General features: G+C 48.7%; 5 protein-coding genes and 1 non-coding gene across 6 annotated transcripts; 5 read left to right on the forward strand and 1 right to left on the reverse strand.

The window, feature by feature from the left end:
- The first annotated feature begins 14,278 nt into the window (after positions 1-14,278).
- On the forward strand, positions 14,279-14,351 carry TRNAR-CCG (transfer RNA arginine (anticodon CCG)). Its single transcript has one exon. It is a non-coding gene; the product is annotated as a tRNA-Arg (tRNA).
- Positions 14,352-29,048: 14,697 nt separating this feature from the next.
- On the forward strand, positions 29,049-34,833 carry MGP (matrix Gla protein). Its single transcript, XM_072127232.1, has 5 exons — positions 29,049-29,202; positions 31,055-31,152; positions 32,153-32,188; positions 34,027-34,093; positions 34,564-34,833. The coding sequence occupies exons 2-5, from the start codon at positions 31,092-31,094 to the stop codon at positions 34,703-34,705; spliced, it is 306 nt and encodes a 101-aa protein (XP_071983333.1). The 5' UTR covers positions 29,049-29,202; positions 31,055-31,091; the 3' UTR covers positions 34,706-34,833.
- A 1,922-nt stretch (positions 34,834-36,755) lies between these two features.
- Positions 36,756-42,190, forward strand: LOC140103589 (osteocalcin-like). The gene is made up of 4 exons (XM_072126725.1): positions 36,756-37,018; positions 39,914-39,961; positions 40,057-40,129; positions 40,600-42,190. Exons 1-4 carry the CDS (start codon positions 36,958-36,960, stop codon positions 40,727-40,729), a joined length of 312 nt encoding a protein of 103 aa, XP_071982826.1. The 5' UTR covers positions 36,756-36,957; the 3' UTR covers positions 40,730-42,190.
- Positions 42,191-44,415: 2,225 nt separating this feature from the next.
- On the forward strand, positions 44,416-66,756 carry WBP11 (WW domain binding protein 11). Its single transcript, XM_072127045.1, has 12 exons — positions 44,416-44,568; positions 48,872-48,980; positions 61,349-61,380; positions 61,485-61,578; positions 61,758-61,954; positions 63,922-64,055; positions 64,143-64,339; positions 64,891-65,088; positions 65,168-65,272; positions 65,364-65,669; positions 65,749-65,922; positions 66,179-66,756. Exons 2-12 carry the CDS (start codon positions 48,917-48,919, stop codon positions 66,604-66,606), a joined length of 1,929 nt encoding a protein of 642 aa, XP_071983146.1. The 5' UTR covers positions 44,416-44,568; positions 48,872-48,916; the 3' UTR covers positions 66,607-66,756.
- Positions 66,757-70,042: 3,286 nt separating this feature from the next.
- Positions 70,043-114,736, forward strand: LOC140105204 (uncharacterized). Its single transcript, XM_072129160.1, has 22 exons — positions 70,043-70,202; positions 71,350-71,391; positions 73,010-73,298; positions 73,600-73,754; positions 73,836-73,877; positions 85,775-86,060; positions 86,361-86,515; positions 86,601-86,630; positions 89,514-89,552; positions 89,722-89,751; positions 89,874-89,906; positions 90,071-90,356; positions 90,433-90,590; positions 106,514-106,558; positions 106,642-106,683; positions 106,762-107,020; positions 107,191-107,345; positions 111,463-111,510; positions 112,710-112,995; positions 113,654-113,814; positions 113,885-113,950; positions 114,042-114,736. The coding sequence occupies exons 1-22, from the start codon at positions 70,136-70,138 to the stop codon at positions 114,638-114,640; spliced, it is 3,273 nt and encodes a 1,090-aa protein (XP_071985261.1). The 5' UTR covers positions 70,043-70,135; the 3' UTR covers positions 114,641-114,736.
- A 2,882-nt stretch (positions 114,737-117,618) lies between these two features.
- Positions 117,619-138,994, reverse strand: LOC140105151 (uncharacterized). Its single transcript, XM_072129083.1, has 24 exons — positions 138,853-138,994; positions 135,951-135,972; positions 131,052-131,128; positions 130,510-130,548; positions 129,475-129,522; positions 129,041-129,302; positions 127,628-127,782; positions 127,482-127,529; positions 127,018-127,294; positions 126,767-126,927; positions 126,290-126,337; positions 125,811-125,858; positions 125,426-125,684; positions 124,879-125,024; positions 123,309-123,362; positions 122,753-123,038; positions 121,481-121,647; positions 120,894-121,182; positions 120,624-120,778; positions 120,347-120,394; positions 119,691-119,970; positions 119,325-119,479; positions 119,179-119,208; positions 117,619-118,380 (listed from the first exon to the last, which is right to left on the reverse strand). The coding sequence occupies exons 1-24, from the start codon at positions 138,920-138,922 to the stop codon at positions 117,764-117,766; spliced, it is 3,741 nt and encodes a 1,246-aa protein (XP_071985184.1). The 5' UTR covers positions 138,923-138,994; the 3' UTR covers positions 117,619-117,763.
- Between the last annotated feature and the right edge of the window lie 5,185 nt (positions 138,995-144,179).

Genomic DNA, 144,179 nt, shown 5'->3' on the forward strand with positions numbered 1-144,179 from the left:
GGAGTAGTGGCTGCGCCCGGGGTCCTCTGGGGTCACACACTGATTGTGGGGGAGTAGTGGCTGCGCCCGGGGTCCTCTGGGGTCACACACTGATTGTGGGGGAGTAGTGGCTGCGCCCGGGGTCCTCTGGGGTCACACACTGATTGTGGGGGAGTAGTGGCTGCGCCCGGGGTCCTCTGGGGTCACACACTGATTGTGGGGGAGTAGTGGCTGCGCCCGGGGTCCTCTGGGGTCACACACTGATTGTGGGGGAGTAGTGGCTGCCCCCGGGGTCCTCTGGGGTCACACACTGATTGTGGGGGAGTAGTGGCTGCCCCCGGGGTCCTCTGGGGTCACACACTGATTGTGGGGGAGTAGTGGCTGCGCCCGGGGTCCTCTGGGGTCACACACTGATTGTGGGGGAGTAGTGGCTGCGCCCGGGGTCCTCTGGGGTCACACACTGATTGTGGGGGAGTAGTGGCTGCGCCCGGGGTCCTCTGGGGTCACACACTGATTGTGGGGGAGTAGTGGCTGCGCCCGGGGTCCTCTGGGGTCACACACTGATTGTGGTGGAGTAGTGGCTGCGCCCGGGGTCCTCTGGGGTCACACACTGACTGTGGGGGAGTAGTGGCTGCGCCCGGGGTCCTCCTGGGGTCACACACTGATTGTGGGGGAGTAGTGGCTGCGCCCGGGGTCCTCTGGGGTCACACACTGATTGTGGGGGAGTAGTGGCTGCGCCCGGGGTCCTCTGGGGTCACACACTGATTGTGGGGGAGTAGTGGCTGCGCCCGGGGTCCTCTGGGGTCACACACTGATTGTGGGGGAGTAGTGGCTGCGCCCGGGGTCCTCTGGGGTCACACACTGATTGTGGGGGAGTAGTGGCTGCGCCCGGGGTCCTCTGGGGTCACACACTGATTGTGGGGGAGTAGTGGCTGCCCCCGGGGTCCTCTGGGGTCACACACTGATTGTGGGGGAGTAGTGGCTGCCCCCGGGGTCCTCTGGGGTCACACACTGATTGTGGGGGAGTAGTGGCTGCGCCCGGGGTCCTCTGGGGTCACACACTGATTGTGGGGGAGTAGTGGCTGTGCCCGGGGTCCTCTGGGGTCACACACTGATTGTGGGGGAGTAGTGGCTGCCCCCGGGGTCCTCTGGGGTCACACACTGATTGTGGGGGAGTAGTGGCTGCGCCCGGGTCCTCTGGGGTCACACACTGATTGTGGGGGAGTAGTGGCTGCGCCCGGGTCCTCTGGGGTCACACACTGATTGTGGGGGAGTAGTGGCTGTGCCCGGGGTCCTCTGGGGTCACACACTGATTGTGGGGGAGTAGTGGCTGCGCCCGGGGTCCTCTGGGGTCACACACTGACTGTGGGGGAGTAGTGGCTGTGCCCGGGGTCTTCTAGGGTCACACACTGATTGTGGGGGAGTAGTGGCTGTGCCCGGGGTCTTCTAGGGTCACACACTGATTGTGGGGGAGTAGTGGCTGTGCCCGGGGTCCTCTGGGGTCACACACTGATTGTGGGGGAGTAGTGGCTGCGCCCGGGGTCCTCTGGGGTCACACACTGATTGTGGGGGAGTAGTGGCTGTGCCCGGGGTCCTCTGGGGTCACACACTGATTGTGGGGGAGTAGTGGCTGCGCCCGGGGTCCTCTGGGGTCACACACTGATTGTGGGGGAGTAGTGGCTGCGCCCGGGGTCTTCTAGGGTCACACACTGATTGTGGGGGAGTAGTGGCTGCGCCCGGGGTCCTCTGGGGTCACACACTGATTGTGGGGGAGTAGTGGCTGCGCCCGGGGTCCTCTGAGGTCAGGGATAAACATTCAGTGTTTACCAGGGGTCGGTCCGGGGGTCGCGGGTTTCTAGCAGAATATTTGAGGACAATGGTTCTCTGTCCGCTCCTCCATTTAATATTCAGTCTGGAAACCTCAGCGACCACAGACACTTCCCAGGGGGGCGACCGTGTACTGCCAGTGACCCCTCACCTGTAGATGGCACATAGCCACCTACCTGCACCCAGTACATGGGGAATACACACAGTGATGTCACAGTACAGGGATAATACACACAGCGATGTCACAGTACAGAGATAATACACACAGTGATGTCACAGTACAGGGATAATACACACAGTGATGTCACAGTACAGGATAATACACACAGTGATGTCACAGTACAGGGATAATACACACAGTGATGTCACAGTACAGGGATAATACACACAGTGATGTCACAGTACAGGGATAATACACACAGTGATGTCACAGTACAGGGATACTACACACAGTGATGTCACAGTACAGGGATAATACACACAGTGATGTCACAGTACAGGGGATAATACACACAGTGATGTCACAGTACAGGGATAATACACACAGTGATGTCACAGTACAGGGATAATACACACAGCGATGTCACAGTACAGGGATAATACACACAGTGATGTCACAGTACAGGGATAATACACACAGTGATGTCACAGTACAGGGATAATACACACAGTGATGTCACAGTACAGGGATAATACACACAGTGATGTCACAGCACAGGGATAATACACACAGTGATGTCACAGTACAGGGATAATACCAGTGATGTCACAGTACAGGATAATACACACAGTGATGTCACAGTACAGGGATAATACACACAGTGATGTCACAGTACAGGGATAATACACACAGCTATGTCACAGTACAGAGGTAATACACACAGTGATGTCACAGTACAGGAATAATACACACAGCGATGTCACAGTACAGGATAATACACACAGCGATGTCACAGTACAGAGATAATACACACAGTGATGTCACAGTACAGGATAATACACACAGTGATGTCACAGTACAGGGATAATACACACAGTGATGTCACAGTACAGGGATAATACACACAGCGATGTCACAGTACGGGGATAATACACACAGTGATGTCACAGTACAGGGATAATACACACAGTGATGTCACAGTACAGGATAATACACACAGTGATGTCACAGTACAGGGATAATACACAGTGATGTCACAGTACAGAGATAATACACACAGTGATGTCACAGTACAGGGATAATACACACAGTGATGTCACAGTACAGGGATAATACACACAGCGATGTCACAGTACGGAGATAATACACACAGTGATGTCACAGTACAGGGATAATACACACAGTGATGTCCCAGTACAGGGATAATACACACAGTGATGTCACAGTACAGGGATAATACACACAGCGATGTCACAGTACAGGGATAATACACAGAATAATGTCACAGTACAGGGATAATACACACAGTGATGTCACAGTACAGGGATAATACACACAGTGATGTCACAGTACAGGGGGATAATACACACAGTGATGTCACAGTACAGGGGGATAATACACACAGTGATGTCACAGTACAGAGATAATACACACAGTGATGTCACAGTACAGGGAGAATACACACAGTGATGTCACAGTACAGGGATAATACACAGTGATGTCACAGTACAGGGATAATACACACAGCGATGTCACAGTACAGGGAGAATACACACAGCGATGTCACAGTACAGGGATAATACACACAGTGATGTCACAGTACAGGGATAATACACACAGCGATGTCACAGTACGGAGATAATACACACAGTGATGTCACAGTACAGGGATAATACACACAGTGATGTCCCAGTACAGGGATAATACACACAGTGATGTCACAGTACAGGGATAATACACACAGCGATGTCACAGTACAGGGATAATACACAGAATAATGTCACAGTACAGGGATAATACACACAGTGATGTCACAGTACAGGGATAATACACACAGTGATGTCACAGTACAGGGGGATAATACACACAGTGATGTCACAGTACAGGGGGATAATACACACAGTGATGTCACAGTACAGAGATAATACACACAGTGATGTCACAGTACAGAGATAATACACACAGTGATGTCACAGTACAGGGATAATACACACACAGTGATGTCACAGTACAGGGAGAATACACACAGTGATGTCACAGTACAGGGATAATACACAGTGATGTCACAGTACAGAGATAATACACACAGTGATGTCACAGTACAGAGATAATACACACAGTGATGTCACAGTACAGGGATAATACACACAGCGATGTCACAGTACAGGGAGAATACACACAGCGATGTCACAGTACAGGGATAATACACACAGTGATGTCACAGTACAGGGATAATACACACAGTGATGTCACAGTACAGGGATAATACACACAGTGATGTCACAGTACAGGGATAATACACACAGTGATGTCACAGTACAGAGATAATACACACAGTGATGTCACAGTACAGGGGGGATAATACACACAGTGATGTCACAGTACAGGGGGGATAATACACACAGTGATGTCACAGTACAGGGATAATACACACAGTGATGTCACAGTACAGGGATAATACACACAGTGATGTCACAGTACAGGGATAATACACACAGTGATGTCACAGTACAGGATAATACACACAGCGATGTCACAGTACATGGATAATACACACAGTGATGTCACAGTACAGGGATAATACACACAGTGATGTCACAGTACAGGGATAATACACACAGTGATGTCACAGTACAGAGATAATACACACAGTGATGTCGCAGTACAGGGATAATACACACAGTGATGTCACAGTGCAGGGATAATACACCCAGTGATGTCACAGTGCAGGGATAATACACACAGTGATGTCACAGAACAGGGATAATACACACAGTGATGTCACAGTACAGAGATAATACACACAGTGATGTCACAGTACAGGGATAATACACACAGTGATGTCACAGTACAGGGATAATACACACAGTGATGTCACAGTACAGGGATAATACACACAGTGATGTCACAGTACAGAGATAATACACACTGCGATGTCACAGTACAGGGATAGTACACACAGCGATGTCACAGTACAGAGATAATACACACAGCGATGTCACAGTACAGGGATAATACACACAGTGATGTCACAGTACAGGGGTAATACACACACAGTGATGTCACAGTACAGGGATAATACACACAGCGATGTCACAGTACAGGGATAATACACACAGCGATGTCACAGTACAGGGATAATACACACAGTGATGTCACAGTACAGAGATAATACACACAGTGATGTCACAGTACAGAGATAATACACACAGTGATGTCACAGTACAGGGATAATACACACAGTGATGTCACAGTACAGGGATTATACACACAGTGATGTCACAGTACAGGGATAATACACACAGTGATGTCACAGTACAGGGATAATACACACAGTGATGTCACAGTACAGAGATAATACACACAGTGATGTCACAGTACAGAGATAATACACACAGTGATGTCACAGTACAGAGATAATACACACAGTGATGTCACAGTACAGGGATAATACACACAGTGATGTCACAGCACAGGGATAATACACACAGTGATGTCACAGTACAGAGATAATACACACAGTGATGTCACAGTACAGGGATAATGCACACAACGATGTCACAGTACAGACATAATACACACAGTGATGTCACAGCACAGGGATAATACACACAGTGATGTCACAGTACAGGGATAATACACACAGTGATGTCACAGTACAGGGGATAATACACACAGCGATGTCACAGTACAGGGATAATACACACAGTGATGTCACAGTACAGGAATAATACACACAGTGATGTCACAGTACAGAGATAATACACACAGTGATGTCACAGCACAGGGATAATACACACAGTGATGTCACAGTACAGAGATAATACACACAGTGATGTCACAGTACAGGGATAATGCACACAACGATGTCACAGTACAGACATAATACACACAGTGATGTCACAGCACAGGGATAATACACACAGTGATGTCACAGTACAGGGATAATACACACAGTGATGTCACAGTACAGGGATAATACACACAGTGATGTCACAGTACAGGGATAATACACACAGTGATGTCACAGTACAGGGATAATACACACAGTGATGTCACAGTACAGGATAATACACACAGTGATGTCACAGTACAGGGATAATACACACAGTGATGTCACAGTACAGGGGATAATACACACAGCGATGTCACAGTACAGGGATAATACACACAGTGATGTCACAGTACAGGGATAATACACACAGTGATGTCACAGTACAGGGGATAATACACACAGCGATGTCACAGTACAGGGATAATACACAGTGATGTCACAGTACAGGGATAATACACACAGTGATGTCACAGTACAGGGATAATACACACAGTGATGTCACAGTACAGGGGATAATACACACAGCGATGTCACAGTACAGGGATAATACACAGTGATGTCACAGTACAGGGATAATACACACAGTGATGTCACAGTACAGGGATAATACACACAGTGATGTCATGTTGTGGAGATGACTGAAGGATTTTATCAACTGGAAATTTGTCTGGTCCCTTCTTGTGGATTCACTTGTCTCGGCTCCTACCTGCTGAGTCACAGCAGAGGATCCGCTACTGTGTAACATCTGATAATTATTATTAGTGCAGGGAAAGTAGGAAAAGCTAAAAATACTGCCCTTTCCTTCCTGTTGTTGATGACGTCCTCCCACATCTGCTCCGATACCGTTCCATCTGGACCTTCCCTGATCCCTGCAGAACATCTCACCCTGACATGGAGAGGTCACCCAGCTTTCCAGAGTCCAGAATATTTGTAGTCTTTTTAAGGGTCATTTAATTTGTGGAGTAGTTTCCCCTTATACAGAGATTCTAGTGCAGTGGTGGCGGACCTATGGCACGGGTGCCGGAGGTGGCACTCAGAGCCCTTTCTGTGGGCACCCAGGCCATCACCCCAATGCAGAGCTTGCCAGCGAGGACTCAAGGCTTCCTCCTCCTGTGGTCCAATACCCGGACGTGCCGCGCTCAGCTCCATTTTAAAACAACATCCTTGGCTGCCAGGACAGGAGGAGCGGGAAGGGCTGGATAGAGACAGATTATTGTTGGAGCTCCTGCTCTGGGGCCCCTGATTCTTCCTCTTCAGTGGACCCTGGGGGGAAGCTACAATCCAAATTTCTCCATCATCTTTCTATTGTATTGGTGACCTCAGGATGCCAATACGATTAAAGCCTGTGATACAGCAGGTGGGTGAGGCGCGGGCTGCTGGGGGCAGATGAGGCGCGGGCTGCTGGGGGCAGATGAGGCGCGGGCTGCTGGGGGCAGATGAGGCGCGGGCTGCTGGGGGCACATGAGGCGCGGGCTGCAGGGGCACATGAGGCGCGGGCCGCTGGGGGCACATGAGGCGCGGGCCGCTGGGGGCACATGAGGCGCGGGCCGCTGGGGGCACATGAGGCGCGGGCCGCTGGGGGCACATGAGGCGCGGGCTGCAGGGGCACATGAGGCGCGGGCTGCAGGGGCACATGAGGCGCGGGCCGCTGGGGGCACATGAGGCGCGGGCCGCTGGGGGCACATGAGGCGCGGGCCGCTGGGGGCACATGAGGCGCGGGCCGCTGGGGGCACATGAGGCGCGGGCCGCTGGGGGCACATGAGGCGCGGGCCGCTGGGGGCACATGAGGCGCGGGCTGCTGGGGCACATGAGGCGCGGGCTGCTGGGGTAGATGAGGCGCGGGCTGCTGGGGCACATGAGGCGCCGGCTGCTGGGGCAGATGAGGCGCGGGCTGCAGGGGCACATGAGGCGCGGGCTGGCAGCGCTCCACAACTTCCTTCATGGAACATTAGTGAATTCCTTCTCCCGGGCGGAGGACGATGGAAATGAGATCAGCCGCACAGTTTACTTTTATGTGGTGAGATCTCATTTCCATGTAACGGGGAGAGGCACAAGTGCACAGACCCCAACACCCACCCTTAAAGGGATGGTCCACAGGAAAACCAGATCCCTGCTGCACCTGGGCCCCTGATCCACTCCTGCTCCATGTCACAAGGCAGTGACTGTACTGCTGCCGGTCATAAGTAGTTACATAGAAATCCAACAGGGGAAGATTAAAGGGGACCTGTCAGCAGCTGTGACCATACAGACTACAATCAGTTCTATATATTGTCCCTGGAGAGATGTGTAATCGGACCTCACACTGCTGTGCTCTGTGCTCTCTGCAGCCAGTGTTATGTATTGTCCCTGGAGAGATGTGTAATCAGACCTCACACTGCTGTGCTCTGTGCTCTCTCCAGCCAGTGTTATGTAGTGTCCCTGGAGAGAAGTGTAATCAGACCTCACACTGCTGTGCTCTGTGCTCTCTGCAGCCAGTGTTATATACTGTCCATGGAGAGATGTGTAATCAGACCTCACACTGCTGTGCTCTGTGCTCTCTGCAGCCAGTGTTATGTACTGTCCATGGAGAGATGTGTAATCAGACCTCACACTGCTGTGCTCTGTGCTCTCTGCAGCCAGTGTTATGTACTGTGCCTGGAGAGATGTGTAATCAGACCTCACACTGCTGTGCTCTGTGCTCTCTCCAGCCAGTGTTATGTAGTGTCCCTGGAGAGAAGTGTAATCAGACCTCACACTGCTGTGCTCTGTGCTCTCTGCAGCCAGTGTTATATACTGTCCATGGAGAGATGTGTAATCAGACCTCACACTGCTGTGCTCTGTGCTCTCTGCAGCCAGTGTTATGTACTGTCCATGGAGAGATGTGTAATCAGACCTCACACTGCTGTGCTCTGTGCTCTCTGCAGCCAGTGTTATGTACTGTCCATGGAGAGATGTGTAATCAGACCTCACACTGCTGTGCTCTGTGCTCTCTGCAGCCAGTGTTATATACTGTCCCTGGAGAGATGTGTAACCAGACCTCACACTGCTGTGCTCTGTGCTCTCTGCAGCCAGTGTTATGTATTGTCCCTGGAGAGATGTGTAATCAGACCTCACACTGCTGTGCTCTGTGCTCTCTGCAGCCAGTGTTATGTACTGTCCCTGGAGAGATGTGTAATCAGACATCACACTGCTGTGCTCTGTGCTCTCTGCAGCCAGTGTTATGTATTGTCCCTGGAGAGATGTGTAATCAGACCTCACACTGCTGTGCTCTGTGCTCTCTGCAGCCAGTGTTATGTATTGTCCCTGGAGAGATGTGTAATCAGACCTCACACTGCTGTGCTCTGTGCTCTGTGCAGCCAGTGTTATGTATTGTCCCTGGAGAGATGTGTAATCAGACCTCACACTGCTGTGCTCTGTGCTCCCTGCAGCCAGTGTTATGTATTGTCCCTGGAGAGATGTGTAATCAGACCTCACACTGCTGTGCTCTGTGCTCTCTGCAGCCAGTGTTATGTATTGTCCCTGGAGAGATGTTTAATCAGACCTCACACTGCTGTGCTCTGTGCTCTCTGCAGCCAGTGTTATGTATTGTCCCTGGAGAGATGTGTAATCAGACCTCACACTGCTGTGCTCTGTGCTCTCTGCAGCCAGTGTTATGTATTGTCCCTGGAGAGTTGTGTAATCAGACCTCACACTGCTTTGTTCTGTGCTCTCTGCAGCCAGTGTTATGTATAGTCCCTGGAGAGATGTGTAATCAGACCTCACACTGCTATGCTCTGTGCTCTCTGCAGCCAGTGTTATGTACTGTCCCTGGAGAGATGTATAATCAGACCTCACACTGCTGCGCTCTGTGCTCTCTGCAGCCAGTGTTATATATTGTCCCTGGAGAGATGTGTAATCAGACCTCACACTGCTGTGCTCTGTGCTCTCTGCAGCCATTGTTATATATTGTCCCTGGAGAGATGTGTAATCAGACCTCACACTGCTGTGCTCTGTGCTCTCTGCAGCCAGTGTTATGTATTGTCCCTGGAGAGATGTGTAATCAGACCTCACACTGCTGTGCTCTGTGCTCTCTGCAGTCAGTGTTATGTACTGTCCCTGGAGAGACGTGTAATCAGTCCTCACACTGCTGTGCTCTGTGCTCACTGCAGCCAGTGTTATGTATTGTCCCTGGAGAGATGTGTAATCAGACCTCACACTGCTGTGCTCTGTGCTCTCTGCAGCCAGTGTTATGTACTGTCCCTGGAGAGATGTGTAATCAGACCTCACACTGCTGTGCTCTGTGCTCTCTGCAGCCAGTGTTATGTATTGTCCCTGGAGAGATGTGTAATCAGACCTCACACTGCTGTGCTCTGTGCTCTGTGCTCTCTGCAGCCAGTGTTATGTACTGTCCCTGGAGAGATGTGTAATCAGACCTCACACTGCTGTGCTCTGTGCTCCCTGCAGCCAGTGTTAGTATTGTCCCTGGAGAGATGTGTAATCAGACCTCACACTGCTGTGCTCTGTGCTCTCTGCAGCCAGTGTTATGTATTGTCCCTGGAGAGATGTGTAATCAGACCTCACACTGCTGCGCTCTGTGCTCTCTGCAGCCAGTGTTATGTATTGTCCCTGGAGAGATGTGTAATCAGACCTCACACTGCTGCGCTCTGTGCTCTCTGCAGCCAGTGTTATGTATTGTCCCTGGAGAGATGTGTAATCAGACCTCACACTGCTGTGCTCTGTGCTCTCTGCAGCCAGTGTTATGTATTGTCCCTGGAGAGATGTGTAATCAGACCTCACACTGCTATGCTCTGTGCTCTCTGCAGCCAGTGTTATGTATTGTCCCTGGAGAGATGTGTAATCAGACCTCACACTGCTGTGCTCTGTGCAGCCAGTGTTATGTATTGTCCCTGGAGAGATGTGTAATCAGACCTCACACTGCTGTGCTCTGTGCTCTCTGCAGCCAGTGTTATGTATTGTCCCTGGAGAGATGTGTAATCAGACCTCATACTGCTGTGCTCTGAGCTCTCTGCAGCCAGTGTTATGCATTGTCCCTGGAGAGATGTGTAATCAGTCCTCACACTGCTGTGCTCTGTGCTCTCTGCAGCCAGTGTTATGTATTGTCCCTGGAGAGATGTGTAATCAGACCTCACACTGCTGTGCTCTGTGCTCTCTGCTGCCAGTGTTATGTACTGTCCCTGGAGAGATGTGTAATCAGACCTCACACTGCTGTGCACTGTGCAGCCAGTGTTATGTATTGTCTCTGGAGAGATGTATAATCAGACCTCACACTGCTGTGCTCTGTGCTCTCTGCAGCCAGCGTTATGTATTGTCCCTGGAGAGATGTATAATCAGACCTCACACTGCTGCGCTCTGTGCTCTCTGCAGCCAGTGCTATGTATTGTCCCTGGAGAGATGTGTAATCAGACCTCACACTGCTGCGCTCTGTGCTCTCTGCAGCCAGTGCTATGTATTGTCCCTGGAGAGATGTGTAATCAGACCTCACACTGCTGTGCTCTGTGCTCTCTGCAGCCAGTGTCATGCATCATCCCTGGAGGGATGTGTAATCAGACCTCACACTGCTGTGCTCTGTGCTCCCTGCAGCCAGTGTTATGTATTGTCCCTGGAGAGATGTGTAATCAGACCTCACACTGCTGTGCTCTGTGCTCCCTGCAGCCAGTGTTATGTATTATCCCTGGAGAGATGTATAATCAGACCTCACACTGCTGTGCTCTGTGCTCTCTGCAGCCAGTGTTATGTATTGTCCCTGGAGAGATGTGTAATCAGACCTCACACTGCTGTGCTCTCTGCAGCCAGTGTTATGTATTGTCCCTGGAGAGATGTGTAATCAAACCTCACACTGCTGTGCTCTGTGCTCTCTGCAGCCAGTGTTCTGTATTGTCCCTGGAGAGATGTGTAATCAGACCTCACACTGCTGTGCTCTGTGCTCTCTGCAGCCAGTGTTATGTATTATCCCTGGAGAGATGTGTAATCAGACCTCACAATGCTGTGCTCTGTGCTCTCTGCAGCCAGTGTTATGTTTTGTCCCTGGAGAGATGTGTAATCAGACCTCACACTGCTGTGCTCTGTGCTCTCTGCAGCCAGTGTTATGTATTGTCCCTGTAGAGATGTGTAATCAGACCTCACACTGCTGTGCTCTGTGCTCTCTGCAGCCAGTGTTATGTATTGTCCCTGGAGAGATGTGTAATCAGACCTCACACTGCTGTGCTCTGTGCTCTCTGCAGCCAGTGTTATGTATTGTCCCTGGAGAGATGTGTAATCAGACCTCACACTGCTGTGCTCTGTGCTCTCTGCAGCCAGTGTTATGTATTGTCCCTGGAGAGATGTGTAATCAGACCTCACACTGCTGTGCTCTGTGCTCTCTGCAGCCAGTGTTATGTATTGTCCCTGGAGAGATGTGTAATCAGACCTCACACTGCTGTGCTCTGTGCTCTCTGCAGCCTGTGCTATGTACTGTCCCTGGAGAGATGTGTAATGAGACCTCACACTGCTGTGCTCTGTACTCTCTGCAGCCAGTGTTATGTATTGTCCCTGGAGAGATGTGTAATCAGACCTCACACTGCTGTGCTCTGTGCTCTCTGCAGCCAGTGTTATGTATTGTCCCTGGAGAGATGTGTAATCAGACTTCACACTGCTGTGCTCTGTGCTCTCTGCAGCCTGTGTTATGTATTGTCCCCAGAGAGATGTGTAATCAGACCTCACACTGCTGTGCTCTGTGCTCTCTGCAGCCAGTGTTATGTATTATCCCTGGAGAGATGTGTAATCAGACCTCACACTGCTGTACTCTGTGCTCCCTGCAGCCAGTGTTATGTATTGTCCCTGGAGAGATGTGTAATCAGACCTCACACTGCTGTGCTCTGTGCTCTCTGCAGCCAGTGTTATGTATTGTCCCTGGAGAGATGTGTAATCAGACCTCACACTGCTGTGCTCTGTGCTCTCTGCAGCCAGTGTTATGTATTGTCCCTGGAGAGATGTGTAATCAGACTTCACACTGCTGTGCTCTGTGCTCTCTGCAGCCAGTGTTATGTATTGTCCCTGGAGAGATGTGTAATCAGACCTCACACTGCTGTGCTCTGTGCTCTCTGCAGCCAGTGAATTGTATTGTCCCTGGAGAGATGTGTAATCAGACCTCACACTGCTGTGCTCTGTGCTCTCTGCAGCCAGTGCTATGTATTGTCCCTGGAGAGATGTGTAATCAGACCTCACACTGCTGTGCTCTGTGCTCTCTGCAGCCAGTGTTATGTATTGTCCCTGGAGAGATGTGTAATCAGACCTCACACTGCTGTGCTCTGTGCTCTCTGCAGCCAGTGTTATGTATTGTCCCTGGAGAGATGTGTAATCAGACCTCACACTGCTGTGCTCTGTGCTCTCTGCAGCCAGTGTTATGTATTGTCCCTGGAGAGATGTGTAATCAGACCTCACACTGCTGTGCTCTGTGCTCTCTGCAGCCAGTGTTATGTACTGTCCCTGGAGAGATGTGAAATCAGACCTCACACTGCTGTGCTCTGTGCTCTCTGCAGCCAGTGTTATGTATTGTCCCTGGAGAGATGTGTAATCAGACCTCACACTGCTGTACTCTGTGCTCCCTGCAGCCAGTGTTATGTATTGTCCCTGGAGAGATGTGTAATCAGACCTCACACTGCTGTGCTCTGTGCTCTCTGCAGCCTGTGCTATGTACTGTCCCTGGAGAGATGTGTAATGAGACCTCACACTGCTGTGCTCTGTACTCTCTGCAGCCAGTGTTATGTACTGTCCCTGGAGAGATGTGTAATCAGACCTCACACTGCTGTGCTCTGTGCTCTCTGCAGCCAGTGTTATGTATTGTCCCTGGATAGATGTGTAATCAGACCTCACACTGCTGTGCTCTGTGCTCTCTGCAGCCTGTGTTATGTATTGTCCCCAGAGAGATGTGTAATCAGACCTCACACTGCTGTGCTCTCTGCAGCCAGTGTTATGTATTGTCCCTGGAGAGATGTGTAATCAGACCTCCCACTGCTGTGCTCTCTGCAGCCAGTGTTATGTATTGTCCCTGGAGAGATGTGTAATCAGACCTCACACTGCTGTGCTCTGTGCTCTCTGCAGCCAGTGTTATGTATTATCCCTGGAGAGATGTGTAATCAGACCTCACACTGCTGTACTCTGTGCTCCCTGCAGCCAGTGTTATGTATTGTCCCTGGAGAGATGTGTAATCAGACCTCACACTGCTGTGCTCTGTGCTCTCTGCAGCCAGTGTTATGTATTGTCCCTGGAGAGATGTGTAATCAGACCTCACACTGCTGTGCTCTGTGCTCTCTGCAGCCAGTGTTATGTATTGTGCCTGGAGAGATGTATGATCAGACCAGAGTCCTGTGTCCTGGTCTGACAGCACATCTGGGGGCGGGGCTCCTTGCATCATTGTGCTCCTGTTAGATGTAAGGAGTCGAGCAGTGAGGTCACAGGGAGATGGTTCCTCTTTTATTTACTATTTCTCAGAGTTCTATAGAATCCAGGCCTCCACAGGTGGCCCAGTGGCCTAATGGATAAGGCGCCAGCCTCCGGAGCTGGAGATTGTGGGTTCAAGTCCCACCTGGGTCGGAACTTTTAGTCTTCCTTATAATTAGTGGGACAGTGTGGGGCGCGGCCCGGGACATCCTCCCACCTCGTTACTCTAAGATTACAGAATTAATAAGAAATATTTTCATCGAAGTAGCCCCGCCCCCAGAGGGTGTGGCCTACGCAGCTTTATGGTAAAGCATGGGAGATCACAGATTAGGAGGTACATTGTACAGGCTCCCCAGCAGCACAGAGGATTACAGCAGATTATAGGAGATCACAGACTAGGAGGTACAATGTACAGGCTCCCCAGCAGCACAGAGGATTACAGCAGATTATAGGAGATCACAGACTAGGAGGTACATAGTACAGGCTCCCCAGCAGCACTGAGGATTACAGCAGATTATAGGAGATCACAGACTAGGAGGTACATTGTACAGGCTCCCCAGCAGCACTGAGGATTACAGCAGATTATAGGAGATCACAGACTAGGAGGTACATTGTACAGGCTCCCCAGCAGCACAGAGGATTACAGCAGATTATAGGAGATCACAGACTAGGAGGTACATTGTACAGGCTCCCCAGCAGCACAGAGGATTACAGCAGATTATAGGAGATCACAGACTAGGAGGTACAATGTACAGGCTCCCCAGCAGCACAGAGGATTACAGCAGATTATAGGAGATCACAGACTAGGAGGTACAATGTACAGGCTCCCCAGCAGCACAGAGGATTACAGCAGATTATAGGAGATCACAGACTAGGAGGTACATTGTACAGGCTCCCCAGCAGCACAGAGGATTACAGCAGATTATAGGAGATCACAGACTAGGAGGTACAATGTACAGGCTCCCCAGCAGCACAGAGGTTTTCAGCAGATTATAGGAGATCACAGACTAGGAGGTACATTGTACAGGCTCCCCAGCAGCAGATTATAGGAGATCACAGACTAGGAGGTACGTTGTACAGGCTCCCCAGCAGCACAGAGGATTACAGCAGATTATAGGGGATCACAGACTAGGAGGTACATTGTACAGGCTCCCCAGCAGCACAGAGGATTACAGCAGATTATAGGGGATCACAGACTAGGATGTACATAGTACAGGCTCCCCAGTAGCACAGAGGATTACAGCAGATTATAGGGGATCACAGACTAGGAGGTACATAGTACAGGCTCCCAGCAGCACAGAGGATTACAGCAGATTATAGGAGATCACAGACTAGGAGGTACATTGTACAGGCTTCCCAGCAGCACAGAGGATTACAGCAGATTATAGGGGATCACAGACTAGGAGGTACATTGTACAGGCTCCCCAGCAGCACAGAGGATTACAGCACATTATAGGAGATCACAGACTAGGAGGTACATAGTACAGGCTCCCCAGCAGCACAGAGGATTACAACAGATTATATGAGATCACAGACTAGGAGGTACATTGTACAGGCTCCCCAGCAGCACAGAGGATTACAGCAGATTATAGGAGATCACAGACTAGGAGGTACATTGTACAGGCTCCCCAGCAGCACAGAGGATTACAGCAGATTATAGGGGATCACAGACTAGGAGGTACATTGTACAGGCTCCCCAGCAGCACAGAGGATTACAACAGATTATAGGAGATCACAGACTAGGAGGTACATTGTACAGGCTCCCCAGCAGCACAGAGGATTACAGCAGATTATAGGAGATCACAGACTAGGAGGTACATAGTACAGGCTCCCCAGCAGCAGATTATAGGAGATCACAGACTAGGAGGTACATTGTACAGGCTCCCCAGCAGCACAGAGGATTACAACAGATTATATGAGATCACAGACTAGGAGGTACATTGTACAGGCTTCCCAGCAGCACAGAGGATTACAGCAGATTATAGGGGATCACAGACTAGGAGGTACATTGTACAGGCTCCCCAGCAGCACAGAGGATTACAACAGATTATATGAGATCACAGACTAGGAGGTACATTGTACAGGCTCCCCAGCAGCACAGAGGATTACAACAGATTATAGGGGATCACAGACTAGGAGGTACATTGTACAGGCTCCAAGCAGCACAGAGGATTACAGCAGATTATAGGAGATCACAGACTAGGAGGTACATTGTACAGGCTCCCCAGCAGCACAGAGGATTACAGCAGATTACAGGGGATCACAGACTAGGAGGTACATTGTACAGGCTCCAAGCAGCACAGAGGATTACAGCAGATTATAGGAGATCACAGACTAGGAGGTACATAGTACAGGCTCCCCAGCAGCACAGAGGATTACAGATTATAGGAGATCACAGACTAGGAGGTACAATGTACAGGCTCCCCAGCAGCACAGAGGATTACAGCAGATTATAGGAGATCACAGACTAGGAGGTACATAGTACAGGCTCCCCAGCAGCAGATTATAGGAGATCACAGACTAGGAGGTACATAGTACAGGCTCCCCAGCAGCAGATTATAGGAGATCACAGACTAGGAGGTACGTTGTACAGGCTCCCCAGCAGCACAGAGGATTACAGCAGATTATAGGAGATCACAGACTAGGAGGTACATTGTACAGGCTCCCCAGCAGCACAGAGGATTACAGCAGATTATAGGGGATCACAGACTAGGAGGTACATTGTACAGGCTCCCCAGCAGCACAGAGGATTACAGCAGATTATAGGGGATCACAGACTAGGAGGTACAATGTACAGGCTCCCCAGTAGCACAGAGGATTACAGCAGATTATAGGAGATCACAGACTAGGAGGTACATAGTACAGGCTCCCCAGCAGCACAGAGGATTACAGCAGATTATAGGGGATCACAGACTAGGAGGTACATTGTACAGGCTCCCCAGCAGCACAGAGGATTACAGACTAGGAGGTACATTGTACAGGCTCCCCAGCAGCACAGAGGATTACAGCAGATTATAGGAGATCACAGACTAGGAGGCACATTGTACAGGCTCCCCAGCAGCACAGAGGATTACAGCAGATTATAGGAGATCACAGACTAGGAGGTACATAGTACAGGCTCCCCAGCAGCAGATTATAGGAGATCACAGACTAGGAGGTACATTGTACAGGCTCCCAGCAGCACAGAGGATTACAGCAGATTATAGGAGATCACAGACTAGGAGGTACATAGTACAGGCTCCCCAGCAGCAGATTATAGGAGATCACAGACTAGGAGGTACATTGTACAGGCTCCAAGCAGCACAGAGGATTTTAGCAGATTATAGGGGATCACAGACTAGGATGTACATAGTACAGGCTCCCCAGTAGCACAGAGGATTACAGCAGATTATAGGAGATCACAGACTAGGAGGTACATTGTACAGGCTCCCAGCAGCACAGAGGATTTCAGCAGATTATAGGAGATCACAGACTAGAAGGTACATTGTACAGGCTCCCCAGCAGCACAGAGGATTACAGCAGATTATAGGAGATCACAGACTAGGAGGTACATTGTACAGGCTCCCCAGCAGCACAGAGGATTACAGCAGATTATAGGAGATCACAGACTAGGAGGTACAATGTACAGGCTCCCTAGCAGCACAGAGGATTACAGCAGATTATAGGAGATCACAGACTAGGAGGTACATTGTACAGGCTCCCCAGCAGCACAGAGGATTACAGCAGATTATAGGAGATCACAGACTAGGAGGTACAATGTACAGGCTCCCCAGCAGCACAGAGGATTACAGCAGATTATAGGAGATCACAGACTAGGAGGTACATAGTACAGGCTCCCCAGCAGCACTGAGGATTACAGCAGATTATAGGAGATCACAGACTAGGAGGTACATTGTACAGGCTCCCCAGCAGCACAGAGGATTACAGCAGATTATAGGAGATCACAGACTAGGAGGTACATTGTACAGGCTCCCCAGCAGCACAGAGGATTACAGCAGATTATAGGAGATCACAGACTAGGAGGTACAATGTACAGGCTCCCCAGCAGCACAGAGGATTACAGCAGATTATAGGAGATCACAGACTAGGAGGTACAATGTACAGGCTCCCCAGCAGCACAGAGGATTACAGCAGATTATAGGAGATCACAGACTAGGAGGTACATTGTACAGGCTCCCTAGCAGCACAGAGGATTACAGCAGATTATAGGAGATCACAGACTAGGAGGTACATAGTACAGGCTCCCCAGCAGCACAGAGGATTACAGCAGATTATAGGGGATCACAGACTAGGAGGTACATTGTACAGGCTCCCCAGCAGCACAGAGGATTACAGACTAGGAGGTACATTGTACAGGCTCCCCAGCAGCACAGAGGATTACAGCAGATTATAGGAGATCACAGACTAGGAGGCACATTGTACAGGCTCCCCAGCAGCACAGAGGATTACAGCAGATTATAGGAGATCACAGACTAGGAGGTACATAGTACAGGCTCCCCAGCAGCAGATTATAGGAGATCACAGACTAGGAGGTACATTGTACAGGCTCCCAGCAGCACAGAGGATTACAGCAGATTATAGGAGATCACAGACTAGGAGGTACATAGTACAGGCTCCCCAGCAGCAGATTATAGGAGATCACAGACTAGGAGGTACATTGTACAGGCTCCCAGCAGCACAGAGGATTTTAGCAGATTATAGGGGATCACAGACTAGGATGTACATAGTACAGGCTCCCCAGTAGCACAGAGGATTACAGCAGATTATAGGAGATCACAGACTAGGAGGTACATAGTACAGGCTCCCCAGCAGCAGATTATAGGAGATCACAGACTAGGAGGTACATTGTACAGGCTCCCCAGCAGCACAGAGGATTACAGCAGATTATAGGAGATCACAGACTAGGAGGTACATTGTACAGGCTCCCAGCAGCACAGAGGATTACAGCAGATTATAGGGGATCACAGACTAGGAGGTACATTGTACAGGCTCCCCAGCAGCACAGAGGATTACAGCAGATTATAGGAGATCACAGACTAGGAGGTACATTGTACAGGCTCCCCAGCAGCACAGAGGATTACAGCAGATTATAGGGGATCACAGACTAGGAGGTACATTGTACAGGCTCCCCAGCAGCACAGAGGATTACAGCAGATTATAGGAGATCACAGACTAGGAGGTACATTGTACAGGCTCCCCAGCAGCACAGAGGATTACAGCAGATTATAGGAGATCACAGACTAGGAGATACATTGTACAGGCTCCCAGCAGCACAGAGGATTACAGTAGATTATAGGGGATCACAGACTAGGAGGTACATTGTACAGGCTCCCCAGCAGCACAGAGGATTACAGACTAGGAGGTACATTGTACAGGCTCCCCAGCAGCACAGAGGATTACAGCAGATTATAGGAGATCACAGACTAGGAGGTACATTGTACAGGCTCCCCAGCAGCACAGAGGATTTCAGGAGATTATAGGAGATCACAGACTAGGAGGTACATTGTACGGGCTCCCCAGCAGCACAGAGGATTTCAGGAGAGGACTTGCAGTCAGCTATACACGGATACCAAGCATAGGATGGGACCATCACATTTCCGGTCACTCAGCTTTTTAAACTATAAACAGATTTTCTCTCTTTCGCCCCTTTGTATAATGAGATAAATTGCAGATCAGGATCCCGGGAAAGTTGGGTGACAACCATGAAGCAGCAATGACGCCCTGTTGGTTGTCAACCAGATATATTCAGAAAGGGGAAATGAAATTTACTAAATGTTCTCCAAACTTAAAGTTCATTGAGTTAACCCTTCCCATCCTCCCCGAAAAATCCTCCTGTTTATACAAAATTATTTTATGTAAATATCTTCAGAAAAGGTCAGTAGATATGAGCCGCCCCTTTAATTCCTTCCAGCTGCCGTGTCCTGATCCAAGATCTGCTCCAGGTGGAGGAGCGGATAAATACGGAGTTCTGTGTGTGTGACCTGAGGGGCCCGGGGGCCGCAATCCATGGACCCAACGCAGATCCGCTGCCAGTCACACACGGATCTGACTCACAGCCCGGAGAGCGATGCCAGGAGCCACAAACACCAGCGCCCCCTGATCAGCAGCAAGGATATTAATGGTATCACTCCCACCATCCGCAGCCGGGAGCCACTCACCGACATGAAAGACACCGCAGCACATAGGGAAGGTTATTATGTATCCTGGAAACTACAATCCAGCACCCACCACCGACGGGTCATCTGGGTCCAATCAAGTGTTTTTGTTGTTATGCTGTAGATCAAAATATAGAATACAAAAACACAAAACATTATGTACAATATATACAAAATATTTACAACAACTCACCTGCTGCTCCGGCCTCATTCACACCTAACAAAAGATATCATCAACACAAATAACATAAACACCCCCCCCCCCCCCCCCCTAATAACAGACCACCCCACACAAATAACACATCCTACACACAAAAACATTTATTTTTTTTTAAACAAAATGCACCCGACACTAAACTGAACCCCATGGCCACTCCCTCCCCCAGACACGGGTCTAATGTCCAAAGTTTGTATTAAGAAGTCCAGACCAGTGCCCAGGGTCATAGGGGGATATTTATCAGGACCTCTGCGCACCGCCACTGGCGCAGAGGCCCTGAAATAATCGCAAATGCTAGCTTATTGCTAGCTTTTGCGATTATTTTCCCCAATCCGCCACCTTCACGCCAGTGGGGCGTGAAGGGGGGGGCGCGGCCGGCCAGCCTGCGCACTCGCTGCTGTCGGCGACTTTTCACGTATGGGCCTGGCGTAGGATAAGCGCTGCGCAACTGGCAGCCCGATACATGAAGAGGCAGAAGCGGCGGGGCTATCATATGCTGGCGCACGAGTGCCAGCGTATGATAAATATCCCCTATAGTGTCCAATATCAGTTCGAAAATCCCACCATCATCACCCCCCTCCCAACCTAACACTATATCCCAGACCCCAATATATACAATGTATACATACAATATAAACACTATTTACAACATGATGAATACAATCATATAAACCAACCACATAAAGCCCAGGTTCGGCGCCTGCAGCCCCTACATCACTATATACTCAGATACAAAACAAAACTCAGCCCAACACCAGGAGAGGAGATGACAGACTAAGGGACACTAAAGGAGAACCCCCTCCAAAGGAGAGAGGCCCTCCCCGTGCCCAGCCTCTCATACTCCAGAGAACACACCTTCACCAGGAGGGAGAGGACAGACTAAGAGACACTAAGGAGAGAGGCCCTCCCCGTGCCCAGCCTCTCATACTCCAGAGAGCGCACCTTCACCAGGAGGGGAGAGGACAGACTAAGGGACACTAAGGAGAGAGGCCCTCCCCGTGCCCAGCCTCTCATACTCCAGAGAGCGCACCTTCACCAGGAGGGAGAGAGGACAGACTAAGGGACACTAAGGAGAGAGGTCCTCCCCGTGCCCAGCCTCTCATACTCCAGAGAGCGCACCTTCACCAGGAGGGAGAGGACAGACTAAGGGACACTAAGAAGAGAGACCCTCCCCGTGCCCAGCCTCTCATACTCCAGAGAGCGCACCTTCACCAGGAGGGAGAGGACAGACTAAGGGACACTAAGAAGAGAGACCCTCCCCGTGCCCAGCCCCTCATACTCCAGAGCGCGCACCTTCACCAGGAGGGAGAGGACAGACTAAGGGACACTAAGGAGAGAGGTCCTCCCCGTGCCCAGCCTCTCATACTCCAGAGAGCGCACCTTCACCAGGAGGGAGAGGACAGACTAAGGGACACTAAGGAGAGAGGCCCTCCCTGTGCCCAGCCCCTCATACTCCAGAGAGCGCACCTTCACCAGGGGGGAGAGGACAGACTAAGGGACACTAAGGAGAGAGGCCCTCCCCGTGCCCAGCCTCTCATACTCCAGAGAGCGCACCTTCACCAGGAGGGGAGAGGACAGACTAAGGGACACTAAGGAGAGAGGCCCTCCCCGTGCCCAGCCTCTCATACTCCAGAGAGCGCACCTTCACCAGGAGGTGAGAGGACAGACTAAGGGACACTAAGGAGAGAGGCCCTCCCCGTGCCCAGCCCCTCATACTCCAGAGAGCGCACCTTCACCAGGATGGAGAGGACAGACTAAGGGGCACTAAGGAGAGAGGCCCTCCCCGTGCCCAGCCTCTCATACTCCAGAGAGCGAACCTTCACCAGGGGGGAGAGGACAGACTAAGGGACACTAAGGAGAGAGACCCTCCCCGTGCCCAGCCTCTCATACTCCAGAGAGCGCACCTTCACCAGGGGGGGAGAGGACAGACTAAGGGACACTAAGGAGAGAGGCCCTCCCCGTGCCCAGCCCCTCATACTCCAGAGAGCCCACCCTCACCAGGGGGGAGAGGACAGACTAAGGGACACTAAGGAGAGAGGCCCTCCCCGTGCCCAGCCCCTCATACTCCAGAGAGCGAACCTTCACCAGGGGGGAGAGGACAGACTAAGGGACACTAAGGAGAGAGGCCCTCCCCGTGCCCAGCCTCTCATACTCCAGAGAGCGCACCTTCACCAGGAGGGGAGAGGACAGACTAAGGGAGACTAAGGAGAGAGGCCCTCCCCGTGCCCAGCCTCTCATACTCCAGAGAGCGCACCTTCACCAGGAGGTGAGAGGACAGACTAAGGGACACTAAGGAGAGAGACCCTCCCCGTGCCCAGCCCCTCATACTCCAGAGAGCGAACCTTCACCAGGGGGGAGAGGACAGACTAAGGGACACTAAGGAGAGAGGCCCTCCCCGTGCCCAGCCTCTCATACTCCAGAGAGCGCACCTTCACCAGGAGGGGAGAGGACAGACTAAGGGACACTAAGGAGAGAGGCCCTCCCCGTGCCCAGCCCCTCATACTCCAGAGAGCGCACCTTCACCAGGAGGTGAGAGGACAGACTAAGGGACACTAAGGAGAGAGGCCCTCCCCGTGCCCAGCCTCTCATACTCCAGAGAGCGCACCTTCACCAAGGGGGAGAGGACAGACTAAGGGACACTAAGGAGAGAGACCCTCCCCGTGCCCAGCCCCTCATACTCCAGAGAGCGCACCTTCACCAGGAGGGAGAGGGCAGACTAAGGGACACTAAGGAGAGAGGCCCTCCCCGTGCCCAGCCTCTCATACTCCAGAGAGCGCACCTTCACCAAGGGGGAGAGGACAGACTAAGGGACACTAAGGAGAGAGACCCTCCCCGTGCCCAGCCCCTCATACTCCAGAGAGCGCACCTTCACCAGGAGGGGAGAGGACAGACTAAGGGACACTAAGGAGAGAGACCCTCCCCGTGCCCAGCCCCTCATACTCCAGAGAGCGCACCTTCACCAGGGGGGAGAGGACAGACTAAGGGACACTAAGGAGAGAGGTCCTCCCCGTGCCCAGCCTCTCATACTCCAGAGAGCGCACCTTCACCAGGAGGGAGAGGACAGACTAAGGGACACTAAGGAGAGAGGTCCTCCCCGTGCCCAGCCCCTCATACTCCAGAGAGCGCACCTTCACCAGGAGGGAGAGGACAGACTAAGGAGAGAGGTCCTTCTCGTGCCCAGCCTCTCATACTCCAGAGAGTGCACCTTCACCAGGAGGGGAGAGGACATACTAAGGGACACTAAGGAGAGAGGCCCTCCCCGTGCCCTGCCTCTCATACTCCAGAGAGCGCACCTTCACCAGGGGGGAGAGGACAGACTAAGGGACACTAAGGAGAGAGGTCCTCCCCGTGCCCAGCCCCTCATACTCCAGAGAGCGCACCTTCACCAGGAGGCGAGAGGACAGACTAAGGGACACTAAGGAGAGAGGTCCTCCCCGTGCCCAGCCCCTCATACTCCAGAGAGCGCACCTTCACCAGGAGGGAGAGGACAGACTAAGGGACACTAAGGAGAGAGGCCCTCCCCGTGCCCAGCCTCTCATACTCCAGAGAGCGCACCTTCACCAGAAGGGGGAGAGTACAGACTAAGGGGCACTAAGGAGAGAGGTCCTCCCCGTGCCCAGCCTCTCATACTCCAGAGAGCGCACCTTCACCAGGAGGGAGAGGACAGACTAAGGGATACTAAGGAGAGAGGTCCTCCCCGTGCCCAGCCTCTCATACTCCAGAGAGCGCACCTTCACCAGAAGGGGGAGAGGACAGACTAAGGGACACTATGGAGAGAGGCCCTCCCTGTGCCCAGCCTCTCATACTCGAGAGAGCGCACCTTCACCAGGAGGGGAGAGGACAGACTAAGGGACACTAAGGAGAGAGGTCCTCCCCGTGCCCAGCCTCTCATACTCCAGAGAGCGCACCTTCACCAGGAGGGGAGAGGACAGACTAAGGGACACTAAGGAGAGAGGCCCTCCCCGTGCCCAGCCTCTCATACTCCAGAGAGCGCACCTTCACCAGGAGGTGAGAGGACAGACTAAGGGACACTAAGGAGAGAGGTCCTCCCCGTGCCCAGCCTCTCATACTCCAGAGAGCGCACCTTCACCAGGAGGGGAGAGGACAGACTAAGGGACACTAAGGAGAGAGGTCCTCCCCGTGCCCAGCCTCTCATACTCCAGAGAGCGCACCTTCACCAGGAGGTGAGAGGACAGACTAAGGGACACTAAGGAGAGAGGTCCTCCCCGTGCCCAGCCTCTCATACTCCAGAGAGCGCACCTTCACCAGGAGGGGAGAGGACAGACTAAGGAGCACTAAGGATAGAGGTCCTCCCTGTGCCCAGCCTCTCATACTCCAGAGAGCGCACCTTCACCAGGTCACCCAGAATGTTCCTAACCACCTCATCCACCGGGAGGATTTTACGCTGCGTCGATACTAAACACCATGCATTCCACGTGTGGTACCTGACCACTAGACTGACTAGGAATAACGTGCAGCGGTCCCGGCCACCCAGGCCTCTGAATGCTCCATAGGCCCACTCTGCATAGGAGAGACCGGCCAACCCGGGTCAGTGGATGAAAGCGCCCACCCGGTTGTACACCTCTGTGTTAAAGGGGCACTGAAGCAGGAAGTGGTCCATGCTCTCCAGCAGGCCACCGCACTCCTCCCGGGGACAACCCCTTTCCTCAGAGCTCCTACACTTCAGATTGTCCCTCACACACAGCTTTCCATGGAAGCAGCGCCAAGTCACGTCCCAAAATTTCAAGGGGATCCTGATGGAATTCAATAAACTCAAACCCACCGCAAGATCCCGACTTGGGCAATCCCTGAGGGCCAGAGGCTTCTGGAAACGGGCAAACAGAACCCTCTTGTCAAGGACTTTCCTCGACATGGTCCGGATCTCCCACATTCCCAGACCCCACCGACGAATCACCTTCAGAACCGGGGTAGCGTAAGCCGGAAGATGCCCATGAGGTGTACGGAGATCCTTCACTTGTCCTCCTGTCTCCCATTCCTGGAAGAAAGGCCAAAACCATCCCCTGCAGGAGTATACCCACGGAGGAGCCCATCCCCTGCAGGAGTATACCCACGGAGGAGCCCATCCCCTGCAGGAGTATACCCACGGAGGAGCCCATCCCCTGCAGGAGTATACCCACGGAGGAGCCCATCCCCTGCAGGAGTATACCCACGGAGGAGCCCATCCCCTGCAGGAGTATACCCACGGAGGAGCCCATCCCCTGCAGGAGTATACCCACGGAGGAGCCCTCTCTTTCCAGAGGTTTGTTACATTGATCTTAAGAAAGGTATTCACTAGGAACACCACAGGGTTGACCATACACAACCCTCCTTGTCTCCTCGTGCGGTAAGTAACCTCCCTCTTGATAAGGTTCAGCCTATTCCCCCATAACAGCTGGAAGAACAGACTGTAGACCCGAGTCCAGAGGGGTTCTGGCAACATGCACACACTGCCCAGATATATCAGCAACGGGAGCAGGTAAGTTTTAATCAGGTTAACCCTTTCTCTGAGGGTCAAAGACCAACCCTTCCACTGGTCCACCCTCTGAGCGGCGATCTTAAGCCTGCCGTCCTAGTTTTGCATGGGGTAATCCCCCTGGCCAAATTCGATGCCGAGAACTTTGGCAGAGTCTTGGGGCCCTGGAAGAGTGTCCGGGAGACCGAAGCCTGGATCCCCCTCTCCCAGCCAGAGACTCTCACACTTATCCCGGTTGATCTTGGACCCAGAAACCTCTGAGTAGCGGTCAACCTCTGACATCACCCATTGCGCCTCCCCTCCCGAGGACACGAAAACGGTGACATCATCGGCATACGCTACCACCCTTAGAGTGGCTTCCGGTGCTGCCTGGTCCATCCCGACTCCCACCAACGGCCCACGATCAACCCTCCTAAGGAATGGGTCAATCGCGAACACGTATAAGAGTGGGCTCAGAGGACAACCCTGGCGAACACCAGACCCGACCTCAAAAGAGCGGCCAATCCAACCGTTCACAAGCGGGAAACTCTCTGCCCCTGCGTACAAAACCTTTAGCCAATTGACAAACCCACCCGGCAGGCCATACCTCAGAAGGACAGACCAGAGGTACTCGTGGTCAACCCGATCAAACGCTTTTGCCTGATCCAAGGACAGCAAGTACCCCTTCCAGTTACCAGCCCTGCCCTGCTCCACTGCCTCCCGGACACAAAGCACAGCACTAAATGTACTGCGGCCTGGAACAGAGCAGTGCTGGGTCCCCGAAAGGAGCCGGGGCGCAAACTGCACCAGCCGATTAAACAGCACCTTTGCCAAAACCTTTCTGTCCGTACTGAGAAGCGCTATGGGACGCCAGTTCTCAATACGAGATCGGTCCTTACCCTTTGACAGGATGATCAGGGCAGACCTCCTCATTGACTTCGGCAGAGCGCCCGAGGAAAGACACTCATTGAATACCTCAGTCAAGAGGGGAACCAAGGCGTCCTTAAAGGTCTTATAGAACTCAGATGTTAAGCCATCCGGACCTGGCGATTTCTTGAGGGCGAGCCCTTCAATCGCCCGGCTGACTTCCTCTTCCCTGATCATCTCTGTGATAACATCCTGTGTCATAGTCCAGAGCTGCGATCTCCCAGCATGCTTTGCTCAGTGTAGTCGTAGTCAGGCAGACGTTATAGACATGTGATGGAAAGTTCTATAATCTCAGGAATAAATTGCGCAATGCACAGCTGGAGTGTCGTTTCTATGTGTTGTGTAACATGTATAGAGGAGGAATGTTCCGTGATCTCGGTATAATGACGGCGCTTACATAATGTTTATATGAGGCCAGAACACAGCGCCATTCATCCGGCGGTAAACAGGACCTGCCACATCTGGAGCCCAGAATCACGGACCGGCTGCGGGGTTACACCTGGTCAGTGGAACTGGTGATACCAGAGACAAATGGCGCTGCAAGTGTAACTTAAAGGGCAACTCCACACAAAATAATGGTCACAGCCCCGCCCCCTGCCTGTATATCCTGTGTGAGAGGTAGTCACAGCCCCGCCCCCTGCCTGTATATCCTGTGTGAGAGGTAGTCACAGCCCCGCCCCCTGCCCGTACATCCTGTGTGAGAGGTAGTCACAGCCCCGCCCCCTGCCTGTATATCCTGTGTGAGAGGTGGTCACAGCCCCGGCCCCTGCCTGTATATCCTGTGTGAGAGGTGGTCACAGCCCCGCCCCCTGCCTGTATATCCTGTGTGAGAGGTGGTCACAGCCCCGCCCCCTGCCTGTATATCCTGTGTGAGAGGTAGTCACAGCCCCGCCCCCTGATATCCTGTGTGAGAGGTAGTCACAGCCCCGGCCCCTGCCTGTATATCCTGTGTGAGAGGTGGTCACAGCCCCGCCCCCTGCCTGTATATCCTGTGTGAGAGGTGGTCACAGCCCCGCCCCCTGCCTGTATATCCTGTGTGAGAGGTGGTCACAGCCCCGCCCCCTGCCTGTATATCCTGTGTGAGAGGTAATCACAGCCCCGCCCCCTGCCTGTATATCCTGTGTGAGAGGTAATCACAGCCCCGCCCCCTGCCTGTATATCCTGTGTGAGAGGTAGTCACAGCCCCGCCTCCTGCCTGTATATCCTGTGTGAGAGGTAGTCACAGCCCCGCCCCCTGCCTGTATATCCTGTGTGAGAGGTAGTCACAGCCCCGGCCCCTGCCTGTATATCCTGTGTGAGAGGTGGTCACAGCCCCGCCCCCTGCCTGTATATCCTGTGTGAGAGGTGGTCACAGCCCCGCCTCCTGTCTGTATATCCTGTGTGAGAGGTGGTCACAGCCCCGCCCCCTGCCTGTATATCCTGTGTGAGGTAGTCACAGCCCCGCCTCCTGCCTGTATATCCTGTGTGAGAGGTGGTCACAGCCCCGCCCCCTGCCTGTATATCCTGTGTGAGAGGTAGTCACAGCCCCGCCCCCTGTCTGTATATCCTGTGTGAGAGGTAGTCACAGCCCCGCCCCCTACCTGTATATACTGTGTGAGAAGTAGTCACAGCCCCGCCCCCTGCCTGTATATCCTGTGTGAGAGGTAGTCACAGCCCCTCCCCCTGTCTGTATATCCTGTGTGAGAGGTAGTCACAGCCCCGCCCCCTGCCTGTATATCCTGTGTGAGAGGTAGTCACAGCCCCGCCCCCTGCCTGTATATACTGTGTGAGAAGTAGTCACAGCCCCGCCCCCTGCCTGTATATACTGTGTGAGAAGTAGTCACAGCCCCGCCCCCTGCCTGTATATACTGTGTGAGAAGTAGTCACAGCCCCGCCCCCTGCCTGTATATACTGTGTGAGAAGTAGTCACAGCCCCGCCCCCTGCCTCTTTATCATGTATTACATGGACTGCCCCTTTAAATTTACAGAAAATGGGATTTTAGGAAATTCTTCAGTCTTAGGAACCTGTGAGCACCAGACATTTCCGCCACCTTCGCCCCCCGGACCCCCCTTATGTCATCCTCGTGGTCTGTGGACAATTAGGAATCATGTGGTTTATGCCCCGAGTGCGGTCTGATATTTCCTCCAGTGGGGAAGGACGTGTAAAGCCCCTAAAACGGGGGAGGAAAACATTAAAGGGGCTGGAGGAGGAGGAGGATATATAACGCTCTCACCCGGCCATCTGCTCACCAGTCCCAGCGAAGACCAAGAGTCGTGAGTATATACACTGCCTGACATTACTATCAGATCATGGCTCAGTGGTTACATGCTCCAGGAGCAGGACTGAGTATATACACTGCCTGACATTACTATCAGATCCTGGCTCAGTGGTCACATGCACCAGGAGCAGGACTGAGTATATACACTGCCTGACATTACTATCAGATCCTGGCTCAGTGGTCACATGCACCAGGAGCAGGGCTGAGTATATACACTGCCTGACATTACTATCAGATCCTGGCTCAGTGGTTACATGCTCCAGGAGCAGGACTGAGTATATACACTGCCTGACATTACTATCAGATCCTGGCTCAGTGGTCACATGCACCAGGAGCAGGACTGAGTATATACACTGCATGACATTACTATCAGATCCTGGCTCAGTGGTCACATGCTCCAGGAGCAGGACTGAGTATATACACTGCCTGACATTACTATCAGATCCTGGCTCAGTGGTCACATGCACCAGGAGCAGGACTGAGTATATACACTGCATGACATTACTATCAGATCCTGGCTCAGTGGTCACATGCTCCAGGAGCAGGACTGAGTATATACACTGCCTGACATTACTATCAGATCCTGGCTCAGTGGTTACATGCTCCAGGAGCAGGACTGAGTATATACACTGCCTGACATTACTATCAGATCCTGGCTCAGTGGTCACATGCACCAGGAGCAGGACTGAGTATATACACTGCCTGACATTACTATCAGATCATGGCTCAGTGGTTACATGCACCAGGACCTAGTATATACAGTGCCTGACATTGCAATCAGATCCTGGCTCAGTGGTCACATGCTCCAGGAGCAGGACTGAGTATATACACTGCCTGACATTACTATCAGATCCTGGCTCAGTGGTTACATGCTCCAGGAGCAGGACTGAGTATATACACTGTCTGACATTACTATCAGATCCTGGCTCAGTGGTCACATGCACCAGGAGCAGGACTGAGTATATACACTGCCTGATATTACTATCAGATCCTGGCTCAGTGGTTACATGCACCAGGAGCAGGACTGAGTATATACACTGCCCGACATTACTATCAGATCCTGGCTCAGTGGTCACATGCACCAGGAGCAGGACTGAGTATATACACTGCCTGACATTACTATCAGATCCTGGCTCAGTGGTCACATGCACCAGGAGCAGGACTGAGTATATACACTGCCTGATATTACTATCAGATCCTGGCTCAGTGGTTACATGCACCAGGAGCAGGACTGAGTATATACACTGCCTGACATTACTATCAGATCCTGGCTCAGTGGTCACATGCACCAGGAGCTTTGGACACTTTATGATAAGGGTTGATTATTTTATGATTCTTATGTCTATAATGATTGCTGTGTGCAGTGTTATAGGAGAACAGGCTCAGTGGTTAAATGCCCGAGGTATTGTCAGTTTCAGAGCTATTTATATTGGGAATCGTTTATCAGTATGTGAAGCTGGCTCAGTGGTTAAAAGCCTCATTGTAGTAACTGTATTGTCAGTAAGTGTCGCCCAGATGAATAGCCTGAAGTGTTGGCTCAGTGGTTACATGCCCCGGCGGAGAACTGAAAGGGAAAAGATCCTAGAAAGTTGTAGATACAAGAGCCTCATGTGTGACCTGATATTATGATGTGTATAGTATATAGTATTCATATGACAGCAAGCAGAGGTAGTGAGCTCCTGGCATGTCAGGGGCTGCTGGGAGTTGTAGTCCCCCCACATTTCATATTTCGCAGTATTTTCCCCTTTTGCTGGTGCCGCCTGCGCCAGCGCATAACTCTCCGCATTCCTGGCAGCGCCCGCCCCAGGTGCTGGATTTATAGTAACTCTGCTTTATTACATGTGCAGCACAAGCGAGAAGAGGAACAGACAGAAGAGGCTCAGCATGAAGGTCCTGGCAGGAGTCCTGGTGGTGGCGCTGGCCGCGGCGATCGCCCTCGCGTATGGTACAGAACAGTCTGCTATATACAGGGGGGGTACAGGCCGCTTTACACAGGGGAGGGGGGAAGGGGCCGCTATACACAGGGGGGGGGGTACAGGCCGCTATACACAGGGGAGGGGGGAAGGGGCCGCTATACACAGGGGGGGGGGGGGTACAGGCCGCTATACACAGGGGGAGGGGGGAAGGGGCCGCTATACACAGGGGGAGGGGGGAAGGGGCCGCTATACACAGGGGGAGGGGGTACAGGCCGCTATACACAGGGGGAGGGGGGGTACAGGCCGCTATACACAGGGAGGGGGGGGGTACAGGCCGCTATACACAGGGAGGGGGGGGGTACAGGCCGCTATACACAGGGAGGGGGGGGGTACAGGCCGCTATACACAGGGAGGGGGGGGGGGGTACAGGCCGCTATACACAGGGGGAGGGGGGAAGGGGCCGCTATACACAGGGAGGGGGGGGGGGGTACAGGCCGCTATACACAGGGGAGGGGGGAAGGGGCCGCTATACACGGGGGGGGGGGTACAGGCCACTATACACAGGGGGAGGGGGGGGGTACAGGCCACTATACACAGGGGGGGGGGGTACAGGCCGCTATACACAGGGGAGGGGGGAAGGGGCCGCTATACACAGGGAGGGGGGGGGGGTGTACGGGCCGCTATACACAGGGAGGGGGGGGGGTACGGGCCGCTATACACAGGGGGGGGGGGGGTACAGGCCGCTATACACGGGGGGGGGGGGGTACAGGTCGCTATACACAGGGGGGGGGGTACAGGCCGCTATACACAGGGAGGGGGGGGGGGTGTACGGGCCGCTATACACAGGGAGGGGGGGGGGGTACAGGCCGCTATACACAGGGAGGGGGGGGGTACAGGCCGCTATACACAGGGGGGGGGTACAGGCCGCTATACACAGGGAGGGGGGGGGGGGGGTACAGGCCGCTATACACAGGGAGGGGGGGGGTACGGGACCTTCCTATAGTGACGCTGGTTTTGTCTTTTTCTCAGACTCATATGAAAGCCACGAGTCCTATGAGAGATACGGTAAGAACCATGGGAAGAGGGGACGACAATACTGCCCTCCTCTGTACCGGCACCTCTGTTGTACCCCCCGCCACCTCCTCTGCCGTACCTCTGCCGTACCCCCCGCCACCTCCTCTGCCGTACCTCTGCACCTTCTCTGCCGTACCCCCCCGCCACCTCCTCTGCCGTACCCCCCGCCACCTCCTCTGCCGTGCCTCTGCACCTTCTCTGCCGTACCCCCCGCCACCTCCTCTGCACCTTCTCTGCCGTACCTCTGCACCTTCTCTGCCGTACCCCCCGCCACCTCCTCTGCACCTTCTCTGCCGTACCTCTGCACCTTCTCTGCCGTACCCCCCGCCACCTCCTCTGCACCTTCTCTGCCGTACCTCTGCACCTTCTCTGCCGTACCCCCCGCCACCTCCTCTGCACCTTCTCTGCCGTACCCCCCGCCACCTCCTCTGCACCTTCTCTGCCGTACCTCTGCACCTTCTCTGCCGTACCCCCCGCCACCTCCTCTGCACCTTCTCTGCCGTACCCCCCGCCACCTCCTCTGCACCTTCTCTGCCGTACCTCTGCACCTTCTCTACCGTACCCCCCGCCACCTCCTCTGCACCTTCTCTGCCGTACCCCCCGCCACCTCCTCTGCACCTTCTCTGCCGTACCCCCCGCCACCTCCTCTGCACCTCCTTTGCCGTACCTCTGCACCTTCTCTGCCGTACCCCCCGCCACCTCCTCTGCACCTTCTCTGCCGTACCTCTGCACCTTCTCTGCCGTACCCCCCGCCACCTCCTCTGCACCTCCTCTGCCGTACCTCTGCACCTTCTCTGCCGTACCCCCCGCCACCTCCTCTGCACCTTCTCTGCCGTACCCCCCACCACCTCCTCTGCCGTATCTCTGCACCTCCTCTGCACCTTCTCTGCCGTACCCCCCGCCACCTCCTCTGCACCTTCTCTGCCGTACCCCCCGCCACCTCCTCTGCACCTTCTCTGCCGTACCCCCCGCCACCTCCTCTGCACCTTCTCTGCCGTACCTCTGCACCTTCTCTGCCGTACCCCCCGCCACCTCCTCTGCACCTTCTCTGCCGTACCTCTGCACCTTCTCTGCCGTACCCCCCGCCACCTCCTCTGCACCTCCTCTGCCGTACCTCTGCACCTTCTCTGCCGTACCCCCCGCCACCTCCTCTGCCGTACCCCCCGCCACCTCCTCTGCACCTTCTCTGCCGTACCCCCCACCACCTCCTCTGCCGTATCTCTGCACCTCCTCTGCACCTTCTCTGCCGTACCCCCCGCCACCTCCTCTGCACCTTCTCTGCCGTACCCCCCGCCACCTCCTCTGCACCTTCTCTGCCGTACCCCCCGCCACCTCCTCTGCCGTACCCCCCACCACCTCCTCTGCACCTCCTCTGCCGTACCCCCCGCCACCTCCTCTGCCGTACCCTCCGCACCTCCTCTGCCGTACCCTCCGCACCTCCTCTGCACCTTCTCTGCCGTACCCCCCCGCACCTCCTCTGCACCTTCTCTGCCGTACCCCCCGCCACCTCCTCTGCACCTTCTCTGCCGTACCTCTGCACCTCCTCTGCACCTTCTCTGCCGTACCCTCCGCACCTCCTCTGCACCTTCTCTGCCGTACCCTCCGCACCTCCTCTGCACCTTCTCTGCCGTACCCCCCCGCACCTCCTCTGCACCTTCTCTGCCGTACCCCCCCGCACCTCCTCTGCACCTTCTCTGCCGTACCCTCCGCACCTCCTCTGCACCTTCTCTGCCGTACCCCCCCCGCACCTCCTCTGCACCTTCTCTGCCGTACCCCCCCGCACCTCCTCTGTCTCTTTTTCATAAATGATTTTTTTTTTTTATCTGCAGATCCGTTTGTTAACTCAAGACGAGCCAATTCATTCATGCCCTCCCAGAATATTAGAGCGAACCAGAGGTGAGGAGAGGGGAGAGAACACATAGGAGCGGGGCCGCGCAGATAGAGATAGAGAAGGGGGGCCGCGCGGAGAGAGGAGGGGGGGGGGGCGCAGATAGAGATAGAGAAGGGGGGCCGCGCGGAGAGAGGAGGGGGCGCAGATAGAGATAGAGAAGGGGGGCCGCGCGGAGAGAGGAGGGGGGGGGGGGGCGCAGATAGAGATAGAGAAGGGGGGCCGCGCGGAGAGAGGAGGGGGGGGGGGCGCAGATAGAGATAGAGAAGGGGAGCCGCGCGGAGAGAGAGGAGGGGCACAGACAAGTAATTGTACTATTACACATCTCTAGAGGCACAGAGAACAGCAGTGTGAGGATTCCATTTACTAGGTCTCATCTTTATTTTGTTTGCTTTTTATTAAAATAAATGATAGAATTTTGCAGCTTTGGCTGTGACTTGTGTCTTCTTACTTCTGATGTACCTTCCTGTTCCCATAGAGTCCGTGAGCGTCCTAAGAGTGTCCGGGAACGCCAGCGCGAGACCTGTGAGGAGTACAACCCCTGCGACCGCTACGCCATGAGACACGGATGGGTCGCTGCGTACAAGAGATACTTCGGAAAGCGCAATGGCGAGAAGTAGCGTCTCGGCGCAGTCAGGAGGCGATGGCGAGGCCCCTGCGTTACACATCGCCCTCCATTGTTCTGTTTATGGTCTGCACCTTATAATAAGCACTTTTCATCTCTGGTTATATATCTGTGGGGGTCTGGCGGGGGTTCTGGGGGTCCGGGGCACACTACCTGCTCTCTCTCTATGGTTGTATATCTGTGGGGGCTTCTGGGGGTCCGGGGCACACTACCTGCTCTCTCTCTATGGTTGTATATCTGTGGGGTGGGGGTCTGGCGGGGGGTTCTGGGGGTCCGGGGCACACTACCTGCTCTCTCTCTATGGCTGTATATCTGTGGGGGTCTGGCGGGGGGTTCTGGGGGTCCGGGGCACACTACCTGCTCTCTCTCTATGGTTGTATATCTGTGGGGGTCTGGCGGGGGGTTCTGGGGGTCCGGGGCACACTACCTGCTCTCTCTCTATGGTTATATATCTGTGGGGGTCTGGCGGGGGGTTCTGGGGGTCCGGGGCACACTACCTGCTCTCTCTCTATGGTTGTATATCTGTGGGGGTCTGGCGGGGGGTTCTGGGGGTCCGGGGCACACTACCTGCTCTCTCTCTATGGTTGTATATCTGTGGGGGTCTGGCGGGGGGTTCTGGGGGCCCGGGGCACACTACCTGCTCTCTCTCTATGGTTGTATATCTGTGGGGGTCTGGCGGGGGGTTCTGGGGGCCCGGGGCACACTACCTGCTCTCTCTCTATGGTTGTATATCTGTGGGGGTCTGGCTGGGGGTTCTGGGGGTCCGGGGCACACTACCTGCTCTCTCTCTATGGTTGTATATCTGTGGGGTGGGGGTGGGGCGGGGGGTTCTGGGGGCCCGGGGCACACTACCTGCTCTCTCTCTATGGTTGTATATCTGTGGGGGTCTGGCGGGGGGTTCTGGGGTCTCTCTCTATGGGGCTCAGTGATTGCTTTCGGCTTGGATGGAAAATCTTGTTGCCAAAAATAAAAAGCTGCTTTGTACCCGGTGTCCCCTGTCACATGGCGCCGACCCCTGACAAGAGGGTTAATCCTTCATCACAACAGGTTCAGTCCTGAAATACTCTGTGCTGCTGATAGGGAACCTGTCATCAGGAGCCCTTTATCTGCCTCCCCCATATAGAGTGCACATTACCAGAGCGTTTTAAAGTAAAAATGGATTTTTTCGGAAAAAAAGATAAGTTAGATAAAAGTTCAGCTTTCTGTATGCGGAGCTGTGTCCTGTGTCACCTGGGAGTGGACAGAGGGGTCTGGAGGAGGAGGAGGAGGAGGACGACGACGAGGACAGAGGGGTCTGGAGGAGGAGGAGGACGACGAGGACAGAGGGGTCTGGAGGACGACGAGGACGACGAGGACAGAGGGGTCTGGAGGAGGAGGAGGACGAGGGTAGAGGGGTCTGGAGGAGGAGGAGGACGAGGACAGAGGGGTCTGGAGGAGGAGGACAGAGGGGTCTGGAGGAGGAGGACGACGAGGACAGAGGGGTCTGGAGGAGGAGGACGAGGGTAGAGGGGTCTGGAGGAGGACGAGGATAGAGGGGTCTGGAGGAGGACGAGGACAGAGGGGTCTGGAGGAGGAGGAGGAGGAGGACGAGGACAGAGGGGTCTGGAGAAGGAGGAGGAGGACGAGGACAGAGGGGTCTGGAGAAGGAGGAGGAGGACGAGGACAGAGGGGTCTGGAGAAGGAGGAGGAGGACGAGGACAGAGGGGTCTGGAGGAGGAGGAGGACGACGAGGACAGAGGGGTCTGGAGGAGGAGGAGGACGACGAGGACAGAGGGGTCTGGAGGAGGAGGAGGAGGACGAGGACAGAGGGGTCTGGAGGAGGAGGAGGAGGACGAGGACAGAGGGGTCTGGAGGAGGAGGACGACGACGAGGACAGAGGGGTCTGGAGGAGGAGGAGGACGACGACGAGGACAGAGGGGTCTGGAGGAGGAGGAGGACGACGACGAGGACAGAGGGGTCTGGAGGAGGAGGACGACGAGGACAGAGGGGTCTGGAGGAGGAGGACGAGGAGGAGGAGGAGGACAGAGGAGTCTGGAGGAGGGGGGGGGGAGCGCCATCATCAGGGACCCGGTGACATTGTGACTCTGGAGTCTGATAGGCTCCATTTCCAGATCCCCGTCCAAGAATGAGCCGACACCCAAAGAATTTGGCAGGGGAAACAGAGAATAAAAGCCCCTATTATATAAGACGCCGTGATAGAGAGAAGACAGGAGCGAGATAAGGAGGACGCAGGACACGCAGATCACCATGAGGACACTGATAGTCCTCACACTGCTGGGGGTGATGGCCGGGTGCCAGGGCCTGGAAGGTGAGGATATAACAGAGCCAGAGTGTCTCCTCCCCCCGGGGTGTAATGGCTGATAACAGAGAGTAATAGATTGTATCCCCCTGTACAGTCTCCTCTCCCCGGGATGTAATGGCTGATAACAGAGAGTAATAGATTGTATCCCCCCCCCTGTACAGTCTCCTCTCCCCGGGGTGTAATGGCTGATAACAGAGAGTAATAGATTGTATCCCCCCCCCTGTACAGTCTCCTCCCCCCGGGGTGTAATGGCTGATAACAGAGAGTAATAGATTGTATCCCCCTGTACAGTCTCCTCTCCCCGGGATGTAATGGCTGATAACAGAGAGTAATAGATTGTATCCCCCTGTACAGTCTCCTCTCCCCGGGATGTAATGGCTGATAACAGAGAGTAATAGATTGTATCCCCCCCCCTGTACAGTCTCCTCTCCCCGGGGTGTAATGGCTGATAACAGAGAGTAATAGATTGTATCCCCCCCCCTGTACAGTCTCCTCCCCCCGGGGTGTAATGGCTGATAACAGAGAGTAATAGATTGTATCCCCCTGTACAGTCTCCTCTCCCCGGGATGTAATGGCTGATAACAGAGAGTAATAGATTGTATCCCCCTGTACAGTCTCCTCTCCCCGGGATGTAATGGCTGATAACAGAGAGTAATAGATTGTATCCCCCCCCTGTACAGTCTCCTCTCCCCGGGGTGTAATAGCTGATAACAGAGAGTAATAGATTGTATCCCCCCCTGTACAGTCTCCTCTCCCCGGGGTGTAATGGCTGATAACAGAGAGTAATAGATTGTATCCCCCTGTACAGTCTCCTCTCCCCGGGGTGTAATAGCTGATAACAGAGAGTAATAGATTGTATCCCCCCTGTACAGTCTCCTCTCCCCGGGATGTAATGGCTGATAACAGAGAGTAATAGATTGTATCCCCACCCTGTACAGTCTCCTCTCCCCGGGAAATCTCTGGAATCTCAGTATAAAGAAAGTTGTGATACGGCCAGATCAATGAGATACATGGCATTACGTGTCCTGATACGCCAGCTCAGCAGACTGTATCACACAGGATAGGATTAGATACACAGTTCAGCACTGAGTATCACACAGGATAGGATTAGATACGCGGCTCAGTACTGAGTATCGCATATGATAGGATTAGATACGCGGCTCAGCACTGAGTATCGCACAGGATAGGATTAGATACGCAGCTCAGTACCGAGTATCACATATGATAGGATTAGATACGCGGCTCAGTACTGAGTATCACACAGGATAGGATTAGATACGCGGCTCAGCACTGAGTATCACACAGGATAGGATTAGATACACAGTTCAGCACTGAGTATCACACAGGATAGGATTAGATACGCGGCTCAATACTGAGTATCACATATGATAGGATTAGATACGCGGCTCAGTACTGAGTATCACATATGATAGGATTAGATACGCGGCTCAGTACTGAGTATCACACAGGATAGGATTAGATACGCGGCTCAGTACTGAGTATCACATATGATAGGATTAGATACGCAGCTCAGTACTGAGTATCACATATGATAGGATTAGATACGCGGCTCAGTACTGAGTATCACACAGGATAGGATTAGATACATAGCACAGCAGGCAGTATCACACAGGATAGGATTAGATACACAGCTCAGCAGACAGTATCACACAGGATAGGATTAGATACACAGTTCAGCACTGAGTATCACACAGGATAGGATTAGATACACAGCTCAGCAGAGAGTATCACACAGGATAGGATTAGATACACAGCACAGCAGACAGTATCACACAGGATAGGATTAGATACACAGCTCAGCAGACAGTATCACACAGGATAGGATTAGATACACAGCTCAGCAGACAGTATCACACAGGAGAGGATTAGATGCACAGCTCAGCAGACTGTATCACACAGGATAGGATTAGATACACAGTTCAGCACTGAGTATCACACAGGATAGGATTAGATACACAGTTCAGCACCGAGTATCACATATGATAGGATTAGATACACAGTTCAGCACCGAGTATCACATATGATAGGATTAGATACACAGTTCAGCACTGAGTATCACACAGGATAGGATTAGATACGCGGCTCAGTACTGAGTATCGCATATGATAGGATTAGATACGCGGCTCAGCACTGAGTATCACACAGGATAGGATTAGATACGCAGCTCAGCACTGAGTATCACACAGGATAGGATTAGATACGCGGCTCAGTACTGAGTATCACATATGATAGGATTAGATACGCGGCTCAGTACTGAGTATCACATATGATAGGATTAGATACGCGGCTCAGTACTGAGTATCACACAGGATAGGATTAGATACGCGGCTCAGTACCACGTTCCTGGTATATTATGCAGGGAGCTCTAGCACCCTCGTGAGGCCATATCTCGTTGTTACATGTGTATTTGTGGCCTCTAGAGAAGCGCCAGGCAGACGACTTTCAGGTGAACATAACAGGAAAACATAAGGTGATAAATGTTACCAGGCACAGCACCGGACCATTCCAGTCCTCAGACTCCCCCACACAGCAAGGCCCAGCTCTGGCTCTGCTATCCACTGAGCTACACAAAGGTAGGTACCACCCCCCCCCCCTTCTCCTTACATAGGGCTGCAAGCCGTGGCCTGGAACGTGGGAGCAGCCACCACACCCAGCGCTGTGACTGCTGCAGAGAAAACCCGGCCCGGATCAGCTGCAGCGATGCTCAAATAACAGAAGTGTCAGAGGCCGAACGCCCCCGACACGGGCAATACTGAGGCCACGGAGACACGTATCCACCATCCACCACAACTCCTTGTGCCTTTCTACATGTACCACACAGTAAATAAGAAGTAATATTATCACATCATGGAAGTTTCCTTTTTTTTTTCCTAATTGCAGGTGATGACCCTCCAGGACACGAGGCAGGGAGGTTGTTACATAGTGAAGGTAACTCTCATCATCCTCCCGTACAATCACATCCCTCCGCACACGGATACCCGTTCGTTCCTCTCTTACTTATTCCCATTTCCATTCCCTTTCAGAGGTGATGATGTCCCGGAGTTCAGCAAACGCCGTCATCAAGAGGCAGCGGCGCTCGTCCGACTACTACGAGAGGTGAGGACGCTACATGGAGCAAGGCAGGGGGCAGAGGTCAGGGGTCGGGGGAGTGGGGCTCATTCACTAAGGACTTTGCGCCAGTTTTCTGTTGGACTTTGCACGTTTTTTCTTGTGTAATTTGCTTGTACAGGTAAATAATAAGGGTCCGCGCCACATTTGTGTCACATTTGCCCGTTTAGTATCGCAGCCGCAATATTCGCCATGTGACAGATATAAGGGGGCGTCCGGTGCTCAGTCGGACCGTGCGCCACATCTATTGTGCAGAGAGCGACAGAAATGTGTGGCACGTAAACGTGCACCAAAAGCAAAGTGGTGCCCTCTGCCGGAGCAGTGCAGGGAGATTAGATTGTGAGCTCCTGGGGTCAGGTGTGATACGGATTATGATGGCGCTATATACATAAAGATTATGGTTATCACCGGTGCAGACATCACATTATTATTACCTCCATTTCATTCTCACATTTCAGATTCTTCCAGCGCGCAAAGTCTCCGCTGGAGGTAAAAATGGAGCGATGCGAGAACTACCGGCCCTGCGACCAGCTGTCAGAGTGGGTCGGCTTCTATCAAGCCTATAGGAGATACTTCGGACCTGTGTGAACAAAGACATGAAGAGCAATGAGTGACCCAGCCTTCCCCTGTATCTGCCCCCCCTCCACCGGGCTATGCCTTATATTCACAATTCATAGACTGTAAGCTCTTGTGTCCCCCCTCATCCTCATAGACTGTAAGCTCTTGTGTCACCCCCTCATCCTCATAGACTGTAAGCTCTTGTGTCACCCCCTCATCCTCATAGACTGTAAGCTCTTGTGTCACCCCCTCATCCTCATAGACTGTAAGCTCTTGTGTCACCTCCTCATCCTCATAGACTGTAAGCTCTTGTGTCACCCCTCATCCTCATAGACTGTAAGCTCTTGTGTCCTCCCCTCATCCTCATAGACTGTAAGCTCTTGTGTCCTCCCCTCACCCTCATAGACTGTAAGCTCTTGTGTCACCCCCTCATCCTCATAGACTGTAAGCTCTTGTGTCACCCCCTCATCCTCATAGACTGTAAGCTCTTGTGTCCCCCCTCATCCTCATAGACTGTAAGCTCTTGTGTCCCCCCTCATCCTCATAGACTGTAAGCTCTTGTGTCACCCCCTCATCCTCATAGACTGTAAGCTCTTGTGTCCCCCCCCTCATCCTCATAGACTGTAAGCTCTTGTGTCACCCCCTCATCCTCATAGACTGTAAGCTCTTGTGTCTCCCCTCATCCTCATAGACTGTAAGCTCTTGTGTCTCCCCTCATCCTCATAGACTGTAAGCTCTTGTGTCACCTCCTCATCCTCATAGACTGTAAGCTCTTGTGTCCTCCCCTCATCCTCATAGACTGTAAGCTCTTGTGTCACCCCCCTCATCCTCATAGACTGTAAGCTCTTGTGTCACCCCTCATCCTCATAGACTGTAAGCTCTTGTGTCACCCCCTCATCCTCATAGACTGTAAGCTCTTGTGTCACCCCTCATCCTCATAGACTGTAAGCTCTTGTGTCCCCCCTCATCCTCATAGACTGTAAGCTCCTGTGTCCCCCCCTCATCCTCATAGACTGTAAGCTCTTGTGTCTCCCCTCATCCTCATAGACTGTAAGCTCTTGTGTCCTCCCTCATCCTCGTAGACTGTAAGCTCTTGTGTCCTCCCTCATCCTCATAGACTGTAAGCTCTTGTGTCCTCCCCTCATCCTCATAGACTGTAAGCTCTTGTGTCCTCCCCTCATCCTCATAGACTGTAAGCTCGTGTCCTCCCCTCTTCCTCATAGACTGTAAGCTCGTGTCCTCCCCTCTTCCTCATAGACTGTAAGCTCTTGTGTCACCTCCTCATAGACTGTAAGCTCTTGTGTCACCCCCTCATCCTCATAGACTGTAAGCTCTTGTGTCACCCCTCATCCTCATAGACTGTAAGCTCTTGTGTCTCCCCCTCATCCTCATAAACTGTAAGCTCTTGTGTCCTCCCTCATCCTCATAGACTGTAAGCTCTTGTGTCACCCCCTCATCCTCATAGACTGTAAGCTCTTGTGTCACCCCTCATCCTCATAGACTGTAAGCTCTTGTGTCTCCCCCTCATCCTCATAGACTGTAAGCTCTTGTGTCCTCCCTCATCCTCATAGACTGTAAGCTCTTGTGTCACCCCCTCATCCTCATAGACTGTAAGCTCTTGTGTCACCCCTCATCCTCATAGACTGTAAGCTCTTGTGTCTCCCCCTCATCCTCATAGACTGTAAGCTCTTGTGTCCTCCCTCAGCCTCATAGACTGTAAGCTCTTATGTCACCCCCTCATCCTCATAGACTGTAAGCTCTTGTGTCCCCCCTCATCCTCATAGACTGTAAGCTCTTGTGTCCTCTCCTCATCCTCATAGACTGTAAGCTCTTGTGTCACCTCCTCATCCTCATAGACTGTAAGCTCTTGTGTCACCTCCTCATCCTCATAGACTGTAAGCTCTTGTGTCCCCCCTCATCCTCATAGACTGTAAGCTCTTGTGTCACCCCTCATCCTCATAGACTATAAGCTCTTGTGTCACCCCTCATCCTCATAGACTGTAACGTGTAAAGTTCTTATACACAGTAAATTCTGATAAGTGATAATACACAGATAAGACTCTAATATCTTATATTTTGTCATGAGAACAATTTAATAAGTAACAAAATCAAAAACTTATATTTTACTGCTGTTAATAAAGTTGCTAATTAAGGAATCACAGACAATGGCGTCTGAGTCCCCGTCCTGCATATAACAACCAGACACCAGAGCAGCGGACGCCCAATACTGAGGTCCGGGGGCGACTAATGATAACACAGGGGAACATTCGGGTGTTATACTGGCAGCTCCATTAATAGTCACACAAATTTAGTTTTTTTGCCGGTTCCAGTTCTATAATGGACATAAAGTCCATTAAAGAGGATTTGTCACCCCAATATTCTATATAGGAGCAGGTGTAGCAGTGTTACACAGCTAGACTGCAGTACATCGCCCTCCGGGCCAAGCTCACAGCGGTGTAGTGCAATGGCAGAGCGTCACATACCTGGTGCGGCACAATGGCAGAGCGTGGAGGTAGAGTGATGGCCGGGGCAGGCGTGGTGAAGGTAGAGGTAGAGTGATGGCCAGGGCAGGCGCGGCAGAGGTAGAGTGATGGCCGGGGCAGGCGCGGTGGAGGTAGAGGTAGAGTGATGGCCAGGGCAGGCGTGGTGGAGGTAGAGGTAGAGTGATGGCCAGGGCAGGCGCGGCGGAGGTAGAGTGATGGCCGGGGCAGGCGTGGCGGAGGTAGAGTGATGGCCGGGGCAGGCGCGGTGGAGGTAGAGTGATGGCCGGGGCAGGCGCGGTGGAGGTAGAGTGATGGCCGGGGCAGGCGCGGTGGAGGTAGAGGTAGAGTGATGGCCAGGGCAGGCGCGGCGGAGGTAGAGTGATGGCCGGGGCAGGCGCGGCGGAGGTAGAGTGATGGCCGGGGCAGGCGCGGTGGAGGTAGAGGTAGAGTGATGGCTGGGGCCGGCATGGTGGAGGTAGTGTGATGGCCGGGGCAGGCGCGGCGGAGGTAGAGTGATGGCCGGGGCAGGCGCGGCGGAGGTAGAGTGATGGCCGGGGCAGGCGCGGCGGAGGTAGAGGTAGAGTGATGGCTGGGGCAGGCATGGTGGAGGTAGTGTGATGGCCGGGGCAGGCGCGGCGGAGGTAGAGTGATGGCCGGGGCAGGCGCGGCGGAGGTAGAGTGATGGCCGGGGCAGGCGCTTGTCCGATGAGCCGCAGACATGATGGATCGTGGGTAGAAAACGCTTCATTTTCTCACAATTTTTTGCATTTTGTTCGACCCTCAGAATTTCGCCAGCGCCTAAATCCAGCGTGAAGGAGAGAAATGTCGTCTCAGTAATGTCCGATATTATATCCATAGAACATTTATTGTACAGGATGATAAATCGTCTTAAGATTTCTCAGTACAGAATATTATATGGGAATCTTTATGCTGATTTCTGATGAAGATGTCTCTCCCTGCATGTCACCTACATATATTATGTTATAATAACTCATGTGCTGACCTCTGCCACTAATAATATAACACATGTTCACGTGTGAGACCCGTCCAGCCGCCTCCATGAGGATTGGGCACAGTTGACCCTTTTAGTTACAGTAAACAAAGTTCCGATCACTTTAAAATAAAAGTCCCCGATTCACGGAGCCATTTTGTCTAGTCTCCTGCTGTCTTATGGTGGATATTGTCTACAAGAACATGGCGGCCGCGGGAGCTCAGTACATATTTACCTCTAGTGACCGGGAAGGCTCTGGGAGCTTCTCACGTGACGCTCGGCGCTGTGACCCCGGAAGTAGATGTTTCGGTTGCCTGGACACGGAAGCGGAAGTGCTGGTTTGTGTGCTGGATGGTGCAGAGAGCGGGGAAGTGAATGGTGGAGTAGCCGCGCAGGTGAGGAGATATCGGGATGTCTGAGTGACGCGGTACCGCGGCTGTGTGTGCACAGGCACCAGTAATCTGGCCTGGAGCCTCATGCCTGTCACAGCTGAGGGTCTGCTGCAGTTGTATCCAGTCAGTGAACGGAACAGTCTGCACTGATTTGTAAACTAAACCTGGGACTCCATCCATTAGGTCCCTGACTCCACAGTCCTGGTTACTGGGATGAATGTGGACAATCCCTCCCAGCCCCTTATTTACCTCTGTGGGGGAGGTGCTGAGCATGTACATACAGTGCAGCCCCATTCACTGCTGAGCATGTACATACAGTGCAGCCCCATTCACTGCTGAGCATGTACATACAGTGCAGCCCCGTTCACTGCTGAGCATGTACATACAGTGCAGCCCCGTTCACTGCTGAGCATGTACATACAGTGCAGCCCCGTTCACTGCTGAGCATGTACATACAGTGCAGCCCCGTTCACTGCTGAGCATGTACATACAGTGCAGCCCCGTTCACTGCTGAGCATGTACATACAGTGCAGCCCCGTTCACTGCTGAGCATGTACATACAGTGCAGCCCCGTTCACTGCTGAGCATGTACATACAGTGCAGCCCCGTTCACTGCTGAGCATGTACATACAGTGCAGCCCCGTTCACTGCTGAGCATGTACATACAGTGCAGCCCCGTTCACTGCTGAGCATGTACATACAGTGCAGCCCCGTTCACTGCTGAGCATGTACATACAGTGCAGCCCCGTTCACTGCTGAGCTGTACATACAGTGCAGCCCCGTTCACTGCTGAGCATGTACATACAGTGCAGCCCCGTTCACTGCTGAGCATGTACATACAGTGCAGCCCCGTTCACTGCTGAGCATGTACATACAGTGCAGCCCGTTCACTGCTGAGCATGTACATACAGTGCAGCCCCGTTCACTGCTGAGCATGTACATACAGTGCAGCCCCGTTCACTGCTGAGCATGTACATACAGTGCAGCCCCGTTCACTGCTGAGCATGTACATACAGTGCAGCCCCGTTCACTGCTGAGCATGTACATACAGTGCAGCCCCGTTCACTGCTGAGCATGTACATACAGTGCAGCCCCGTTCACTGCTGAGCATGTACATACAGTGCAGCCCCGTTCACTGCTGAGCATGTACATACAGTGCAGCCCCGTTCACTGCTGAGCATGTACATACAGTGCAGCCCCGTTCACTGCTGAGCATGTACATACAGTGCAGCCCCGTTCACTGCTGAGCATGTACATACAGTGCAGCCCCGTTCACTGCTGAGCATGTACATACAGTGCAGCCCCGTTCACTGCTGAGCATGTACATACAGTGCAGCCCCGTTCACTGCTGAGCATGTACATACAGTGCAGCCCCGTTCACTGCTGAGCATGTACATACAGTGCAGCCCCGTTCACTGCTGAGCATGTACATACAGTGCAGCCCCGTTCACTGCTGAGCATGTACATACAGTGCAGCCCCGTTCACTGCTGAGCATGTACATACAGTGCAGGCCCCGTCACTGCTGAGCATGTACATACAGTGCAGCCCCGTTCACTGCTGAGCATGTACATACAGTGCAGCCCCGTTCACTGCTGAGCATGTACATACAGTGCAGCCCCGTTCACTGCTGAGCATGTACATACAGTGCAGCCCCGTTCACTGCTGAGCATGTACATACAGTGCAGCCCCGTTCACTGCTGAGCATGTACATACAGTGCAGCCCCGTTCACTGCTGAGCATGTACATACAGTGCAGCCCCGTTCACTGCTGAGCATGTACATACAGTGCAGCCCCGTTCACTGCTGAGCATGTACATACAGTGCAGCCCCGTTCACTGCTGAGCATGTACATACAGTGCAGCCCCGTTCACTGCTGAGCATGTACATACAGTGCTGCCCCGTTCACTGCTGAGCATGTACATACAGTGCAGCCCCGTTCACTGCTGAGCATGTACATACAGTGCAGCCCCGTTCACTGCTGAGCATGTACATACAGTGCAGCCCCGTTCACTGCTGAGCATGTACATACAGTGCAGCCCCGTTCACTGCTGAGCATGTACATACAGTGCAGCCCCGTTCACTGCTGAGCATGTACATACAGTGCAGCCCCGTTCACTGCTGAGCATGTACATACAGTGCAGCCCCGTTCACTGCTGAGCATGTACATACAGTGCAGCCCCGTTCACTGCTGAGCATGTACATACAGTGCAGCCCCGTTCACTGCTGAGCATGTACATACAGTGCAGCCCCGTTCACTGCTGAGCATGTACATAAAGTGCAGCCACATTCATCGCAGCTAAAAGCCTGGAACATGGGTCCGAACCCTGCCGACTGCCCAATGAGCGCTTCCATAACTGATGGCAGATCATTGGGGCAGGAGGTCGGGTAGCGCTGAGTGCTCCCGGGTCCTCGTCCTCTCCTGACGCTCCATTCTGTGTCCTGACAATGATTGTAGGTGCCAGGAGAGGACCCAGGGGTGGTAAGTACTTGTCAGCTGTAATGTACTGCTCCCGGCTCCTCTCCTGCTCCTGGTGCAGTTCTACTCCAGGTCTTGATGCAGCTGCACACAACCAGCACAGGACACCGAGCAGAGCGGCACAAGGAGGAGAAGAGCCAAGAAAGGAAAGGCTCCGCTGTGACGGCCCTCTGCTCTGGACGGGCCTCTGCTCTGGACGGGCCTCTGCTCTGGACGGGCCTCTGCTCTGGACGGGCCTCTGCTCTGGACGGGCCTCTGCTCTGGACGGGCCTCTGCTCTGGACGGGCCTCTGCTCTGGACGGGCCTCTGCTCTGGACGGGCCTCTGCTCTGGACGGGCCTCTGCTCTGGACGGGCCTCTGCTCTGGACGGGCCTCTGCTCTGGACGGGCCTCTGCTCTGGACGGGCCTCTGCTCTGGACGGGCTCCGCTGTGACGGGCCTCTGCTCTGGACGGGCCTCTGCTCTGGACGGGCTCCGCTGTGACGGGCCTCTGCTCTGGACGGGCTCCGCTGTGACGGGCCTCTGCTCTGGACGGGCTCCGGTGTGACGGGCTCCGGTGTGACGGGCCTCTGCTCTGGCCGGGCTCCGCTGTGACGGGCCTCTGCTCTGGCCGGGCTCCGCTGTGACGGGCCTCTGCTCTGGCCGGGCTCCGCTGTGACGGGCCTCTGCTCTGGCCGGGCTCCGCTGTGACGGGCCTCTGCTCTGGCCGGGCTCCGCTGTGACGGGCCTCTGCTCTGGCCGGGCTCCGCTGTGACGGGCCTCTGCTCTGGCCGGGCTCCGCTGTGACGGGCCTCTGCTCTGGCCGGGCTCCGCTGTGACGGGCCTCTGCTCTGGCCGGGCTCCGCTGTGACGGGCCTCTGCTCTGGCCGGGCTCCGCTGTGACGGGCTCCGCTGTGACGGGCCTCTGCTCTGGCCGGGCTCCGCTGTGACGGGCCTCTGCTCTGGCCGGGCTCCGCTGTGACGGGCCTCTGCTCTGGCCGGGCTCCGCTGTGACGGGCCTCTGCTCTGGACGGGCTCCGCTGTGACGGGCCTCTGCTCTGGCCGGGCTCCGCTGTGACGGGCCTCTGCTCTGGCCGGGCTCCGCTGTGACGGGCCTCTGCTCTGGACGGGCTCCGCTGTGACGGGCTCCGCTGTGACGGGCCTCTGCTCTGGCCGGGCTCCGCTGTGACGGGCCTCTGCTCTGGCCGGGCTCCGCTGTGACGGGCCTCTGCTCTGGACGGGCTCCGCTGTGACGGGCCTCTGCTCTGGCCGGGCTCCGCTGTGACGGGCCTCTGCTCTGGCCGGGCTCCGCTGTGACGGGCCTCTGCTCTGGACGGGCTCCGCTGTGACGGGCTCCGCTGTGACGGGCCTCTGCTCTGGCCGGGCTCCGCTGTGACGGGCCTCTGCTCTGGACGGGCTCCGCTGTGACGGGCCTCTGCTCTGGCCGGGCTCCGCTGTGACGGGCCTCTGCTCTGGCCGGGCTCCGCTGTGACGGGCCTCTGCTCTGGCCGGGCTCCGCTGTGACGGGCCTCTGCTCTGGACGGGCTCCGCTGTGACGGGCCTCTGCTCTGGGGTGGTATTTCTATATTCTGGGATGGAATTTTGTGCTGTACTGTAGGTGTTGGGGCACCTTACTGGTGAAGCCCCTTAAAGTTGAGCAGTATGAGAATGTTGCCCTTAGATCAAAAATAAAACAGACATTTAAAGGAAATTTCATAATTTTTAGAATTTATTATATTTGTAGAGTCAGTTTATTTTATCACATCCCTTACTGCAAAGCAAAACCCCCCCCCCCCCCCCCCCCCATGCTGTATTACTGATGCTAACTAACCCTGTGTCCTATTCATTGCAGGATTCTTATTTCTTGGGAGGGTGACGTAGAGAAACCACCAGCAAGATGGGGCGCAGGTCAACCTCCTCCACCAAGAGTGGGAAGTTCATGAACCCAACAGACCAAGCTCGTAAGTGTTATGTACATAGCAGAATAGTGAGTGCAGCTCTGGAGTATAATACAGGATGTAACTCAGGATCAGTACAGGATAAGTAATGTCATGTATGTACACAGTGACTGCACCAGCAGCAGAATAGTGAGTGCAGCTCTGGAGTATAATACAGGATGTAACTCAGGATCAGTACAGGATAAGTAATGTCATGTATGTACACAGTGACTGCACCAGCAGCAGAATAGTGAGTGCAGCTCTGGGGTATAATACAGGATGTAACTCAGGATCAGTACAGGATAACTAATGTCATGTATGTACACAGTGACTGCACCAGCAGCAGAATAGTGAGTGCAGCTCTGGAGTATAATACAGGATGTAACTCAGGATCAGTACAGGATAAGTAATGTCATGTATGTACACAGTGACTGCACCAGCAGCAGAATAGTGAGTGCAGCTCTGGGGTATAATACAGGATGTAACTCAAGATCAGTACAGGATAAGTAATGTCATGTATGTACACAGTGACTGCACCAGCAGCAGAATAGTGAGTGCAGCTCTGGAGTATAATACAGGATGTAACTCAGGATCAGTACAGGATCAGTAATGTCATGTATGTACACAGTGACTGCACCAGCAGCAGAATAGTGAGTGCAGCTCTGGAGTATAATACAGGATGTAACTCAGGATCAGTACAGGATAAGTAATGTCATGTATGTACACAGTGACTGCACCAGCAGCAGAATAGTGAGTGCAGCTCTGGGGTATAATACAGGATGTAACTCAGGATCAGTACAGGATAAGTAATGTCATGTATGTACACAGTGACTGCACCAGCAGCAGAATAGTGAGTGCAGCTCTGGGGTATAATACAGGATGTAACTCAGGATCAGTACAGGATAAGTAATGTCATGTATGTACACAGTGACTGCACCAGCAGCAGAATAGTGAGTGCAGCTCTGGAGTATAATACAGGATGTAACTCAGGATCAGTACAGGATAAGTAATGTCATGTATGTACAGTGACTGCACCAGCAGCAGAATAGTGAGTGCAGCTCTGGAGTATAATACAGGATGTAACTCAGGATCAGTACAGGATAAGTAATGTCATGTATGTACAGTGACTGCACCAGCAGCAGAATAGTGAGTGCAGCTCTGGGGTATAATACAGGATGTAACTCAGGATCAGTACAGGATAAGTAATGTCATGTATGTACAGTGACTGCACCAGCAGCAGAATAGTGAGTGCAGCTCTGGAGTATAATACAGGATGTAACTCAGGATCAGTACAGGATAAGTAATGTCATGTATGTACAGTGACTGCACCAGCAGCAGAATAGTGAGTGCAGCTCTGGGGTATAATACAGGATGTAACTCAGGATCAGTACAGGATAAGTAATGTCATGTATGTACACAGTGACTGCACCAGCAGAATAGTGAGTGCAGCTCTGGAGTATAATACAGGATGTAACTCAGGGTCAGTACAGGATAAGTAATGTCATGTATGTACACAGTGACTGCACCAGCAGCAGATTGTGAGTGCAGCTCTGGAGTATGATACAGGATGTAACTCAGGATCAGTACAGGATAAGTAATGGCATGTATGTACACAGTGACTGCACCAGCAGCAGAATAGTGAGTGCAGCTCTGGGGTATAATACAGGATGTAACTCAGGATCAGTACAGGATAAGTAATGTCATGTATGTACAGTGACTGCTCCAGCAGCAGAATAGTGAGTGCAGCTCTGGGGTATAATACAGGATGTAACTCAGGATCAGTACAGGATAAGTAATGTCATGTATGTACACAGTGACTGCACCAGCAGCAGAATAGTGAGTGCAGCTCTGGGGTATAATACAGGAGGTAACTCAGGATCAGTACAGGATAAGTAATGTCATGTATGTACAGTGACTGCTCCAGCAGCAGAATAGTGAGTGCAGCTCTGGGGTATAATACAGGATGTAACTCAGGATCAGTACAGGATAAGTAATGTCATGTATGTACACAGTGACTGCACCAGCAGCAGAATAGTGAGTGCAGCTCTGGGGTATAATACAGGAGGTAACTCAGGATCAGTACAGGATAAGTAATGTCATGTATGTACAGTGACTGCTCCAGCAGCAGAATAGTGAGTGCAGCTCTAGAGTATAATACAGGATGTAACTCAGGATCAGTACAGGATAAGTAATGTCATGTATGTACACAGTGACTGCACCAGCAGCAGAATAGTGAGTGCAGCTCTGGGGTATAATACAGGATGTAACTCAAGATCAGTACAGGATAAGTAATGTCATGTATGTACACAGTGACTGCACCAGCAGCAGAATAGTGAGTGCAGCTCTGGAGTATAATACAGGATGTAACTCAGGATCAGTACAGGATCAGTAATGTCATGTATGTACACAGTGACTGCACCAGCAGCAGAATAGTGAGTGCAGCTCTGGAGTATAATACAGGATGTAACTCAGGATCAGTACAGGATAAGTAATGTCATGTATGTACACAGTGACTGCACCAGCAGCAGAATAGTGAGTGCAGCTCTGGGGTATAATACAGGATGTAACTCAGGATCAGTACAGGATAAGTAATGTCATGTATGTACACAGTGACTGCACCAGCAGCAGAATAGTGAGTGCAGCTCTGGGGTATAATACAGGATGTAACTCAGGATCAGTACAGGATAAGTAATGTCATGTATGTACACAGTGACTGCACCAGCAGCAGAATAGTGAGTGCAGCTCTGGAGTATAATACAGGATGTAACTCAGGATCAGTACAGGATAAGTAATGTCATGTATGTACAGTGACTGCACCAGCAGCAGAATAGTGAGTGCAGCTCTGGAGTATAATACAGGATGTAACTCAGGATCAGTACAGGATAAGTAATGTCATGTATGTACAGTGACTGCACCAGCAGCAGAATAGTGAGTGCAGCTCTGGGGTATAATACAGGATGTAACTCAGGATCAGTACAGGATAAGTAATGTCATGTATGTACAGTGACTGCACCAGCAGCAGAATAGTGAGTGCAGCTCTGGAGTATAATACAGGATGTAACTCAGGATCAGTACAGGATAAGTAATGTCATGTATGTACAGTGACTGCACCAGCAGCAGAATAGTGAGTGCAGCTCTGGGGTATAATACAGGATGTAACTCAGGATCAGTACAGGATAAGTAATGTCATGTATGTACACAGTGACTGCACCAGCAGAATAGTGAGTGCAGCTCTGGAGTATAATACAGGATGTAACTCAGGGTCAGTACAGGATAAGTAATGTCATGTATGTACACAGTGACTGCACCAGCAGCAGATTGTGAGTGCAGCTCTGGAGTATGATACAGGATGTAACTCAGGATCAGTACAGGATAAGTAATGGCATGTATGTACACAGTGACTGCACCAGCAGCAGAATAGTGAGTGCAGCTCTGGGGTATAATACAGGATGTAACTCAGGATCAGTACAGGATAAGTAATGTCATGTATGTACAGTGACTGCTCCAGCAGCAGAATAGTGAGTGCAGCTCTGGGGTATAATACAGGATGTAACTCAGGATCAGTACAGGATAAGTAATGTCATGTATGTACACAGTGACTGCACCAGCAGCAGAATAGTGAGTGCAGCTCTGGGGTATAATACAGGAGGTAACTCAGGATCAGTACAGGATAAGTAATGTCATGTATGTACAGTGACTGCTCCAGCAGCAGAATAGTGAGTGCAGCTCTGGGGTATAATACAGGATGTAACTCAGGATCAGTACAGGATAAGTAATGTCATGTATGTACACAGTGACTGCACCAGCAGCAGAATAGTGAGTGCAGCTCTGGGGTATAATACAGGAGGTAACTCAGGATCAGTACAGGATAAGTAATGTCATGTATGTACAGTGACTGCTCCAGCAGCAGAATAGTGAGTGCAGCTCTAGAGTATAATACAGGATGTAACTCAGGATCAGTACAGGATAAGTAATGTCATGTATGTACACAGTGACTGCACCAGCAGCAGAATAGTGAGTGCAGCTCTGGAGTATAATACAGGATGTAACTCAGGATCAGTACAGGATAAGTAATGTCATGTATGTACACAGTGACTGCACCAGCAGCAGAATAGTGAGTGCAGCTCTGGGGTATAATACAGGATGTAACTCAGGATCAGTACAGGATAAGTAATGTCATGTATGTACACAGTGACTGCACCAGCAGCAGAATAGTGAGTGCAGCTCTGGAGTATAATACAGGATGTAACTCAGGATCAGTACAGGATAAGTAATGTCATGTATGTACACAGTGGCTGCACCAGCAGCAGAATAGTGAGTGCAGCTATGGGGTATAATACAGGATGTAACTCAGGATCAGTACAGGATAAGTAATGTCATGTATGTACACAGTGACTGCACCAGCAGCAGAATAATGAGTGCAGCTCTGGGGTATAATACAGGATGTAACTCAGGATCAGTACAGGATAAGTAATGTCATGTATGTACACAGTGACTGCACCAGCAGCAGAATAGTGAGTGCAGCTCTGGGGTATAATACAGGATGTAACTCAGGATCAGTACAGGATAAGTAATGTCATGTATGTACACAGTGACTGCACCAGCAGCAGAATAGTGAGTGCAGCTCTGGAGTATAATACATGATGTAACTCAGGATCAGTACAGGATAAGTAATGTCATGTATGTACACAGTGACTGCACCAGCAGCAGAATAGTGAGTGCAGCTCTGGGGTATAATACATGATGTAACTCAGGATCAGTACAGGATAACTAATGTCATGTATGTACAGTGACTGCACCAGCAGCAGAATAGTGAGTGCAGCTCTGGAGTATAATACAGGATGTAACTCAGGATCAGTACAGGATAAGTAATGTCATGTATGTACACAGTGACTGCACCAGCAGCAGAATAGTGAGTGCAGCTCTGGGGTATAATACAGGATGTAACTCAGGATCAGTACAGGATAAGTAATGTCATGTATGTACACAGTGACTGCACCAGCAGCAGAATAGTGAGTGCAGCGCTGGAGTATAATACAGGATGTAACTCAGGATCAGTACAGGATAAGTAATGTCATGTATGTACACAGTGACTGCACCAGCAGCAGAATAGTGAGTGCAGCTCTGGAGTATAATACAGGATGTAACTCAAGATCAGTACAGGATAAGTAATGTCATGTATGTACACAGTGACTGCACCAGCAGCAGAATAGTGAGTGCAGCTCTGGAGTATAATACAGGATGTAACTCAGGATCAGTACAGGATAAGTAATGTCATGTATGTACACAGTGACTGCACCAGCAGCAGAATAGTGAGTGCAGCTCTGGAGTATAATACAGGATGTAACTCAGGATCAGTACAGGATAAGTAATGTCATGTATGTACACAGTGACTGCACCAGCAGCAGAATAGTGAGTGCAGCTCTGGAGTATAATACAGGATGTAACTCAGGATCAGTACAGGATAAGTAATGTCATGTATGTACAGTGACTGCACCAGCAGCAGAATAGTGAGTGCAGCTCTGGAGTATAATACAGGATGTAACTCAGGGTCAGTACAGGATAAGTAATGTCATGTATGTACACAGTGACTGTACCAGCAGCAGATTGTGAGTGCAGCTCTGGAGTATGATACAGGATGTAACTCAGGATCAGTACAGGATAAGTAATGGCATGTATGTACACAGTGACTGCACCAGCAGCAGAATAGTGAGTGCAGCTCTGGGGTATAATACAGGATGTAACTCAGGATCAGTACAGGATAAGTAATGTCATGTATGTACACAGTGACTGCACCACCAGCAGAATAGTGAGTGCAGCTCTGGAGTATAATACAGGATGTAACTCAGGATCAGTACAGGATAAGTAATGTCATGTATGTACAGTGACTGCTCCAGCAGCAGAATAGTGAGTGCAGCTCTGGGGTATAATACAGGATGTAACTCAGGATCAGTACAGGATAAGTAATGTCATGTATGTACACAGTGACTGCACCAGCAGCAGAATAGTGAGTGCAGCTCTGGGGTATAATACAGGAGGTAACTCAGGATCAGTACAGGATAAGTAATGTCATGTATGTACAGTGACTGCTCCAGCAGCAGAATAGTGAGTGCAGCTCTAGAGTATAATACAGGATGTAACTCAGGATCAGTACAGGATAAGTAATGTCATGTATGTACACAGTGACTGCACCACCAGCAGAATAGTGAGTGCAGCTCTGGAGTATAATACAGGATGTAACTCAGGATCAGTACAGGATAAGTAATGTCATGTATGTACAGTGACTGCTCCAGCAGCAGAATAGTGAGTGCAGCTCTGGGGTATAATACAGGATGTAACTCAGGATCAGTACAGGATAAGTAATGTCATGTATGTACACAGTGACTGCACCAGCAGCAGAATAGTGAGTGCAGCGCTGGAGTATAATACAGGATGTAACTCAGGATCAGTACAGGATAAGTAATGTCATGTATGTACACAGTGACTGCACCAGCAGCAGAATAGTGAGTGCAGCTCTGGAGTATAATACAGGATGTAACTCAGGATCAGTACATGATAAGTAATGCCATGTATGTACACAGTGACTGCACCAGCAGCAGAATAGTGAGTGCAGCTCTGGAGTATAATACAGGATGTAACTCAGGATCAGTACAGGATAAGTAATGTCATGTATGTACACAGTGACTGCACCAGCAGCAGAATAGTGAGTGCAGCTCTGGAGTATAATACAGGATGTAACTCAGGATCAGTACAGGATAAGTAATGTCATGTATGTACAGTGACTGCACCAGCAGCAGAATAGTGAGTGCAGCTCTGGAGTATAATACAGGATGTAACTCAGGGTCAGTACAGGATAAGTAATGTCATGTATGTACACAGTGACTGCACCAGCAGCAGATTGTGAGTGCAGCTCTGGAGTATGATACAGGATGTAACTCAGGATCAGTACAGGATAAGTAATGGCATGTATGTACACAGTGACTGCACCAGCAGCAGAATAGTGAGTGCAGCTCTGGGGTATAATACAGGATGTAACTCAGGATCAGTACAGGATAAGTAATGTCATGTATGTACACAGTGACTGCACCAGCAGCAGAATAGTGAGTGCAGCTCTGGGGTATAATACAGGATGTAACTCAGGATCAGTACAGGATAAGTAATGTCATGTATGTACACAGTGACTGCACCACCAGCAGAATAGTGAGTGCAGCTCTGGAGTATAATACAGGATGTAACTCAGGATCAGTACAGGATAAGTAATGTCATGTATGTACACAGTGACTGCACCAGCAGCAGAATAGTGAGTGCAGCTCTGGGGTATAATACAGGAGGTAACTCAGGATCAGTACAGGATAAGTAATGTCATGTATGTACACAGTGACTGCACCAGCAGCAGAATAGTGAGTGCAGCTCTGGGGTATAATACAGGAGGTAACTCAGGATCAGTACAGGATAAGTAATGTCATGTATGTACAGTGACTGCTCCAGCAGCAGAATAGTGAGTGCAGCTCTGGGGTATAATACAGGATGTAACTCAGGATCAGTACAGGATAAGTAATGTCATGTATGTACAGTGACTGCTCCAGCAGCAGAATAGTGAGTGCAGCTCTAGAGTATAATACAGGATGTAACTCAGGATCAGTACAGGATAAGTAATGTCATGTATGTACACAGTGACTGCACAAGCAGCAGAATAGTGAGTGCAGCTCTGGAGTATAATACAGGATGTAACTCAGGATCAGTACAGGATAAGTAATGTCATGTATGTACACAGTGACTGCACCAGCAGCAGAATAGTGAGTGCAGCTCTGGGGTATAATACAGGATGTAACTCAGGATCAGTACAGGATAAGTAATGTCATGTATGTACACAGTGACTGCACCAGCAGCAGAATAGTGAGTGCAGCTCTGGAGTATAATACAGGATGTAACTCAGGATCAGTACAGGATAAGTAATGTCAGGTATGTACACAGTGACTGCACCAGCAGCAGAATAGTGAGTGCAGCTCTGGGGTATAATACAGGGTGTAACTCAGGATCAGTACAGGATAAGTAATGTCATGTATGTACACAGTGACTGCACCAGCAGCAGAATAGTGAGTGCAGCTCTGGGGTATAATACAGGATGTAACTCAGGATCAGTACAGGATAAGTAATGTCATGTATGTACACAGTGACTGCACCAGCAGCAGAATAGTGAGTGCAGCTCTGGAGTATAATACAGGATGTAACTCAGGATCAGTACAGGATAAGTAATGTCATGTATGTACACAGTGACTGCACCAGCAGCAGAATAGTGAGTGCAGCTCTGGGGTATAATACAGGATGTAACTCAGGATCAGTACAGGATAAGTAATGTCATGTATGTACACAGTGACTGCACCAGCAGCAGAATAGTGAGTGCAGCTCTGGAGTATAATACAGGATGTAACTCAGGATCAGTACAGGATAAGTAATGTCATGTATGTACAGTGACTGCACCAGCAGCTGAATAGTGAGTGCAGCTCTGGGGTATAATACAGGATGTAACTCAGGATCAGTACAGGATAAGTAATGTCATGTATGTACACAGTGACTGCACCAGCAGCAGAATAGTGAGTGCAGCTCTGGGGTATAATACAGGATGTAACTCAGGATCAGTACAGGATAAGTAATGTCATGTATGTACACAGTGACTGCACCAGCAGCAGAATAGTGAGTGCAGCTCTGGAGTATAATACAGGATGTAACTCAGGATCAGTACAGGATAAGTAATGTCATGTATGTACACAGTGACTGCACCAGCAGCAGAATAGTGAGTGCAGCTCTGGGGTATAATACAGGATGTAACTCAGGATCAGTACAGGATAAGTAATGTCATGTATGTACACAGTGACTGCACCAGCAGCAGAATAGTGAGTGCAGCTCTGGAGTATAATACAGGATGTAACTCAGGATCAGTACAGGATAAGTAATGTCATGTATTTACAGAGTGACTGCACCAGCAGCAGAATAGTGAGTGCAGCTCTGGGGTATAATACAGGATGTAACTCAGGATCAGTACAGGATAAGTAATGTCATGTATGTACAGTGACTGCACCAGCAGCAGAATAGTGAGTGCAGCTCTCGGGTATAATACAGGATGTAACTGAGGATCAGTACAGGATAAGTAATGTCATGTATGTACACAGTGACTGCACCAGCAGAATAGTGAGTGCAGCTCTGGGGTATAATACAGGATGTAACTCAGGATCAGTACAGGATAAGTAATGTCATGTATGTACAGTGACTGCACCAGCAGCAGAATAGTGAGTGCAGCTCTGGAGTATAATACAGGATGTAACCCAGGATCAGTACAGGATAAGTAATGTCATGTATGTACACAGTGACTGCACCAGCAGCAGAATAGTGAGTGCAGCTCTGGGGTATAATACATGATGTAACTCAGGATCAGTACAGGATAACTAATGTCATGTATGTACAGTGACTGCACCAGCAGCAGAATAGTGAGTGCAGCTCTGGAGTATAATACATGATGTAACTCAGGATCAGTACAGGATAAGTAATGTCATGTATGTACACAGTGACTGCACCAGCAGCAGAATAGTGAGTGCAGCTCTGGGGTATAATACATGATGTAACTCAGGATCAGTACAGGATAACTAATGTCATGTATGTACAGTGACTGCACCAGCAGCAGAATAGTGAGTGCAGCTCTGGAGTATAATACAGGATGTAACTCAGGATCAGTACAGGATAAGTAATGTCATGTATGTACACAGTGACTGCACCAGCAGCAGAATAGTGAGTGCAGCTCTGGGGTATAATACAGGATGTAACTCAGGATCAGTACAGGATAAGTAATGTCATGTATGTACACAGTGACTGCACCAGCAGCAGAATAGTGAGTGCAGCTCTGGGGTATAATACAGGATGTAACTCAGGATCAGTACAGGATAAGTAATGTCATGTATGTACACAGTGACTGCACCAGCAGCAGAATAGTGAGTGCAGCTCTGGAGTATAATACAGGATGTAACTCAGGATCAGTACAGGATAAGTAATGCCATGTATGTACACAGTGACTGCACCAGCAGCAGAATAGTGAGTGCAGCTCTGGAGTATAATACAGGATGTAACTCAGGATCAGTACAGGATAAGTAATGTCATGTATGTACACAGTGACTGCACCAGCAGCAGAATAGTGAGTGCAGCTCTGGAGTATAATACAGGATGTAACTCAGGATCAGTACAGGATAAGTAATGTCATGTATGTACAGTGACTGCACCAGCAGCAGAATAGTGAGTGCAGCTCTGGAGTATAATACAGGATGTAACTCAGGGTCAGTACAGGATAAGTAATGTCATGTATGTACACAGTGACTGCACCAGCAGCAGATTTTGAGTGCAGCTCTGGAGTATGATACAGGATGTAACTCAGGATCAGTACAGGATAAGTAATGGCATGTATGTACACAGTGACTGCACCAGCAGCAGAATAGTGAGTGCAGCTCTGGGGTATAATACAGGATGTAACTCAGGATCAGTACAGGATAAGTAATGTCATGTATGTACACAGTGACTGCACCACCAGCAGAATAGTGAGTGCAGCTCTGGAGTATAATACAGGATGTAACTCAGGATCAGTACAGGATAAGTAATGTCATGTATGTACACAGTGACTGCACCAGCAGCAGAATAGTGAGTGCAGCTCTGGAGTATAACACAGGATGTAACGCAGGATCAGTACAGGATAAGTAATGTCATGTATGTGCACAGTGACTGCACCAGCAGAATAGTGAGTGCAGCTCTGGAGTATAATACAGGATGTAACTCAGGATCATTACAGGATAAGTAATGTCAGGTATGTACACAGTGACTGCACCAGCAGCAGAATAGTGAGTGCAGCTCTGGGGTATAATACAGGGTGTAACTCAGGATCAGTACAGGATAAGTAATGTCATGTATGTACACAGTGACTGCACCAGCAGCAGAATAGTGAGTGCAGCTGTGGGGTATAATACAGTATGTAACTCAGGATCAGTACAGGATAAGTAATGTCATGTATGTACACAGTGACTGCACCAGCAGCAGAATAGTGAGTGCAGCTCTGGAGTATAACACAGGATGTAACGCAGGATCAGTACAGGATAAGTAATGTCATGTATGTGCACAGTGACTGCACCAGCAGAATAGTGAGTGCAGCTCTGGAGTATAATACAGGATGTAACTCAGGATCATTACAGGATAAGTAATGTCAGGTATGTACACAGTGACTGCACCAGCAGCAGAATAGTGAGTGCAGCTCTGGGGTATAATACAGGGTGTAACTCAGGATCAGTACAGGATAAGTAATGTCATGTATGTACACAGTGACTGCACCAGCAGCAGAATAGTGAGTGCAGCTGTGGGGTATAATACAGTATGTAACTCAGGATCAGTACAGGATAAGTAATGTCATGTATGTACACAGTGACTGCACCAGCAGCAGAATAGTGAGTGCAGCTCTGGGGTATAATACAGGATGTAACTCAGGATCAGTACAGGATAAGTAATGTCATGTATGTACACAGTGACTGCACCAGCAGCAGATAGTGAGTGCATCTCTGGGGTATAATACAGGATGTAACTCAGGATCAGTACAGGATAAGTAATGTCATGTATGTACACAGTGACTGCACCAGCAGCAGAATAGTGAGTGCAGCTCTGGGGTATAATACAGGAGGTAACTCAGGATCAGTACAGGATAAGTAATGTCATGTATGTACAGTGACTGCTCCAGCAGCAGAATAGTGAGTGCAGCTCTAGAGTATAATACAGGATGTAACTCAGGATCAGTACAGGATAAGTAATGTCATGTATGTACACAGTGACTGCACCAGCAGCAGAATAGTGAGTGCAGCTCTGGGGTATAATACAGGATGTAACTCAGGATCAGTACAGGATAAGTAATGTCATGTATGTACACAGTGACTGCACCAGCAGCAGAATAGTGAGTGCAGCTCTGGGGTATAATACAGGATGTAACTCAGGATCAGTACAGGATAAGTAATGTCATGTATGTACAGTGACTGCACCAGCAGCAGAATAGTGAGTGCAGCTCTGGAGTATAATACAGGATGTAACTCAGGATCAGTACAGGATAAGTAATGTCATGTATGTACACAGGGACTGCACCAGCAGCAGAATAGTGAGTGCAGCTCTGGAGTATAATACAGGATGTAACTCAGGATCAGTACAGGATAAGTAATGTCATGTATGTACACAGTGACTGCACCAGCAGCAGAATAGTGAGTGCAGCTCTGGGGTATAATATTGTGTAGATGCACTCTATATGTTTCCTATACGGTGGAGATCAGGACATCTGATGTGTTATTATGTGACTGATCTGTGCTCTGTTCTGCCCCCTGCAGGAAAGGAGGCGAGGAAGCGGGAGCTGAAGAAGGTAAGTCATTGGCCACGTCTCAGGGTTGAGTTATGTGGCGGTGTACTCGTGTTGTTGTGATATTTTGGTGCTTTATACGAGTCTTTCGGTTCTCTCCATTGTAGAACAAGAAGCAGCGGATGATGGTCAGAGCCGCGGTGCTGAAGATGAAAGACCCAAAGCAAATCATCCGGGACATGGAGAAGCTGGACGAGATGGGTGAGTGCGGGGTGGGACGATACCTTCTGTAACTTGGAGGGATCGATACGTGTGTTCATCCTGAGCTGACTGATTCATGAGTACAGATATGAATAATAGAGATGACTGAGTATGTTCTGTGGAGGTGTCCCCCCCCCCCCCCGCACCCCCCGCTGACGTCTCTTCCTTCTGATCTTCAGAATTTAACCCCGTCCAGCAGCCGCAACTCAATGAAAAAGTTCTTAAAGACAAAAGGAAGAAGCTGCGGGAGACGTTTGAGCGCATTCTGCGTCTGTACGAGAAGGAGAACCCCGAAACCTACAAGGAACTGCGCAAAATCGAACTGGACTATGAGCACAAGAGGGCGCAGCTGAGCCAGTACTTCGATGCCGTTAAGGTCAGTTCTGCTGCTGTCTTATAGACTGTTGTCCCTGATCTCCCCAGTCTCCCCAGTCACGTCTGAATGACCCCTGAGGTCAGGGATCGGCTCCTACAGAACCAGAAGCTGAATTTTTTGTTTTTGGGATTCTGTTTTTCTTCCATCTGAGGGTGTAGACAGTCGAGGCCACGTCCTGTGAGCTGAGCCCAGTGGCCGTGGTCAGAGGGTTATCCGGCTGTGTGAGGTCTGATGTTTTTAGTCACTGAAATCAATCACAGATCTTGAAAACTGAGAGGAACTGAAGCAATGATGAGACGTGTGACGTGTACGGCTGGGTTTATACGAAGTTTTTTGCCCATAGAACACGTCTGGTGGATTCCCGAAATGTCCTTATGGCACAAATGTATCCTGCCTGCATGCTTATACACTGGGACATGTTTCCTGAGGTCCCCTCCTACCCCCTGAATGTGGGGGTAGAGTGAACTGATGTCTGGGTGTATCCCCAGTGATGTTACTGTCCTATAGCAGAGACGCATCTGCTCCGGAGGGATGTGATACTCTGCATCCGCCCCCATAGGCTTCTATTGCCTCCATTGAGCGCATACATCATCCAGTAGGATAGACACTGCCTGCTGCATCTTTCCATCCTGCCGTTTTCGGCGGATGTCTGTTACTGGTCCTCGGTGCCCCTCCTGCGGGTCCTCGGTGCCCCTCCTGCGGGTCCTCGGTGCCCCTTCTGCGGGTCCTCGGTGCCCCTTCTGCGGGTCCTCGGTGCCCCTTCTGCGGCTCCTCGGTGCCCCTTCTGCGGCTCCTCGGTGCCCCTTCTGCGGCTCCTCGGTGCCCCTTCTGCGGCTCCTCGGTGCCCCTTCTGCGGCTCCTCGGTGCCCCTTCTGCGGCTCCTCGGTGCCCCTTCTGCGGCTCCTCGGTGCCCCTTCTGCGGCTCCTCGGTGCCCCTTCTGCGGCTCCTCGGTGCCCCTTCTGCGGCTCCTCGGTGCCCCTTCTGCGGCTCCTCGGTGCCCCTTCTGCGGCTCCTCGGTGCCCCTTCTGCTGGTCCTCGGTGCCCCTTCTGCTGGTCCTCGGTGCCCCTTCTGCGGGTCCTCGGTGCCCCTTCTGCGGGTCCTCGGTGCCCCTTCTGCGGGTCCTCGGTGCCCCTTCTGCGGGTCCTCGGTGCCCCTTCTGCGGGTCCTCGGTGCCCCTTCTGCGGGTCCTCGGTGCCCCTTCTGCGGGTCCTCGGTGCCCCTTCTGCGGGTCCTCGGTGCCCCTTCTGCGGGTCCTGGGGGCCCCTTCTGCGGGTCCTCGGGGCCCCTTCTGCTGGTCCTCGGTGCCCCTTCTGCGGGTCCTCGGTGCCCCTTCTGCTGGTCCTCGGGGCCCCTTCTGCTGGTCCTCGGTGCCCCTTCTGCTGGTCCTCGGGGCCCCTTCTGCTGGTCCTCGGGGCCCCTTCTGCTGGTCCTCGGGGCCCCTTCTGCTGGTCCTCGGGGCCCCTTCTGCGGGTCCTCGGGGCCCCTTCTGCGGGTCCTCGGGGCCCCTTCTGCGGGTCCTCGGGGCCCCTTCTGCGGGTCCTCGGGGCCCCTTCTGCGGGTCCTCGGGGCCCCTTCTGCGGGTCCTCGGGGCCCCTTCTGCGGGTCCTCGGGGCCCCTTCTGCGGGTCCTCGGTGCCCCTTCTGCGGGTCCTCGGTGCCCCTTCTGCGGGTCCTCGGTGCCCCTTCTGCGGGTCCTCGGTGCCCCTTCTGCGGGTCCTCGGTGCCCCTTCTGCGGGTCCTCGGTGCCCCTTCTGCGGGTCCTCGGTGCCCCTTCTGCGGGTCCTCGGTGCCCCTTCTGCGGGTCCTCGGTGCCCCTTCTGCGGGTCCTCGGTGCCCCTTCTGCGGGTCCTCGGTGCCCCTTCTGCGGGTCCTCGGTGCCCCTTCTGCTGGTATATTTCAATGGGTTTGCTGAGCTTATACCAAAATTGTAGTGTGAACGTAGGTAACATGTGTGTTTTGTGTGTAGAACGCTCAGCACGTGGAAGTGGAGAGCATCCCCCTGCCGGACCTGCCCCATGCTCCCTCTAATATCCTGATACAAGACATCCCCCTCCCCGGAGCGCAGCCCCCCTCCATCCTGAAGAAGACGTCTGCCTATGGGTGAGTGCAGCTCCTGAGTAACACTCGTTCTCCTGAGTCCTCTCGCCTCCCTCCATGCTGTAACCATGGTCTGCTCTGTGTTCCCAGACCCCCTGGCCGGGGCATCTCCATGCCCTTCCCCCCTGGACATGGTGTTCCCCGTTTACCCCCAGGAAAGAAGCCCCCGGGGCCCCCGCCAGGCCCTCCCCCACCACAGGTCCTGCAGATGTACGGCCGGAAGGTTGGCTTTGCTTTAGAGAACATCATGAAGAGAAGGGAGGAGGAGAGGTACAGCCCAGAGGGAGGTAAGTGGCTCTGTATGATCAGAGGATGGTGGTGGCTTCCCTCACCGCTCTCTGGATCATTGAAGGATGTGTGTGGGGCGGTGCCCTGCAGGTACATGGGGTAAGGCCCTAGTCTGTGGGCTAAGGTCCTGCACCAGTGTAAGTGGGAATCACAGGATTAAAGTTCCTGGTGGGAACAGGTCAGGTCATTGCGGCTTCAGTCTTTACCTTTGCCCAGTGATCACATGATGGTAGAGCGAAGCCCCCAGGGGGCGTCCCCCACTACAGGGGCAGAGTTCTCCTTGTGGCCCCTATACATCCTTCAATGCTCCTTGAGCATTGGAAGGGCTATTCCTGGATCTGTGTAGTTAAGATACTTCAAAACTCAGATGAACATTGCAGTCTCTTCCCTTATTATGAAGCATGACGCCATGCACAGTATAGTGGCTATACTTGGTATTGCAGCTCCGTCCTATTCACGTGAATGGGTCTAAGCTGCACACAAGTGGAAAGCGCCATGACGGTATCTCTGTGTTATCGTCCTGGTGGTCAGTGCGTCCTCTTCTCTTCAGTGCTAAAAAGTCACCGTGACGCCTCCAGCTCCAGCGAGGATGAGGACTACCCCAACGAGATGGAGCAGGATAAGGACGATGAGGGCAGCAGTGACGAGGACAGCGACAGCAACCACTCAGACGGCCGAGAGAGCGATGGCGGCGAGTATGCCCAGCGTGACGATGAGAAGAAAGGGGGAGGTGACAAGAAGGGGGCAGGTAAGTTACACCGCTCGCTGAAGCCTGGGGTCTGTATTATGACCGTGTGCACAAGGTGATGGATCTTCTTGCCCCTCAGGTCACAGCGTGCGTTTTGCCGACGCTACAGAAAAGCCTCACAAGAAAAAGAAGAAAAACGTCAAGGACCTGACCCCGCTGCAGGCCATGATGTTACGTATGGCAGGTAAGTCATCACAAGAAGTGCATGGACAGAATCCTGGTAAGTAGTTCACCTCCTGTACAGTCTCCTCATGTCTCATGTGCTAAATCTATAGGTCAAGAGGTCACAGAAGAAGACGAGGATCACGAAGCTGAAGAATATTCCTCCTCCTCCTCCTCATCAGAAGACGAGTCCGGCTCTGAGGACGAGCAGAAGAACGAGGAGTCGAAGCCGGAATCTGCGGAGAGCAGCTCCTCCTCCTCAGCCCCCATCACTGTACCCCCTCCTGTTACCGTCCCACCACCGCCCCTGCAGATGCCACCGTCTATCATGACCGGACCACCACCGCTAGGTCCACCGCCGGTGCCACCACTTCGCCCACCGGGACCCCCCACAGGGATGCCACCAGGGCCCCCTCCAGGTAATACATGAGCGATGGCAGATGCCGGCTCTGAGACCTGCAGAAGATGTTCATAACTCTGTGCTGATTATTATTCCAGGTGCACCCCCATTCCTAAGACCCCCAGGCCTCCGGGGTCCTCCACCTCGCCTGTTGCCTCCAGGACCTCCACCTGGCCGACCTCCAGGCCCACCTCCAGGGCCTCCTCCTGGTTTGCCCCCAGGTCCCCCACCTCGAGGCCCCCCACCACGTCTGCCCCCTCCTGCCCCCCCAGGTATGTGCTGTCTGTACTGTCTGCTCTCCTCAGCGGGAGGGCTCCAGACCTTCTGTACTGCACCTGCAGCTTTTCGTGGGTTTTGTACGGGTTCTGAAGTCATCATTAAATGGGCTTTCTCTATTATGAGCCTCTGCTGGTAGTAACTCTGCTGCCCGGCAGGTGGTGCTGGACTCTCTGATCACTACCGGCACCGACTGCTTGGACCATTATGTAAAGTCGTCTAATTTCCCTTCCTTGTCTCCTGTTTGTGCAGGTATGCCCCCTCCTCCCCGCGCCATGATGCGTCCTCCCATGGTTCCTCCTCCGGGCACTGCCCCCCCAGGCCTCTATCCCCCAACACCGCTGGCAAACCCTGGAGTCCTGAGCGCACCCCCCAGCCTGATACAGAGACCCAAGTCAGACGACGGAGGGGCCACCATTGAGAAGAAAGCCACCGCCACGATCAGCGCCAAGCCCCAGATCACCAATCCCAAGGCCGAGGTGACGCGCTTCGTGCCGGTCGCTCTACGCGTACGACGAGAACATAAAGGTGCCCCGGCTGCAGCCCCCACCAAAAAGCATGAAGAGGAGGTGGTGCGGCCACCCGTGAAAACGGGTCCCAAGGTGGGAAACCCTCAGCCTGTGCAGACCAAGGACGATATGTACGAGGCCTTCATGAAAGAGATGGAGGGGCTGCTATAGAGCAGCGGGCACAGTACAACGCCGCAGCACTGCTCCTCGTGTTAGGATTACTCTGGATCGTAGTCCGGTTCTATCTCCGCTCCAGGTCCGTTATGTCGACCATTTGCTTTTATTTTTATTGTCTTGTAATTAAATGTGTGATTTAAATGACTCCTCGGATCCTGTGATGCTGGGGGCAGATGCTGCGCGGCGGTCACTGACCTCTATATAGGCTCCTTCTATACTGTAACCTACCTCAGGGGGCAGGGACTTATTCCAGAGACCCCCAGAGGTGAGACCTGAAGAATATCAATGAGTGATATATATCAGTGTCTTCTCCGTATCATCATCCATGTGATTGTTACTAATAAACCCCCTGACCCCTCCCCCCCCCTGTATAGATTCTGTGGGTTCCTATAAGGTCAGATCCACCGTCTATATCATCCAGGTACAGTCCTGTCCTCGGACATACAGGGGGGGAAGAGTCCGTGTTTGTTGTGGGATTAATCAGTGTCTGCTTCACAAATATTGGCTCTCCCCCATTTCAGGCCTCTGTAGACAGTGCAGGGGGGGCCCCGGGCCCTAATCCATAATCATTGGGCAATGTGCATCCACAACAGATGGAAAATATGGGGCCCCAGGGCCCAGATAACTGGTGTCATCACCACTAGGAATTTAGTGTCTGAGTTAAAACTGTTCCTAGACCATTGAAACCAATCAGAGCTCAGCTTTTATAGACAGGTGTGGGACAATGAAAGTTGAGCTCTGATTGGTTTCCATGGGTAACTAGAACAGTTCTGTTGTCAGAAACTTCGGATAAATCTCTCCGATCAGTGTCCCCTCAACTTGCACACCTAAGCTCAGCGGAGGCCGGGGATGGAGGCCATAGAGTCGCATCCGCCCCATAGCCTGTAATGGCCTCCGCTGAGCATATGCTGCTCTCCAGCAGAATGATATAGAGCAGTGTGCTGCATGTAATGTATGTGGTGTGGATTGGGAATCCTTGTAGCGTGTGCATGTGAGGCTATCGCACTGCATCGTACACACACATATACACTTACATACATGTACATATGTATCACACAATGTGCACCACTCCTGGCGTGCGACACTGGAATTACTTTTACATTTCTTAGTAAATCCGCTTCAGCTCTTGCTGGAATCTAAATCTCCGCCAGGTCAGACCCGATAGTATCCTGCAGCAGGTTTAGTATATTTGGTGGTCGTGTGCGGTATAAATGCAACTTTTTAATGCCTTGTGTGCCAGAAAACTAGTGATGAAGGAATGATAGATCCCCTCATAGACAAACCGAAACACCAAGAATATGTAACTGTACATGTTACACACACAGGTCCTGCACTGGAGGTATAAAGAGCAGCAGCTTCACCTGAGAGCTCCGCCTCTTCACTGCTGCAGACATCACCCCCTCCCTGCTGACTGCAGAGGATGTGACAGCAGTGATTACTCATCAGTGGGAGGAGCTACACACTGGTAGGAGGAGCTACACACTGGTAGGAGGAGCTACACACACACACACACACACACACACTGGTAGGAGGGAGGTGCTGGGGGTGGTGTGTGCTCTGAGTAGCTGCTGCTCTGTACACTGGTAGGAGGTAGGTGCTGGGGATGGTGTGTGCTCTGAGTAGCTGCTGCTCTGTACACTGGTAGGAGGGAGGTGCTGGGGGTGGTGTGTGCTCTGAGTAGCTGCTGCTCTGTACACTGGTAGGAGGTAGGTGCTGGGGATGGTGTGTGCTTTGAGTAGCTGCTGCTCTGTACACTGGTAGGAGGTAGGTGCTGGGGATGGTGTGTGCTCTGAGTAGCTGCTGCTCTGTACACTGGTAGGAGGGAGGTGCTGGGGGTGGTGTGTGCTCTGAGTAGCTGCTGCTCTGTACACTGGTAGGAGGGAGGTGCTGGGGGTGGTGTGTGCTCTGAGTAGCTGCTGCTCTGTACACTGGTAGGAGGTAGGTGCTGGGGATGGTGTGTGCTCTGAGTAGCTGCTGCTCTGTACACTGGTAGGAGGGAGGTGCTGGGGATGGTGTGTGCTCTGAGTAGCTGCTGCTCTGTACACTGGTAGGAGGTAGGTGCTGGGGATGGTGTGTGCTCTGAGTAGCTGCTGCTCTGTACACTGGTAGGAGGTAGGTGCTGGGGATGGTGTGTGCTCTGAGTAGCTGCTGCTCTGTACACTGGTAGGAGGTAGGTGCTGGGGATGGTGTGTGCTCTGAGTAGCTGCTGCTCTGTACACTGGTAGGAGGAAGGTGCTGGGGGTGGTGTGTGCTCTGAGTAGCTGCTGCTCTGTACACTGGTAGGAGGGAGGTGCTGGGGGTGGTGTGTGCTCTGAGTAGCTGCTGCTCTGTACACTGGTAGGAGGGAGGTGCTGGGGATGGTGTGTGCTCTGAGTAGCTGCTGCTCTGTACACTGGTAGGAGGTAGGTGCTGGGGATGGTGTGTGCTTTGAGTAGCTGCTGCTCTGTACACTGGTAGGAGGTAGGTGCTGGGGATGGTGTGTGCTCTGAGTAGCTGCTGCTCTGTACACTGGTAGGAGGTAGGTGCTGGGGATGGTGTGTGCTCTGAGTAGCTGCTGCTCTGTACACTGGTAGGAGGAAGGTGCTGGGGGTGGTGTGTGCTCTGAGTAGCTGCTGCTCTGTACACTGGTAGGAGGGAGGTGCTGGGGGTGGTGTGTGCTCTGAGTAGCTGCTGCTCTGTACACTGGTAGGAGGTAGGTGCTGGGGATGGTGTGTGCTCTGAGTAGCTGCTGCTCTGTACACTGGTAGGAGGGAGGTGCTGGGGGTGGTGTGTGCTCTGAGTAGCTCCCGCTCTGCACACTTACAGCCACTGCTGATCCCCATCACCTATGATTAGGGACAAGATCATTTCCCAGTTTGTAGCCTCCTCACGGCCGGTGCCCTCCACAGCTGTCTGACTTCTGGCAGGGAGGGGGATTGTGTGACTCTGAGGCCCGTGGCTGGGGTCACAGTATCCCCCCTGGTAATATAGAATATGGTGCCCAGGTAAGTGGCGCAGTGGGGGATCAGACTTGCGGGGTGCCCTGGAGTGTGGGTGCAGTGATGAGGTCACTGTACACAATACATATGACCCGTGGCGCCTCCACGTGGATCTGATGAAACCTTGTATTTTTCGTGGTTCAGACAAAGGACAACCCCTGAGCTTACGCCCCTCGCCCCCTACCAGCGGGTGCAGTCTGTAGCCCGTACGCTCCTGCAGCTGGTGCCTGGATCTCTGCGGGGTCTATTCAGGTGAATGTAACATATTCTGCAATGAAAATCTGCAGCGTGTGAACAGACCCCAAGAACGAGTCACATCAGAACCTGCGGCCCCTTTAAATACCTACCTGACCTCAAGGTCCTCCCTGCTCCGCGCCAGAGGCCACGGGTTTGTATTGGCAGGAGACGCGCACTCTGTTTGTGAAGTAACCAGAACGTTTCGACAGATCTGATGCTACTTTGCCCTCTTCACTCCCCGTGCAACGTATAAAGTGGAACCCCGGGGGGAAGGTGCGAGGCTCTGCAGAACGTCTGTGCCCCGCACCATGGCCGCCTCGCCGCTCTGCGCAGTCCTGCTCATACTCAGCGTCTGGGGGGCTTCTCATGGAGGAGGTGAGTCACTCAATGTGCGGTCTGCAAGACGCCAAGTATAGAGGTAAAGGGCAGAGGCAGCGCCCCCCGGCTGTGGTGGGAAAAGGGGGAAAGCCGAAACATTGCGGGAGGTCCCCCTGTAATCACCACAACTGGGGAGCGCAGCCTATAGAGAGGGACATGGGTGAATAGAGGAAGGTAAGACACATCCAATGCTAACCGGAATAATCCGTTATGGTGATCCGGGTCCACACAGCCAGGGGGCCCGACCCCAAACCACAAATTTGAGAATGAAGTAGTGTACTTTACTCACAGAGCAGCGTTTCATTATCACATCTTCATCTATATATGAGATAGATGGATAGATACTGGAGATAGGAGATAGATGGATGGATAGATAGGAGATAGATGGATGGATGGATAGATAGGAGATGGATGGATAGATAGGAGATAGATGGATGGATAGATAGGAGATAGATGGATGGATAGATAGGAGATAGATGGATGGATAAATAGGAGATAGATGGATGGATAGATAGGAGATAGATGGATGGATAGGAGATAGATGGATGGATAGGAGATAGATGGATGGATAAATAGGAGATAGATGGATGGATAGGAGATAGATGGATGGATGGATAGATAGATAGGAGATGGATAGATAGATAGGAGATAGATGGATGGATAGATAGGAGATAGATGGATGGATAGATAGGAGAGAGATGGATGGATAGATAGATAGGAGATGGATGGATGGATAGATAGGAGATAGATGGATGGATAGATAGATAGGAGATAGATAGATAGATAGATAGGAGATAGATGGATGGATGGATAGGAGATAGATGGATGGATAGATAGATAGGAGATAGATAGATAGGAGATAGATAGGAGATAGATGGATGGATAGATAGGAGATAGATAGATAGGAGATAGATAGATAGATAGATAGGAGATAGATGGATGGATAGACAGATAGATGGATGGATAGATAGATAGGAGATAGATAGGAGATAGATAGATAGATAGATAGATAGGAGATAGATAGATACATAGATAGGAGATAGATGGATGGAAAGATAGATAGAGATGTGAGATATATTAGGATACCGGTAGATGACAGGTAGCAGGTGAATAGATATAAGATGTTCCTTCTTTCCCCTGATAGATGCGGTGAGTCCTCCTAAGCCTGCGGTTCCCTCCCGGCCCGGTAAGGAGATCCGGAGGATTTATCCTTGTGGTGTTATTATTCTTCTCTCTGTCTCGCAGCTTCTGATTTGTGCCAAATTCTCTTTTGTGACTCTTTGCCAATCCCCTCCAACTTCATCCAAATATCTCCAGATTTCTGACATGAATCCGGATCTGATCCTGATCTATGAAGTGCGACTTGGCAAAAAGTAAAAAACGCAGCTATTAACACTTCATGTGCCACACAAGTCTCTGATACACCTCATGGTCAGAAGACATGGAGGTGTCTGAAGCGTCTCCAAATATTGGGGCCAGATCCTGTGTAATGATAAATGTGCCCCGTGTCCAGCACTGGGGGGATTCATCAGGACGGGGTCTTAGCAGATTGAGTGCAAACTCCGCCATTTTGGATCTGCAGACCAGGTCAGGGCTGGTGGATCTCCACCGGCAGAGACGATCGTAAATGTGGAGATCCGGAGCCGCGGGGATATTCATGAAACCTGAGAGATAAGGCAGAAGGAATCTCCCCATTGCGTCTCCTCTTCTTCCTTGTTCGTGTCTCTTCTCTCTTCTTCTTCTTCCTTCTCTATTTTCCATTATTCTTATTCTTTGTTCTGTCTCTTCATCTTCTCCTCATTCTTTTCTCTTTCTTATTCCTTTCCTTTCCCCTGTTTTTCCTCTCAGGGGTGTAATTAGCAGAGCTCGGGGGTCCTTCCACTCAAAGGCCCCAAAACTATTTGGGTACCTGCACACGTAGTGTCTGACCGGCAGATATACATCCGCAGTGTAACAGAGAAGCAGTGAGGTGTATGGACGACGCCTTTCAGGGCACGACCTACCTACTTCCTCTTCGTCTTCCTCTCCTCCTCTCCTATATTCTGGGATGTTGCTGTGATATTCCTTGACCCTTCTTCCTACTCTTCTTCTCCATCCTCCTCCTCTTCTTCCTCCTCCTCTCCTGTATTCTGGGATGTTGCTGTGATATTCTAAGACCTCTCTCAGGCTCTTCTCCATCTTCCTCCTCTTCTTCCTCCTCCTCTTCTTCCTCCTCCTCTCCTGTATTCTGGGATGTTCCTGTGATATTCCATGATCCCCCAGTCTCCTCTTCTTCTCCTTCTTCCTCCTCCTCTTCTTCTCCTTCTTTCTCCTCTACTTCTTCCTCTTCTTCTTCTCCTTCTTCCTCCTCTTCTTCTCCTTCTTCCTCCTCTTCTTCTCCTTCTTCCTCCTCTACTTCTCCTTCTTCCTCCTCTCCTTCTTCTTCCTCTTCTTTCTTCTCCTTACATTTCCTCTCCTTCTCTCTTGTATTCTGGGATGTTGCTGTGATATTCCAAGACCTCTCTCAGACTCTTCTCCATCTTCCTCCTCCTCTTCTTCCTCTTCTTCCTCCTCCTCTCCTGTATTCTGGGATGTTGCTGTGATATTCCATAATCCCTCAGTCTCTTCATCTCCTTCTTCCTCTTCTTCCTCCTCCTCATCTTCCTCCTCCTCATCTTTCCTTTTTTCCTGTATTCTGGGATGTTGCTGTGATATTCCATAATCCCTCAGTCTCTTCTTCTCCTTCTTCCTCCTCCTCTCCTGTATTCTGGGATGTTCCTGTGATATTCCCAGATGCCTTGGTCACCTCTGTATCTCCTCCGCAGCTCCTAATGTGGCCCTGACCGGGATCGCTACTCAGTCCAGCACACATTCTTATTTTGGAAGCGCTCGGAACGCGAATGATGGATCACTGGCCGCCAATTATCTGCGGTCACAATGTTCTCATACGAAGAATGAGTCCGATCCCTGGTGGATGGTGAATCTCAAGGCCCCCTACAAGGTCATGTCTGTGGCCGTCACTAACCGCGTCCTGGAATGCTGCAGGGAACGCATCTTTGGTGCTGAGATCAGAGTAGGAAATGACGGAAAAGATGGAGGAAAGGCCAACCCCAGGTAGAGTCTTTTATCCAGTGGATACCCCCAAACCCATACATATAATCTCTCAGCATCCCCTGCTTGTTCAGTGTCCCATAGATCGAAGATCAAGCTTTAGTTACTTCCTACAGTCTTCCACCATTCCCTGCTTGTTCAGTGTCTGCACTGCTCTTGCTTGTGCTTGTCCTGATGCTACTGCAGAGAGCGCAGCGGTGGAGGCTCCCGCTTCAGCCCGTTGCCTTACATGATATGTAGAGGTCGCACATCTCCTGGATGAGTCGGATTCTTAAGTATTTCCAACTTTTCCGCCCTCTTCCAGATGTGGCGTCATCTCATCCATTGAATCCGGGGAGACTGTCTCCTTCTCGTGCCATGGAATGGTCGGCAAACACGTGTCAGTGGTGATCCCGGGACGGTCCGAACATATGGTCCTGTGTGAAGTCCAGGTCTTTGGACTTCCTGCTGATGATCCAGGTGCGTTATCTTATAAAAGAGGCGGAGAAAAAGCACCGAAATATCGGGATAATTCAGGCTCCTCAATGTTTTCTATTCCAGCGGAAGTAACTGTCCCGACCAGCCTGAAGACATCAAATGGAGGTAACGAGTCCAGGACAGCGCAGGATAGACAACACATAAGAGGGACCCATCCAGACCTTCCCTGGAGGGGCCCAAGGCTTTACATAGAGTGTGGGGCGTCCTGTACGGCTTTCATAGGACTGTAACGCGACTGGCTGCAGCAGGAGCTCCCCCACTGCTAAACGCCCAACCACAATAGTTCTAGATGTCCATATTCTTGTCCCATAGTTCTAGATGTCCATATTCTTGTCCCATAGTTCTAGATGTCCATATTCTTGTCCCATAGTTCTAGATGTCCATATTCTTGTCTAGCCCCATAGTTCTAGATGTCCATATTCTTGTCTAGCCCCATATTTCTAGATGTCCATATTCTTGTCCCATAGTTCTAGATGTCCATATTCTTGTCCCATAGTTCTAGATGTCCATATTCTTGTCCCATAGTTCTAGATGTCCATATTCTTGTCCCATAGTTCTAGATGTCCATATTCTTGTCCCATAGTTCTAGATGTCCATATTCTTGTCTAGTCCCATAGCTCTGTAGTTTCATATTCTTGTCCCAAAGTTCTAGATGTCCATATTCTTGTCTAGCTCCATAGTTCTAGATGTCCATATTCTTGTCCCATAGTTCTAGATGTCCATATTCTTGTCCCATAGTTCTAGATGTCCATATTCTTGTCCCATAGTTCTAGATGTCCATATTCTTGTCCAGTCCCATAGCTCTGTAGTTCCATATTCTAGTCCCAAAGTTCTAGATGTCCATATTCTTGTCTAGCTCCATAGTTCTAGATGTCCATATTCTTGTCCAGTCCCTTAGTTCTAGATGTCCATATTCTTGTCCCATAGTTCTAGATGTCCATATTCTTGTCCCATAGTTCTAGATGTCCATATTCTTGTCCAGTCCCATAGTTCTAGATGTCCATATTCTTGTCTAGTCCCATAGTTCTAGATGTCCATATTCTTGTCCCATAGTTCTAGATGTCCATATTCTTGTCCCATAGTTCTAGATGTCCATATTCTTGTCCAGTCCCATAGTTCTAGATGTCCATATTCTTGTCTAGTCCCATAGTTCTAGATGTCCATATTCTTGTCTAGCTCCATAGTTCTAGATGTCCATATTCTTGTCCCATAGTTCTAGATGTCCATATTCTTGTCCAGTCCCATAGCTCTGTAGTTCCATATTCTAGTCCCAAAGTTCTAGATGTCCATATTCTTGTCTAGCTCCATAGTTCTAGATGTCCATATTCTTGTCCAGTCTCTTAGTTCTAGATGTCCATATTCTTGTCCCATAGTTCTAGATGTCCATATTCTTGTCCCATAGTTCTAGATGTCCATATTCTTGTCCAGTCCCATAGTTCTAGATGTCCATATTCTTGTCTAGTCCCATAGTTCTAGATGTCCATATTCTTGTCCCATAGTTCTAGATGTCCATATTCTTGTCCCATAGTTCTAGATGTCCATATTCTTGTCCCATAGTTCTAGATGTCCATATTCTTGTCCAGTCCCATAGCTCTGTAGTTCCATATTCTTGTCCCAAAGTTCTAGATGTCCATATTCTTGTCCCATAGTTCTAGATGTCCATATTCTTGTCTAGTCCCATAGCTCTGTAGTTTCATATTCTTGTCCCAAAGTTCTAGATGTCCATATTCTTGTCTAGCTCCATAGTTCTAGATGTCCATATTCTTGTCCCATAGTTCTAGATGTCCATATTCTTGTCCCATAGTTCTAGATGTCCATATTCTTGTCCCATAGTTCTAGATGTCCATATTCTTGTCCAGTCCCATAGCTCTGTAGTTCCATATTCTAGTCCCAAAGTTCTAGATGTCCATATTCTTGTCTAGCTCCATAGTTCTAGATGTCCATATTCTTGTCCAGTCCCTTAGTTCTAGATGTCCATATTCTTGTCCCATAGTTCTAGATGTCCATATTCTTGTCCCATAGTTCTAGATGTCCATATTCTTGTCCAGTCCCATAGTTCTAGATGTCCATATTCTTGTCTAGTCCCATAGTTCTAGATGTCCATATTCTTGTCCCATAGTTCTAGATGTCCATATTCTTGTCCCATAGTTCTAGATGTCCATATTCTTGTCCAGTCCCATAGTTCTAGATGTCCATATTCTTGTCTAGTCCCATAGTTCTAGATGTCCATATTCTTGTCTAGCTCCATAGTTCTAGATGTCCATATTCTTGTCCCATAGTTCTAGATGTCCATATTCTTGTCCAGTCCCATAGCTCTGTAGTTCCATATTCTAGTCCCAAAGTTCTAGATGTCCATATTCTTGTCTAGCTCCATAGTTCTAGATGTCCATATTCTTGTCCAGTCTCTTAGTTCTAGATGTCCATATTCTTGTCCCATAGTTCTAGATGTCCATATTCTTGTCCCATAGTTCTAGATGTCCATATTCTTGTCCAGTCCCATAGTTCTAGATGTCCATATTCTTGTCTAGTCCCATAGTTCTAGATGTCCATATTCTTGTCCCATAGTTCTAGATGTCCATATTCTTGTCCCATAGTTCTAGATGTCCATATTCTTGTCCCATAGTTCTAGATGTCCATATTCTTGTCCAGTCCCATAGCTCTGTAGTTCCATATTCTTGTCCCAAAGTTCTAGATGTCCATATTCTTGTCTAGCTCCATAGTTCTAGATGTCCATATTCTTGTCCCATAGTTCTAGATGTCCATATTCTTGTCCCATAGTTCTAGATGTCCATATTCTTGTCCAGTCCCATAGCTCTGTAGTTCCATATTCTAGTCCCAAAGTTCTAGATGTCCATATTCTTGTCTAGCTCCATAGTTCTAGATGTCCATATTCTTGTCCAGTCCCTTAGTTCTAGATGTCCATATTCTTGTCCCATAGTTCTAGATGTCCATATTCTTGTCCCATAGTTCTAGATGTCCATATTCTTGTCCAGTCCCATAGTTCTAGATGTCCATATTCTTGTCTAGTCCCATAGTTCTAGATGTCCATATTCTTGTCCCATAGTTCTAGATGTCCATATTCTTGTCCCATAGTTCTAGATGTCCATATTCTTGTCCCATAGTTCTAGATGTCCATATTCTTGTCCCAAAGTTCTAGATGTCCATATTCTTGTCTAGCTCCATAGTTCTAGATGTCCATATTCTTGTCCAGTCCCTTAGTTCTAGATGTCCATATTCTTGTGTAGCCCCATAGTTCTAGATGTCCATATTCTTGTCTAGCTCCATAGTTCTAGATGTCCATATTCTTGTCCAGTCCCATAGTTCTAGATGTCCATATTCTTGTCTAGCTCCATAGTTCTAGATGTCCATATTCTTGTGTACCCCCATAGTTCTAGATGTCCATATTCTTGTGTAGCCCCATAGTTCTAGATGTCCATATTCTTGTCTAGCCCCATAGTTCTAGATGTCCATATTCTTGTCCAGTCCCATAGTTCTAGATGTCCATATTCTTGTCCAGTCCCATAGTTCTAGATGTCCATATTCTTGTGTAGCCCCATAGTTCTAGATGTCCATATTCTTGTGTAGCCCCATAGTTCTAGATGTCCATATTCTTGTGTAGCCCCATAGTTCTAGATGTCCATATTCTTGTGTAGCCCCATAGTTCTAGATGTCCATATTCTTGTCTAGCCCCATAGTTCTAGATGTCCATATTCTTGTCCAGTCCCATAGTTCTAGATGTCCATATTCTTGTCTAGCCCCATATTTCTAGATGTCCATATTCTTGTCTAGCCCCATAGTTCTAGATGTCCATATTCTTGTGTAGCCCCATAGTTCTAGATGTCCATATTCTTGTGTAGCCCCATAGTTCTAGATGTCCATATTCTTGTGTAGCCCCATAGTTCTAGATGTCCATATTCTTGTGTAGCCCCATAGTTCTAGATGTCCATATTCTTGTGTAGCCCCATAGTTCTAGATGTCCATATTCTTGTCTAGTCCCATAGTTCTAGATGTCCATATTCTTGTCTAGCTCCATAGTTCTAGATGTCCATATTCTTGTCCCATAGTTCTAGATGTCCATATTCTTGTCCAGTCCCATAGCTCTGTAGTTCCATATTCTAGTCCCAAAGTTCTAGATGTCCATATTCTTGTCTAGCTCCATAGTTCTAGATGTCCATATTCTTGTCCAGTCCCTTAGTTCTAGATGTCCATATTCTTGTCCCATAGTTCTAGATGTCCATATTCTTGTCCCATAGTTCTAGATGTCCATATTCTTGTCCAGTCCCATAGTTCTAGATGTCCATATTCTTGTCTAGTCCCATAGTTCTAGATGTCCATATTCTTGTCCCATAGTTCTAGATGTCCATATTCTTGTCCCATAGTTCTAGATGTCCATATTCTTGTCCAGTCCCATAGTTCTAGATGTCCATATTCTTGTCTAGTCCCATAGTTCTAGATGTCCATATTCTTGTACCATAGTTCTAGATGTCCATATTCTTGTCCCATAGTTCTAGATGTCCATATTCTTGTCCCAAAGTTCTAGATGTCCATATTCTTGTCTAGCTCCATAGTTCTAGATGTCCATATTCTTGTCCAGTCCCTTAGTTCTAGATGTCCATATTCTTGTCCCATAGTTCTAGATGTCCATATTCTTGTCCAGTCCCATAGTTCTAGATGTCCATATTCTTGTCCCATAGTTCTAGATGTCCATATTCTTGTGTACCCCCATAGTTCTAGATGTCCATATTCTTGTGTAGCCCCATAGTTCTAGATGTCCATATTCTTGTCTAGCCCCATAGTTCTAGATGTCCATATTCTTGTCCAGTCCCATAGTTCTAGATGTCCATATTCTTGTGTAGCCCCATAGTTCTAGATGTCCATATTCTTGTGTAGCCCCATAGTTCTAGATGTCCATATTCTTGTGTAGCCCCATAGTTCTAGATGTCCATATTCTTGTGTAGCCCCATAGTTCTAGATGTCCATATTCTTGTGTAGCCCCATAGTTCTAGATGTCCATATTCTTGTGTAGCCCCATAGTTCTAGATGTCCATATTCTTGTGTAGCCCCATAGTTCTAGATGTCCATATTCTTGTCTAGCCCCATAGTTCTAGATGTCCATATTCTTGTCTAGCCCCATAGTTCTAGATGTCCATATTCTTGTCTAGCCTCATAGTTCTAGATGTCCATATTCTTGTCCAGTCCCATAGTTCTAGATGTCCATATTCTTGTGTAGCCCCATAGTTCTAGATGTCCATATTCTTGTGTAGCCCCATAGTTCTAGATGTCCATATTCTTGTGTAGCCCCATAGTTCTAGATGTCCATATTCTTGTGTAGCCCCATAGTTCTAGATGTCCATATTCTTGTGTAGCCCCATAGTTCTAGATGTCCATATTCTTGTCCAGTCCCATAGTTCTAGATGTCCATATTCTTGTCTAGTCCCATAGTTCTAGATGTCCATATTCTTGTCTAGCTCCATAGTTCTAGATGTCCATATTCTTGTCCCATAGTTCTAGAAGTCCATATTCTTGTCCAGTCCCATAGCTCTGTAGTTCCATATTCTAGTCCCAAAGTTCTAGATGTCCATATTCTTGTCTAGCTCCATAGTTCTAGATGTCCATATTCTTGTCCAGTCCCTTAGTTCTAGATGTCCATATTCTTGTCCCATAGTTCTAGATGTCCATATTCTTGTCCCATAATTCTAGATGTCCATATTCTTGTCCCATAGCTCTAGATGTCCATATTCTTGTCCCATAGTTCTAGATGTCCATATTCTTGTCCCATAGTTCTAGATGTCCATATTCTTGTCCAGTCCCATAGCTCTGTAGTTCCATATTCTTGTCCCATAGTTCTAGATGTCCATATTCTTGTCCAGTCCCATAGCTCTGTAGTTCCATATTCTTGTCCCATAGTTCTAGATGTCCATATTCTTGTCCCATAATTCTAGATGTCCATATTCTTGTCCCATAGTTCTAGATGTCCATATTCTTGTCCCATAGTTCTAGATGTCCATATTCTTGTCCAGTCCCATAGTTCTAGATGTCCATATTCTTGTCTAGTCCCATAGTTCTAGATGTCCATATTCTTGTCTAGCTCCATAGTTCTAGATGTCCATATTCTTGTCCCATAGTTCTAGATGTCCATATTCTTGTCCAGTCCCATAGCTCTGTAGTTCCATATTCTAGTCCCAAAGTTCTAGATGTCCATATTCTTGTCTAGCTCCATAGTTCTAGATGTCCATATTCTTGTCCAGTCTCTTAGTTCTAGATGTCCATATTCTTGTCCCATAGTTCTAGATGTCCATATTCTTGTCCCATAGTTCTAGATGTCCATATTCTTGTCCAGTCCCATAGTTCTAGATGTCCATATTCTTGTCTAGTCCCATAGTTCTAGATGTCCATATTCTTGTCCCATAGTTCTAGATGTCCATATTCTTGTCCCATAGTTCTAGATGTCCATATTCTTGTCCCATAGTTCTAGATGTCCATATTCTTGTCCAGTCCCATAGCTCTGTAGTTCCATATTCTTGTCCCAAAGTTCTAGATGTCCATATTCTTGTCTAGCTCCATAGTTCTAGATGTCCATATTCTTGTCCCATAGTTCTAGATGTCCATATTCTTGTCCCATAGTTCTAGATGTCCATATTCTTGTCCAGTCCCATAGCTCTGTAGTTCCATATTCTAGTCCCAAAGTTCTAGATGTCCATATTCTTGTCTAGCTCCATAGTTCTAGATGTCCATATTCTTGTCCAGTCCCTTAGTTCTAGATGTCCATATTCTTGTCCCATAGTTCTAGATGTCCATATTCTTGTCCCATAGTTCTAGATGTCCATATTCTTGTCCAGTCCCATAGTTCTAGATGTCCATATTCTTGTCTAGTCCCATAGTTCTAGATGTCCATATTCTTGTCCCATAGTTCTAGATGTCCATATTCTTGTCCCATAGTTCTAGATGTCCATATTCTTGTCCCATAGTTCTAGATGTCCATATTCTTGTCCAGTCCCATAGCTCTGTAGTTCCATATTCTTGTCCCAAAGTTCTAGATGTCCATATTCTTGTCTAGCTCCATAGTTCTAGATGTCCATATTCTTGTCCAGTCCCTTAGTTCTAGATGTCCATATTCTTGTGTAGCCCCATAGTTCTAGATGTCCATATTCTTGTCTAGCTCCATAGTTCTAGATGTCCATATTCTTGTCCAGTCCCATAGTTCTAGATGTCCATATTCTTGTCTAGCTCCATAGTTCTAGATGTCCATATTCTTGTGTACCCCCATAGTTCTAGATGTCCATATTCTTGTGTAGCCCCATAGTTCTAGATGTCCATATTCTTGTCTAGCCCCATAGTTCTAGATGTCCATATTCTTGTCCAGTCCCATAGTTCTAGATGTCCATATTCTTGTCCAGTCCCATAGTTCTAGATGTCCATATTCTTGTGTAGCCCCATAGTTCTAGATGTCCATATTCTTGTGTAGCCCCATAGTTCTAGATGTCCATATTCTTGTGTAGCCCCATAGTTCTAGATGTCCATATTCTTGTGTAGCCCCATAGTTCTAGATGTCCATATTCTTGTCTAGCCCCATAGTTCTAGATGTCCATATTCTTGTCCAGTCCCATAGTTCTAGATGTCCATATTCTTGTCTAGCCCCATATTTCTAGATGTCCATATTCTTGTCTAGCCCCATAGTTCTAGATGTCCATATTCTTGTGTAGCCCCATAGTTCTAGATGTCCATATTCTTGTGTAGCCCCATAGTTCTAGATGTCCATATTCTTGTGTAGCCCCATAGTTCTAGATGTCCATATTCTTGTGTAGCCCCATAGTTCTAGATGTCCATATTCTTGTGTAGCCCCATAGTTCTAGATGTCCATATTCTTGTCTAGTCCCATAGTTCTAGATGTCCATATTCTTGTCTAGCTCCATAGTTCTAGATGTCCATATTCTTGTCCCATAGTTCTAGATGTCCATATTCTTGTCCAGTCCCATAGCTCTGTAGTTCCATATTCTAGTCCCAAAGTTCTAGATGTCCATATTCTTGTCTAGCTCCATAGTTCTAGATGTCCATATTCTTGTCCAGTCCCTTAGTTCTAGATGTCCATATTCTTGTCCCATAGTTCTAGATGTCCATATTCTTGTCCCATAGTTCTAGATGTCCATATTCTTGTCCAGTCCCATAGTTCTAGATGTCCATATTCTTGTCTAGTCCCATAGTTCTAGATGTCCATATTCTTGTCCCATAGTTCTAGATGTCCATATTCTTGTCCCATAGTTCTAGATGTCCATATTCTTGTCCAGTCCCATAGTTCTAGATGTCCATATTCTTGTCTAGTCCCATAGTTCTAGATGTCCATATTCTTGTCCCATAGTTCTAGATGTCCATATTCTTGTCCCATAGTTCTAGATGTCCATATTCTTGTCCCATAGTTCTAGATGTCCATATTCTTGTCCAGTCCCATAGCTCTGTAGTTCCATATTCTTGTCCCAAAGTTCTAGATGTCCATATTCTTGTCTAGCTCCATAGTTCTAGATGTCCATATTCTTGTCCAGTCCCTTAGTTCTAGATGTCCATATTCTTGTCCCATAGTTCTAGATGTCCATATTCTTGTCCAGTCCCATAGTTCTAGATGTCCATATTCTTGTCTAGCTCCATAGTTCTAGATGTCCATATTCTTGTGTACCCCCATAGTTCTAGATGTCCATATTCTTGTGTAGCCCCATAGTTCTAGATGTCCATATTCTTGTCTAGCCCCATAGTTCTAGATGTCCATATTCTTGTCCAGTCCCATAGTTCTAGATGTCCATATTCTTGTGTAGCCCCATAGTTCTAGATGTCCATATTCTTGTGTAGCCCCATAGTTCTAGATGTCCATATTCTTGTGTAGCCCCATAGTTCTAGATGTCCATATTCTTGTGTAGCCCCATAGTTCTAGATGTCCATATTCTTGTGTAGCCCCATAGTTCTAGATGTCCATATTCTTGTGTAGCCCCATAGTTCTAGATGTCCATATTCTTGTCTAGCCCCATAGTTCTAGATGTCCATATTCTTGTCTAGCCCCATAGTTCTAGATGTCCATATTCTTGTCTAGCCCCATAGTTCTAGATGTCCATATTCTTGTCTAGCCTCATAGTTCTAGATGTCCATATTCTTGTCCAGTCCCATAGTTCTAGATGTCCATATTCTTGTGTAGCCCCATAGTTCTAGATGTCCATATTCTTGTGTAGCCCCATAGTTCTAGATGTCCATATTCTTGTGTAGCCCCATAGTTCTAGATGTCCATATTCTTGTGTAGCCCCATAGTTCTAGATGTCCATATTCTTGTGTAGCCCCATAGTTCTAGATGTCCATATTCTTGTCCAGTCCCATAGTTCTAGATGTCCATATTCTTGTCTAGTCCCATAGTTCTAGATGTCCATATTCTTGTCTAGCTCCATAGTTCTAGATGTCCATATTCTTGTCCCATAGTTCTAGAAGTCCATATTCTTGTCCAGTCCCATAGCTCTGTAGTTCCATATTCTAGTCCCAAAGTTCTAGATGTCCATATTCTTGTCTAGCTCCATAGTTCTAGATGTCCATATTCTTGTCCAGTCCCTTAGTTCTAGATGTCCATATTCTTGTCCCATAGTTCTAGATGTCCATATTCTTGTCCCATAATTCTAGATGTCCATATTCTTGTCCCATAGCTCTAGATGTCCATATTCTTGTCCCATAGTTCTAGATGTCCATATTCTTGTCCCATAGTTCTAGATGTCCATATTCTTGTGTACCCCCATAGTTCTAGATGTCCATATTCTTGTGTAGCCCCATAGTTCTAGATGTCCATATTCTTGTCTAGCCCCATAGTTCTAGATGTCCATATTCTTGTCCAGTCCCATAGTTCTAGATGTCCATATTCTTGTGTAGCCCCATAGTTCTAGATGTCCATATTCTTGTGTAGCCCCATAGTTCTAGATGTCCATATTCTTGTGTAGCCCCATAGTTCTAGATGTCCATATTCTTGTGTAGCCCCATAGTTCTAGATGTCCATATTCTTGTGTAGCCCCATAGTTCTAGATGTCCATATTCTTGTGTAGCCCCATAGTTCTAGATGTCCATATTCTTGTCTAGCCCCATAGTTCTAGATGTCCATATTCTTGTCTAGCCCCATAGTTCTAGATGTCCATATTCTTGTCTAGCCCCATAGTTCTAGATGTCCATATTCTTGTCTAGCCTCATAGTTCTAGATGTCCATATTCTTGTCCAGTCCCATAGTTCTAGATGTCCATATTCTTGTGTAGCCCCATAGTTCTAGATGTCCATATTCTTGTGTAGCCCCATAGTTCTAGATGTCCATATTCTTGTGTAGCCCCATAGTTCTAGATGTCCATATTCTTGTGTAGCCCCATAGTTCTAGATGTCCATATTCTTGTGTAGCCCCATAGTTCTAGATGTCCATATTCTTGTGTAGCCCCATAGTTCTAGATGTCCATATTCTTGTGTAGCCCCATAGTTCTAGATGTCCATATTCTTGTGTAGCCCCATAGTTCTAGATGTCCATATTCTTGTGTAGCCCCATAGTTCTAGATGTCCATATTCTTGTCTAGCCCCATAGTTCTAGATGTCCATATTCTTGTCCAGTCCCATAGTTCTAGATGTCCATATTCTTGTGTAGCCCCATAGTTCTAGATGTCCATATTCTTGTGTAGCCCCATAGTTCTAGATGTCCATATTCTTGTGTAGCCCCATAGTTCTAGATGTCCATATTCTTGTGTAGCCCCATAGTTCTAGATGTCCATATTCTTGTGTAGCCCCATAGTTCTAGATGTCCATATTCTTGTGTAGCCCCATAGTTCTAGATGTCCATATTCTTGTGTAGCCCCATAGTTCTAGATGTCCATATTCTTGTCTAGCCCCATAGTTCTAGATGTCCATATTCTTGTCTAGCCCCATAGTTCTAGATGTCCATATTCTTGTCTAGCCCCATAGTTCTAGATGTCCATATTCTTGTCTAGCCCCATAGTTCTAGATGTCCATATTCTTGTCTAGCCCCATAGTTCTAGATGTCCATATTCTTGTCTAGCCCCATAGTTCTAGATGTCCATATTCTTGTGTAGCCCCATAGCTCTAGATGTCCATATTCTTGTCTAGCCCCATAGTTCTAGATGTCCATATTCTTGTCTAGCCCCATAGTTCTAGATGTCCATATTCTTGTATAGCCCCATAGTTCTAGATGTCCATATTCTTGTATAGCCCCATAGTTCTAGATGTCCATATTCTTGTGTAGCCCCATAGTTCTAGATGTCCATATTCTTGTCTAGCCCCATAGTTCTAGATGTCCATATTCTTGTGTAGCCCCATAGTTCTAGATGTCCATATTCTTGTGTAGCCCCATAGTTCTAGATGTCCATATTCTTGTCTAGCCCCATAGTTCTAGATGTCCATATTCTTGTATAGCCCCATAGTTCTAGATGTCCATATTCTTGTATAGCCCCATAGTTCTAGATGTCCATATTCTTGTGTAGCCCCATAGTTCTAGATGTCCATATTCTTGTCTAGCCCCATAGTTCTAGATGTCCATATTCTTGTGTAGCCCCATAGTTCTAGATGTCCATATTCTTGTGTAGCCCCATAGTTCTAGATGTCCATATTCTTGTGTAGCCCCATAGTTCTAGATGTCCATATTCTTGTGTAGCCCCATAGTTCTAGATGTCCATATTCTTGTGTAGCCCCATAGTTCTAGATGTACATATTCTTGTCTCGCCCCATAGTTCTAGATGTCCATATTCTTGTCTAGCCCCATAGTTCTAGATGTCCATATTCTTGTATAGCCCCATAGTTCTAGATGTCCATATTCTTGTGTAGCCCCATAGTTCTAGATGTCCATATTCTCGTCTAGCCCCATAGTTCTTTAGTTCCATAGTTTGTCTGGTTTATATAAGACCCTGAGGTTCCACCATGTGATGGTAGAGGACAGGACTGAGGGGATCTGTGGGACTGTTCTCTATTTGTTTTCTCTCCAATGTTACGTTCCGCAGCTCCGAACGTGGCTCGTCATGGCGTGGCGCGTCAGTCCAGCCTGTACAACATGTATGGCGAGGCGAAGAACGCCATAGACGGATCCCTGGACAGCAACTACCTGTACATCCAGTGCGCCGGCACCGCCGAGCAGAAGGACCCCTGGTGGATGGTCGATCTGAAGGCCAAGCACAAGGTCGACTCCGTCGCTGTCACAAACAGAGGAGACTGCTGCGGCTCCAGGATAAACGGGGCAGAGATCAAGGTTGGGAACTCAGAGGAGAATGGAGGCATCGATAACCCCGTGTAAGTAATGACAAGTCCCTATACTCCCTACAGACACCTCCATGTAGACAACACAACCCCAGAGCAGGGAGAGGCTACAAAATCAAGGCCTCATTCATCAAAGCCAATCAGAACTCAGCTTCCATGTTTCCCAAGCAGTTTAAAAAAAAAAGCTGAGCTCTGATTGGTTGCTGTGGGCAAAAAGGCCGAGTGACGTCCAATGTCAGGATCCATCAACAGCGCCAACTAATCCGAGAGTCAGAGGAGAGGAGGGACGCGCTCCAGATGTCTCCTCATTACTCTCCTCCTCCTCCTCCTCAGGTGCGGAGTCATCACATCCATGTACGAAGGACAAACACTTTCCTTTGAGTGTGGCGGCATGGAGGGGCAGTACGTGACCGTCACCATCCCCGGAGAGAAACGCACCCTCACCATAAGCGAGGTCCAAGTGTTCGGGCTCCCCAGTGATGACCACGGTAACATTATCCATCTATAATCTCCAATCTATTATCTATCTGAGAGATGTATAAGATAGTGATGAGCCCCTTCTTCTGTTTTTAGGAGACGACCAGACATCTGTAGATGGAGGAGGTAATTCATGTACAATACTGTACTTATATCCTCACATCCTGTATTATACCCAGAGCTGCACTCACTATCCTGCTGCTGGTGCAGTCACTGTGTACATACATGACATTACTTATCCTGTACTGATCCTGAGTTACATCCTGTATTATACCCCAGAGCTGCACTCACTGTTCTGCTGCTGGTGCAGTCACTGTGTACATACATGACATTACTTATCCTGTACTGATCCTGAGTTACATCCTGTATTATACCCCAGAGCTGCACTCACTATTCTGCTGCTGGTGCAGTCACTGTGTACATACATGACATTACTTATCCTGTACTGATCCTGAGTTACATCCTGTATTATACCCCAGAGCTGCACTCACTATTCTGCTGCTGGTGCAGTCACTGTGTACATACATGACATTACTTATCCTGTACTGATCCTGAGTTACATCCTGTATTATACCCCAGAGCTGCACTCACTATTCTGCTGCTGGTGCAGTCACTGTGTACATACATGACATTACTTATCCTGTACTGATCCTGAGTTACATCCTGTATTATACTCCAGAGCTGCACTCACTATTCTGCTGCTGGTGCAGTCACTGTACATACATGACATTACTTATCCGGTACTGATCCTGAGTTACATCCTGTACTATACTCCAGAGCTGCACTCACTATTCTGCTGCTGGTGCAGTCACTGTGTACATACATGACATTACTTATCCTGTACTGATCCTGAGTTACATCCTGTATTATACCCCAGAGCTGCACTCACTATTCTGCTGCTGGTGCAGTCACTGTGTACATACATGACATTACTTATCCTGTACTGATCCTGAGTTACATCCTGTATTATACCCAGAGCTGCACTCACTATTCTGCTGCTGGTGCAGTCACTGTGTACATACATGACATTACTTATCCTGTACTGATCCTGAGTTACATCCTGTATTATACCCCAGAGCTGCACTCACTATTCTGCTGCTGGTGCAGTCACTGTGTACATACATGACATTACTTATCCTGTACTGATCCTGAGTTACACCCTGTATTATACCCCAGAGCTGCACTCACTATTCTGCTGCTGGTGCAGTCACTGTGTACATACATGACATTACTTATCCTGTACTGATCCTGAGTTACATCCTGTATTATACCCCAGAGCTGCACTCACTATTCTGCTGCTGGTGCAGTCACTGTGTACATACATGACATTACTTATCCTGTACTGATCCTGAGTTACATCCTGTATTATACCCCAGAGCTGCACTCACTATTCTGCTGCTGGTGCAGTCACTGTGTACATACATGACATTACTTATCCTGTACTGATCCTGAGTTACATCCTGTATTATACCCCAGAGCTGCACTCACTATTCTGCTGCTGGTGCAGTCACTGTGTACATGCATGACATTACTTATCCTGACCTGATCCTGAGTTACATCCTGTATTATACCCCAGAGCTGCACTCACTATTCTGCTGCTGGTGCAGTCACTGTGTACATACATGACATTACTTATCCTGTACTGATCCTGAGTTACATCCTGTATTATACCCCAGAGCTGCACTCACTATTCTGCTGCTGGTGCAGTCACTGTGTACATGCATGACATTACTTATCCTGTACTGATCCTGAGTTACATCCTGTATTATACCCCAGAGCTGCACTCACTATTCTGCTGCTGGTGCAGTCACTGTGTACATACATGACATTACTTATCCTGTACTGATCCTGAGTTACACCCTGTATTATACCCCAGAGCTGCACTCACTATTCTGCTGCTGGTGCAGTCACTGTGTACATACATGACATTACTTATCCTGTACTGATCCTGAGTTACATCCTGTATTATACCCCAGAGCTGCACTCACTATTCTGCTGCTGGTGCAGTCACTGTGTACATACATGACATTACTTATCCTGTACTGATCCTGAGTTACATCCTGTATTATACCCCAGAGCTGCACTCACTATTCTGCTGCTGGTGCAGTCACTGTGTACATACATGACATTACTTATCCTGTACTGATCCTGAGTTACATCCTGTATTATACCCCAGAGCTGCACTCACTATTCTGCTGCTGGTGCAGTCACTGTGTACATGCATGACATTACTTATCCTGTACTGATCCTGAGTTACATCCTGTATTATACCCCAGAGCTGCACTCACTATTCTGCTGCTGGTGCAGTCACTGTGTACATACATGACATTACTTATCCTGTACTGATCCTGAGTTACACCCTGTATTATACCCCAGAGCTGCACTCACTATTCTGCTGCTGGTGCAGTCACTGTGTACATACATGACATTACTTATCCTGTACTGATCCTGAGTTACATCCTGTATTATACCCCAGAGCTGCACTCACTATTCTGCTGCTGGTGCAGTCACTGTGTACATACATGACATTACTTATCCTGTACTGATCCTGAGTTACATCCTGTATTATACCCCAGAGCTGCACTCACTATTTTGCTGCTGGTGCAGTCACTGTGTACATACATGACATTACTTATCCTGTACTGATCCTGAGTTACATCCTGTATTATACTGCAGAGCTGCACTCACTATTCTGCTGCTGGTGCAGTCACTGTGTACATACATGACATTACTTATCCTGTACTGATCCTGAGTTACATCCTGTATTATACTCCAGAGCTGCACTCACTATTCTGCTGCTGGTGCAGTCACTGTGTACATACATGACATTACTTATCCTGTACTGATCCTGAGTTACATCCTGTATTATACCCCAGAGCTGCACTCACTATTCTGCTGCTGGTGCAGTCACTGTGTACATACATGACATTACTTATCCTGTACTGATCCTGAGTTACATCCTGTATTATACTCCAGAGCTGCACTCACTACATTTCTTTTTTCTCACAGATGATTCTGGCTTGGATCTCCCCTCCCTTGATGATATATGTAAGTGATACTTTGTATCTGTATAGTATATATAGTTGTGTCTATGTACATGAAGTCCCGTCCTGTTTTATTGCTGCCGTTCTGTGTATTCACTGTTCAGCTACATGTGACAATTACTGGGTGACCACCAGGAGTTTATCTCATGACTCTCCCTCTTTTCTCCTTACAGTTGGTTTTATCTGGGGTCTCACTGATGAAGGTAAGTGTTGGATCTTCCACTTTGCAGCACATGTCCAAACCTGCTTTACTGCAGGGGGTGGTACTTATGGAGGCCCCACCCCTTTGAAAATGTTTTTACTTTATAACTTTTTTGTCTTTTAGATGATGAAAAAAAAGAAGAACAGGAATATGATGGTAGGTTCCTCCATGGAGGGTCCGCTGGGTGTGGCTGTGACAGGGGGCGGGGCTCTGACATCATGTCCGTTTTTTCATAACTGAATAATGATGATGACAGATGATGTCATCACGATGTCGCCTCCCACCGATCCCGCCTTAAAGCACCTTGTGTCTCATCTTAGGCGATGACTTGGCCTTCAGAGGGATCACGTCCCAGTCCAGCACCTATGATAAGTTTGGAAGTTCGGAAAACGCCATTGACGGCTACACCAGCACCACGTACATGGCCGGACATTGCTCGCACACCGACCTGGACGTGGAGCCCTGGTGGAGGGTGGACCTCCTAAACGTCTACAACATCACCAAGGTGAAGATCAGAAATCGAGGCGATTGCTGCCACGAGAGGATCAACGAGGCGGAGATTAGGATCGGGAACTCTCCGGAGAACGGCGGAACACGGAATCCCAGGTGAAGGAATTGTCCTGGAGGAAGAGGAAAGGAAACAGAGAAATATCGGAATAATCTGACTCTCCTGTTACTGTAGGTGCACAAAGATTGAATCCCTGGGACTCGGGAAGGAGGAGGAGTATGAGTGCAACATGGTGGGACGCTACGTCACCGTCACCATCCCGGACAGAGCCGGCTACCTGACCCTGTGCGGAGTGAAGGTCTACGGCACATTTATCTCCATAGAATACCCAGGTAAGTAACAGCCTAGGAGCTATCACATACAGATTATACACCACCACTAGGGGGAGCTCACTACATACACATTATACACCACCACTAGGGGGAGATCACTACATACACATTATACACCACCACTAGGAGGAGATCCCTACATACACATTATACACCACCACTAGGGGGAGCTCACTACATACACATTATACACCACCACTAGGGGGAGCTCACTACATACACATTATACACCACCACTAGGGGGAGCTCACTACATACACATTATACACCACCACTAGGGGGAGATCACTACATACACATTATACACCACCACTAGGGGGAGCTCACTACATACAGATTATACACCACCACTAGGAGGAGATCACTACATACAGATTATACACCACCACTAGGAGGAGATCACTACATACACATTATACACCACCACTAGGGGGAGATCACTACATACACATTATACACCACCACTAGGAGGAGATCACTACATACACATTATACACCACCACTAGGGGGAGATCACTACATACAGATTATACACCACCACTAGGGGGAGCTCACTACATACAGATTATACACCACCACTACGAGGAGATCACTACATACACATTATACACCACCACTAGGAGGAGATCACTGCATACAGATTACACACCACCACTAGGGGGAGCTCACTACATACACATTATACACCACCACTAGGGGGAGATCACTACATACACATTATACACCACCACTAGGGGGAGATCACTACATACACATTATACACCACCACTAGGGGGAGCTCACTGCATACAGATTATACACCACCACTAGGGGGAGATCACTACATACAGATTATACACCACCACTAGGAGGAGATCACTGCATACAGATTATACACCACCACTAGGAGGAGATCACTACATACACATTATACACCACCACTAGGAGGAGATCACTACATACAGATTATACACCACAACTTGGGGGAGATCACTACATACACACTATACACCACCACTAGGAGAAGATCACTACATACACATTATACACAACCACTAGGAGGAGATCACTACATACAGATTATACATCACCACTAGGGGGAGATCACTACATACACATTATACACCACCACTAGGGGGAGATCACTACATATACATTATACACCACCACTAGGAGGAGATCACTACATACAGATTATACACCACCACTAGGAGGAGATCACTACATACAGATTATACACCACCACTAGGGGGAGATCACTACATACACATTATACACCACCACAAGGAGAAGATCACTACATACACATTATACACCACCACTAGGAGGAGATCACTACATACACATTATACACCACCACTAGGGGGAGATCACTACATACACATTATACACCACCACTAGGAGGAGATCACTACATACAGATTATACACCACCACTAGGGGGAGCTCACTACATACACATTATAGACCACCACTAGGAGGAGATCAATACATACACATTATACACCACCACTAGGGGGAGCTCACTACATACAGATTATACACCACCACTAGTGGGAGATCACTACATACAGATTATACACCACCACTAGGAGGAGATCACTACATACAAATTATACACCACCACTAGGGGGAGCTCACTACATACAGATTATACACCACCACTAGGGGGAGATCACTACATACAGATTATACACCACCACTAGGGGGAGATGACTACATACACATTATACACCACCACTAGGAGGAGATCACTAAATACAAATTATACACCACCACTAGGAGGCGATCACTACATACAGATTATACACCACCACTAGGAGGAGATCACTACATACAGATTATACACCACCACTACGGGGAGCTCACTACATACAGATTATACACCACCACTAGGGGGAGATCACTACATACAGATTATACACCACCACTAGGAGGAGATCACTACATACAGATTATACACCACCACTAGGGGGAGATCACTACATACAGATTATACACCACCAGTAGGAGGAGCTCACTACATACACATTATACACCACCACTAGGGGGAGATCACTACATACAGATTATACACCACCACTAGGGGGAGATCACTACATACTGATTATACACCACCACTAGGAGGCGATCACTACATACAGATTATACACCACCACTAGGGGGAGATCACTACATACACATTATACACCACCACTAGGAGGAGATCACTACATACACATTATACATCACCACTAGGAGGAGATCACTACATACACATTATACACCACCACTAGGAGGAGATCACTACATACACATTATACACCACCACTAGGAGGAGATCACTACATACACATTATACACCACCACTAGGAGGAGATCACTACATACACATTATACATCACCACTAGGGGGAGCTCACTACATACATATTATACACCACCACTAGGGGGAGACCACTACATACACATTATACACCACCACTAGGGGGAGGTCACTACATACACATTATACACCACCACTAGGGGGAAATCACTACATACACATTATACACCACCACTAGGGGGAGCTCACTACATACACATTATACACCACCACTAGGGGGAGGTCACTACATACACATTATACATCACCACTAGGGGGAGATCACTACATACAGATTATACACCACCACTAGGGGGAGATCACTACATACACATTATACACCACCACTAGGGGGAGATCACTACATACACATTATACACCATCACTAGGGGGAGATCACTACATACACATTATACACCACCACTAGGAGGAGATCACTACATACAGATTATACACCACCACTAGGAGGGGATCACTACATACACATTATACACCACCACTAGGAGGAGATCACTACATACAGATTATACACCACCACTAGGGGGAGATCACTACATACAGATTATACACCACCACTAGGAGGTAATCACTACATACAGATTATACACCACCACTAGGAGGAGATCACTACATACAGATTATACACCACCACTAGGGGGAGATCACTACATACACATTATACACCACCACTAGGGGGAGATCACTACATACACATTATACACCATCACTAGGGGGAGATCACTACATACACATTATACACCACCACTAGGAGGAGATCACTACATACAGATTATACACCACCACTAGGAGGGGATCACTACATACACATTATACACCACCACTAGGAGGTGATCACTACATACAGATTATACACCACCACTAGGGGGAGATCACTACATACAGATTATACACCACCACTAGGAGGTAATCACTACATACAGATTATACACCACCACTAGGAGGAGATCACTACATACAGATTATACACCACCACTAGGGGGAGATCACTACATACAGATTATACACCACCACTAGGGGGAGATCACTACATACAGATTATACACCACCACTAAGGGGAGATTACTACATACACATTATACACCACACTAGGAGGAGATCACTACATACAGATTATACACCACCACTAGGGGGAGATCACTACATACAGATTATACACCACCACTAGGGGGAGATCACTACATACAGATTATACACCACCACTAGGGGGAGATCACTACATACAGATTATACACCACCACTAAGGGAAGATCACTACATACACATTATACACCACCACTAGGAGGTGATCACTACATACAGATTATACACCACCACTAGGGGGAGATCACTACATACAGATTATACACCACCACTAGGGGGAGATCACTACATACAGATTATACACCACCACTAGGAGGAGATCACTACATACAAATTATACATCACCACTAGGGGGAGATCACTACATACACATTATACACCACCACTAGGAGGAGATCACTACATACAGATTATACACCACCACTAGGGGGAGATCACTACATACAGATTATACACCACCACTAGGGGGAGATCACTACATACACATTATACACCACCACAAGGAGGAGATCACTACATACAGATTATACATCACCACTAGGGGGAGATCACTACATACAGATTATACTCCACCACTAGGGGGAGCTCACTGCATACAGATTATACATCACCACTAGGGGGAGATCACTACATACACATTATACACCACCACTAGGGGGAGATCACTACATACACATTATACACCACCACTAGGAGGAGATCACTACATACAGATTATACACCACCACTAGGAGGAGATCACTACATACAGATTATACTCCACCACTAGGGGGATCTCACTGCATACAGATTATACACCACCACTAGGAGGAGATCACTACATACAGATTATACACCACCACTAGGGGGAGATCACTACATACACATTATACATGACCACTAGGAGGAGATCACTACATACAGATTATACACCACCACTAGGGGGAGATCACTACATACACATTATACACCAACACTAGGGGGAGATCACTACATACAGATTAAACACCACCACTAGGGGGAGATCAGTACATACACATTATACACCACCACTAGGAGGAGATCACTACATACACATTATACACCACCACTAGGGGGAGATCACTACATACACATTATACACCACCACTAGGAGGAGATCACTACATACACATTATACATCACCACTAGGGGGAGATCACTACATACAGATTATACTCCACCACTAGGAGGAGATCACTACATACACATTATACACCACCACTAGGGGGAGATCACTACATACACATTATACACCACCACTAGGGGGAGATCACTACATACAGATTATACACCACCACTAGGAGGAGATCACTACATACAGATTATACACCACCACTAGGAGGAGCTCACTACATACAGATTATACACCACCACTAGGGGGAGATCACTACATACACATTATACACCACCACTAGGAGGAGCTCACTACATACAGATTATACACCACCACTAGGGGGAGATCACTACATACACATTATACACCACCACTAGGAGGAGATCACTACATACAGATTATACACCACCACTAGGAGGAGATCACTACATACAGATTATACACCACCACTAGGAGGAGCTCACTACATACAGATTATACACCACCACTAGGGGGAGATCACTACATACACATTATACACCACCACTAGGGGGAGATCACTACATACAGATTATACACCACCACTAGGGGGGAGATCACTACATACACATTATACACCACCACTAGGAGGAGATCACTACATACACATTATACACCACCACTAGGGGGAGATCACTACATACACATTATACACCACCACTAGGAGGAGATCACTACATAGAGATTATACACCACCACTAGGGGGGAGCTCACTACATACACATTATACACCACCACTAGGAGGAGATCACTACATACGGATTATACACCACCACTAGGGGGAGATCACTACATACACATTATACACCACCACTAGGAGGAGATCACTACATACAGATTATATACCACCACTAGGGGGAGATCACTACATACAGATTATACACCACCACTAGGGGGAGATCACTACATACACATTATACACCACCACTAGGAGGAGATCACTACATACAGATTATATACCACCACTAGGAGGAGATCACTACATACACATTATACACCACCACTAGGAGGAGATCACTACATACACATTATACACCACCACTAGGGGGAGATCACTACATACAGATTATACACCACCACTAGGGGGAGATCACTACATACACATTATACACCACCACTAGGGGGAGATCACTACATACACATTATACACCACCACTAGGGGGAGATCACTACATACACATTATACACCACCACTAGGAGGAGATCACTACATACAGATTATACACCACCACTAGGAGGAGATCACTACATACACATTATACACCACCACTAGGGGGGAGCTCACTACATACACATTATACACCACCACTAGGAGGAGATCACTACATACGGATTATACACCACCAGGGTCGGACTGGGGCGCCTGGGGCCCACCAGAGAAATTGATTCTGGGGGCCCACCATACCGCTGCCTAGAAATATTTGTTATTTAACAGGAGTTCACAGTGGCTGCATTATGCTTAGCACTAACTTACCAATAAGAATAACTTAACTATAACCCTTCACCTTCATATGTTCCTTGCACCACAGAAAAATAGTCAGTAATTACAGTTACCAGACTCAGAAGTGGGATTCAGTACCTCACATGTCACACGTCTTCTCCTTTGGGTACTGAATTGCAGGACGACTTCTCCCTTTTTATTTTTCTTATCACTGGAGAATTTTCCACCAGATATCTTCATCTGTGTGTGGCATATCTCCACACTGTGCAACTAAAAATATCACCGTCACTACAGCATAATGTCACCTGGATAACACTGTCCCACTCTGTGCTCCTAAATAATATTTACCACTCACAACACAACTGACCACACTGTGCCTCCCATAACAAAAGCCACACTGTGCCCTCTGTATAAATCAAATATTACATTGCGACTCCTCAGTATATTACATGCACACCCCTGAGTAAATAATATGATACACCTAATAAATTAAATTGGACTTCATTCCCTTTCATAATATATCATTTCCGATTAATCTTTTCATTTATACAGTCTTACAGTGCTCCTACTTATTAATTATATTTTATTAATTATTATTCTTATATTTAGTGCCCCTCTTATCAAATATTTTATATAAAAGTCCTAATAAATATTCCTATTCCACATATATTGGCACAGTACTACTACTCCTATCGTGTATATATTGGTACAGCACCGTACTACTACTCCTATCCTGAATATATGGGCACAGCACCGTACTACTACTCCTATCCTGAATATATGGGCACAGCACCGTACTACTACTCCTATCCTGAATATATGGGCACAGCACAGTACTACTACTCCTATCCTGTATATATGGGCACAGCACAGTACTACTACTCCTATCCTGAATATATGGGCACAGCACTGTACTACTACTCCTATCCTGAATATATGGGCACAGCACAGTACTACTACTCATATCCTGTATATATGGGCACAGTACTACTACTCCTATCCTGTATGTATGGGCACAGCACAGTACTACTACTCCTATCCTGTATGTATGGACACAGCACAGTACTACTACTCCTATCCTTTATATATGGGCACATCACAGTACTACTACTCCTATCCTGTATATATGGGCACATCACAGTACTACTACTCCTATCATGTATATATGGGCACAGCACAGTACTACTACTCCTATCCTGTATATACGGGCAAAGCACAGAACTACTGCTCCTATCCTGTATATATGGGCACAGCACAGTACTACTACTCCTATCCTGTATATATGGACACAGCACAGTACTACTACTCCTATCCTGTATATATGGACACAGCACAGTACTACTGCTCCTATCCTGTATATATGGGCACAGTACTACTGCTCCTATCCTGTATATATGAGCACAGCACAGTACTACTACTCCTATCCTGTATATGTGGGCACAGCACAGTACTACTACTCCTATCCTGTATATATGGGCACAGCACAGTACTACTACTCCTATCCTGTATATATGGGCACAGCACAGTACTACTACTCCTATCCTGTATATATGGGCACAGCACAGTACTACTACTCCTATCCTGTATATATGGGCACAGCACAGTACTACTACTCCTATCCTGTATATATGGACACAGCACAGTACTACTACTCCTATCCTGTATATATGGACACAGCACAGTACTACTACTCCTATCCTGTATATATGAGCACAGCACAGTACTACCACTCCTATCCTATATATATGGGCACAGCACAGTACTACTACTCCTATCCTGTATATATGGGCACAGCACAGTACTACCCCTCCTATCCTCTATATATAGGCACAGCACAGTACTACTACTCCTATCCTGTATATATGGGCACAGCACAGTACTACTACACCTATCCTCTATATATAGGCACAGCACAGTACTACTACTCCTATCCTGTATATATGGGCACAGCACAGTACTACCCCTCCTATCCTCTATATATAGGCACAGCACAGTACTACTACTCCTATCCTGTATATATGAGCACAGCACTACTACTCCTATCCTGTATATATGGGCACAGCACAGTACTACTACTCCTATCCTGTATATATGAGTACTGCACAGTACTACTACTCCTATCCTGTATATATGGGCACAGCACAGTACTACTACTCCTATCCTGTATATATGGGCACAGCACCGTACTACTACTCCTATCCTGTATATATGAGCACAGCACAGTACTACCGCTCCTATCCTATATATATGGGCACAGCACAGTACTACTACTCCTATCCTGTATTTATGTAAAATAACCCCCCCTTACTACATATTGTGCCCCCTTACTATACTGTATATTTCCTCTAGTGGCCATTAATTATATAACCAGTCCCATTACTGTATTTAGTTTTCTAGTGGCCCCTTGGAGTCCCTTATTATACGTTTCCCTAACTATTGTGGCCCCATATAATATATTTAGTTTAGTAGATGAAAATACGGTAATTAAATTCACTTACCTGTCGCAGCGCTCCCGAGTCCTCCGCGAATCTTCTCCCTGCGGCAGAGGAACTGTCAAGAACAAGGTGCGCGGCAGCGTGATTGCATCATCACGCTGCCGCGCATCGGAGGTCATAGTGAGACGCGGGCCAGGTAAAAGAAGAGGCCGCGTCACGCAGGCACAGCAATGGCCGCGCATTACATCAAAGGTGGTACTCGAGTGGCCGCTTATGGCCGCATCGAGTACCACTGCTGTTACTCCCTGGCAGGGGCCTCAACAGGGGATAGAGGCCCCTGCCGCAGCGGAGATATCGGGGGCCCATTGTGGGCCAGCGCGACCTTGCTGGCTGGGCCCCCCGATGGGGATGGCGGCCCCTGCCACGGCAGAGGTATCAAGGGCCCACCGGAGGATCCACCGGTCCTCCGGTGGGCCAGTCCGACACTGTACACCACCACTAGGGGGAGATCACTACATACAGATTATACACCACCACTAGGGGGAGATCACTACATACAGATTATACACCACCACTAGGGGGAGCTCACTGCATACAGATTATACATCACCACTAGGGGGAGATCACTACATACACATTATACACCACCACTAGGGGGAGATCACTACATACACATTATACACCACCACTAGGAGGAGATCACTACATACAGATTATACACCACCACTAGGAGGAGATCACTACATACAGATTATACTCCACCACTAGGGGGATCTCACTGCATACAGATTATACACCACCACTAGGAGGAGATCACTACATACAGATTATACACCACCACTAGGGGGAGATCACTACATACACATTATACATGACCACTAGGAGGAGATCACTACATACAGATTATACACCACCACTAGGGGGAGATCACTACATACACATTATACACCAACACTAGGGGGAGATCACTACATACAGATTAAACACCACCACTAGGGGGAGATCAGTACATACACATTATACACCACCACTAGGAGGAGATCACTACATACACATTATACACCACCACTAGGGGGAGATCACTACATACAGATTATACTCCACCACTAGGAGGAGATCACTACATACACATTATACACCACCACTAGGGGGAGATCACTACATACACATTATACACCACCACTAGGGGGAGATCACTACATACAGATTATACACCACCACTAGGAGGAGATCACTACATACAGATTATACACCACCACTAGGAGGAGCTCACTACATACAGATTATACACCACCACTAGGGGGAGATCACTACATACACATTATACACCACCACTAGGAGGAGCTCACTACATACAGATTATACACCACCACTAGGGGGAGATCACTACATACACATTATACACCACCACTAGGAGGAGATCACTACATACAGATTATACACCACCACTAGGAGGAGATCACTACATACAGATTATACACCACCACTAGGAGGAGCTCACTACATACAGATTATACACCACCACTAGGGGGAGATCACTACATACACATTATACACCACCACTAGGGGGAGATCACTACATACACATTATACACCACCACTAGGGGGAGATCACTACATACACATTATACACCACCACTAGGAGGAGATCACTACATACACATTATACACCACCACTAGGGGGAGATCACTACATACACATTATACACCACCACTAGGAGGAGATCACTACATAGAGATTATACACCACCACTAGGGGGGAGCTCACTACATACACATTATACACCACCACTAGGAGGAGATCACTACATACGGATTATACACCACCAGGGTCGGACTGGGGCGCCTGGGGCCCACCAGAGAAATTGATTCTGGGGGCCCACCATACCGCTGCCTAGAAATATTTGTTATTTAACAGGAGTTCACAGTGGCTGCATTATGCTTAGCACTAACTTACCAATAAGAATAACTTAACTATAACCCTTCACCTTCATATGTTCCTTGCACCACAGAAAAATAGTCAGTAATTACAGTTACCAGACTCAGAAGTGGGATTCAGTACCTCACATGTCACACGTCTTCTCCTTTGGGTACTGAATTGCAGGACGACTTCTCCCTTTTTATTTTTCTTATCACTGGAGAATTTTCCACCAGATATCTTCATCTGTGTGTGGCATATCTCCACACTGTGCAACTAAAAATATCACCGTCACTACAGCATAATGTCACCTGGATAACACTGTCCCACTCTGTGCTCCTAAATAATATTTACCACTCACAACACAACTGACCACACTGTGCCTCCCATAACAAAAGCCACACTGTGCCCTCTGTATAAATCAAATATTACATTGCGACTCCTCAGTATATTACATGCACACCCCTGAGTAAATAATATGATACACCTAATAAATTAAATTGGACTTCATTCCCTTTCATAATATATCATTTCCGATTAATCTTTTCATTTATACAGTCTTACAGTGCTCCTACTTATTAATTATATTTTATTAATTATTATTCTTATATTTAGTGCCCCTCTTATCAAATATTTTATATAAAAGTCCTAATAAATATTCCTATTCCACATATATTGGCACAGTACTACTACTCCTATCGTGTATATATTGGTACAGCACCGTACTACTACTCCTATCCTGAATATATGGGCACAGCACCGTACTACTACTCCTATCCTGAATATATGGGCACAGCACCGTACTACTACTCCTATCCTGAATATATGGGCACAGCACAGTACTACTACTCCTATCCTGTATATATGGGCACAGCACAGTACTACTACTCCTATCCTGAATATATGGGCACAGCACTGTACTACTACTCCTATCCTGAATATATGGGCACAGCACAGTACTACTACTCATATCCTGTATATATGGGCACAGTACTACTACTCCTATCCTGTATGTATGGGCACAGCACAGTACTACTACTCCTATCCTGTATGTATGGACACAGCACAGTACTACTACTCCTATCCTTTATATATGGGCACATCACAGTACTACTACTCCTATCCTGTATATATGGGCACATCACAGTACTACTACTCCTATCATGTATATATGGGCACAGCACAGTACTACTACTCCTATCCTGTATATACGGGCAAAGCACAGAACTACTGCTCCTATCCTGTATATATGGGCACAGCACAGTACTACTACTCCTATCCTGTATATATGGACACAGCACAGTACTACTACTCCTATCCTGTATATATGGACACAGCACAGTACTACTGCTCCTATCCTGTATATATGGGCACAGTACTACTGCTCCTATCCTGTATATATGAGCACAGCACAGTACTACTACTCCTATCCTGTATATGTGGGCACAGCACAGTACTACTACTCCTATCCTGTATATATGGGCACAGCACAGTACTACTACTCCTATCCTGTATATATGGGCACAGCACAGTACTACTACTCCTATCCTGTATATATGGGCACAGCACAGTACTACTACTCCTATCCTGTATATATGGGCACAGCACAGTACTACTACTCCTATCCTGTATATATGGACACAGCACAGTACTACTACTCCTATCCTGTATATATGGACACAGCACAGTACTACTACTCCTATCCTGTATATATGAGCACAGCACAGTACTACCACTCCTATCCTATATATATGGGCACAGCACAGTACTACTACTCCTATCCTGTATATATGGGCACAGCACAGTACTACCCCTCCTATCCTCTATATATAGGCACAGCACAGTACTACTACTCCTATCCTGTATATATGGGCACAGCACAGTACTACTACACCTATCCTCTATATATAGGCACAGCACAGTACTACTACTCCTATCCTGTATATATGGGCACAGCACAGTACTACCCCTCCTATCCTCTATATATAGGCACAGCACAGTACTACTACTCCTATCCTGTATATATGAGCACAGCACTACTACTCCTATCCTGTATATATGGGCACAGCACAGTACTACTACTCCTATCCTGTATATATGAGTACTGCACAGTACTACTACTCCTATCCTGTATATATGGGCACAGCACAGTACTACTACTCCTATCCTGTATATATGGGCACAGCACAGTACTACTACTCCTATCCTGTATATATGAGCACAGCACAGTACTACCGCTCCTATCCTATATATATGGGCACAGCACAGTACTACTACTCCTATCCTGTATTTATGTAAAATAACCCCCCCTTACTACATATTGTGCCCCCTTACTATACTGTATATTTCCTCTAGTGGCCATTAATTATATAACCAGTCCCATTACTGTATTTAGTTTTCTAGTGGCCCCTTGGAGTCCCTTATTATACGTTTCCCTAACTATTGTGGCCCCATATAATATATTTAGTTTAGTAGATGAAAATACGGTAATTAAATTCACTTACCTGTCGCAGCGCTCCCGAGTCCTCCGCGAATCTTCTCCCTGCGGCAGAGGAACTGTCAAGAACAAGGTGCGCGGCAGCGTGATTGCATCATCACGCTGCCGCGCATCGGAGGTCATAGTGAGACGCGGGCCAGGTAAAAGAAGAGGCCGCGTCACGCAGGCACAGCAATGGCCGCGCATTACATCAAAGGTGGTACTCGAGTGGCCGCTTATGGCCGCATCGAGTACCACTGCTGTTACTCCCTGGCAGGGGCCTCAACAGGGGATAGAGGCCCCTGCCGCAGCGGAGATATCGGGGGCCCATTGTGGGCCAGCGCGACCTTGCTGGCTGGGCCCCCCGATGGGGATGGCGGCCCCTGCCACGGCAGAGGTATCAAGGGCCCACCGGAGGATCCACCGGTCCTCCGGTGGGCCAGTCCGACACTGTACACCACCACTAGGGGGAGATCACTACATACAGATTATACACCACCACTAGGGGGAGATCACTACATACAGATTATACACCACCACTAGGAGGAGATCACTACATACACATTATACACCACCACTAGGAGGAGATCACTACATACACATTATACACCACCACTAGGAGGAGATCACTACATACACATTATACACCACCACTAGGAGGAGATCACTACATACACATTATACACCACCACTAGGAGGAGCTCACTACATACAGATTATACACCACCACTAGGGGGAGATCACTACATACACATTATACATCACCACTAGGGGGAGATCACTACATACAGATTATACACCACCACTAGGGGGAGATCACTACATACAGATTATACACCACCACTAGGGGGAGATCACTACATACACATTATACACCACCAGTAGGGAGAGATCACTACATACAGATTATACACCACCACTAGGGAGAGATCACTACATACACATTATACACCACCACTAGGGGGAGATCACTACATACAGATTATACACCACCACTAGGAGGAGATCACTACATACAGATTATACACCACCACTAGGAGGAGATCACTACATAGATTATACACCACCACTAGGGGGAGATCACTACATACACATTATACATCACCACTAGGAGGAGATCACTACATACACATTATATACCACCACTAGGAGGAGATCACTACATACACATTATACACCACCACTAGGGGGAGATCACTACATACAGATTATACACCACCACTAGGGGGAGATCACTACATACACATTATACACCACCACTAGGAGGAGATCACTACATACAGATTATACACCACCCCTAGGGGGAGATCACTACATACACATTATACACCACCACTAGGAGGAGATCACTACATACAGATTATACACCACCACTAGGGGGAGATCACTACATACAGATTATACACCACCACTAGGGGGAGATCACTACATACAGATTATACACCACCACTAGGGGGAGATCACTACATACACATTATACACCACCACTAGGGGGAGATCACTACATACAGATTATACACCACCACTAGGAGGAGATCACTACATACACATTATACACCACCACTAGGAGGAGATCACTACATACACATTATACACCACCACTAGGAGGAGATCACTACATACAGATTATACACCACCACTAGGAGGAGATCACTACATACAGATTATACACCACCACTAGGAGGAGATCACTACATACAGATTATACACCACCACTAGGGGGAGATCACTACATACAGATTATACACCACCACTAGGGGAGATCACTACATACAGATTATACACCACCACTAGGGGGAGATCACTACATACAGATTATACACCACCACTAGGGGGAGATCACTACATACAGATTATACACCACCACTAGGGGGAGATCACTACATACACATTATACACCACCACTAGGGGGAGATCACTACATACAGATTATACACCACCACTAGGAGGAGATCACTACATACAGATTATACACCACCACTAGGAGGAGATCACTACATACAGATTATACACCACCACTAGGGGGAGATCACTACATACACATTATACTCCACCACTAGGGGAGCTCACTACATACACATTATACACCACCACTAGGGGGAGATCACTACATACACATTATACACCACCACTAGGGGGAGATCACTACATACACATTATACACCACCACTAGGGGGAGCTCACTACATACACATTATACACCACCACTAGGAGGAGATCACTACATACAGATTATACACCACCACTATGAGGAGATCACTACATACAGATTATACACCACCACTAGGGGGAGATCACTACATACACATTATACTCCACCACTAGGGGAGCTCACTACATACACATTATACACCACCACTAGGAGGAGATCACTACATACACATTATACACCACCACTAGGGGGAGATCACTACATACAGATTATACACCACCACTAGGGGGAGATCACTACATACACATTATACACCACCACTAGGAGGAGATCACTACATACACATTATACACCACCACTAGGGGGAGCTCACTACATACACATTATACACCACCACTAGGAGGAGATCACTACATACAGATTATACACCACCACTAGGGGGAGATCACTACATACAGATTATACACCACCACTAGGGGGAGATCACTACATACACATTATACACCACCACTAGGAGGAGATCACTACATACACATTATACACCACCACTAGGGGGAGATCACTACATACACATTATACACCACCACTAGGAGGAGATCACTACATACAGATTATACACCACCACTAGGGGGAGATCACTACATACACATTATACACCACCACTAGGGGGAGATCACTACATACAGATTATATACCACCACTAGGGGGAGATCACTACATACAGATTATATACCACCACTAGGGGGAGATCACTACATACAGATTATACACCACCACTAGGGGGAGATCACTACATACACATTATACACCACCACTAGGGGGAGATCACTACATACAGATTATACACCACCACTAGGGGGAGATCACTACATACACATTATACACCACCACTAGGGGGAGCTCAGGAGATAATTGCAGACAATTCTCATATTGTTCTTTATTTTCAGTGCCTCCGGTGCACCCTGAATCCTATGACAGCCAGGAGCACGCCTGTACGTCTGGTGATGATGATACATGACTCTCTTTTGGTCACGATATTTCTTTCCCGGTCCTGATCTTATTTCTTCTTCTGCAGATGCCAAGGAGTTGCGGAATGTTCTGAAACACTCTAATGCAGGTAAGTATTTCCTCTGCTGACCCCTGACCTCCGGGTCTTCAGACGCCCTCCAGATAACTCACTGTCCATGTTCCTTAGCACCTAACGTGGCCATGACCGCCACCACGTCCCAGTCCAGCACCGATGGTGGGAGCAGCAATAGCGCCATCGATGGGGAGCCCAAGACGTGCACCAAGACGCAGGTGGAGAAGTCGCCATGGTGGACCCTAGACCTGGGAGCAGATCATAAAGTCTTCTTCATCGCAGTGACCAGCCCGGACGGCTCCAGCGCTCAGGACCTCCATGCGGCTGAGATTCACGTGGGAACCTCTGCTACTGGCTGGAAGAAGAACCCCATGTACGCCCCATTATGTATGACGGGGGCCATCACTAGGAGGTCCCATTGTGCAGTGTATCCTAGAGATGTCTTCCTCGTCCTGTAGACTGGACCCAGGAGGTGGAGCCTCACCTTTGGGTCCTCCAGCTGTTACCCCATGCAGGTCACATGACTGATCATATATCTTACAGATGCGGCACGCTGTCATCCATCGGCCCCGGAGAGACGTATTCATTCAACTGTAACGAATTAGAGGGCAGATACGTGACCATCAGCGTCCCAGACAAGGAGACCGCACTCAGCATCTGCGAGGTCCAGGTGTTCGCACTCTCCGTGGACACTCCAAGTAAGATCCTAATACTGAGGTTTCTAGGAGACTGTCAGCAGGCGAGACCATACAGACCGCAGCCAGTGTTATGTATTGTCCCTGGAGAGATGTGTAATCTGACCTCACACTGCTGTGCTCTGTGCTCTCTGCAGCCAGTGTTATGTATTGTCCCTGGAGAGATGTGTAATCAGACCTCACACTGCTGTGCTCTGTGCTCTCTGCAGCCAGTGTTATGTATTGTCCCTGGTGTGATGAGTAATCAGACCTCACACTGCTGTGCTCTGTGCTCTCTGCAGCCAGTGTTATGTATTGTCCCTGGAGAGATGTGTAATCAGACCTCACACTGCTGTGCTCTGTGCTCTCTGCAGCCAGTGTTATGTATTGTCCCTGGAGAGATGTGTAATCAGACCTCACACTGCTGTGCTCTGTGCTCTCTGCAGCCAGTGTTATGTACTGTCCCTGGAGAGACGTGTAATCAGACCTCACACTGCTGTGCTCTGTGCAGCCAGTGTTATGTATTGTCCCTGGAGAGATGTGTAATCAGACCTCACACTGCTGTGCTCTGTGCTCTCTGCAGCCAGTGTTATGTATTGTTCCTGGAGAGACGTGTAATCAGACCTCACACTGCTGTGCTCTGTGCTCTCTGCAGCCTGTGTTATGTACTGTCCCTGGAGAGACGTGTAATCAGACCTCACACTGCTGTGCTCTGTGCTCTCTGCAGCCAGTGTTATGTATTGTCCCTGGAGAGACGTGTAATCAGACCTCACACTGCTGTGCTCTGTGCTCTCTGCAGCCAGTGTTATGTATTGTCCCTGGAGAGATGTGTAATCAGACCTCACACTGCTGTGTTCTGTGCTCTCTGCAGCCAGTGTTATGTACTGTCCCTGGAGAGACGTGTAATCAGACCTCACACTGCTGTGCTCTGTGCTCTCTGCAGCCAGTGTTATGTATTGTCCCTGGAGAGATGTGAAATCATACCTCACACTGCTGTGCTCTGTGCTCTCTGCAGCCAGTGTTATGTATTGTCCCTGGAGAGATGTGTAATCAGACCTCACACTGCTGTGCTCTGTGCTCTCTGCAGCCAGTGTTATGTATTGTCCCTGGAGAGATGTGTAATCAGACCTCACACTGCTGTGCTCTGTGCTCTCTGCAGCCAGTGTTATATATTGTCCCTGGAGAGACGTGTAATCAGACCTCACACTGCTGTGCTCTGTGCTCTCTGCAGCCAGTGTTATGTATTGTCCCTGGAGAGATGTGTAATCTGACCTCACACTGCTGTACTCTGTGCTCTCTGCAGCCAGTGTTATGTATTGTCCCTGGAGAGACGTGTAATCAGACCTCACACTGCTGTGTTCTGTGCTCTCTGCAGCCAGTGTTATGTATTGTCCCTGGAGAGACGTGTAATCAGACCTCACACTGCTGTGCTCTGTGCTCTCTGCAGCCAGTGTTATGTATTGTCCCTGGAGAGATGTGTAATCTGACCTCACACTGCTGTGCTCTGTGCTCTCTGCAGCCAGTGTTATGTATTGTCCCTGGAGAGATGTGTAATCTGACCTCACACTGCTGTACTCTGTGCTCTCTGCAGCCAGTGTTATGTATTGGCCCTGGAGAGATGTGTAATCAGACCTCACACTGCTGTGCTCTGTGCTCTCTGCAGCCAGTGTTATGTATTGTCCCTGGAGAGATGTGTAATCAGACCTCACACTGCTGTGCTCTGTGCTCTCTGCAGCCAGTGTTATGTACTGTCGCTGGAGAGATGTGTAATTAGACCTCACACTGCTGTGCTCTGTGCTCTCTGCAGTCAGTGTTATGTATTGTCCCTGGAGAGATGAGTAATCAGACCTCACACTGCTATGCTCTGTGCTCTCTGCAGCCAGTGTTATGTATTGTCCCTGGAGAGATGTGTAATCAGACCTCACACTGCTATGCTCTGTGCTCTCTGCAGCCAGTGTTATGTATTGTCCCTGGAGAGATGTGTAATCAGACCTCACACTGCTGTGCTCTGTGCTCCTGAACTGAGCTATTTTCCCTGTAGAGCTATGTCTCTGACCGAACACTGGCTGCAGAGAGCACAGAGCACAGCAGTGTGAGGTCTGATTACACATATAACCAGGGACAATACATAACACTGGCTGCAGAGAGCACAGAGCACAGCAGTGTGAGGTCAGATTACACATCTCTCCAGGGACAGTACAAAACACTGGCTGCAGAGAGCACAGAGCACAGCAGTGTGAGGTCTGATTACACATCTCTCCAGGGACAATGCATAGCACCGGCTGCAAAGAGCACAGAGCACAGCAGTGTGAGGTCTGATTACACATCTCTCCAGGGACAATACCTAACACTGGCTGCAGAGAGCACAGAGCACAGCAGTGTGAGGACTGATTACACACCTCTCCAGGGACAGTACATAACACTGGCTGCAGAGAGCACAGCAGTGTGAGGTCTGATTACACATCTCTCCAGGGACAATACATAACACTGGCTGCAGAGAGCACAGAGCACAGCAGTGTGAGGTCTGATTACACATCTCTCCAGGGACAATGCATAGCACCGGCTGCAGAGAGCACAGAGCACAGCAGTGTGAGGTCTGATTACACATCTCTCCAGGGACAATACATAACACTGGCTGCAGGGAGCACAGAGCACAGCAGTGTGAGGTCTGATTACACATCTCTCCAGGGACAATACATAACACTGGCTGCAGAGAGCACAGAGCACAGCAGTGTGAGGTCTGATTACACATCTCTCCGGGGACCATACATAACACTGGCTGCAGAGAGCACAGAGCACAGCAGTGTGAGGTCTGATTTCACATCTCTCTAGGGACAATATATAACACTGGCTGCAGAGGGCACAGAGCACAGCAGTGTGAGGTCTGATTACACATCTCTCCAGGGACAATACATAACACTGGCTGCAGAGAGCACAGAGCACAGCAGTGTGAGGTCTGATTACACATCTCTCCAGGGACAATACATAACACTGGCTGCAGAGAGCACAGAGCACAGCAGTGTGAGGTCTGATTACACATCTCTCCAGGGACAATACATAACACTGGCTGCAGAGAGCACAGAGCACAGCAGTGTGAGGTGTGATTACACATCTCTCCAGGGACAATACATAACACTGGCTGCAGAGAGCACAGAGCACAGCAGTGTAAGGTGTGATTACACATCTCTCCAGGGACAATACATAACACTGGCTGCAGAGAGCACAGAGCACAGCAGTGTGAGGTCTGATTACACATCTCTCCAGGGATAATACAGAACACTGGCTGCAGAGAGTACAGAGCACAGCAGTGTTAGGTCTGATTACACATCTCTCCAGGGACAATACATAATACTGGCTGCAGAGAGCACAGAGCACAGCAGTGTGAGGTCTGATTACACATCTCTCCAGGGACAATACATAACACTGGCTGCAGAGAGCACAGAGCACAGCAGTGTGAGGTCTGATTACACATCTCTCCGGGGACAATACATAACACTGGCTGCAGAGAGCACAGGGGACAGCAGTGTGAGGTCTGATTACACATCTCTCCAGGGACAATACATAACACTGGCTGCAGAGAGCACAGAGCACAGCAGTGTGAGGTCTGATTACACATCTCTCCAGGGACAATACATAACACTGGCTGCAGAGAGCACAGAGCACAGCAGTGTGAGGTCTGATTACACATCTCTCCAGGGACAATACATAACACTGGCTGCAGAGAGCACAGAGCACAGCAGTGTGAGGTCTGATTACACATCTCTCCAGGGACAGTACATAACACTGGCTGCAGAGAGCACAGAGCACAGCAGTGTGAGGTCTGATCACACATCTCTCCAGGGACAGTACATAACACTGGCTGCAGAGAGCGCAGAGCACAGCAGTGTGAGGTCTGATTACACATCTCTCCAGGGACAATACATAACACTGGCTGCAGTAACACTGCATTGTCTCTTTAGTACATAATTAAACACATAAAGCCGTCCCTGGATCAGACCCATCACTTGTGATAATGTTTTGGGGTCTGCAGGGGGGGGGGGGATGGAGGTGCACGCTGGGTCCTAGTCACACAAGATTTGGAGAAGTGAGAGGGGAACCTGTTATAGTCTCAGGTGGAGTAACGTGAGATCCTGTATTTCAGGTGGAGACTGGAATGGAGACGCTGAGGTCCAGAGGAATCATCATGGAGGTAACGGATCTTTCTGCACTCAGGGGTCTTCCTGTCTTGTTGTCATGCGTCTTGTAGTTTGGCCGGGATGAGACCCCAACAATCCAGATAATGATATTGCTGGAGCCGAGCCAAGTGTGCATGTGTTTGGGGCATGAGTCATTGGGCGTTGTCCTGAGAGGGTGATGTCCTGGGCGGGTGATGTCCTAGATGGGCAGTGTCCTGGGTGGGCGTTGTCCTGGCGGGAAATATCCTGGCGGGTGAGGTCCTGCCGGGCGATGTCCTGGGTGGTCGGTGTGCTGAGCAGGTGTTGTCCTGGTGGGCAATGTCCTCAGAGGGTGATGTGCTGACAGGGTGATGTGCTGACAGGGTGATGTCCTGGGCGGTCGGTGTCCTGGGCGGTCGGTGTCCTGGGCGGTCGGTGTCCTCAGAGGTTGATGTCCTCAGAGGGCGATGTCCTGAGCAGGCGAGGTCTTGGGTGGTTGATTTCCTGGTTGGCGGTGTCCTGGCTGGAGGTGTTCTGAGTGTAACGATCTGGGTCTGGTTTTGGAGTCTAAGTGTTGTAACTTACTTGAGTTATTGCAGGTAGGAACACAGGAGAGGCTTAGCAGTACAGAGGAGCAGGCAGGTGTCGTAGTCAGGAGGAAGCCGGAGGTCGTAGCACAGAAGATCAGCGTCAGTATTGAGGGAGCAGGCAGGTATCATAGTCAGGAGGAAGCCGGAGGTCGTTGCACAATAGTCAATCGCAGGAGAGAAGAAGACAAGCTAGACTACAGGCTGTAAGCACAATAATCTTGCAAGAACGTATAGGCAAGGCTGGGTTTAAATAGGAAGTCCAATCTAGGAAGGGGTGGAGCAAGGCCAGGGAAACGGAACTAGGAACTTTAAAGTCAAAAACTAGGCCAAGGATCAGCACTGGAGCTGTCCAGAGTGTTGCATAGCTCAGTTGGTAGAGCTGCAGCCTGGGACAGCGGAGTCTGCCGGTTCAAGTCCTGACACTGAGTGAGTCATAACCTATGCGGGCAGGTGATGTCCTGGGTGGGTGATGTCCTGAGCAGGTGATGTTCTGAGTGAGCCATAACTTGTGCGGGCGGGCAGGTGATGTCCTGTCTGGTGATGTTCTGAGTGAGCCATGTTTTGGGGGGCAGGTGATGTCCCTGCGGACGTTGAGGGGTTATTGATCACATTCTAATAGTTTTGCATTTCTTTCCATTTTCAAGTCAAAAACTTGGCCCCTCAGGGCGTTCCCTCCCAGTCCTCGTACTACGGAGAGCAATCTGAGGCAAGAGCAGCCATAGACGGCTCGCTGGCCAGTAACTACCTGGCAGGTGAGTGCACGCACACCCGGCGGCAGAACAGTCCATGGTGGAGCATAGACCTGCAGTCCAGTTATAGCATCTCATCAGTGGCCATCACCAACCGGGGCGACTGCTGCCGAGAGAGGATCAACGGAGCGGAGATCCGTATCGGGGACTCGGCTGAGGACGGAGGAATCAAGAACCCCAGGTGAGTCTAACGCCACGTTCATAGCAGAAGGTGCTCGGGCTGGACCATGATTCTCCCAAGCCTCGCCGGGCCGACCCGACTTATCTCAACACCATAGATCAGAACATGATGTGACCGCATCATGTCCACACTGGGGCATTATATTCCTTACCAGCACCGGTGTTAGCTGAGCCACACTTACCTGCGGGTTAGTAGATGAGGCAGTATTTCACCCACTATAAGACAGAATTGTGAGACCTCCTAAGGAAGTGGCTGCCATAGGACTCCATTGTCACAAGAGGTAGAAGGAATTGTTCCTGTAGTTGTTTATATTCATGCAGAGCTCCCCACATAAGGCAGGCCATAAAGTGGGTGGGACTAACTATGTAAGGGGAAGGGCCCATATTCAGGCCACACCCACTCTTTACAGTCTGTTATTCTTCTACTAGCTCCACCCCCTCACACTGTAAGCCCTGCCCCTTGATTAGCGTGGTATGAGATAGGAAGTGATTCCATCAGAGGAAGCTCTGCCCACTTCCTGTCATGTGACAGGGGATCGAATCAGGATCCTGGGGATGAAATAGTCTCCTTTAAGTACGGACCTTCCATTCCATGTATAGGAGGCTTCACGAATGTGTTGTGGTGAGTGGAGGACCCCTTTAAGCCCAGTATATTGCAGGTGCGCAGTCGTCTTCAAAATGAACTATGGCGAGACGATGTCTTTCAACTGCAAAGGAATGGAGGGACGATACGTGACCGTCGTGATCCCGGAGCAGAGACAATACCTCTCAGTCTGTGAAGTCCAGATATTCGGGAAATCTGTGGAAATATCTCAGCAAGGTGAGGAGAGAGTGGTCACCACAGCAGCGCAGAGGATTTCAGGATCATTTATAATCCTTTTTATTCTTAGTTGTTACAGATGAAACAAAACCGACAAAACCGACACAACCGCCGACGAGCCCCCCTGCACTGACCAGTAAGTGACACAAGGCTGAGACCACCCGATATACCCAGGGATCACTCCACCTGCGCGAGGAGCACTCATCATCTGTTCTGCTTCTTCCTAGATCTTGAAGGAAAAGCGTTCTACTTCCCACAGGAGAGTGCCACGGATTACGTGGAGCTGTCTCCGGCTCAGCCCATGAGACTGTCGTCCTTCACTCTCTGCATGAAGCTGTCTATGAACGTCTCGGATAACAGAGAGACCATCTTGTTCTCCTACCGCACCTTGTATTACGATGAGCTGAACCTGTGGCTGGAGGCTAACGGTGACGTGGGCCTCTACATGAGCGGTGAGGGGATGATGTACCCAGTACTGGACCACAGCAAGGAATGGAACCACCTCTGCCTGACCTGGGAATCCAAGAATGGCCGCAGCGAGCTCTGGGTGAACGGCCGGAGACGCGCCAACAGGGTCTATCGTCCCAAACACACGGTGCAGCCCGGTGGCATCGCCATCCTGGGGCAGGACCAGGACGAGCTCGGCAAAGGCTTCGACAAGTCCCAGAGCTACATCGGAAAGATTAAGGATCTGAACATGTGGAACAAAGTCCTCTCCCTGAAGTCACTGCGCTCGGTATTTAAAGACAAAGGGACACGAAAGGGCGAGGTGTTCGATTGGAGCAACTTGTCCTACACCTTACACGGAAAAGTAGAAGTCGTATAAGGAGCAATCATCATTAGTAAGATGAGTCGACCGGCGGTGGAGAAACTCCTCAGTATTCTGGGGGCATGTGTATGATCCAATAAAGTCATCAGATCATCTCTGTGTGATGTCATCTGTACACAACCTGTGACATCATTGTGAGTCAACAAAGGCCACGGCCAATAAAAAGGTCTTCTCATAGAGTCTTCTCGTAGAGATCACACGGAAAGTTACAGGCCACTGATCAGTGCTGCGCCTCTCGTAGAAGAGCCAATAACAGGAGGTCATCTGCCACTAATTCATGTCCTAACAAGATTAAACTTAGGGGAATCCTAGGACTGACCCACCAGAGTACTAGAAGCTTCTCTGATGCTCCCTCCAGCACTGGACCCGAGGTACAACTAGCTGGAGGCTGCAGAGATCTATTCCCTAGAGGCTGATGGAGAATGATCCCCAGATTAGTTTTGTCCTCAATGAATCTCAGCCCAACAACTACATCACACGAAGAAGGACCTCAGTGTAAATGTATATAGAACCCTATGTTAGCCCAGTGTCCATCTGCTGCCCCTAAAGCCTGACCTAGAATATGGGCTTCAGTTCAGCATTGAATCATAGAAAAGTAAAACGAAGAAGGGATTCAGAACTATTAAGGGGCCCAGATTAACTTGTGGGGGGTATCAGTGTCTTCGGATCAGTAGTCTGTTCTCTTTAGAGCAGTGTTGGCGAACCTATGGCACGGGTGCCAGAGGTGGCACTCGGAGCCCTTTCTGCAGGCACCCAGGCCATCGCCCCAGGACAGAGTTCACCAAAAACTGAATCTTCAACTTAAGAGATGCTGCTCTCAGCGCTATTTTAAAGTGACACTTTATTGGGTGTTTGGAACTGCGGGGAAAGTAAGAAGGTGTTGACAGAACTGCATTATCTTTGGAGGTCATCTTGCTGGACCCACCATTTCTTCCTGTACAGAGAGATCCTGGAAAGAAGCGACAATGATAGTTTGAATTTGCCCTCCTTCTGTCAACTGTATTGGTGGCCTCAGGCGGCCGATACAATTGAAAGATGTGGAAGAACGGGTAGCAGTAAGGTACTGTATAAAATTCCATGCTGGCACTTCACGGTAAATAAGGGGATTTTGGATGTAATTTGGGCACTCGCCATCACTGTCTTAGAGGAACCTGAAGGGCTCCCTATGTCTGGGGAAGACCTGGAACAGGGCAGCTCCTCATCTCTTTTCTTTTCCATGACTTTCCTAAATATTTCTTACCCTCGGGTGGGGGATCCTCTGGGATCCATCAAAGTGGATGTTGGCCCCTTTATTCGGGAAGAACCATACACAACGAGCAAGGAGACGTCAGTCACTTACTCTGAGTGGGACCATGCTCTTCAAAGAGAAGTTGGGAAATGCTGCCTGTGAGAAACACAGACAGGCAGCAGCTACACAAAGAACCAGACTGGGTGACTTTCAAAAAGCAAAATTGTAAATATGTCCTCCTCAATGTCTTCCTCAATGTCTTCCTCAATGTCCTCCTCAATGTCCTCCTCAATGTGCTCCTCAATGTGCTCCTCAATGTGCTCCTCAATGTGCTCCTCAATGTCCTCCTCAATGTCCTCCTCAATGTGCTCCTCAATGTGCTCCTCAATGTGCTCCTCAATGTGCTCCTCAATGTCCTCCTCAATGTGCTCCTCAATGTCCTCCTCAATGTCCTCCTCAATGTCCTCCTCAATGTCCTCCTCAATGTGCTCCTCAATGTCCTCCCCAATGTGCTCCTCAATGTCCTCCCCAATGTCCTCCCCAATGTCCTCCCCAATGTCCTCCCCAATGTGCTCCTCAATGTCCTCCCCAATGTCCTCCTCAATGTCCTCCTCAGTGTGCTCCTCAATGTCCTCCTCAATGTCCTCCCCAATGTCCTCCTCAATGTCCTCCTCAGTGTGCTCCTCAATGTCCTCCCCAATGTGCTCCTCAATGTCCTCCCCAATGTGCTCCTCAATGTCCTCCCCAATGTCCTCCCCAATGTCCTCCCCAATGTCCTCCCCAATGTCCTCCCCAATGTCCTCCCCAATGTCCTCCCCAATGTGCTCCTCAATGTCCTCCCCAATGTGCTCCTCAATGTCCTCCTCAATGTCCTCTCCAATGTCCTCCTCAATGTCCTCCCCAATGTGCTCCTCACATGCACTCTGCTGGCTGTGGTGAGTCACTTTGCCTCTCTGCGGCCGGGCTCCTCAGAGCCCCAGACTCTCCTGCCTGTCTCCTCTAGGTCATCTTACCTTGGTAGGCCGTCCCCTTTCTTTATTAACCACATAACAATAACATTACATTGCCACTGCTGTAGGACCCGACATTCTACACAAAGTAGCGGGTGCTGCAGAGGCCTTCTGCATGGGGTCTAAGGGAGGGGGGCATTATACACGTTATGGTGGGCACAAGATAGGAGACATTACATAGAAGGGTATTATACTATTATGTTCTGGGTATTATTATGGCATATAAGAGGACAGGGAGCAGAACTACAACTCTCAGAATTTCCAGGGTGATATTATGGAGGGGTGTAACTAGAATGAACTACAACTCCCATGCCCTGGCTGATCTCCTGGTGGTGACATGATCTTCCATCTGTGCAGTGATGCCCCCGTGTAGCAGACTTGTAGGACTGGTTGGGGGTCCCTGCAGTACAGCGCAGTCATGGTAGGTGTCAGTATCTGAGGGGGTAATAGACGTGTCCTGTCAGGGGGGGATTTACCATTGACACAACCTATGCAATTGTCTTGGGGTCCTGGATATCCGGGGGCCCCACACTGACACCTTAAGGAACCAATATAGTTTACATCTATGGAAGAGCAGGAAGCCATTCAGAATCTGAGCAGAACATAAGGGACAACGATCGGGGACCCAGAAATGCTGAAACCGCCCCTGGATCAGGTATAGATCGAGGCTCACAATCATCTTTGTTTTTCTTGTTAAAGAAACTGCTTGTAATTAACATAATAGAAGGAGAAGCCTCCTCAGATAAAGCGTTTATTACACAACCTTATACATCAGGTATAAAAGCTTTACATCAGCCAGCGATAGTGGAAAACCACGGAAATCTTCTGGATCCATCCTCAAGTACAAGAAGCAAAGCGTTAGGAGACATCAGGTGATTGGTGTCAGGTCTTCATAGACTCGATCCTCACGTTCCCATACAGACTGTAGTTGGCGGAGCTCCAGTCAATGATGTTCCCCGGTGGAGTCTTTTTCTTTTTGTAGACATCTTTGATGGTGCTGGAGGTCAGGACATAGTCCCACAGATGGACATCTGAAATCTCTCCTACAAAACTTTGCTTCGCATCAAATTTTCCCCCGCAGGTATCTTGGTCCTGCCCCAAGATCACTGTGCCCCCCGAAGACACATAGTGCCCCCTTCTGTAGACTTGTCTTGTAGACCTTTTCCCATCAAACCAAAAGCTGGTTATTCCAGAAGAAGACTTCCAGGTCACACAGATGTGTGTCCCAAATGTGCTGAGACCAGGTAAGGAGAAGATGGCACCATCCTGACTACTGCGGAGATACAAGGAGAGGCGACCATCAAGCTCCCTCCAGACATTCAGTTCATCATTTTCATCTTTGCAGTAGGAGAATAATAGGACTTCACGACGTCCAGACAGGCCGGTGGAGACGTCAAAACAAAGGGTGAATTCTGTGAGGTCCATTGGCGCCTGTGGCTGGAGAATTGCATAACTCTGATTCCCTTCTTCTGGGAACATCAATGCTGCTCCACCAAGTCCTACAGGGAGAAGAGGAACATGTGATCGTGACCCAACGCAAGACTACAGGAACCTGTGTGTCTACTGCAGTGTCCCAGCACCAGCACCTGCCTCTACCACTGCACCCTTAAGATCAGGTGGTAGAAAGATGTCAGTAAAGTAATATGGTCTCGGCCTGCAGCTTTGCCTTTTGGGAACCTGGCACCCTCTATGTTATATCTTTTTAGTACTGTTGAGTTTGGGTTCGCACCAAACTGTTCGGGTTTGGGTCTTGCAGACCTGGCCCCGAACTCCATGTTCTGGTGATTTGGTGTGTGCACTGGGCATTTGCAGGACAGACTTGCTTCTTGTCACTCAGCCTCAATAAATGTTCCTGGTTGTAGAAAATTACTTGATCCACACCGTAGCATCATAGGCTTCCTCACCTACCACCAGCCAGGAACCACTAATGGGGGAAGTCCCAGGGAGTAACCATCACTAGTGCCAACCCCTCATACCATTGTAGGCCTGGAAACCCTTGGGGTGAGGCCTGGTCCAGCTAATCACCACTGTGACCTCCCTCCCTGGCTCCTCGCCATAACACCCGGCCTCCATGGCCGCCAGGAATCTCATCTACACCTTCACAACAAGATTCAATTCAGTGGTTGAAATACACCTTAGCCAAATGGTTGGGACTAACCGCTAACCAGCAGTCACCATGGACAAGACCTGGAGAAGTTTTAACCTTGTCATCAAATTGATGGCTCGAGAGCGTAGCCATACAGGACATGATGTCATTGAGGGCCATTTAAAGTTTCAGAAATCAAAATTTCCCTTACCTGTTCCATTAATGACACTCGGGAGGTTTCCTGAAAAAAAATTAAAAACGTCAATGTCTAAAACACATGAATGTCACTGGTTTTCTCTTCTGTTGGAGGAACAAGAAATAAATCAAACATCAAAGACTGAGAACACAACAACTTACCAAATGTGGATAGAGGGAGGCCGAATACTTGGACCTCACAGATGGAGAGTTTCTCTATTTTATCTGGTAGCACCACACTGACGTATCTCCCCTCCATTCCATTACAGCTGTACAGACCGGTGTCCCCGGGACCCAGCGAGTACAAGACTGTGCACCTGATGGGATAATGTGCAGGGATATGAGCAGATGATCTGACAGTAATGGAAACCTCTCAACAAGCAGCGAGGACCAGTTCCACCATATCTGAAGGTGGGCCCCTAGTAGACTGCAGTGGACGTTGTCGATATGGTCTTACATCAAACGAGGTGAGGGAAAGCTCATGTCATCACATACTTCTCCACGCCATCATGTAGGTTATAACATCACCTGGGGTTCTGTAGCCAATCCCTGGAGCTCCCGATCCTTATCTCTGCATCTCGGAGTCTTTCCCAGGTGCCATCCTGACGATTAGTGACAGACACAGCGAGGACATGGAAGATGCCCCTGAGATCTACAGTCCACCAAGGATTCAGCTCCTGGACCGTCTGGCTGCATTGCATCTGGGAGTGGTTGCTGGATAGAGATCCATCGATGGCATTCTTAGATTCTCCAAAGAAATTAAAGAGACTAGACTGGAAGGAATCTCCTTGTAATGCCAGATTTGGAGCTGGGAGAAACCAAAGGACAAGATGAAACATAAGAGAAAACGACAGCGGAATGCAATGTGCAGCTTCTCCATTCATTCTCTATGGGCCTGCGAGAGATGGAGTACAGACGTGTCTGATGGTGCCACGGAAGTGCTCCAGATCCTTAGCCATCCCCTTCACTCGTTACAGGGTTACAGGAGAACCCCAATTCTCAGACCCCCCGCACTCCTCAGAAACTCATCCCCTATCCTGTTAGTAGGGTCAACTCAAAATAACGGGAATGACCCATTGATGTCACCAATATCATCCTCATTAATAGTCTATCTTCGCTATCACTCCTACCGTCCACATCAGTATTCTGGTATTAGTATGTAGTATCTCAAAGGTTCTTGTTACCTCCTTGTGGTGTTCTGAGAACATTGTGATTCTTATCAGAGAAATCCCCTGGAAAATATAAAAAAGTGAAAAAAACAATTGATGTTCCATCTAATAAATCAAATGTATTGACTCTGTGATGCTCCATACAGAAAGCATTTACCACCAGCTCCTCCTCCATTCCAGAGGCAGCTTTTCCAGAACTTTCCTAGAAGTCAATCTAAGAAGTTCTGGACTGGCCTCGTTGACCAGACACAGTCCGAGGGAGATAAAAATACTGAGACCGAATATAACTCACCTCCAGAGAAATCAGGAAGCCCAAAGACCTGAACCTCACACAAGATGAGATGTTCAGCACGACCAGGGATGGTCACCGTCACATATTGTCCAACCATACCACCACAGGCAAAGTATAAGGACTCGCCAGATCCCATGGATGTAATGACTCCACACCTGCCATTAGGTAAATGCATTGTATGAGCTATAAAGACATCAACATCCCTCCCATGATCAGTACTGTCCTCCATCAACATCATCAACGTCACCAACATCAATCAGATCTATTCACCGTGGATTCCGTGTGCCTCCAACCTCGGATGAGTTTCCGATACGAATCTCTGCTCCGCTGATCCTGTCTCTGCAGCATTCCAGCACCCGGTTAGTGATGACCACCGCAAATATCTGGTACGAGGACATCAAATCCACCATCCACCAAGGAGATACCTCCCTTTTGGTGATGGAGCACTGAGACATGATGTGATTATTGGCTAAGGAACCATCATTGGCCTTGTGAGCCTCTACAGAAGACGAGAATGTGCTGGACTGGGAGGCGATGCCTTTGAGGGCCACATTATGATCTAAGGGACAGGATAAGAAAACTTAAAATGTAATTGTAGCTGGACTACTGCCTGATAATGGCTGCTATATGTTTGGTGGCCTTGATATGAAGAAGTCATTTAGGACAATTCGGGGGAAGTCTTCTACCTTGAGGTTTTAATAAGAAAGGCTTTGTGATGGTGGACAGGTTTAAGTATCACAAAGTGAATCTCTAAAGTTTTGTAGCCTCAAAGGTTTTACAGGGAAGACTCCTACTGATCCATCTGAACTTCTTCAGGTCCCATAATTGAGTTGAGCCATACAACCTCCATGACTTACACATTTCATCCTTCATTTCATCCAGGGATTCAGCAAACACTTGAACTTCACACAACTGCAGATATTCCTTGCGTCCCGGAATAATGATGGTGACAAAGCGTCCTTCCATCCCATCACAGTCAAATATAAACGTCTCTCCTAACCCAATGCTCGGGATTTTTGCACACCTGGAAATAAAGCAACGAATGTGTATAAGAATCAGGACACTATTATTATGTTCCTATTCTCCAGTCTGATCTTCTCACCTCTGATACGTTCAATAATTTTATCCCAAACAGACCTTTAAATAACTTATTATGAAGACCCCCAATCATTTTATCTCAGATAGACCTTCAATGACTTGAACACTGAAAGATCTCCAATAATCTTTTCCATGGTGGACCTCCGATCATCTTATCCCTGGTAGACCTCCGATCATCTTATCCCTGGTAGACCTCCGATCATCTTATCCCTGGTAGACCTCCGGTCATCTTATCCCTGGTAGACCTCCGATCATCTTATCCTTGGTAGACCTCCGATCATCTTATCCCTGATAGACCTCCGATCATCTTATCCCTGGTAGACCTCCGATCATCTTATCCCTGGTAGACCTCCAATCATCTTATCCCTGGTAGACCTCCAATCATCTTATCCCTGGTTGACCTCCAAACTTTGTGTCCTAGGTAGAGATACAGTAATCCTTTCCCTGGTAAACCACCAATAATCTTTTTCTTTGTAGACCTCCGTTATCATCTTATCCCTGGCAGACCTCTATTCATTGTGTTTCTTGTAGACGTTCAATCATCTGATCCCAGGCAGACCTCCAAATCTTTGTGTCCCAGGTAGACCTTCATTCACTGATAGACTTCCAATCTAAGGCTACATTCACACGAACGTATGGGGGACGTATATACGGCCGACGTATATACGGCCGATATACGTCCCCCATACACTCCTATGAGCGCACGGCACCCTACGGGAGCGGTACGGTGCAGCTCCCGTGCGGCACCGTACCGTTCCGTACCCGGGAAAAAGATAGGACATGTCCTATCTTTTCCCGTAATACGGGGCCGTGCGCTATAGGTTGCTATGGAGAGGGGCGGGGGTGAGCTGCGCTCACCTCCTCCTCCTCTCCCCGTACACTGCCGTTGCCCGCTACGGTACGGTACGGGCGGGCAACGGCAGTGTGAATGTAGCCTAAGACTTCCATCTCCAATCTGTAAACCCTTTGAGGTGCTGATCTCCTCTGACATGAGAAGGATGATGTCCCCTGTAAATGTAATTAATGATTACCTGGGATTATTTCGGCCTCCATGTTCTTCAGAGTTTCCGATGAGTATCTCAGCACCCTTTAGGCGGTAGGCACAGCAATCTCCTCGGTTGGTTATGGCCACAGAAGAGACGCGCATTCTAGATAACATATCAACGCGCCACCAAGGCTCCAGGTCATGGAGAGTGTGAGTGCAGCTTTCCAAACCATAATTGGTTTCCAGATTCCCATCAGTTGCCACACTGGCCGGCCTCTGATTGTCAAAATAACTGGACTGGAGTATGAGGCCACGAGGAGCGACATTCCGAACTGGAAAAATGGAAGAATAAAGATCAATGACTTCATCAATTATTACTGTAAAATCTGAAAATTTCCCAAAATAAAAATGTAATATAAAACCTAAGATCTTCATATGTACAAGAATATACTGAAGGAACACAGAACACAGGAAGCACTGAGACCCAGGTCCCCAGGACCTTCCACCGTACATTTACATCTCGGAATGACACGGACACCAGTACTGATAGCACCCAAAAAGTGGCTACGAAGGAAGGGACCCAGCACGTGTCTAAGATTTACCTCCACGACTAATGTTCTTGATTTCAGCTTCTCCGTTCCCACCGATCTTGTCTCCTGTGAAGAAAAAAGATATAAAAATGCATAAAAATACTGTACCTAATGATCACCACATTGGGGCACATTTACATACCCGGTCCTGTCGCGATCCCGCGGTGCGTTGTCCGACGAGGATTCGGGTCAGCCGCGATTCACTAACATCGAGTTCCTGCATCCATCGCTTCTGCGCCGAGGTCCGCCGGAGTTCACCTTCTTCTTCCTGGTGCATGTAAGTGCGTGTCTTGTGGCACAATTCTAAATGTTAGATCCCGCGCGTTGTCCGATTCCGTCGGGTTGTCTGACGGCCACGCCCCCCGAGTTCTGTTGCGTGCAAGCCGGTGCTGATGTGCCAAAATCCGATCGTGTGTGCCAAAATCCCGGGGCAATTTAGCGCAAAACGGAAACGGACCCTTATTAAATGTGCCACATTGGGGGTCATTTACTAAGGGCCCGATTCGCGTTTTCCCGACGTGTTACCCGAATATTTCCGATTTGCGCCGCTTGTACATGAATTGCCCCGGGTTTTTGGCGCACGCGATCGGATTGTGGCGCATCGGGGCCGGCATGCGCGCGACAGAAATCGGGGGGGCGTGGCCGAACGTAAACCCGACGTATTCGGAAAAACCGCCGCATTTAAAAACCGAAAATGTGTCGCTTGGGGAGCGCTCACCTTCACCTTCTATGGGATGGTGCATTCCGGGGCGTTAAGATTATTTTCGGCGCAGCAGCGCCACCTGGTGGACGGCGGAGGAACTACCATCTTAAATCCCAGCCGGACCCGAATCCTGTGCAGAGAACGCGCCGCTGGATCGCGAATGGGCCGGGTAAGTAAATGTGCCCCATTGTGTCTCCGTCCCATGGAAGGACTGCATCCCTAACCCTATCAGCCCAACTCCAGGGGCTCCTCAGTCCTGTGTAGGGTTAGTCAGTGTGTGAAAATACAGGAAAATGCCGACCTTATAAATCAATAAGATCATCTGGATTTAAAAAAGGAAAGAACATGTGGTGCAGATATGAAGAGCCTGAGGCATAAGTCTAAGATGGGTCAGAAGAGTCGGGTCTACAAGGCCTCATCCCCTCCATGACTTCTTAACAAGGTCTCATGAGGAGCTACTACCCTCATATAATAAATATAAGGCCTACCCTGAAAATAAGACCTAGCGGCCGCCATTGCTGCTCCAGCTCCAGACAAGCCTCACCTAAGTATTACTAGATACTGCAAGAGGCTGTGACGTGGGGGAAGAATTCATGGGATAAAATCACTAAAGCAGCGACCGGGACAAGAATGGTCATTGAAGGAAAGTGTCACATGAGGGATCGGGCCAATGATTCCAATAGAAATGAATAGAAATTCAGAGGTTGGGGAGTCATAAGGATGTTATACAAGTTGTTGACACAATGATCTTTAAATAGATTTTTTGTAATACGACCTGATGCCTCTTTAGGAGCAAAAATTAATCACTGTCTTATTTGTTGGTAAACATGGTAGTTGTGTGTATAGAGCGCCCCCTTCAGCCATAGACCAGCTACTTACCCAATTCAAGACCAAACACCTGCACCTCACATACAGTAAGTGACTCGTTCCTTCCAGACATGACGATAGTCACCACTTTCCCAATCATCCAGTTGCAGTGAAATAAGACGGTTTCTCCAGGACCCATAAGGGAGACTGCGACACATCTGTAACGGGATGGGAGAATGGATCCACCATATGCCTGACGTGGCCGGGGTCTGGTGCTGTATCACCTGCCGACTAGACCAGAGCCCATCCAGCAGAGGACAACCCAATTAAGAATTAAGAGCTCCCCGGGTCTATGGCTTGATGGCCCTTGGTATCTGGAGGAGCCTCGTTCTGATGCAGAACATTTTTAATTCACAAATGACTGTAAATCTCCATGTAGTCAGACGCGGAGCATCGGGGGTAATATTTATGTAGCCTGGTGGGTTTTTAGCCAAGATACAAGATATGTAGAGGGAGAGGGGCTCTTTGTTCTTGGTGTATAATGGCGCCAACCATAGATCAATACCGGATGGATATTGGTGGCTTTGGGTCAGGATTAACCCTGTCCCTTCCTCTGTACCTGCGGAGACTATTCCAGTCTGCGTCGTCTCCAATGCGGATCTCTGCGCCGTCAAGGCTCATGTTGCTGCTGACAGCGATGGAATGGATCTGATATTGGCGCCGTAACTCGCCCTTCCACCACGGCTCGTATTCCTTCTCGGTCACAGCACATCCCAGCTTTTCGGGGGTTAATATCCCATCCACCGCCTTGTCCGCCGCTCCGGTGCCTCTGGTGCTGGACTGCGATACTTTTGATGGTGATAATTTTTTAGCTGAAACTGAAATGAAATGTGAGTAAATTTCTGCAGCGGAAACGCGGGACCCCGTGTTATCATAGTCCCTGTGACTGGGGGGCTATGGGCCCAGATACAAGTCATCAGTGTAGATTATTTTATCCCTCCTACCTCCACTTCCAGTTGTTGTCTTGTTGATAGCGGCAGCAGGATGTCCATCTGTGGAAAAAGATGAGGCCGGATCAGGGTCTATCTCCAGGGGTCAGTACAGGATACATAGGGGCTAAATAAAGGGGCTGTCTATCTATGGTGGAAATATCTTCCTCTGGCTATAGCGCCTCTCTAAGGCAGCGTCTGCCACTACAGTCCCCATCCTTTCCTTGTAATGGACATCGGGAGAGGATGCGGTCCTAGACCTGGAGCTTGGCGATTACATTACGCTGTATGAGCCACATGCAGAATATTCTGAAGCCCCACACATTGTGACCCAGAAGTCTTTGGTGACCCAGACAGTATGAGATCAGATCTCTCTATATATAAGACATTATAGTTTGGGGTCCTGTACAGATTTTCGAGTGATGCCCGTGCCTATGTGCGGCTATTAAGTAGAGATACATTGAGGAAACTGGATACAATACTCTGGATCTTACCTGTTGGATCTTTTGCTGGTTGCAGTGGTGCCAGGGGCATCGTTATTTCTGAAATTAAACATATATTTTAGAAATATTGACTCATTCATTTATCATAGGTGGTCACACCTCAGGCAGTGTTAGTTACACTACTTCACTAAGGACATGAAGCCCCAACCTCATCCATCAGACATTAGAGGTCCAGTAGTGTGAGAAGCTGAGACCAGAACATCCTGACCTGAGCTGATATCATCGTAGGTCCATATGCCGGGCCTAAGGCCTGCGGTCAGCCACAAAATGAGGCCAAAGTTATAGTATCTTAGTCGATAAGGATGAACAAAGACCCCGGTCCATGACATCCAACCTATCGTCCTACAGTGTTGATCCAGAGATGGAAAAAAGCTCCATCTATCAGTGAATTCCCAGAAAATGTAGGGGACAAGTATTCCCAATCCTCCGTAAATTTGTGGGACCACTGCTGCCCCGGACGTCACTCACCTTCTTCCTTCTTCTCCGCCGGGAGAGCGAACACCTGCACCTCACACAGAGTCAGATATTCTTTGCGTCCTTCAATAACAATCGACACGTATCGCCCCTCCATCCCGCGACAGTCTACGGCGAGGGTCTGGCCCTGAGCGATGCTGGAGATAATGGCGCACCTACACGGGAGAATATGTATCTCTATGGCTGGAGGAGGATACTACCCCATGAAATGTGTGCTACATCTACCCATCACTCCACTCCCTCACCTGGGATTGCTGGCGGCGTCTCCTCTGGCATCTCCTATATGGACCTCGGCTCTGTCCATTCTCTTCCCGCAGCATTCGCCCCGATTAGTTATGGCAACAGAAAAGACCTTCATTCTGGACTGGAGGTCCACGGTCCACCAGGGATCTTGGTCGTAGTGTGTGTGAGAGCACGACGGGTAAGTGTTACGCAGGGAGCCATCAATGGCGTTACGGGCCCCGCTCTGTGGATCGTAGGTGCTGGAGTGGGACGCCGTGCCCCGTACTGCCACATTGGGTGCTACAAAAAATGGGAAAAAAGTTCACTCAATGGGTCATAACGCCAAGTATCTGAGGAAGAAGCCACCAGGTATGTAGCCTCCTCCACGCAAAAAAACAAAGAATAGACTGCGATTAGTAATAATAATAATCACAATAATATAATAATAGTAATATTTATCGCATAACAATGACATAAATCCTTTCACCTCCATGGAGAAGATTCTCCGATTCTTTCAATGTTGTTGTCTTGTTTTCTGTAGTAGGAAATATAAAATAACGTGAGATACATGGAAATCTCTGCAGCCGCAGACGAGTAGAATTTTAGGAAATTGGAGAAATTCCACCTTCTTACCGGATGATTTCTGTGGCAGGCCGAACACCTGGACTTCACATAAGGATAGGGACGTGTTCTTCTTTGGGATGACTACAGTCACATATCGACCCTGCGTCCCACCACAGGAGAACGAGAAGGTCTCCCCAAGTCCGATGGAAGAGACAGTCCCACAGCTAAAAGCCAGAAGAGAACATATGGTACATGACTGCTCCCCTCCCTTCTGTATCTGGGAACAGTCACCTCTCATATACCTGTATACACATGTAATGATGTCATCTATATACCTGCAGTTACTCTCTCTTATACCTGTATACACATGTAATGATGTTGTCTATATACCTGCAGTTACTCTCCCTTATACCTGTATACACATGTAACGATGTTGTCTATATACCTGCAGATACTCTCCTGTATACCTGTATACACATGTAATGATGTCATCTATATACCTGCAGTTAATCTCCCTTATACCTATATACACATGTGATGATGTTGTCTATATACCTGAAGATACTCTCCTGTATACCTGTATACACATGTAATGATGTCGTCTATATACCTGCAGATACTCTCCTGTATACCTGTATACACATGTAATGATGTCGTCTATATACCTGCAGATACTCTCCTGTATACCTGTATACACATGTAATGATGTCGTCTATATACCTGCAGATACTCTCCTGTATACCTGTATACACATGTAATGATGTTGTCTATATACCTGCAGATACTCTCCTGTATACCTGTATACACATGTAATGATGTCGTCTATATACCTGCAGATACTCTCCCTTATACCTGTATACACATGTAATGATGTCATCTATATACCTGCAGATACTCTCCTGTATACCTGTATACACATGTAATGATGTCATCTATATACCTGCAGTTACTCTCTCTTATACCTGTATACACATGTAATGATGTCGTCTATATACCTGCAGATACTCTCCTGTATACCTGTATACACATGTAATGATGTCGTCTATATACCTGCAGATACTCTCCTGTATACCTGTGTACACATGTAATGATGTCGTCTATATACCTGCAGATACTCTCCTGTATACCTGTATACACATGTAATGATGTTGTCTATATACCTGCAGATACTCTCCTGTATACCTGTATACACATGTAATGATGTCATCTATATACCTGCAGTTACTCTCTCTTATACCTGTATACACATGTAATGATGTCGTCTATATACCTGCAGATACTCTCCTGTATACCTGTATACACATGTAATGATGTCGTCTATATACCTGCAGATACTCTCCTGTATACCTGTATACACATGTAATGATGTCGTCTATATACCTGCAGATACTCTCCTGTATACCTGTATACACATGTAATGATGTTGTCTATATACCTGCAGATACTCTCCTGTATACACATGTGATGATGTCATTTATATACCTGGGGTTTTCCGTCCAGTTTTTGCTGCTTCCCACATGGATTTCCGCTCCCTCCAGATCCTGGGAGCAGCAATCCCTTCGGTTTGTGATGGCCACGAAGGTGATAATGTGATTGAACTTTAGATCCAGTGCCCACCAGGGCTCGTGCTCCACATCAGTCATGAAGCACGGGGAGGAGAGGAGTCCGTCTGTGGCAGATCCAGAACGCGACCTTCCTCTTGTGCTGGACTGAGAACTTTCTCCTTTTGGCGCCACATTGTGAGCTACAAGAACAGAAGACAGAGTCCAGGGGTCTGCACCATGTCTGACCGGGGGCACAGGGGGTCCCCGGGGAGAAGACATGGACATCACTAATGTCACAGACACAGGAGGAAATCTCAGCTCAAGGAAAGAAGATTTATAAGATCCCATGATTCCTCCTCCGCCCATTCTTACCCGGGGAGGAACGTTCCTGGATGGCGTTTATTTCTGACTCCCAAAGATCTGAGAAAAAACACAAAAAATATATTCAAAGGAATCACAGCACCATCCTCCTTTCTGACTGTTTCCTTCCAGACATACAATACAGTCCCACGCGTGGCCTCTTTTACCTAAGGGGAACTCCAACCAAAACAACCCGTCTGGTTCTTTTGCATTTCGTGACAGGGTTGGGGCTCAGGACCCCTGGTATCAGAGGCAGCAGCACAGTGATGTCAGGCAGAAACACATCTGTGATCAGAGTGTGAGCTCAACCTAAGAGCCTTAGTAGCAATCTACTAGACACCTCAAAGACAAGGGGGATTCATATAGTTAAAGGGGAACTCAACCAAATCAACCCCTCTGGTTCTTTATGTGGTCAGTCTCCCTCCCCAACCCTGTGATTTTCCATGTTGGGTCTATATCCCTAAATAAAATACTGGGATTGTGGTGTAGCATCGGAGTGACTTGTAATAATCCCATAGGGTCCTATCACACACTTATATACTGTATATGGAATCCACAGCTCGGCCTCCCTGACTGTATACTTATGGAGAGTGTAGATTGGGAGGATAATCTGAGTAGACCTACAGCTAGCAGAGACGCTTCTCCCTCTGATTGATCAACTGTGCTGAGACATCATGGGAATAGTAGGGAACCCGGAGGAGATGGAAAAGGAGATGGAAAACTCAACCATATAGTGTATGTAGTGTAATATCCAGTCTGGAGGTGTCGGGGCAGGGGTAGTTTTGGTCCCTAGACTGGAGGGCTCCTGTGATATGTGGCGGTAGGTGTTATTTCTCTATATACTATACACACAATAATATTATCATACAGTTATATTATGAGCAGGGGGCGGGTCTGTGAGGAAGAGGTGGGCGTTACTAATGATGGATAGTGGATCTTATGTCCATATAAGAGATGTTTCCAGGGGATGGATGTCAGAGGACTAACCTCATGTAATGGACACCTACCTCATGTAAAGGACACCTACCTCATGTAATGGACACCTACCTCCAATATCAGGACTCGTCTCTAACGTGAAATGAGAATCTGCAAGAAAAGGTGACAAGGTGATAAGACAGAAGTCCACCAATCACTGTCATATAGTGGGGCTCATTTACTAAGGGTCCACGGGACCGCGATTCCGATGGGTTTTGCTAATATTTCCATTGTGCGCTGAATTGCCCAGGCTTCTTGGCGCACGTGATCGAATTGTGGCGCATCGGCTTGCATGCGACAGAAATCGGGGGGCGTGGCCATCAAACAACCCGACAGATTCGTATAAACCAAGGAATTTAAAAAACGAAATTGTGTCGCAAGATCAGCACTCACAAGCACCAGGAAGAAGAAGGAGAACTCCGGCGGACCTCGGCGCAGCAGCGACACCTGCTGGATATCGGGCGCACGACCTTAGTGAAAGCCGGCAGACCCGAATCCTCGTCGGACAACGCACCGCGGTATCGCGACAGGACCAAGTAAATCTGCCCCATAGTGTCTGCATAATACTGCCATACAGTGTCCTCATATCACCCCGGCTGTCTTATAAAGTCCACCTCTTTCCTGCACTGTCGCAGTGCCGTGTTGTGTGTAGTCTTCATAGTCTTCAAAGTAATCCCTGAGACTTACGAATCTATAGAGAGAGGAGGGGGAGGAGTGAGTCACAGCAGATAGGTCTCTTCCCAGCAGCACAGAGACCTGAGATTACACAACACAGAAGACATGGAGGGACACAATACAGCGACATATCCCGGGGGTGACACTTAGGGCCACATGTATCTCTGCTCTGCGCTCAAGACTTGTTGTTGCGCCTTAATTCTGGGGATTTGTTGTGTCAGGATTATCACCAGTTACCACCATCCGTGATGCGCTCCGGCCTCTTATTAATCACTTTACTTTAGGCGCAGTATAGACGCAATGTTAGATTCGGACTCTTCCATGTGATCCTCCTACAAGCTCCTCTCTGCTTCTCCCCCACCCCCCAGCATGAGAATGACCCCCACAGCAGCACCCAGGTGTGTGACACCCTGCACCCAGTGACCTCCTCTGCAGGGGTTTCCCCTGGAGGGGATCCCCCAGTGCTGATCTCCTGCTGCCCCCCTGTAATTCTGCCCAGTATCCTCCTCAGACACCAGTGGGGTCATCCTGCTACATGGGGGACACTTCTCTGTCCTGTCTGCAGCTCCACTCACTTCTCTTCTATTCTGCTACATGGGGGACACTTCTCTGTCCTGTCTGCAGCTACCACACACTTCTCTTCTGTCCTGCTACAAAGGGACACTTCTCTGTCCTGTTTGCAAAATCTAACACACGTCTCTTCTATCCTGCTACACAGGGACACTTCTCTGTCCTGTCTGCAGCTCCCAATCACATCTATTCTCTGCTTCACTGAGATGCTGCTTTTGCACTGCAGATTATTTGTAAATATATTATGAACTTTAAACAGAGGCTGCATGTAGTGTCTGTAGTGTCTGCAGTGTGTGCAGTGTCTGTAGTGTCTTTAGTGTCTTTAGTGTCAGTGGTGTGTGCAGTGTCTGTAGTGTCTGTAGTGTGTGCAGTGTCTGTAGTGTCTGCAGTGTGTGCAGTGTCTGTAGTGTCTGTAGTGTATTCAGTGTCTGTAGTGTCTTTAGTGTCAGTGGTGTGTGTAGTGTCTGTAGGACAGACACTTCTCTGTCTTGTCTGCAGCTCCCACCCACATCTCTTCTCTTCTACTCTAAGCTCCTGCTTTTGCAGATTGTTTGTAAATAGAAGGTAATGAACTGTAAACAGAGGCTGCAGATAATGTGCAGTGTCTCTAGTGTCTGCAGTCTCTGTGGTGTCTTTAGTGTCTGTGAGGTCTCAAGCGTCTGTAGTTGTCTGCAGTGCCTGTAGGGTCTGAAGGGTCTATAGTTTTTGTTGCGTCTGTAGGGTATGTAGGGTCTGTAGTGTCTGTAGTATCTGTAGTGTGTGTAATGTCTGTAGTATGTGTAATGTCGGTAGCCTCTGTGGTGTCTTTAGTATCTGCGGTGTCTGTAGTATCTGTAGTGTGTGTAGTGTCCTTGGTGTATGTAGTGTGTGTAGTGTCTGCCATTTCTGCAGTGACTGTGGTGTCTGTAGGGTTTGTAGTGTCTCTAGTATCTGTAGTGTCTGCTGTTTCTGTAGTGTCTGTGGTGTCTGTTTTGACTGTAGTGCTTGTAATGTCTGTAGTGTCTGTAGTGTATGTAGTGTCTGTACTGTCTGTGGTGTTTGTAGTGTGTGTGATGTCTATAGTCTCTGAAATATCTGTAGTGTATTTAGTGTCTTCAGTGTCTGTGGTGTCTGCAGCTCCCACTCACATCTCTTCTTTCCTACTCTAAGCTGCTGCTTTTGCAGATTGTTTGTGAATAGAAGGTTATGAACTGTAAACAGAGGTTGCAGGTAGTGTGCAGTGTCTGTAGTGCCTGCGGTGTCTGTAGTATCTGTAGCGTGTGTAGTGTCTGCCGTTTCTGTAGTGTCTGTGGTGTCTGTAGAGTCTGTAATGTCTGCAGTGTTTGTAGTGTCTTTAGGGTTAGAGATAGGTCTCTTCCCAGCAGCACAGAGACCTGAGATTACACAACACAGAATACATGGAGGGACACAATACAGCGACATATCCCGGGGGTGACACTAAGGGCCACATGTATCTCTGTTCTGCGCTCAATACTTGTTGTTGCGCCTTATCACAAGTTACAACCATCCGTGATGCGCTCCGGCCTCTTATTAATCACTTTACTTTAGGCGCAGTTCAGGCACAATGTTAGATTCGGGCTCTTCCATGTGATCCTCCTACAAGCTCCTCTCTGCTTCTCTCCCGCACCCCAGCATGAGAATAACCCTCACAGCAGCACCCAGGTGTGTGACACCCAGCACCCAGTGACCTCCTCAGCAGGGGCTTCTCCTGGAGGGGATCCCCCAGTGCTGATCTCCTGCTGCCCCCCTGTAATCATGCCTAGTAGCCTCCTCTTCAGACTCCAGTGGGGTCATCCTGCTACACGGGGACACTTCTCTGTACTGTCTCTCCCCCACTCCCTTCTCTTCTATTCTGCTACACGGACACTTCTCTGTCCTATCTGCAGCTACCACACACTTCTCTTCTCTCCTGCTACAAAGGGACACTTCTCTGTCCTGTTGCAAAATCTAACACACTTCTCTTCTATCCTGCTACACAGGGCACTTCTCTGTCCTGTCTGCAGCTCCCAATCACATCTATTCTCTGCTTCACTGAGATGCTGCTTTTGCACTGCAGATTATTTGTAAATAGGTTATGAACTTTAAACAGAGGCTGCATGTAGTGTCTGTAGTGTCTGCAGTGTGTGCAGTGTCTGTAGTGTCTGTAGTGTGTGCAGTGTCTGTAGTGTCTGTAGTGTCTGCAGTGTCTGTAGGGTCTTTAGGGTCTATAGTTTTTGTTGCATCTGTAGTGTCTGTAGGGTCTATAGTGTCTGTAGTGTGTGTAATGTCTGTAGTGTCTGCAGCATCTGTGGTGTCTTTAGTATCTGTAGAGTCTGTAGTGTCTAAAGTTTCTGTAGTGTCTGTAGTATCTGTAGTGTGTGTAGTGTCTCTGGTGTCTGTAGTGTGTGTAGTGTCTGTCATTTCTGTAGTGACTGTTGTGTCAGTAGGGTTTGTAGTGTCTGCTGTTTCTGTAGTGTTTGTGGTGTCTGTAGTGTCTGCTGTTTCTGTAGTGTCTGTGGTGTCTGTTTTGACTGTAGTGCTTGTAGTGTCTGTAATGTCTGTAGTGTCTGTAGGGTCTTTGGTATCTGTAGTGTTTGTAGTGTATGTAGTGTATGTAGTGTCTGTAGTGTCTGTGGTGTCTGTTTTGACTGTAGTGCTTGTAATGTATGTAGTGTCTGTAATGCCTGTAGTGTCTGCAGTGTCTGTAGGGTCTGTAGTGTATGTGGTGTCTGTAGTGTCTGTAGTGTCTATGGTGTTTGTAGTGTGTGTGGTGTCTATAGTCTCTGAAATATCTGTAGTGTATTTAGTGTCTTCAGTGTCTGTGGTGTCTGCAGTGTGTAGTGTCTGTAGGACAGACACTTCTCTGTCCTGTCTGCAGCTCCCACTCACATCTCTTCTTTCCTACTCTAAGCTGCTGCTTTTGCAGATTGTTTGTAAATAGAAGGTCATGAACTGTAAACAGAGATTGCAGGTAGTGTCTGTAGTGTGTGTGGTGTCTGTAGTGTGTGTGGTGTCTGTAGTGTCTGTAGTGTGTGTGGTGTCTGTAGTGTAGGAGGTGTCTGTAGTGTCTGTAGTATTTGTAGTGTCTGCAGTTTCTGTAGTGTCTGTAGTATCTGTAGTGACTGTAGTATCTGTAGTGTCTGTAGTATCTGTAGCGTGTGTAGTGTCTGTGGTATCTGTAGTGTGTGTAGTGTCTTCCTTTTCTGTAGTGTCTGCGGTGTCTGTAGTATCTGTTGCGTCTGCTGTTTCTGTAGTGTCTGTAGTGTCTGCAGCGTTTGTAGTGTCTTTAGTGTCTATAGTGCCTGTGGTGTGTGCAGTGTGTGTGGTGCCTCTAGTCTCTGAAATGTCTGTAGTGTATTTAGTGTCTGCAGTGTCTGTGGTGTGTGTAGTGTCTTTAGGACAGACCCTTCTCTGTCCTGTCTGCAGCTCCCACTCACATCTCTTCTCTCCTACTGTAAGCTGCTGCTTTTGCAGAAGGTCATGAACTGTAAACAGAGGCGGCAGGTAGCGTCTGTAGTGTCTGTGGAGTCTTTAATGTCTGTAGTGTCTGTGGTGTCTGTAGTGTGTGTAGTGTCTGTGGTGTCTGCGGTGTCTGCAGTATCTGTAGTGTGTGTAGTGTGTGTAGTGTCTGCAGTGTCTGTAGTGTCTGTAGGGTCTGTAGTGTCTGTAATGTCTGTAGTGTCTATAGTGTCTGTAGTGTGTGTAATGTTTGTAGTGTGTGTGTAGTGTGTGTAGTGTCTGTAGTGTTTGTAATGTCTGTAGTGTGTGTAGTGTCTGTAATGTCTGTGGTGTCTGTAGTGTCTGTAAAGTCTGCAGTGTCTAAAGTGTGTGTAGTGTCTGTAGTTTCTGCGGTGTCTGTAGTGTTTGTAGTGTCTGTAGTTACTGTAGTGTGTGTAGTGTCTGCAGTGTCTGTAGTGTTTGTAGTGTATGCAATGTCAGTAGTGTCTGTAGTTTCTGCAGTGTCTGTAGTGTCTGCCGTGTGTGCTGAACTCTTCTGCTGGGGATGAGCTGCTCTGCACAAGAGCTCATTGCTGCTCCTCAGTTTATGCCACCTTCGGGCTGGAGGGTTTTTGTGCCTAAATGAACAAGTTGCTAATGATAATTGATTATTAGGAGCAGCAAAACATCTGGATTGGTAGATAAATGAGGGAAACCTGGCTATTTGTGCTGCGCAGCTAGTTTGGTGTGATAGATCCGGCCCGTAGCTTATTCTGTGTCTAACTTAAAACTTCTAAATGAGGAAAATAGAAGTAAAAGGAATTAAAGAAAATCTACAAGAGCGTTCTCACCGTGTGTCAAAATTTTCAGAATCTGCAAGACCAAAAAGAATGAAGAGTGAAACATGAATCACGTCCATATCTGTCCATCCACCGATCACGTATCTATCTCCTATACATCATCTAATATCTACAATATCTATATCATATATATCATCATCTTTATAATATATACAGTAGCTCATATATATTTATGTATCTAACATCTATCTCCTATCTATCTATCTATCTCTCTCCTATCTATCTATCTATCTATCTATCTATCTATCTATCTATCTATCTATCTATCTATCTATCTCATATCTATCTATATATCTATCTCCTATCTATCTATCTCCTATCTATCTATCTATCTATCTATCTATCTATCTATCTATCTATCTATCTCCTATCTATCTATCTATCTATCTCCTATCTATCTCCTATCTATCTATCTATCTCCTATCTATCTATCTATCTATCTATCTATCTATCTATCTATCTATCTATCTATCTCCTATCTATCTATCTATCTATCTCCTATCTATCTCCTATCTATCTATCTATCTCCTATCTATCTATCTATCTATCTATCTATCTATCTAACATCTGTCTCCTATCTATCTATCTATCTATCTATCTCCTATCTATCTATCTATCTATCTATCTATCTATCTATCTATCTCCTATCTATCTATCTATCTATCTATCTCCTATCTATCTATCTATCTATCTATCTATCTATCTATCTATCTATCTCCTATCTATCTATCTATCTATCTCCTATCTATCTATCTATCTATCTCCTATCTATCTATCTATCTATCTATCTCCTATCTATCTATCTATCTATCTATCTATCTATCTATCTATCTCCTATCTATCTATCTATCTCCTATCTATCTATCTATCTATCTCCTATCTATCTATCCATCTATCTTCTATCTATCTATCTATCTATCTATCTATCTATCTCCTATCTATCTATCTATCTATCTATCTCCTATCTATCTATCTATCTATCTCCTATCTATCTATCTATCTATCTATCTATCTCCTATCTATCTATCTATCTATCTATCTATCTATCTATCTATCTATCTCCTATCTATCTATCTATCTATCTATCTCCTATCTATCTCCTATCTATCTATCTATCTCCTATCTATCTATCTATCTATCTATCTATCTATCTATCTATCTATCTCCTATCTATCTATCTATCTATCTATCTATCTATCTATCTCCTATCTATCTCCTATCTATCTATCTATCTCCTATCTATCTATCTATCTATCTATCTATCTATCTATCTATCTATCTATCTATCTATCTATCTATCTAACATCTGTCTCCTATCTATCTATCTATCTATCTATCTCCTATCTATCTATCTATCTATCTATCTATCTATCTATCTATCTATCTATCTATCTATCTCCTATCTATCTATCTATCTATCTATCTCCTATCTATCTATCTATCTATCTATCTATCTATCTCCTATCTATCTATCTATCTATCTCCTATCTATCTATCTATCTATCTCCTATCTATCTATCTATCTCCTATCTATCTATCTATCTCCTATCTATCTATCTATCTATCTCCTATCTATCTATCTCCTATCTATCTATCTATCTATCTATCTATCTATCTATCTATCTATCTCCTATCTATCTATCTATCTATCTATCTCCTATCTATCTATCTCCTATCTATCTATATATCTATCTATCTATATATCTATCTATCTATCTATCTATCTCCTATCTATCTCCTATCTATCTATCTATCTCCTATCTATCTATCTATCTATCTATCTATCTAGAAGAAGTAAAATCCAAGTCAGCACAATCTTATGGACTCCTAATAAGGAGGGGTGCAGCGCCCACAAAGGTTCTGGCTTGATCCTCTTGTAGATAAATAAAGTAAAAAGCGGGCAGCACTCCATGGTTCAAAATTTCAAAATAAAAGGTGAACTTTATTGAACAAGTGGCGACGTTTCGGTGTGTAACACCTTCATCAAGCCTTCATTCATTGGCTTGATGAAGGTGTTACACACCGAAACGTCGCCACTTGTTCAATAAAGTTCACCTTTTATTTTGAAATTTTGAACCATGGAGTGCTGCCCGCTTTTTACTTTATTTATCTATCTATCTATCTATCTATCTATCTATCTATCTATCTATCTATCTCCTATCTATCTATCTATCTATCTATCTCCTATCTATCTATCTATCTATCTATCTATCTATCTATCTATCTATCTATCTCCTATCTATCCATCTATCTATCTATCTATCTCCTATCTATCTATCTCCTATCTATCTATCTATCTATTTATCTCCTATCTATCTATCTATCTATCTATCTATCTATCTATCTATCTCCTATCTATCTATCTATCTATATATCTCCTATCTATCTATCTCCTATCTATCTCCTATCTATCTATCTATCTCCTATCTATCTATCTATCTATCTATCTCCTATCTATCTATCTCCTATCTATCTATCCATCTATCTTCTATCTATCTATCTATCTATCTATCTATCTATCTATCTATCTCATATCTATCTATCTATCTATCTATCTATCTATCTATCTATCTATCTATCTATCTCCTATCTATCTCCTATCTATCTATCTATCTATATATCTCCTATCTATCTATCTATCTATCTATCTCCTATCTATCTATCTATCTATCTCCTATCTATCTCCTATCTATCTATCTATCTATCTATCTATCTATCTATCTATCTATCTATCTATCTCCTATCTATCTATCTATCTATCTATCTCCTATCTATCTCCTATCTATCTATCTATCTATCTATCTATCTATCTATCTATCTATCTCCTATCTATCTATCTATCTCATCTATGTCTATGCATGATTATCTGCCGTCTCCGGTTGCTGATACTCACATTCATAGGGATTGCTCAGCCCCGGAGCGATGCATAGAGTCAGTGATAGAAGGATCCGTAGAAGCTTCATGCTGGAGGTTTCTGCAGGTCCCAATGCTGCAGATATTTATACAAAAATTTCTAAACATTGTGAAATTTTGGGAGTTGGAGTTTACTGGAAAGAATCAGTTTTGGGCCAAGGAAAGGTCTGCGGCATTCCTGGGAATTTATACAGAAGGGCGAGTAGTGTCCGCAGGGGGAGGGGGGAGATTATAAGAGATTATAACATCACTAATCCCATGTAACATCTGATATCTCCCATATACATATTTGAGGACAGCACAGCACTACTACTCCTATCCTGTATATATGGGCACAGCACAGTACTACTACTCCTATCCTGTATATATGGAGACAGCACAGTACTACTACTCCTATCCTGTATATATGGGCACAGCACAGTACTACTACTCCTATCCTGTATATATGGGTACAGCACAGTACTACTACTCCTAACCTGTATATATGGACACAGCACAGTACTACTACTCCTATCCTGTATATATGGACACAGCACAGTACTACTACTCCTATCCTGTATATATGGAGACAGCACAGTACTACTACTCCTATCCTGTATATATGGGCACAGCACAGTACTACTACTCCTATCCTGTATATATGGGTACAGCACAGTACTACTACTCCTAACCTGTATATATGAATATAGCACAGTACTACTACTCCTATCCTGTATATATGGACACAGCACAGTACTACTACTCCTAACCTGTATATATGAATATAGCACAGTACTACTACTCCTATCCTGTATATATGGACACAGCACAGTACTACTACTCCTATCCTGTATATATGGAGACAGCACAGTACTACTACTCCTATCCTGTATATATGGGCACAGCACAGTACTACTACTCCTATCCTGTATATATGGGTACAGCACAGTACTACTACTCCTAACCTGTATATATGAATATAGCACAGTACTACTACTCCTATCCTGTATATATGGACACAGCACAGTACTACTACTCCTAACCTGTATATATGAATATAGCACAGTACTACTACTCCTATCCTGTATATATGGACACAGCACAGTACTACTACTCCTATCCTGTATATATGGAGACAGCACAGTACTACTACTCCTATCCTGTATATATGGGCACAGCACAGTACTACTACTCCTATCCTGTATATATGGGTACAGCACAGTACTACTACTCCTATCCTGTATATATGGGCACAGCACAGTACTACTACTCCTATCCTGTATATATGGGCACAGCACAGTACTACTACTCCTATCCTGTATATATGGGCACAGCACAGTACTACTACTCCTATCCTGTATATATGGGCACAGCACAGTACTACTACTCCTATCCTGTATATATGGGCACAGCACAGTACTACTACTCCTATCCTGTATATATGGGCACAGCACAGTACTACTACTCCTATCCTGTACAAATGGGCACAGCACAGTACTTCACTCAGGTCCCCGGAGTTCAACTTCTTCTTCCTGGTGCATGTAAGTGCATTGTCCGTGTATAATGCGCTGTGCAGGGAGTCACTAAGATCCTGCACCCGATATCCTGCATGTGTCACTTCCCCACTCAGGTCCCAGGAGTTCACCGTCTTCTTCCTGGTGCATGTAAGTGCATTGTCTGTGTATAATGCGCTGTGTGGGGAGTCACTAAGATCGTGCGTCTGATATCCTGCATGTGTCGCTTCCCTGCTCAGGTCCCCGGAGTTCACCTTCTTCATTATGGTGCACATTATGCTTCATTAAGTGCATTGTCCATGTATAATGGGCTGTGCGGGGAGTCACTAAGATCCTGCGCCCGATATCCTGCATGTGTCGCTTCCCTGCTGAGGTCCCCGGAGTTCACCTTCTTCTTCCTGGTGCATGTAAGTGCATTGTCCGTGTATAATGCGCTGTGCGGGGAGTCACTAAGATCCTGCACCCGATATCCTGCATGTGTCACTTCCCCACTCAGGTCCCAGGAGTTCACCGTCTTCTTCCTGGTGCATGTAAGTGCATTGTCTGTGTATAATGCGCTGTGTGGGGAGTCACTAAGATCGTGCGTCTGATATCCTGCATGTGTCGCTTCCCTGCTCAGGTCCCCGGAGTTCACCTTCTTCATTATGGTGCACATTATGCTTCATTAAGTGCATTGTCCATGTATAATGGGCTGTGCGGGGAGTCACTAAGATCCTGCGCCCGATATCCTGCATGTGTCGCTTCCCTGCTGAGGTCCCCGGAGTTCACCTTCTTCTTCCTGGTGCATGTAAGTGCATTGTCCGTGTATAATGCGCTGTGCGGGGAGTCACTAAGATCGTGCACCTGAAATCCTGCATGTGCCGCTTCCCCGCTCAGGTCCACGGAGTTCACCTTCTTCTTCCTGGTGCATGTAAGTGCATTGTCCGTGTATAATGCGCTGTGCGGGGAGTCACTAAGATCGTGCGCCTGATATCCTGCATGTGTCACTTCCCCGCTCAGGTCCCCGGAGTTCACCTTCTTCTTCCCGGTGCATGTAAGTGCATTGTCCGTGTATAATGTGCTGTGCGGGGAGTCACTAAGATCCTACGCCCGATATCCTGCATGTGTGGCTTCCCCGCTCAGGTCCCTGGAGTTCACCTTCCTCTTCCTGGTGCATGTAAGTGCATTGTCCGTGTATAATGCGCTGTGCGGGGAGTCACTAAGATCGTGCACCTGAAATCCTGCATGTGCCGCTTCCCCGCTCAGGTCCACGGAGTTCACCTTCTTCTTCCTGGTGCATGTAAGTGCATTGTCCGTGTATAATGCGCTGTGCGGGGAGTCACTAAGATCCTGCGCCCAATATCCTGCATGTGTAACTTCCCCGCTCAGGTCCCTGGAGTTCACCTTCTTCTTCCTGGTGCATGTAAGTGCATTGTCTGTGTATAATGCGCTGTGCAGGGAGTCACTAAGATCCTGCGCCCGATATCCTGCATGTGTCGCTTCCCCGCTCAGGTCCCCGGAGTTCACCTTCTTCTTCCTGGTGCATGTAAGTGCATTGTACGTGTATAATGCGCTGTGCGGGGAGTCACTAAGATCCTGCACCCGATATCCTGCATATGTTGCTTCCCCGCTCAGGTCCCTGGAGTTCACCTTCCTCTTCCTGGTGCATGTAAGTGCATTGTCCGTGTATAATGCGCTGTGCAGGGAGTCACTAAGATCCTGCGCCTGATATCCTGCATGTGTCGCTTCCCCGCTCAGGTCCCCGGAGTTCACCTTCTTCTTTCTGGTGCATGTAAGTGCATTGTCCGTGTATAATGCGCTGTACAGGGAGTCACTAAGATCCTGTGCCCGATATCCTGCATGTGTCGCTTCCCCGCTCAGGTCCCCGGAGTTCACCTTCTTCTTTCTGGTGCATGTAAGTGCATTGTCCGTTTATAATGCGCTGTGCGGGGAGTCACTAAGATCCTGCACCCGATATCCTGCATGTGTCCCTTCCCCGCTCAGGTCCCTGGAGTTCACCTTCTTCTTCCTGGTGCATGTAAGTGCATTGTCCGTTTATAATGCGCTGTGCGGGGAGTCACTAAGATCGTGCCCCGATATCCTGCATGTGTCGCTTCCCCGCTCAGGTCCCCGGAGTTCACCTTCTTCTTCCTGGTGCATGTAAGTGCATTGTCCGTGTATAATGCGCTGTGCGGGGAGTCACTAAGATCCTGTGCCCCCGATATCCTGCATGTGTCGCTTCCCTGCTCAGGTCCCAGGAGTTCACCTTCTTCTTCCTGGTGCATGTAAGTGCATTGTCCGTGTATAATGTGCTGTGCGGGGAGTCACTAAGATCCTGCGCCCGATATCCTGCATGTGTCATTTCCCTGCTCAGGTCCCAGGACTTCACCTTCTTCTTCCTGGTGCATGTAAGTGCATTGTCCGTGTATAATGAGCTGTGCGGGGAGTCACTAAGATCCTGCGCCCGATATCCTGCATGTGTCGCTTCCCCGCTCAGGTCCCTGGAGTTCACCTTCTTCTTCCTGGTGCATGTAAGTGCATTGTCTGTGTATAATGCGCTGTGCGGGGAGTCACTAAGATCCTGCGCCCGATATCCTGCATGTGTCACTTCCCCGCTCAGGTCCCCGGAGTTCACCTTCTTCTTCCTGGTGCCTGTAAGTGCATTGTCCGTGTATAATGCGCTGTGCGGGGAGTCACTAAGTTCCTGCGCCCATTATCCTGCATGTGTCGCTTCCTCGCTCAGGTCCCCGGAGTTCACCTTCTTCTTCCTGGTGCATGTAAGTGCATTGTCCGTGTATAATGCGCTGTGTGGGGAGTCACTAAGATCGTGCGTCTGATATCCTGCATGTGTCGCTTCCCCGCTCAGGTCCCCGGAGTTCACCTTCTTCATTATGGTGCACATTATGCTTCATTAAGTGCATTGTCCATGTATAATGGGCTGTGCGGGGAGTCACTAAGATCCTGCGCCCCGATATCCTGCATGTGCCGCTTCCCCGCTCAGGTCCCCGGAGTTCACCTTCTTCTTCCTGGTGCATGTAAGTGCATTGTCCGTTTATAATGTGCTGTGCGGGGAGTCACTAAGATCGTGCCTTCGATATCCTGCATGTGTCGCTTCCCCGCTCAGGTCCCCGGAGTTCACCTTCTTCTTTCTGGTGCATGTAAGTGCATTGTCCGTTTATAATGCGCTGTGCGGGGAGTCACTAAGATCCTGTGCCCCCGATATCCTGCATGTGTCACTTCCCCGCTCAGGTCCCCGGAGTTCACCTTCTTCTTCCTGGTGCATGTAAGTGCATTGTCCGTGTATAATGCGCTGTGCGGGGAGTCACTAAGATCCTGTGCCCCCGATATCCTGCATGTGTCACTTCCCTGCTCAGGTCCCTGGAATTCACCTTCTTCTTCCTGGTGCATGTAAGTGCATTGTCCGTGTATAATGTGCTGTGCGGGGAGTCACTAAGATCCTGCGCCCGATATCCTGCATGTTTCACTTCCCTGCTCAGGTCCCAGGAGTTCACCTTCTTCTTCCTGGTGCATGTAAGTGCATTGTCCGTGTATAATGCGCTGTGCAGGGAGTCACTAAGATCCTATGCCTGATATCCTGCATGTGTCACTTCCCCGCTCAGGTCCCCGGAGTTCACCTTCTTCTTCCTGGCGCATGTAAGTGCATTGTTCGTGTATAATGCGCTGTGCGGGGAGTCACTAAGATCGTGCACCCGATATCCTGCATGTGTCGCTTTCCTGCTCAGGTCCCTGGAGTTCACCTTCTTCTTCCTGGTGCATGTAAGTGCATTGTCCGTGTATAATGCGCTGTGCAGGGAGTCACTAAGATCCTGCGCCT

The sequence above is a fragment of the Engystomops pustulosus genome, chromosome 10, assembly GCF_040894005.1.
Source record: "Engystomops pustulosus chromosome 10, aEngPut4.maternal, whole genome shotgun sequence".
NCBI lineage: Eukaryota > Metazoa > Chordata > Amphibia > Anura > Leptodactylidae > Engystomops > Engystomops pustulosus.

Bases quoted from the DNA above. Each gene is read 5' to 3' on its own strand.
- LOC140105204 (XM_072129160.1), top strand. From the start codon at position 70,136: ATGGCCGCCTCGCCGCTCTGCGCAGTCCTGCTCATACTCAGCGTCTGG. The intron at 86,516-86,600 runs GTAACATTATCC...TTCTGTTTTTAG, and splicing joins GCTCCCCAGTGATGACCACG to GAGACGACCAGACATCTGTA. The intron at 106,684-106,761 runs GTAAGTATTTCC...CATGTTCCTTAG, and splicing joins TCTGAAACACTCTAATGCAG to CACCTAACGTGGCCATGACC.
- LOC140105151 (XM_072129083.1), bottom strand. From the start codon at position 138,922: ATGAAGCTTCTACGGATCCTTCTATCACTGACTCTATGCATCGCTCCG. The intron at 126,338-126,766 runs GTGAGTGACGTC...GTTTAATTTCAG, and splicing joins GGCGGAGAAGAAGGAAGAAG to AAATAACGATGCCCCTGGCA. The intron at 123,039-123,308 runs GTAAATCTTAGA...CCATTTTTCCAG, and splicing joins CAAGAACATTAGTCGTGGAG to TTCGGAATGTCGCTCCTCGT.
- LOC140103589 (XM_072126725.1), top strand. From the start codon at position 36,958: ATGAGGACACTGATAGTCCTCACACTGCTGGGGGTGATGGCCGGGTGC. The intron at 37,019-39,913 runs GTGAGGATATAA...TCCTAATTGCAG, and splicing joins CGGGTGCCAGGGCCTGGAAG to GTGATGACCCTCCAGGACAC. The intron at 40,130-40,599 runs GTGAGGACGCTA...CTCACATTTCAG, and splicing joins TCGTCCGACTACTACGAGAG to ATTCTTCCAGCGCGCAAAGT.
- MGP (XM_072127232.1), top strand. From the start codon at position 31,092: ATGAAGGTCCTGGCAGGAGTCCTGGTGGTGGCGCTGGCCGCGGCGATC. The intron at 31,153-32,152 runs GTACAGAACAGT...TCTTTTTCTCAG, and splicing joins GGCGATCGCCCTCGCGTATG to ACTCATATGAAAGCCACGAG. The intron at 34,094-34,563 runs GTGAGGAGAGGG...CTGTTCCCATAG, and splicing joins AATATTAGAGCGAACCAGAG to AGTCCGTGAGCGTCCTAAGA.
- WBP11 (XM_072127045.1), top strand. From the start codon at position 48,917: ATGGGGCGCAGGTCAACCTCCTCCACCAAGAGTGGGAAGTTCATGAAC. The intron at 48,981-61,348 runs GTAAGTGTTATG...TGCCCCCTGCAG, and splicing joins GAACCCAACAGACCAAGCTC to GAAAGGAGGCGAGGAAGCGG. The intron at 65,089-65,167 runs GTAAGTTACACC...CTTGCCCCTCAG, and splicing joins AGGTGACAAGAAGGGGGCAG to GTCACAGCGTGCGTTTTGCC.